The 144,179-nt window shown below is 38.6% G+C and overlaps 2 protein-coding genes across 5 annotated transcripts in view; one reads left to right on the top strand and one right to left on the bottom strand.

Annotated features, from left to right (window-relative positions):
- Window positions 1–48,844, bottom strand: part of dusp8a (dual specificity phosphatase 8a) — a 63,973-nt gene extending 15,129 nt beyond the window's left edge. The window contains exons 1-4 of one of the 4 annotated variants that reach the window (XM_067378799.1): window positions 48,599–48,844; window positions 43,216–43,341; window positions 30,671–31,026; window positions 19,260–19,398 (exon numbers count right to left, since the gene is read on the bottom strand). In XM_067378799.1, the coding sequence (XP_067234900.1) occupies window positions 19,260–19,398; window positions 30,671–30,901 (370 nt within the window). In that variant the 5' untranslated portion in view covers window positions 30,902–31,026; window positions 43,216–43,341; window positions 48,599–48,844. Of the gene's footprint in view, window positions 1–19,259; window positions 19,399–30,670; window positions 31,027–43,215; window positions 43,342–48,598 lie in introns of those variants that run through there. The other 3 variants (XM_067378798.1, XM_067378800.1, XM_067378802.1) reach the window with 3 other exon arrangements.
- An 18,342-nt stretch (window positions 48,845–67,186) lies between these two features.
- LOC137014807 (receptor-type tyrosine-protein phosphatase eta-like) lies at window positions 67,187–136,970 on the top strand. The gene is made up of 13 exons (XM_067379326.1): window positions 67,187–67,701; window positions 83,253–83,283; window positions 87,109–87,165; window positions 87,961–88,020; window positions 88,285–88,341; window positions 90,532–90,591; window positions 90,856–90,912; window positions 96,540–96,581; window positions 127,090–127,350; window positions 129,450–129,713; window positions 130,043–130,306; window positions 131,844–132,107; window positions 136,699–136,970. Exons 1-13 carry the CDS (start codon window positions 67,636–67,638, stop codon window positions 136,968–136,970), a joined length of 1,755 nt encoding a protein of 584 aa, XP_067235427.1. The 5' UTR covers window positions 67,187–67,635.
- The last annotated feature ends 7,209 nt before the right edge of the window (window positions 136,971–144,179 follow it).

The following is a 144,179-nucleotide window of genomic DNA, read 5'->3' as shown; positions in this document are numbered from 1 at the left end:
AGTAAGGATCTAAAGACATTGTTAAAACCAGCAACGTGACTGCAGTGGTTCAACCTTAATTTTAAGAAGCAAAGAGAATACGTTTTGTGTGCAAAAACAAAACAAAAATAATGACTTTATTCAACAATATCTTCTCTTCTGTGTCATTCTAATACATTTTCATTTTTGGGTGAACTAACCCTTTAATATGTTCATTTAGAAGTAGAACTAGGGCTGGGCGGTATGGCGATCGTTACCATGGTATACAATGTCTATTCTTAGGGATTTTGCTATATCGTGTATATTGTGGTAAATATATACCATGATATATGCATTATTGACAATTCAGAGTGATGAAATGCATGAATGAGAATATAAAGAGCAGGACACTGCCAAAGTGTGCGCACAGAAAGCTGCCTCTCAGAAGGTGATTGCGAATTTGGGACATGCTCAATGTTAAAAATTGTTATTAAGTACAATAATCAGTAAAAAAGAACTTACTGATTACACAAACTTACACGAGCTGACTAAGTGTGTGCACCTATTGTGCTTGAATGATCGAATACACACGCAATTATGTCAAAATGCCCATCGTGTGGAGTATTCATGTAAACACAGCCGGTTATGTCTCAAGTGAAAGTAAACAGTTAGGTGTAAACCGGATGTGTATCAGTATAATGGATTCATGCGTTTGGTCTTAAAGTGACAGCAGCCTAATATACCTGCTGCTCTGCGTCATTAATGTGAGTCAAACAAAAGAAAAGATAACTTACTGCTCTTGACTGAATAACTTTTTTTTTTAGCTTTAATAAGAATAAATGTATGTTTAATTCATACAGTGAATGTTTTATTTATTTATTTTTTACATTTGATGGTTACATTTCTGTACTAATTCCGACTATGTTAAATAAACCTATTGTACCTGAAAAACTTTGCCCGCCCCTAACTAGAAAAATTAATTATATAAGAAAAAAACAACAACAACAACAACACATTCAATCATCCTCTCTGACCTGTACATAAATTAAGAAATAGGGAATTTTCCTACCATTGGAGCAATTCACTACCCTAGCAACAACATAATATTGAACTAAAATGACTTGAAATACCTTAGCATCTGTATATCAACATTCTGGCAACATCCAGAAAGCCTTAGCATTGTGATAGTGAGTTTTACACAACAAACACTTCTGAAATGTGAAAAATCTAGTTATAACACTTTCAAAATGTAGCTCAGATGAACTACTGCAACAAAATGATCCAGAGAATTTACTGAAACGAACCACCACAAAACACCCAAAACTGTCATGACATTACAAACATAAGCTCATTAACATAAATGTATGCATTTGGTAGATGCTTTTTCCAAAGGGACTTACACTGTATTCAAGGCATATATTTTAACAGCTCTTGCATTCCCTGGGAATCAAACCCATGCTGAAAAAAATGGTGTTTTGAAAAAACATTTCATAAATAATTACAAAGAAACAGCAACTAACACAACAAATTAAACATGAAAATAGACATACTCCAATATATTATATATATATATATATATATATATATATATATATATATATATATATATATATATATATATATATATATATATATATATATATATTGCAAGCTCTGTGTTCTACTGTTTGAGTTACAAGAATTCCATAAACCATTTATGCTTTCACTTGGCCCGTCCTGAATGAAAAATAAGCTGGTGCCTGGAGGTTAGCCAATTATAACAAGTCATTTACATATAGAAATCTTTAAGGCACAGTAGCCAAAATATTTAATTTGAGAGAGGGTGGAAACAAAGTTATGCCCATTTTAATGCAAGGGAAAAAATAAAATGCTACAAAAGTGTTAAATATGCCTCGGTTCTGTAAGTTGGACATAGAGTGGAAAAGTTTTCCTCCATTTAATTAAGTGCAAAGAACATTTTTATTTTGTGGACGATAGGTAGAATCAAGACAAGAAAAGTAGGTGTGGGTAAACCAAGGGAGAAAAGAGTGAAAAAGAGGGAGACGGTAGCAGAGAGAAGAGGAGAAGTAGTTCATGTCATGCTGAAAGTATTTGGCACTGCTCGGCCCGCTGACATTTCTTCATTTCTTCAGCTTGTTTCTCAGAATTGACATAACACATATAATTTGAGGTCTATGAGAGCACAGAGAAACTAAATCCAAGTTTACAGTGGGCCATATGTAGGACAAATGCTACTCATTTCTTTATACCGCAAAGTGGTGTATGTGCATGTCGAGGGTACAGGGTGGAGACTGAAAGGTCATCTTTTTGACCTTTGCGAATCTGTGGCGTGTGTATGTGTGCCTGTTCAAGTAGGCGACTGGCGCCAGATGTGATGACCACAGGAGCCTGAACTAAAAATAGAGCCATGCTCTAATCAGAAAGACATACAGCAAGAGAAAGAGTTGAGTGTGTGTGTGTTTGTTGAAAATAACAGAACACCAAGATCGTCCCTCGAGAGCTTACCTCATCCTAATGGCAACAGTGGCTCTTTTTCAATAGAAACATTGATCCCCATGCTGCCCTGGGACGATAATGGACACGGGTTACATCGACACAGGAAGTCAAGCTGCTACAGGACAGTGTTTTAGATGTTAACCTTCTGAATTGATTCAAGATTTAAATGGGATTTTATTGTTCACGTTTAGTTGCTTTGATCACTATTCCTCACGTAAAACACATTGTCTAAAAGCATCTGACAAATAAACAATTCCAAAAAAAATGTATTTGTTCGAGCAAATGTGTGGTGCTTTCTCGTGCAAAACTCACTACCTCACCCACTTCTGGGTGGTTTAAGGGAAATGCTTTGTGTTTGCTAGGTCTGCCCCCTAATAGTCAACTAACCGTTCATTGAGTCGCACAAAGTTTTATTACTTGATTAGTTGCAAGAAAGAAAAAAAAAAGTCCACAGGAAGTGGCGAAGTGACAGGCAGATCATTAACATCTGGTCTATGTGGTAATTACAGTACATCCGGCAGGACATACAAACACTCGCCTATCATTAACTGACCTCAAATATGGCTTATCACCTGAAACGTAAGTAGTAGCAACTTTACATGGCCGGCTGCTTTAACGTTAACCTAGAAAAATGTGGGCTAAAAGTGTTTGTGCGGAGTGTGAAAGCTGAATAGTAGCATGCTTACTGCATGACCGCTAACATGGAGGCGCCGGCGTGATCACTTGCACTAAAAATACTCCATTATTTTTGGTCATACAGATAAGAGTAATACATTTTTTGAATCTGTGAAGAGTCTACTTTTATATGTGTGCACTCACAATAACAACAAAATGTTGCTCTTTTGTAAAATAATGAAAGCAAATGGTACACTTTCTGCCGTCTCTCTCTGTGAACTTAAGTGTGCCAAAAAAAAGAAAGAAAGAACCGAAACTCCATGTAAACTTGCCTCACGGACATGAATGATATATCTATAGAAATCAAAATGTCTACTTTTAAATTAACCAATTCAAATGGAAAACAAATATTCTCAAATTGTGTAATCCGTATGAAACGCGCATATAGGTGCGTCCACTATTGCGGAGATGATGAGTCCGCGTCATCAACTTCATCACTGCAGCTGAAATACAGAAAACACTAATTTATCAATGAAAATTTTAAAGCGATCTCCTTGTTGTTTTTCCCTGATGCAGTCATAATCATTACTTCTGCTGGTGCGCTGTGGCAAGCTTTATGCGTGTGCTTGAACACGGATTAGGCTATGTAGTAATTAAAGGCTCTTTATTATGATTTATCTCTTTTTCTACTGGCCCAAATCACAAACTGCCCACCCCTAAATCTATAATATTCTGATCTCTAGATATGACTTGGGTCAAATGTAAAGGTGATGATACACGGGGCAACTTTTTGAGCAATGTTGCCGGGCAATGTTGCCGAGCAACGTTGCTTGGGCACTTTCCCACTGAGAATGAGCAACAAAATATATATCTGGATACGTTAGATCGGTCGTGGGCAATTTTTTGAGATCCTCTAATCAGAATGTTAGCAGCCGATCACGTGGCCGGTTCGGAGATTTCAGAAAAAATTCAAACAAGATGGCGGCCCCTCAGCGGCAGTGAAGCGGAGAAAAAAGGAGTGTGAACTTTTATCTTTTTACCCCTAGTAAGTTGTCATGCGTCAACCCAAAACGGAATTTACCTCATATATTGCTTAAAATACCAACAACTGTCCGAAAGTAATGTGTGTATGCTGTAATAAAGCTATTGAATGATTTCAGTTAAATACTAAAAAGACAGGATTTTTCAACGTCTGTTGTAGCGTAGGCTGTAGGGCGTTTGACATTTGAATAGCTTTTGATGCGATCGACGCGGGTTCGAATCCGCCTTTTGCCGAACTCGCTCTTCTCCCTTTTCCTGTCACAAATCAGATCGGAAAGGCATTTATTTTTAATAAAAATGAAGAAAATATTTGAAAAGTTAAAATAAAGTGCCTAACAAGTGTTTATAATAAAGTATTTATTGAGTTGGCAATAGATTTGCTCCTCTCTGATTAGTTGCTGCCAACTGTCTGTTGCCCTAATTAGTTGCCCTGTGTCTCATCAGGTTGCCCGTTGACGGCAACATTGCCCAGCAACATTGCTCAAAAAGTTGCCCCGTGTATCATCACCTTGAGTTTTCGGATTTTATTTGCCCATTTCATCCACCAAGCAAACGTTTTGAGTCGGATTGCTTCAAAAAGCACATATTTCCTTGATAGTCTGCACAATTTTAGGCATGATTTCAATTTCTTGATTCAACATTTATAGCCCAGTTTCACATACAAGGCTTAAGCCTAATCCCAGACTAAAATGCATATTTGAACTGTCTTAACTCAAAGTAATGTTAGTGCCAATGTTTTGTCTGAAGATGCACAACAGTAATGTTTTTTTTTCTTTCTTTTTTTTTTTTTTCTAAAGGCACATTTAAAAAAGCTACTTAAATGTCCTAAATTAACTAAGGCCTAATCCTGGCTTAATCTAAGCCCTGTCTGTGAAACCAGGCCTATATGTAATAACTTCTAAAAGCAAAATTGTTGAGCCTTGGTGCTTATATGGGAAATTTAAGTTTGAATCTGGCTGGCATAATCATTTTAATCAATTTTACTTCCCAAATTCCCTTTAAAAATACTCATAACATTAACACTTCATGAACATAAACCTATTAAAAAATTAAAAAAAAAAAAACCAAAAAACTCACGTTTATTAAAGTTTTGGCAAAAAATATTTAATGCACAGTGACCCAAGTTTAATTCCCATGCTGGATTAAATTAATTCAAAAATCAAGATAAATTTCAACAGCATTCCAGTGGATGTATTAACTTCCGTGGATGTATGTATTATCTTTTCTAGTTTGCTTCCTAATCTAGTTGTCTAATAACCTTGGCATTGTATATTACGATTATTGTTGGCTCTTCAATGAATTGCTTTGTTTTACTTTGGATAACTTTGTCACTTTGGATAAAATGTCTGCTAAATGCATACATGTAAATATAAATGTAGTTAACAAAAGCGGGATCCCATTTAGTGCCATTTTTCTTAGTGTTTCACATTAACTTGACTTCAAAGTTGGAAAATTGAATGTACATTTATGTTTAAAAAATGTTTCTTGAAACGCTGAATGTTTATGCTAAAAATATGGCTTGTCTTTTATAATCTTGGTTTATAACAGTTTAAGTCACGCAAATATAATAGGCAACATTTTTCCAGAGAAGTCTGTCAGACTTTTCCTGTGCTGGTTTAAATCATGAATGCCCTCCTGTCCTTTACCTCAACTGGGCGTAGAAACGGCGGTAAAACTAGAGCTTTGGCTGACCTGGAGTCTGGAGTCTGAGAGAGAATGTAATGTTGAGGGCAGGCTTACAGTGAAAGGATATATTGATATTGTTTTAGAGCGAATGCGTCACCACCTGTTCATTACCTCATTTTGGCGAACACACACAAACACTTCAGCAAGAAACGCCCAGTTGCATAATAGAAGCCCGGGAGTGAGACAAAGCTGAATTCAGCTCCAAAAGCAGCTAAATACAAAGGGGGAAGGAACAGCCGCGCTCTGCTCCCTGCCAAGCTAAAACTTTCATCTTCTAATTGAGCATAATTTGCTACTTTCTGCCGAATTCCTCCCACTTTTGCTGCGTTAACTGTTGGTGGTGCAGAGGACATTTTAGAGCATCTGGAAGTTTAAAATATGTGTCAAGTTAGAAAAGAGAAATTATGTTGGTTTCATATGGTTTTGAAAAGCTTTTACACTATTAAAAATAAAATTAAAATGTTTTTAATGAAACTAAAAAAGTCAAATGTGGTAAAAAGTCAAGTAAAAAAATTTTCTTACACCTTTAATACGTGTGTGTAACATCTGTACATATTAGGGGTGTGACGAGACCAGTATCTCACGAGAAGAGACTCGAGATTGAGTTCACGAGACGAGACAAGATGGCGAAATACATGACTAGAAAAAATATTCTGCAGGTGTATTTGAAATGTTTTAACTAATCATTTTGTAATGAATGTCATTTCAGTTCTACTTTCTGAGACTGAATTATCATATGCAGTAAAAGACAACAATACTCAAGTAAAATGTAAAAGGTTTTGCCACAAACTCAACTGACTGACTTCTCTTCTGTATGATTTCAGTCTCTTCAGACCTTACTGTACATGATTTATGAGCTTCTACAACTTTTGACCTCCTAACTGAACTCCTTTCCACAAACTGATCATAGAAATAAAACAGTATAAATAAAAATGTTAACACTTTACAATAAGGTCTCATTTATTAACATTAATGTATTAACCAACATCAACTAACAACAAGCAATATTTGCTACAGTATTTATTAATCTTTGTTAGTTGATAAAAAGTCATTCATTGTTAGTTCATGATAGTTCACAGTGCATTAACTAATGTTAACAAATGAAACCTTATTGTTTGTACTAGTAAATAATAAGAAGAGAAAACTGTTATTCATTTTTATGGTAACACTTTACAATAAGTGCAACCATAATCACACTCTCTCAATATTCAAAGATCAAATAAGACAAAATTTTTCTTTGATACAGAGCTGAGAGATGGTTACAACTGCACTGCCCAGCCTAAAATAGCTTTCATATTGAGAGATATCTGTATTCATCAGGGAGCCGCTTTCAAAATGCGGGGTATTGAAATCGCGTTTGAATGCGCGCTCCTGTTTACTTTCACTTTCAACGGTCGCGTGTACTCTGTAAATATGGAGCGGCGGCTACCGTTATCCAACTGAATTAAATGTTTTTTTTGTTTTTTTTATTTAAATACAAAGCAAAACGACAGTGGAGGCATAATGTAAACGTAGCGGTGGCATATTCTTTCCTAATCATCCTAACACTCTGTCATGGCAACATCACGAGAGATCTCGTCACACCCCTAGTACATATCTTAATCAATTTCATTATTTTTTATATCTATTTTCAATGTAAATGTATCTTTTATCTTAATTCACAAATACATTACGATTTTGGAGAGGCGCACCACACAATTTGCAATCTGAACTGACCTTGGCTTGTGTTAAAAATTGTATCTTATAAGACTTATTACACTTGACACACAGTCATGGGGGTTCTGCATGTTGGTTATACCACATAAAATTTGATTTTGTTGACTTTTTTTTAATTAGTAAAAAATTACTTAAATTACCCCCCCCCCAAAAAAAAAAAACATAATAATTAAAGATTATGCCAAACTACCGTACTTAAAGGATTAGTTCACTTTCAAATGAAAATTACCCCAAGCTTTACTCACCCTCAAGTCATCCTAGGTGAATATGACTTTCTTCTTTCCAATGAACACAATTGGAGATATATTATTAAATATCCTGACGCATCCGAAATTTATAATGGCAGTGAGCGAGACCAACGAGTATGAGCTGAAGAAAGTGCCTCCATATACGTCCATCCACCATAAACGTACTCCACACAGCTCCAGAAAAAATAAATCCATGAAAAATCTGTGAAAAAAATCCATATTTAACAAGTTGAAGTAATGAAGTAAAATATCTAGCTTCCATCAGAACGCCTTCCGTATACAACTTACAAAGAAAGTGTAAAACGCTTGCATTACGTCCTACGACCTTCCCTATTCAACTTATGGAAAAAACGTAAATTGAATATGGAAGGTGGTCTGGCAGAAGCTAGATATTTTAATTCATAACTTGTTAAATATGGAATTTTTTTTTACACAAACGCATTGCTTCACTTCAGAAGGCCTTTATTCAGGCCTTTATTATTTCTTCAGCTCATTCTCAATGGTCACGTTCACTGCCATTATAAAGCTTGGATGCGTCAGGATGTTTATTAATATTTCTCCAAATGTGTTCATTAGAAAGAAGAAAGTCATATACTTGAGGGTGAGTAAAGCTTGGGGTAATTTTCATTTGAAAGTGAACTAATCCTTTAAGATTTTCTTTTCAAGAAGTCTACAATTTTTTTCTCCAGGACAGTTGTATCAGCCTGACATTTTTTATTGTATGCCCCCCAAAAATATCAAAATAAATATTTTAGAATAATTGAATAGAGCAAAAAATGAGTATGATTTCACTGACCCATATAATACCTGGAGAAAATGACACACATGTAAATGCATATAGGTGACCCAGTGGACTTGATGTCCCACCCTACATAGAAAAACAAAGACAGATGGCGACAGGCTAGCAAGATTAAGAGTGATTACACATCTGTAGGACACACACGTACGTTCTGCAGCACATCCTTGTGGGTAAGGTGTGAAAGCTTCAGGCTGTGAACTCTGTGTGTGTAAATGTGTGTGTGCCATTCCAATAAGAAGGACAGCGTGGATGAGATGCCTGTGGAGCGAGATGGAAGATCAAATTCAACGACAGCATGCATAACATTTCAGTCCAAGAACCTGTGATCGCCACACATTAACAGGAAACAGCAGGCCAACTCAACAGACAACAAAGACAATCTTAATGTCAGTCAACAGGGTGGACCCAAAGAACTGATTCAGATGTGTTATAATTTGTTTACACTAGGGATGCTGTTGTTTGTGTGTGTGTGTGTGTGTGTGTGTGTGTATTTTATATATATATATATATATATATATATATATATATATATATATATATATATATATATTTCAAACACTCCCGTGCGTTGATCATTGCAGCCGATCACAGACATATCTGTTGATCACGTAAACACAATGGCCAATTAGAGGTGTTTACAAATTCGCTCAACAGTGCTCAAAGCGTCACATTTTTATAATTTCAGTACCGGCTTGGTATCAAAGTTGGTACTTTTTACAACACTATAAGGAATAAATAGGCCTATAAGCTAAATATATTTCACTTAAAATAATTAACAGATTAAAAAAGCGAAAGGAAAAAAAAAAAAAAAAAAACTGGCAAGTAGTAGTATATGCTGAGTTTCAGTTCTTTTTTGTGAAGTAAGGCTGCACGATATATCATTTTAGCATCGAAATCCGCGATAGTCACATCGCAGAATGTGCAATGTCAAGTATAGCGATCATTAATCCGTACAGCACAGGCACCATGGTTCAAAATGCAGGTGATTCTCAGATTAATTGCAAAGTTTGACCATCATATAATTAAAGTTTATCATTTGAGCGTGTTTTAGATCATCAGTGTAAACATTAAAGCGATTTTAAACAATTTGAGCGCATGAAGACGAGAAAGAGAATTCTTAATTCTGAACTTGTGGCTGCATTCTGTGCGCGAACGCACATGAACACCGAATGCCGTTCTCTTCCGCGTATATTTGTGCCTGAACAGACACATACATGCAAAAAAAAAAAAATCTAAATGCACGTTAAACATCGAATATCCTCATAAACACAGTTGCTTATGGCTTAGGTGAACTAAACAATTGAGGGTAACACTTTATTTTACAGTCTGCTTGTTCCATATGTTACGTGTACTTACCATAGTTTACTTACTTTACTTAACAGTAAATTATGCATAATGCTACTAACCCTCAGCCAAACCCTTATCCTACCCTAACCCTATAGGTAAGTACATCAATATTAATCAATATTACTCTGTATTTGAATATATAATTAGACTGTAACAATGACACCTTAAAATAAAGTGTAACCCAATTGAGAACGAAAACCAGTATTTTGGATTCACTCATTCTTTCATAAAGTGAGAACAGCCTATATTCCTGCTGCTTTCTGTGTCATGAATGTTAATCAAACAAAAGACAAAGATAAAAATCACTTTTGTAGTTTTAATGTTAATTATTAACATGTTAATTATATTTAATTTATACAGTGAAGAATATGCAGTGTTATTTTACATTTGATTATTCAATTTCTGACACCTGCATACTGTTAGACTTACCTGAAACTATATAAAGCACTATTTTTTTCATGTGTATCTTTGTTGTATTATATTTGTTTATGCTTGTAATTTGTTGATTATTTTCACTCACCTACAAAATAACCCCGATTATCCTAGAATGGTTCATTCAAGTCATCTGGTGATTTTTTTTTTTCATATTGCAATGTATATCACATAAACACCAAATATTGTAATGTCATTTTTTTTTTTTTTCCAGTATTGTGCAGGCCTAACAGAAAGGAAACCAAGATGCCAGTTTTTCATTTTACAAAGGCACGTTTTGTTTTTATTGTGAGAGTGCAAAAATAAAAGTAAACACCTTACAGTTTTACAGTCTTACTCTTATCTTATCTACTCTTATCTATTCTACTCTTATTTACTCCAAGTTGTTTCCACTGTTCTAAGGAAACAATTCTAGTTATTGTGCACTCTCTCTCACACACACACACACAAACACAAAATATTAGTTTTAGCCTGGGGCGTCTGTGCGAACTGGCCTTTGGTCTGAGCTAAACCCTGCAGTAAGGTGAAGGAAGTTTCAGTGTAAAGTTCACAAACTAAATTACACTTGTATGATTTGGATTTGGACACCACTTTTCAATAAGCTGAAGGCAGACAACATCTTTCACATTGTCGTCCATTTCTATTACTCCATAAACTTGGCCAAGTATGCTAGCTAGCTGCCAAACTTGCATGCACATATTAACTAATGTTTCCTTTGCTCTAATGCTTCACAATGCCTGAACTGTTAAACTGTGCATAAAAATTGGTGAAATGATAGTAGCGTATCATTTTGGATGTATGGTACATAGATTTTTTTAATTTTACAATGCAACTCTAAAGTCTACTGACCAAGATTTCACAAAAGTTGCAAGACAAACTTCTTTAAGAAAACCACTCAAATGGCCTTTTACGTGAAGTTCTGAATTTTCGTGAAATCTATTTGTAATGGTATTATAAAATTATGAAACCATCACTTGCTTTCTGTAGCATCAGTCTGCATGTGTTTTAAGGGCATTTCAAAGTTGTTTTGTGCATAAACTCTCTTATCAAGATAGCATTTATAATAAAGGAAACTGTGACTGCCTGAGACAGGACGTGGTCATAAACTTCCTGTTTGTTTAGAGTCTATCACTTACAATCATCACTATGCCTATCATAACACTATCTAATCTGCTGCTAAACCAAAAACTTTGTTGCGCAACTCTGAACCTCTGTTTAATACTCTAGTGAGCAGCCTTTAATCCCTTCATAGGTAGCTTCTTAGGTTTGCATCCTAATAGTATTATTATCAGTGACAGAGACGTAGAACCCGGAAGCGCTGCACTGCGTTTATTACATCAGCTGCGTAGGAGACTGACATGGAAGAGAAGAAACTGTTGAATGAAGTCATTATTTTTGTTTGTTTTTTGCACACAGAAAATATTCTCGTCACTTTATAAAATTAATGTTGAACCACTGTAGTCACATGGACTATTTTAACAATGTCTTTAGTATCTTACTGGTAATTGGTAAATGTGTTGCAGTTGTAATTGTGTTGGAGTCTATTGGAGGCCAGATAGCTCACTGGTTTCATAAAAAAAAAAAAAAAATCTTAATTTGTCTTACTCATTTGGAACGACACAAGGGTGAGTAATTAAAGACAGAATTTTCATTCAACTAACCCTTTAAGCCATATGCTAGGGTATGTGTACATTGTGTGTTGTACAAACACGATTCCAAAAAAGTTGGGACACTGTACAAATTGTGAATAAAAACAGAATGCAATGATGTGGAAGTTTCACATTTCAATATTTTATTCAGAATACAACATAGATGACATATCAAATGTTTAAACTGAGAAAATGTATCATTTTAAGGGAAAAATATTTGATTTTAAAAATATTTTTGATCTCAAAAAAGTTGGGACAAGGCCATGTTTACCACTGTGTGGCATCCCCTCTTCTTTTTATAACAGTCTACAAACGTCTGGGGACTGAGGAGATCAAGTTTAGGAATAGGAATGTTGTCCCATTCTTGTCTAATACAGGCTTCTAGTTGCTCAACTGTCTTAGGTCTTCTTTGTTGCATCTTCCTCTTTATGATGCGCCAAATGTTTTCTATGGGTGAAAGATCTGGACTGCAGGCTGGCCATTTCAGTACCCGGATTCTTCTTCTACACAGCCATGATGTTGTAATTGATGCAGTATGTGGTCTGGCATTGTCATGTTTGAAAATGCAAGGTCTTCCCTGAAAGAGACAATGTCTGGATGGGAGCATATGTTGTTCTAGAACTTGGATAAACCTTTCAGCATTGATGGTGCCTTTCCAGATGTGTAAGCTGCCCATGCCACACGCACTCATGCAACCCCATACCATCAGAGATGCAGGCTTCTGAACTGAGCGCTGATAACAACTTGGGTTGTCCTTGTCCTCTTTAGTCCGGATGACATGGCGTCCCAGTTTTCCAAAAAGAACTTCAAATTTTGATTCTTCTCACCACAGAACAGTTTTCCACTTTGTCACAGTCTATTTTAAATGAGCCTTGGCCCAGAGAAAACGCCTGCGCTTCTGGATCATGTTTAGATATGGCTTCTTTTTTGACCTATAGAGTTTTAGCCGGCAACGGCGTAATGGCACAGTGGATTGTGTTCACCGACAATGTTTTCTGGAAGTATTCCTGAGCCCATGTTGTGATTTCCATTACAGTAGCATTCCTGTATGTGATGCAGTGCCATCTAATGGCCCGAAGATCACGGGCATCCAGTATGGTTTTACGGCCTTGACCCTTACGCACAGAGATTGTTCCAGATTCTCTGAATCTTTGGATGATATTATACACTGTAGATGATGATAACTTCAAACTCTTTGCAATTTTTCTCTGAGAAACTCCTTTCTGATATTGCTCCACTATTTTTCGCCGCAGCATTGGGAGAATTGGTGATCCTCTGCCCATCTTGACTTCTGAGAGACACTGCCACTCTGAGAGGCTCTTTTTATACCCAATCATGTTGCCAATCGACCTAATAAGTTGCAAATTGGTCCTCCAGCTGTTCCTTATATGTACATTTAACTTTTCCGCCTCTTATTGCTACCTGTCCCAACTTTTTTGCAATGTGTAGCTCTCATGAAATCCAAAATGAGCCAATATTTGGCATGACATTTCAAAATGTCTCACTTTCAACATTTGATATGCTATCTATATTCTATTGTGAATAAAATATAAGTTTATGAGAATTGTAAATTATTGCATTCCTTTTTTATTCACAATTTGTGCAGTGTCACAATTTTTTTGGAATCGGGTTTGTAAATCTCAGCATAGTAAGCGCGTGCAGCCAGATTTTACCACACTTAAAATGTATGCTTAGCTCGCACATGCACCTTTTTTCACAAATAAATTAGTTGGCAACACTGACCTGCTGTTGTTTCGCAGTTAAAAAAGAAAAGAAAGAGACAGAACAAAAACAACAAACTACTGGAGACCCAACAAGAACAGGATAGACGCCTGCATTTAAACAAGTACAAAGACATTGCTCATAACTTCTGGAGAGAAATAGCGCCATCAGTGGACAAGGATGAAAATTACTATGCTGAGCACCTGGGTTCATGCATGTTATTAAATGGAGTACACTAGATGAGCCCTATTTTAACAATCTAAGCGCATGGTCTGCTCGCCCGGCGCATGGTCTAAAAGGGTTGTCCCTATTCTCTTAATGAGTATTGGGTGTTTTTGGGCCAAAAGTGCAATAAACCAATCACAGTCTCCATTTCCATTCCTTTTAGAAAAGCCAGATGCACTCATGCCATGATGGATTCACTATTTACATGGCAGAATTTGCAAGCAGAAAAACTAAACGCTTCTCTAGTGAGGAAACGGATCTGCTCATCCGCAAGGTTTAAGCACATGAGCAGACCATCTATGGGACAAGCCGGATTCCACCAAAGCATTTTCATCTTTATGCACACAATAATAATCTTTTACATTGTTATCTTTTTATTTTTAATATTTTCCATGTTTGTGTGCTACTGCACATCCCTGTGTGTGTAATAAGCAGAATGTATGCGAGTTGTTACTTATTATTAACGCACTCTTTATATAACAAAAAATATTGTGCTATTGACTTTAGACAAGATTTCAGTTGGTCAATGGTGCAGCCTTTTTCAGTTGCCTCAAAATAGCAACACGCCAACAATGCACCTGAACACACCTCGTTTTCAGCATGCCCATGGGTGCACAAAAGGGTTTGCTATTTAAACAACGTGGCGCAGGACGTGAAAATGATAACTGAGACAGGCTGAAAATAGCAAAAAACACTTGCGTCGCATCACATGACATCACATTGCGCCGGGTGTATGATAGGGCCCGATAAGGTTATGTGTTTGGCTGTACAGACTCACTAAACATTCGCATTAAAAATTAAGTATAATTTGGACTTTAAAGTGCAGAAGAATCTTGACTAAGGCTCACAGTTGATTTCAGTAGAATCTGATATTAGCATGTTGCTAAGTTTTTATATATTTATAATATAAAAGTATGCTAAATGAAAACAAGTCCTTAAAAAATGTAGATCACGTGAAACGCACATCTAAAGTTCATATAAATACAGGTACTCAACTAAAATAACTTCAAGAGATAATTCAAAATGGCACATTTGTAGTTAAAATTACTATTAGGTTATCTTTGAGAGCACCAGAAGACACACAAAAGCTTTTATCCCTGCAAGTACTGGACTGAATACATCCAGAAGCGTTACATCATCTCCTCTAGAGCTGTCCTTTAATGTTTATCAAAGGCCGTCAAGATCCATTTGTCAACCATATTGTCTTAATATGGTCTTAATAAAATAATGACGTCTTCTTTCCTGGCCTCATTTACACAGAGTAACACAAAACTATTTTCAGAGTCTGAAAATGATAATGCAAGCATAAATCTTGAAAAACAGTTTATATTTCATGTACCTAACAGCAATTTTTGCAGTAGTTGAGCAGCATTGGGTAGTTAATAATAATGCTTGCCTTAGCAAACACCACTAATAAGTGCATTCCATGCTGTAATGAGTCTTATATTAATATCCATCAACATTTTTAGCGGAGGAATGCGTTTTTAAAAAATGAAGGTTGTGCTGTCTCAGACTCTCAGCTTCAGTGATAACCGTGTTAAGTTTCCATGTCATATGTGACATTTCTAATTTAAGGTTGCAGAAGCTTACTGAAAAACACTAAATGTGACTCAAGGAAGTCTTAAGCTTTAAAAGTGACAGACGCTTCAGCACAAGCAGCCACAATCGAAGATTTGCAGAAGTGGTGAAATCCTGACTGAAATAAATTTGAGCTTCTTTTCACTGCTGACATATTTGGATCAAGCAGCTTAGTAATAAGCGAGAAAGATAGAGAAAAAAAGAAAAAAGAAACATGAGCTTCATGCAGAAAACTGCCAACTGTGAGGGTTTCTACAGACTCATCAGTTTGAGAGACAAACTTTGCTGTGACGGTTGCTATTAACCAAAAGTAATAATTATAGGAAGTGTGCAAAGAAGAAAATGAAAGGGGAAAAGACTGTATTTTTCTGATGTAAAGGGTTTACTTAAGGTTTGCTTTGTATATGGTGGTTAACAGTCATGCCTTTGGCAACTAGCAGCTCCTTTATGAATTATGACATCATCATTTGATTGACAGCAGGAGATTCCTGTCAGACGAGTGCATAGCAGCTGCGGAAACATTTAGCATTACAACCTTTAATCTTTTCCTCAGAAGTTTGCAGACACTGATCGGCATTTGAGTAATTATGTCCATAATCTAACATGGGGGGAAAAAAAAATAAAATAAATATTTGTTGTGTTTTTTTTAATTGCTGCAGTGTGATGCATTTTTTGTAGGCCAACTTGGAAGTTAGCAGTAATTCTGGTTTCCTTTGTCTGGTTTCCTTTGCTCTATGACCAACAGAAGTTTATGAATCTTACATGTTTTGTTGAACACAAATTTTAATGAAGTTGAATAAAAATAAAGTATTCAACTTCGCCACATTTATTTTTCACCAAAATTACAAAGTACTTTGACAAAGGTGCTGACAGAGCAATAGGGCGAGTTGAAATTTTTCAAACTACTGCAATGTAGCCCTCTGCGCTTAAGCCAATAACAGACGGGTCTGACTCGGGTGCAAAACCAATCAAAACTTCCAGTTAAGTTGGGGGGCGGGCGTTCAAACCACACTTTGACATTCAATCACTGGTTTCTCGCCTTTTGAATCAGTATCTCTAAAGTTTCAATATTTTAGTAAATGTAAGTGAGCTATGCTCATATTCTGATTTTAAATTATAATTTTGGCAGCTCCTGAAATGGGTCACACCATTGACATTCCAAGAGCACTGAGCAGTTGAAGTAAATCGAAAACTCGGGGTCTCATACAAGGATGCATGGACGGAGCAAGAACAATGTAAGTGTCTAAAATGCTTGTCCACAGTTCAGTTGAATGGTAAAGCTTGCCCTCTTTAACAATACAGTTAAACAAAATGTACAAAGCTGAAATAACCTCAACATTAGTGATATAAGATTGCGTGATTTATTTGTCAATCATTCTTTACTATAGCAACAGTGGGCTCCCGGCACATTTTCGGTAGAATGAAAAAAAGAGCATTTTATTTAACATGTTAACCCGTACCCCACTTTATTTTTACTGGCACTTTTCTATTCATACTGTTTTAATCCCTAATTTCTTTGATCGGACCTCTCACTTACCTTTCTTTGCTTTTGCCTTTTAAACATTTATATGACCTTACATGGACTTATTTTTCAAAATTAGTATAAAACAGCTGCTCTTGGCAAAAGGGATAGCTAGTACGTTTTGTTAGCATAGCGTCAAACATGACAATTTATTAGATTAATATCATGTTCTGCTCCAAATCAGTCGTGTAATAACTGGCTTCCAGTATGACTAAAATGGAAAAATTACATATATAATACTAAAGTACTTTGTAACATAGTAACTTGAGTAGTTTTTCAGCAAACTACTTATTTAATCTTGAGTCGTAATTTTTCAGTACTTCTACTTGTACTCAAGTAAATTGTTTCTTAAAGGAACACTCCACTTTTTTTGAAAATAGGCTCATTTTCCAGCTCCCCTAGAGTTAAACAGTTCAGTTTTACCGTTTTCAAATCCATTCAGCTGATCTCCGGGTCAGGCGGTACCACTTTTAGCATAGCTTAGCATAGTTCATTGAATCTGATTAGACTGTTAGCATCTCACTCAAAAATGACCAAAGAGTTTTGATACTTTTCCTATTTAAAACTTGACTCTTCTGTAGTTACATTGTGTATTAAGACCGACGGAAAATGAAAAGTTGTGATTTTCTATACTTATTCCGGCGTAATAATCAAAGAACTTTGCTGCCGTACCATTTGTGCAGCAGGCGCAATGATATTACAAAGCGGCTGTGACCCCCTGCTTGCACGGGGAGCGTGCCTTGCAACCATGGAGACATTTGTGAGAGGCGCTGCGTAATATCATTGCGCCTGCTGCACCCATAGTACGGCAGCAAAGTTCCTTGATTATTATGCCAGAATGAGAGTATAGTTCCTGGCCATATTGGCCTAGAAAATCGCAACTTTTCATTTTCTGTCGGTCTTAGTACACACAATGTAACTACAGAAGAGTCAAGTTTTAAATAGGACAAATTTGGAAACCCTTTGGTCACTTTTGAGCGAGATGCTAACGGTCTAATCAGATTCAATAAACTATGCTAAGCTATGCTAAAAGTGGCACCGCCAGACCCGGAGATCGGCTGAATGGATTCAAAAACGGTAAAACTCAACTGTTTAACTCTAGGGGAGCTGGAAAATGAGCCTATTTTCAAAAAAAGTGGAGTGTTCCTTTAAGTAGCAATACTTTTACTCAAGTAAATTTTTTAGTACTCTTTCCACCACTTCTAGTGAGTAGATTTGTTTTCTTGTTTGGTGTGATGACGTTTAATGTTGCCGACAAGCTCTGTAGTCCAATTTAGTAAATCATGGGTATTACTCTTGTGTTCACCACAGACCTTATTTCAGGCATTTAACCCCCCCCAAAAAAAATAAATAAATAAATAAAAACATTGAATTCAAGACGATGGAACCGGAAGTGCAAAAAAGCGAACCCATTTCTTGCTTTTGGCCAACAAATATATGTCACCCCTGCAACACTCTATAATAACTACTAATTAAATTATCAATATGCATTATTAAAGCATAACATTTATAAAAAAATAAATAAATAAAGTTGACCCCACTGAAGAAGAAAAAAAAATACTATGGAAGTCAATGGGGCCCATCAACCCTTTGGTTACCAACATTCTTCAAAGTATCTTCTTTTGTGTTCAACAGAAGAAAGAAATTCATACAGGTTTGGAACAACTTAAGGATGAGAAAATGACAGAATTTTTCATTTTTGGGTGAACTATCCCTTTAACAACAGCGGTAAAAGAGAGATTTAGGTGAGTTTCAGTAGGAAATTATATTTTGTTGGTGCCTACGGCAAGAAACAACCCAAAGGAAGCTCAATTTGCAAAGCCTGGATGTGTTTTTACTAGCCAACTACATGGTGCAAAACGAGCACTCGACCAGTCGAGTGTGCGCATTCCTTAAATGATGACATAACAAAAATGTCTGTCAGCACACAACATAAATCAAGGCCTCTGATGATTCATTTGCACAGACAAAAAAAAAAAAAAAAAACTTTTAAACAAGACAGAGCTGAAAGGGAAATTAAAAGAGAGAGAGACAGAAACGTGTAAAGTAAATGTGAGGGAATGACAGCATAAAGCAGGAGTGTGTTTGAGAATCGGTGATGTAAGAATCGCCATCTGCTGGTATAAATCAGAACCAACACGCTCCAATCTCTCCTGCAGATCAGACCTCAACTGCTGACCAGTTTCCTAGCTTAAGTATCAGGAAATGGTGATGATGTTCTGTACCTGTAAGCAGAGACACCCTGTGGAAGGTGCCGTCCAGCTTGCTCAGGAGGATGTGAACGAAGCTGTCTTTGGAAAGCTGACCGGCGTCCTTGGTGCTCTGATCGTACACCACCACCTCCTGTCTGCGGCCCAGGTCGACCTTGAGTGCACAAATACACACAGGAACACATCAGGAAGATGTCATAGATAGAAGCTGCAATGCAAACAGGTATGCGACTATTTTCACAATATAGCAAGGCTGCTATGATGACATAACAAATGTAACATACAAAACAAAGCTAAAAATCATATTAATGACACATAAATTAATATAATCAGATACAACAATATATATATTATATATATATATAGTGAATATTGTGAAAATTGTTTACATAAACATGTATTAACACTGTATTAATATATACATACACAAAATTAGACAATAATAAATAAAATGGGATGTGTAATTAAAAAAAATAATATACTAGAAAATATTTACTATTTACAATATTTGATATTAATTATTTATAATATTTACAAGAATCTGTTTATACTATAAAACACAAAATATTTTTATTAATATAATAAACACACATACACATTAACACATATATATATATATATATATATATATATATATATATATATATATATATATATATATATATATATATATATATATATATATATATATATATATATATATATATATATAAGAGGGTTATTAAATATTTATGTTAATTGAAATAAATCTGAAAAAAAAATCTATTATAAATATTAGTTGAATAACTTAAACTAAATGAAACTTAGAAATGTTGCCCTGACAATAAACTAAGTTGAAGCACTAAAATTATTAACTGGAAATAAATAAAACTGAAAGAAAAATAAATTAAACCTAAATAGTAATATTAAAAACAAATAAAAACTAATTTTGTTTGAGAGAGAGATACAGACACACACACATATATATATATATATATATATATATATATATATATATACACACACACACACACACACAGTATACACATGCAAATATATCTTAAATATATACATGCATGTGTGTTTATTTATATATACATAATAATTATACTGTATATAGTACATACATATATTATGTAAAACTTTTATTTTGGATGCGTTTGACAGCACCTTTTATATTCACTATTTAGAATATTTACTGTAAAAAGGATTGTAAATGTATATTATAATTATACAATATTTTATATAAAGAATTAATATTAATGTTTGTTTAGATATAAACAGTACATTATAGTACTATAAACAATATATTAAAATGTATATTAATAATATATATGTTGATAGGCTATTAGGTTGTGGAACTGACAATATAATAATGCAATATATTATATATAAATTATTATTATTAAAATGAATATTAATGTGTTTGTTTGTATGTATGAGCGATATACTTTAAATGTAAGCAATACACTATTAATATATCAGACAATTTATTGTGGAACAGACACAAGGGGGAGACAGCATTTTGGCCAGATGTGCATGTTTAATGGCCGATTAATCAAATCGCTCAATCTCTGTTCTATGACAGTGATTATTAAAGTGCATTTTTAAGAAATACCTCCGCTTTTTAATGTGCATTGTTATGGAACACACAAACATGCAAGAATCAAGAGCAAAGGTGTGGTATCATTATATTCCTGCTCCAAATGCAAATCTTTTGTAGAAAAACACGCATTTTGCACAAAAAGTGTCGGCTGCGAGGCTTTAGCACATGCACCAGTGCCTTATACCTGAATCAGAGTGCATGCACTTTGTGATGCGCTTATGTGTGTGCGTTTGCGATGCAGCAGGAGCGTGAAGCTGTGTGTGGCTGCACGCGAGCCCGGCTGTCTCAATGTTGTCAGGCAGTTTTTAATCACATGACCATCAGCCAGAGCCGCTGCAGAATGACTCACTACAATACTGGAGCACTACTGGAGAAAACAGAAAGAGAGGAGGGGAGACAGAATGAGGGCAGTGACAGAGGAAGAAGATGAGGAAAGATGGAGGAACAAAAAAAAAGAAGGGATGAGAAGAGAAAAGTCATGCAGGATGCGAAAACACAGACAATATTGATCATTATTAGGATGGGTGTGTAGCAAAAACTGCATTGGTTATATTGGTCACCACTCCATTGTGATTTCCAGTGACTATAGTCAAAAAAAGCAATAAAATAAGCCAAATATGACTTTCGTTTCTCTACGGAAAATAAAGAAATTTTGAAGTTTTCCATCCATTTGCAATGAACAGGGAATGAAGCTTTAAAGCCCTCATAATCATAATGTGGCCCATAAAATCTAAAATTTTGGTATTCACTGAAAATCATCCATTGAAGCACTCCTTAGCGAGTTCACTAGAAATGTAGTGATTAGCGGTGCACCATAAAGAGACAGAAATAAAAGTTTTCATTTATCTGAAAACCAAAACCGACAATAACGTTTTAGTAATTAAAATTAGGTAATTGAACTCCTTGGGCCCTATCATCAATGTCAATGTGATGCCAGGCGCGACGCAAGTGCTTTTTGTGCATTTGTGCCCATCTGTTCGCCCATGGGTGTGCTGGTCTGAAAACGAAATATGTTCAGCTGCATTGTTGGCGTGTTGCTATTTTGAGGCAACTGAAAATGACTGCACCATTGGCCAACAAAAACTGGCCTAAAGTCAATGGCACAGTAGTTTTTTTTTTTTTTTTGCTTTTTTTAAAGAGCCCATTAGTAATATGCGGGTGCACATCGCACATACACTCTGCTTATTACTCACAGGGACATGCAGCAGCACACAAACATGCCAAATATTAAAAATAAAAGGTCATTGCATGTATCAGAATTACCTATTTGCAGTAATGACAAAAAAAACATTATCGTGGCAATACACACATATTTAAAGTTGCCCTAGAATCAAAAATTGAATTTACCTTGGAGTTCAGTACATGGAAAAGACATACATTGAGTCTCAAACTCCATTGCTTCCTCCTTCTTATGTAAATGTCATTTGTTTAAAAGACCTCTGAAAAACAGGCGAATCTCAACATAACACTGACTGTTACGTAACAGTCGGGATCATTAATATGTACGCCACCAATATTTGCATATGCCAGCTCATGTTCAAGGCATTAGACAAGGGCAGCCAGTATTAACGTCTGGAGCAGCACAGCTGAATCATCAGACTAGGTAAGCAAGCAAGAACAATAGCGAAAAATGGCAGATGGAGCAATAATAACTGACATGATCCATGATATCATGATATTTTTAGTGATATTTGTAAATTGTCTTTCTAAATGTTTCGTTAGCTGTTGCTGAATCGGTGCATTTCTAATTATGCCCCAAAATAGGCAGTTAAAAAAAATGAATTAAAAAAAAATCTATGGGGTATTTTGAGCTGAAACTTCACAGACACATTCAGGGGACACCTTCGACTTATATTACATCTTGTAAAAAAACGTTCGATGGCACCTTTAAATGTGGTTAAAGTTACCATCGTTTATTACTGTATTCACGGAGACAAGAGAGCCGTCACTATTTTCATTTTTAAACATCTGCAGTCTGTATAATGCGTAAACACATCTTCATTCTTTATAAATCTCTCCAACAGTTTAGCATTAGCCCGTTAGCCATGGAGCATAGCCTCAAATTAATTCAGAATCAAATGTAAACATCCAAATAAATACTATACTCACATCATCCGATCCATGCATGCAGTATGCATGACGAACATCTTGTAAAGATCCATTTGAGGGTTATACTAGCTGTGTGAACTTTGTAAATGCACTGTATTATAGTCGAGAGCTCGGGGGGCAGGGAGCGCAAGATTTAAAGGGGCCGCAGCCTGAATCGGTGCATAGTTAATGATGCCCCAAAATAGGCAGTTAAAAAAATTAATTAAAAAAAATCTATGGGGTATTTTGAGCTGAAAATTCACAGACACATTCAGAGGACACCTTAGACTTATATTACATCTTGTGTGCACCTTTAAACTGACTCGTCAGGTTGAGGGTGTCTACATTCGGACATGCCCAAATGTGCTTAGATTGTTAAAATAGAGCCCATTATGCAGTTCATTGTGTCATGTTCTCAAGTGATAAATGAAACCAGTCAAAGTTCTTCATCAGTGAGCTGCCTTTTGATAAATTTTACATCTTGCTACTGTGGCATAATTTTTGGTCATGGTGAAGTGACCAAAGTCCTAATTAAACGTCATGGTTCTGGTAGAGATGTCTGATTTGTGAATGAATCATTCTTTCTAGTTGGGTCATCACACCAAGAACGATAACTATAAAGATAACTATAATGATAACTAGCATTCACACCAATAGACAATAAAGTCTGTTGGATTCTGACTGGCTGTCAATGTTTTTATCATTTATTAGCCAGAAAAGTGATTCCAATGACATAATTTCTCTGCGTTGTTACCGTTATAGTTGCGGTATGGACTTTGCTATTCTCAGAGAATTAGAACAATTACCTTGGTGTGAATAGGCCTTTAGCTACTAAAAAACAGTTGACCTCTACATAATAATAATAAACAAAACACCAGGGGCCTGTACCATGAAGCCGGATTAGCTGGCTAGCCAGGTAAGTTTCAGATTAGTTTGCGGCAATCCTGGGTTTTAGGTACCAGTAAAGTAACTTGACTTTTAGCGGTGTTTATCGCTATGGTAACTTACGCTCCACGTCTAACCTGCTCCGGGGCAGGTTATGTTTTGGGTTAGAGATCTGAAACTGAAATTGGACCAATCAGATGTGAGCAAACTGACACTGACACACCTAACGCAATAAAGTCACTCCCCCAGTTTCTCTTCCTCCAAATTAAAGGTCATTATATAGTAAAAACAAATATTTAATGATGAAATTGTCTGGTTTTAATGATAATATAATTTATATATGATTTGTATAATTATCTATATTTTTATTAATCCATTATACACACGCAAGTTTAGTGTAACAGTAGTTATTAAGCACTTAGTTTCAATGAAATATATATATAATATATATATATATATATATATATATATATATATATATATATATATATATATATATATAATCATATGTAATATAGGCCTAAATAAGGTGTAAATATACTCTTTAAAAATTACTACGTGTGACCTTGTATGTTTAAGTCTCTATCACTATATGTTATCAACTATATAAACTAACTTCACAACTTTCACTTGCACTGATAGAGAAAGATCATTTCTTTTATTTGTCCTCTTTCACAGACAAGTATTTTCCATTAGTGTAAATGCATTTGAATTCTTCATTTTCAGCGAAAGAGTTTTGAATCACGCTGTCTCTCTCGCGAGAAGTGAATCACAGTTTATTTCTGTTGCAAGGCATGTGATTGGCTGTTTGCCATTGATGTCACGCATTCATGTGCACGCGCTCCACAAACTCAGGATCAAAGCCTGAGTTCACAGAGAAAGCTGATGATCAGCATCATGGTACCAACAAAGCCAGATTGGAGTGGTTTGGTTTTGTCAATTTGAAACTAATCCTCTAACCCTGAGTTTGTTCAACTATCATCATGGTACAGGCCCCAGATCAGAGGTCAGATCATACTTAACCTGGCTTTTATTATAAACAGCACTGATCTGGTTTTAAAAGTTTAAAATGGCGTCAATGGACTTCAGTCAGTTCTATCTATGACATTGTCATATTTCCTTTTGTGCACGTCAAAATGAGTTTTGGACTTCACAGCACAATATATTGATCATTTAATTCAAATCCGTAGCACAACCAGTGAACCAAGGTGTATCTAAAAGTAAGTAAGAAGGTGAGAAGGTGTGCGTAAGAAAACGAAAGTCGGTGTGTTTACACTACAACACCATCAACTTGGCAGTGCGCCTAAAAGGTGATGTCACCTGCCGAAGGTCGGACTCGAGTGGAAGATTACCATGTATTTCCTGCCAGGCGAACTCGGCTGACTGAGAAAGTTAAATAATAGCACCTTAGTCCTGGTTTTAATGGGCCTGGAATACGTTTACACCTATCGTTCTTCATTTACCTTGACCGATTATGCAAGTAAAGCTTAGCTGTTAGATAAGGTATTAAACTGAGGCTATTGATTGACAGGGGATAGTGAGAAACTAGGCCTAAGCCTCCCTCTTCATCGTCCCGCCCGTCTCCCACAAGCCCCTCCTGCTTCTGTACAAGGTGTTCCACCTTAATTGGATGAAAGCTAAATCCAGACGTGACATCATCACCTGGGGATTATGGTCTCTCAGAAGCATGGCTTCCCGTGAAGGCCTGCTGAAGCCTGGGTCACCTATAAGGCAAACATGAATGCTGCCACATTTACACGTATGACTTCGTTGTCAACTGGGTTTTTTACTAATAAGTCCTTCTGGTCAACATCAAAATGATGGGCATATTATTAATTGATGTCCAGTTTTCACAGAATTTTTTTTTTATTTTTTTTATCTAATTTTGTGTAAAACTTTGCAATTTGTGGGTAAAACATCTCACAGGTCAACAGAAAAAGATTTCACAGCTCATATTTCACACTGGAAAAGTAAGGTCAACTCAAGTGCGCTGATATTCATTTGCAGTGTGCTGACTATTTAAAATATGAAATGGCATGTGGGTGAATGACCTGATTGGTCTTTTTTTTTTTTTTTTTTGTCCAAAGGCCTTAATAATAGTAAAAAAACAAAACAAAGATATGACATCCAAAGTATGTAAGGTAGTACAACTAGATCTCTTTTACTGAATCCAAAAGGTTTTAATTATAATTTGCTACTAAAAGATTTTGAAGTATCAAAAGGTCATTCGGTTTAACCGTCCAAAGGCCAATACAGCCATTTTCATTCATGATTAAAATATCTAAAAATGTATTAAATGTATAGATTTTTTTTTTATTTATTCTGGCATGATTTTATAACATCATATATCAACATAGTGCAAAATGGTATTATAATTATGTGTAGAAGTCGTTGCTTTGTTATAAGAAAGAATGTCCGGAAAAATGAATTTCATTGATGTCATTCAGAGTAACCAATATAAAGGGATCATTTTGGATCAAGTCATGCGGTCAGTATCATGTGACAGGATGTGACATCATTCAGACACCTACAAAGGACCACATGGTAATGAAGCAAAGTAACTAACTGTCTTTTAACTATTTGAAAAATTTATGTTTTTTACTTTCTCATACGCATGTCCCGAAACATCACGTCATTCGGTACAACCGCTATAAAACATGGAAAACGCTGTAATATTTTAAAAACTTAAACTAAATATAAAATGTTTGATTGTCCTTTTGCTAGCTAGCTAGATATCAGCCTGTTAGCATTGTTTGAAAAAAAATCGTCATTTGGTATAACCAAGAGTGTGATTCAGTAAAACTGAAATTTTGGTTAAACCAAATGACTTGTTTGGTAAAACATTTGTCCATAAAAAAAATAAATACAAAAGCAGTGTTAATTGTTTATAAAAAACACAATCTCATTGTTAACACTTAATAAAACATCCTTTTAAAAACATTATTCGTCAATGACCCATGTATAATGTATATTTATTATTTTAGGCAATCCATAAAATGTACTGCATTATGTATAATATCTATCATTTTAATTATTAATTATTTTGGAAAATAAACGGATAATGTTCTGTATAATGTATAATTGTGTTATTTATTAATTAAGAAAATAAATATAATATATAGTATGTATTATTTTATGTATTTATTATTTTTATGTGATATTTCACTCAGATAAGATTGATAAGATAAGACTGGAACTGTAATACATATTTTGAAAATTATTCAACTCAATGCAAATAGTATACAGTACATACTGCATACTGAAGGAATATTAAAAATACTTTGGTAATATGCTATTCCGAACATAGTCAGAGACACCTCGGAAATCCCATCAGATAGTGCTGTGGGGTTGTAATTAGGTCCCCACTTATTACTAACCCAAGCAATAGAGAGGTTCAGTAATAGTTAGGTGTCACCCAGAAAGATGAACATGTCAAGTAGCTACATTTTCCAAGAGCCACAGGATGTTCCCAAGGTCACTGCAAAGATCTGTAACATATTTAGATCATTTGCATGCTGTCATATCAGCAGAATTTAAAAAATGGCACGTTCAGTTACTATTTATATCACCTGTCCAGGGCCTATGTGAATACATATATATTGGGACCATTGACCAGTGTCATTCAGTTCTCGTCTGGCTCATTTGTTATAATTTAACTTGTTGACAAGTATGTCCTCTGTCCTTTTACACGTTCAGTCGATGCATCAGGACATAGTCAACAATGTTGGAGTCAATTTTCACATGAAAATATATGTGTTGGAGGAAGCTACAGTACAGGAAGCTGTGATTTCAGATAGGGCTGCACGATATATCGCATGCGATTGTCACGCGCATTTCGTCAGTAAAGCCGGTTCCCTGATTACCGCTAAATCGCCATCACCTGCTTTCAAATGGAGCGGCATTTAATAGACGGAACCGTAGATCACTGACAAACCACGCAATATCGCGTTCATTATCGAAGGCAATTCATCTGCGATATGAACACGATATTGCGTGGCTGTTCGAAAATAGAAAAATGTATTCGTTTCTACACATTTTTGAAAAGGTGATGTTCTACAAAGAGTAGATGATAAAGGCCTGGATAATAACCTTCCTTTCTTAGGCCATTGTTCAATGTGTACATCCTTCAGATCTGCCTATTCGGCTGTCTTCGCTCTGGGCGACCACATAGCCATCTGTCAGTACCCGCTCAATGGAACATTCAGCAGCACAGATTACCATAAGCCAAGACTGTTCATGGCTGCAAAGGAAGGCCTGCTTCTGTACCATTGCACTCTATCTACTGCACTTAACACTGACCCATTTACAATGCAGGCCAGGCAATTGGTGCATATGGTGCCTTCCGCTGATGTAATCTGAAATGGGCCGAACACAGAGCCATGGGGGACCTCGGGCATTATCTCAGTGTGGATGTGTGCTACCCATCCATTAATACCCTCTTTCACTTCCTTCCTTTATTCGCACTCACAATGGACCACACTGGTGGCCTTTGGTTGCGGTGATGTCGTTACTTTCAGCTCACACATTGATGCCACAACTTCTGGCAATGGCAGCTGTCCAAAGCAGTGGGGAGGATGAAGGGGGTAGGGTTTTGTCTGGATCCTGCGCTAGTCGAGTAGACGATTTGCACGTGCTTAGCTAGCGCTCTGTCAGTGGCCACACTAAAGATTATGATGTCATGCTCATCCAATAACAAAGAGTTTCCTGAATTCGTCCCCCCATCCCACCTCCCCCCATTACACCCAGATAGCTCCAGCTTTATCCAGGACTTGCATTAATCACAAGTGTTATCCTCTTTACTGAGGGAGATAATAAAAGCCACACAGCCTCTAGGCTCGGCTGTGGAAAGAAATAGGGAATGCAGCGAAAGAGAGACCCAAGAAAACAGTACCACTCTGTTAAGTTCAGATGGAACTGGTTTTGGCCAGCAGATCCGAATCAAAGTGCCCATTTTTTGGGAAGCAAATAGCACACAAAGGCCCAGAGCTGACATGCTCAGTGCCAGCACTGTACTAAAACATATGAAACATATTTGAAGAAGTAACCATAATATCAAAAGGTGCCAAATAGTTAAATGGTACAATGACATACTGTGACATAAATGAGTTCAAAACACATTTGCCAAATTCTTAGAAACATACTTTTTGTATTCATGTTGGTTTCATGAACCAAATGTTTAAATTTAATGACTCTAAAAAAGTAATGTGGAGTAACCATGAAGTAAAACTCACACTTTGAAATCTTAATTATTATTTTCAAAAACGTTTATATGTAAACATTTATATGTATTATGTTTCAAGGCATAGAATTTCTCGTTTCGTTTTTTGCATGATTCTTTGCTAAAATATTGTAGTTGTTGTTTTTTAAAGAAATATTATTAGAAGATTATTCCAAGCTACTTAATATTGATATATTTTTAAGAATTTCAAGAATTTCAATGCTTTTTTTCTTCATTATTATATCAGGACAGACATTTCTCACTTTATGCCACCCAAAAAATCCATCCATCCATCCATCCATCCATCCATCCATCCATCCATCCATCCATCCATCCATCCATCCACCCATCCATCCATTTAACCACCCACCCATCCATCCATCCATCCATCCATCCATCCATCCATCCAACCGCTTACTTCCTACTGGGATTGCAGGGATGCTCGAACCTATCCCAGCATCCTAAGCCATGGGCGGGGAATACCCTGGATGAATGTTCAGTCCATCACAGGGACATTCATACTCTCATTTACACATTCAGACAATTTAGTCTTCAATTCCACCCCAAAAATATCAAAATTAGTTAAAATTCTGAAATGAAAAACGTGCTTATCATAGAAGAGCTGTATTCAAGTCAATGTAATTGTGAATTGTGTAAATTAATAGATGGGACAAAAAATGGCATCTAAAACCAGAGTTGTAATGGGTTACAAAGAGCTTGCAAACCTTCTAATTGCAAGCCAAACTGGAAAAGCACAAGATGGACTGCATGCATGACAAGTTGGTCACATGAATATGAGGAAATGACAAAACTGATTTCAAGAACCAGCAATCAAAAAGGCAAGCTATGCCCTCAAAAACAGGGTGTTGTCTGAGACCATGTCTTTGCTTTCAGTGTTAATCATTGGTGTGATTTAAAATTATTCCGCATTCTCTATGCGGCATAATTTTTTTGGAAAGCGAGGTGAGCAATAGAGGTGGATCAGTTTTCACCATTGACCTCATCAGCAATGGCACGGAGTTTTACGTGACATCTGTCGGTGGTTGGATTTCCCCCTAAGAGTTCTGTCAGTTTCACAGAGTGCCTAAAAATATAAAGACTTGGCATGCCAGTCGGGCGGGAAAAATGATGTCATATTCGATGTAGAAGTCATGGAAAACTCAAGTCTCCGATTTCAGAGCCTCTGATAACCAATAAACCTATAGTGGTCCTCCAAATTTAGAAATGAGCAAGCTGGGAAGATCAAGGGTACAGTAACTGCTTGCCAGAAAACATCAAGACTCCTGATTTGTGTTTTCTCCTGCATTTTCTTCAAACTGACTATTGACTACTACATCTCATTACAAAATCATTTTACATAAGGAAGTGTCAAATACTATACGTGCATATGAATTTGACTGCAGATGTTGCAAGTTGGCGCCAAAAGCAGGGACTCTTTAATGGGTGTTCACAAGTAAACATTAGTTCATTATAATATTGTGAAGCGACATGGTTGTGAAGTCCAGCATTAACAGCATTGTTAACTGAACCTTTCAAAAGCTCACAGCTGTCCGCGTAAAGACATCAACCACCTTTGGATGCCACTCATATTTCCCCAATTTCTCGATTACGTAAACTATCCACACATTCTCTCAAACACACACTTGATACCTTGACCTTTCCGTTGGGTTGAAGGAGCTCGGTAACTGACACCTTGTCCTGCTGAAGCCTCCTCTTGACCAGTTTGGAACAGCAGACGTTGACGGCACCGTGCACATGCGAGGCGTTGTACTCCGAGAAAGTCCGACTGTCGATGACCAGCAATCGCCCGGCTCCACGCTGGAGCAGACCCGCCAGGCGCTTGATATCCATGGCGCTGCGACGGCTCTTCTCCCCCGCCATGGAGGTACCAGAAGCCCTCTCTGGATGAAGGTCGCTCACAACGACAACCAAGGCAGAGGCGGTGGATCAGTGATAATAAAATCACTGACACGGGTCACAAAGAGACATCAAGGTGCACATGGTGTCTGAGGAAAAACAAAAGCAACAGTTTTTTATTTTTTATTTCAGAAAGCACATTGCCAACAATCATAAATGGGCAAGGTGCATCTCGTTTAGTCTTTTCGTCACAGCGTCGCTGTTTCTTGTAAGGAAAAACTACACAAGATAAAAACGTTTGAAAGTTTGTTCCTGCTAGTTCTTCTTTTCAGCATATCTGCAAACATTACCTGTCAGAGTCAAGACTGAATGGTGAATGTAAATAAAATGCGTCAAAAACATCTTTAGACCCAAACAACAAGTTAAAGTTTGATATCATTTACTGTTGGGTATCATTTATCATTTTGATATTATTTATCATTTACTGTTGGACTATTTTAAAGAAACACTCTGAAAATAGGCCCATTTTCCAACTCCCCTAAAGTTAAACAGTTGAGTTTTACCGTTTTCGAATCCATTCAGCCGATCTCCGGGTCTGGCGGTACCACTTTTAGCATAGCTTAGCATAGTTCATTGAATCTGATTAGACTGTTAGCATCTCACTCAAAAATGACCAAAGAGTTTCAATATTTTTCTTATTTAAAACTTGACTCTTCTGTAGTTACGTTGTGTACTAAGACCGACAGAAAATGAAGTTGTGATTTTCTAGGCCGATATGGCTAGGAACTATACTCTCATTCCGGCGTAATAATCAAGGAACTTTGCTGCCGTATCATGGCTGCAGCAGGCGCAACGGTTTAACTCTAGGGGAGTTGGAAAATGAGTCTATTTTCAAAAAAGTGGAGTGTTCCTTTAACTAATATATTTTAACAAAACTAGGATACCACTTTATTTTATAGTGTCCTTGTTACATGCTACATATACTTACTGAAGTAATAACAATAAATTATGCATAATTAAACCTAACCCTAACCCCTTAGTATATGTTAATTAATATTACTCAGTACTTAAATGTATAATGAAACTGTAATAAGGATAACTTAAAATAACCAAAAGTGCTTCACTGATAATTAATATTTGAAAATCTTTTATCCACCAAATCAAAATCATGTGGTACAACCAACATTCAGAAAATAAAACAAAAATTAGTCTCATCAATCAATTTATTATATTGTGAAGCGACATGGCTGTGAAGTCCACACAAAACTAACAGCATTGTTGACTGAACCTTTCAAAGGCTCACAGCTGTCCGTGTATAGACATCAACCACCAAAAAAGTCAATTAATATCAATCAATCAATAAATTTTATCAATTATGAGTTGTAATTTTTAAATACTTTTTACCTTAAAAAAAAAAAAAAAATTGGTTTCCCAACCATTCGTGAATGTGGACTAAGACAATATCACCACTAAAAAGACGTTTGAGTCTACTTTAAAGTCCAGCTACAAAGTCAAAATAAAACACATTAAAAGAAGAATTATGTAACTTGCATGTCATGTGACCATTAACCGACATCAGAGAACTGTTAACATGCAAATGTGTCGTTAAATGATTGAAATATTAACTTAAAATCTCAGAGGGGTACTTATTTTAGGTGTTATTGGTAAATATTTTAAGGTGTTAGGGGTTCGGCCGACAAACTTTTTGGAACCCCATTGTTAGTTCTTGTTATGTAATGAAGTTAACTAATGCTAACAAATGGAACCTTAAAAGTGTTACGAAAGTTTTTCAGAACAATATAAAACTAACATGAATACAAAGAGTACAGTTCTTTAACATCTATTGCTCTTTAAACATTTGCCTTTGACCCTGTGATGTTCTGTCAGACTGCAATTCATAGTATGAACTCGATTCTTAGCATTGGCGCAAGGGATGCTATAACATGCATTAGAGTAAACAAACAATAAACTTCTACTAGATTTACTAGACTTCAGATTCATCTACAGTCAGGTTTCTCTTTCAGACTACTGTCATAGCTACGCAACAGTGGGAATAGAAGCTTACTTAGCAGGTTAATTTAATTAAATGACGTGTTAATAGCTAGCAGTCTGAATAATAAAGCATCCAGATTAATGGCACAAACATTTAAAGCTAACTTTATCGCTTCCTTGGGTATTGAGGTTTGTTACCACCACAATAGTGCAAAAACACATGTTAAGTCTGCACAATGATACAGCGTAATTGCAATTCATTGGCCAAGCATTCACGTCTGCATTTGCGTATGTTTCTGGCCTTAACGACACTAATGAAACAGGAACCACCTGCGTTAGGGCAAATTAAGCTCTGGGAGTATGAAAGCCAGCTGCAGCCCAAGCAACATCTGCTGTCACACTAAAATCTTCAATAAATTCATCAAGTGCCCCCTCTCATTTATCGCCAGTGATAATAACACCTATTCTTAACTGTCCAACAGTTTTCAAACAAAAGGACAAATGCACATATAGACCTCAAATGCTAAAATATAAAGTAGAAAGTTACTTAAAAAGTATTGTAAACACATCTGCTGTGATAATAAATACAGTTCAATAATTAATTTACCATATCACAAATGCCATAGTCACTGTTTATTTACCTTTTTAATGCCATGTTAGCATGAAAGGCTTTATTCATGGCAAAATTAAAATAATAAAAAAATAATACAATATACAGTAAAATTCTACTAGTAACTATTTACAATCCTTCAGTTTAGTATTTGTTAGAAAGGTGATGCTTTTAAATTGTAAGAAATGTAATAGGTAATGTTTAGGTAATGTTAAATCATGGGTCAATGATGTGACGGGTCTTTTTTTTTTTTTTTTTTGTCCAAAGGCCTTAAAGGTGCCCTAGAATTGAAAATTAAATTTCCCTTGGCATAGTTGAATAATAAGAGTTCTGTACATTGAAATGAAAAACCATGAGCCTCAAACACCATTGTTTCCTCCTTTATACTGTATGTAAAGCTCATGCGTTAAAAACACCACGGAAAAACAGGCGAATCTCATCAACATAACACTGACTGTGATGCAACAGTTGGGATAATGAATATGTACGCCCCCAACTTTTGCATATACCAGCCCGTTCAAGGCAGTATTAATGTCGTGGAGCTGCACAGCCAAAACATCAGACGTTCTACAGGTATTGTGAAGCATGCAAGCAAGGACAATAGTGAAAAATGGCAGATGGATCGATAATAACTGTATAACTGTTCATGATCCATGATATCATGATATATTTAGTGATATTTGTAAATTGTCTTTCTAAATGTTTTGTTAGCATGTTGCTAAAGTACTGTTAAATGTGGTTAAAGTTAACATCGTTTCTTACTGTATTTACAGAAACCAGAGCCATTTCGTTATTTTCATTTTTAACTCGAAAACGCTTGTAGTCTGTATAATTCATAAACGCATCTGCATTCTTATCGAGTCTCTCCAACAGTGTGTAGCTTTAGCCATGTTAGCCGTGCAGCACTATCAAACTCATTCAGAATCAAATGTTAGCAAACATCCACAAGATACATGACACAACTATGTGATCTGATATGCTGCATCACCAACAGTTTGTAATGATCCATTTTGTGAACTTCAGTATTGTTTATGCAATGTTTAATAGAGTCGCGAGCTTGGGGGCGGGGAGCACGAGCATTTAAAGGTGTACACATCCCAAATCGGAGCATTTTTTATTCCACCCCAAAATATGCAGTTAAAGGTGATAGAGAGGATTTTTTCGTTGACTGAGAATCCAAAGACTGTTACTGAGTTTTTGTTCAAAGGAACACCTCCCAAAACTCGTGCACGAGTATTGGAACACGAGTGTTTACCACCGGCATTCGCTGTGTCGTGTTACTGGATTCATTATGTCGGACTCACCGCAGGTAACTCATAATCTGCAGTTGTTATTCCTGTCTCCTGACAAAAACATTGCATGCAGCGCCTGTGGAGTGTGGGAAGTTACTGGAGCGCGCAGCCGCGCTCGTCTCTCACAAGGAACGTCACGGCAGTGATTGACAAGCCAGAGGGCCAATCATTTACGCGATGATCAGCTGATGTTTTTAAGGCCCTACTCGTGCACAGATGATGTATATTAATATTATTACTTTCAGTGCACCTAATAAATAGTCTTTTATCAGTTAGTAAAGACAGTTTCAAGTAATATTGCAAAAATGTATAAAACAAAACATCCTCTTTAGCACCTTTAAAACGTGGTATATAATATAAAAAAATCTATGGGGTATGAAACTTCACAGACACATTCTGGGGACACCTTAGACTTACATCTTGTAAAATGATAATAAAAAACATAGACATCCAAAGTATGTGAGGTAGTACACATATTTTCTTGTATACACATGTATGTGTGTGTATTTATATATACATAATTATTATACACAGAACACACACATTTATTACGTAAACACAGACTTTTATTTTGCAAACGATTAATCGCGATTAATCGTTGTGCAGCCCTAGTCCAAAGGTCAATACAGCCATTTCATTTGTGATTAAAACATCTTAAAATCTAATAAATGTATATATTTTTTTATTCTGGCATGATTTTATAACATCATATATCAAAAAAGTGCAAAATGGTATTAAAATTATGTGTAGTAGTCATTGCTTTGTTATGAGAAAGATTAATTAGTTTAAAATTATTTTTTTTGATGCTAGATATCAGCCTATTAGCACTGTTTGAAAATATCGTCATTCAGTAAAACCAAAATTTTGGTTAAACCGAATGACTTTTTTTGGTGACAAATTTTGTCCATCTTGTAAAAAATGACAAATGCAGTGTTAATTGATTATAAAAACCACATAATCTCATTGTTAACACTTAATAAAACTTCAAATTAATTATATCTCCATTAGGTTTTTTTTTTTTTTTTTTTTTTTTTACACTTTTAAAAACCTTATTCATCAATGACCCAGATACCTTCAATCATTCATTAGCAATAAATTATTATATTTTAGTTTGTTACTATAATGTTCCAAATTAAAAAAAAAAAAAGATAAATATCCTTCATTTTAAAATATTCATTCACTGTATTATACAAGACAGCAATCATTACTGTCACACTGATATTTAATATTTAAAACATTATCAAATTATGAGCAAAATAACTATATTATGATAAAGTTATCATAGTTTTACTGTATGTATTATATGGTATATTGAGTAAATCTACGATTACCAACAAACTAATGTGGCCATAATGAAGCTGTAGGTTCATAAAATTATGTTTTCCTTTCACAGTATTATTTTATGAATGGCAAAACTGATTCTAGCTCAGCAAATCTTTATCGGAAATATGTGATACATTACATACTGACCCTGTTTATATTACAGCCAGAGAGGATGTGACGTTAGGAAACTGAACCAATACAGATTACGTAACAAGACTGGAAAAATGTGCCATTTATAGCCACGGCTGCAAGGATCACATTTAGTCTTTTCAATAATCCTGTTATTACAGAGGCATATTTAACCTAAATATTCCACTTGGCAGACTGAAAGCAGTTTTATATATTCAATGTACGTGCATCTGTGTTGGAGGAAGGCATCTGTGAGGGAGGGAGAGGAATTGTTTATGACTGTGTATGAGTGGGGTGAAGTGTTGTTCAGGCCTGAAAGAGCAGGAACTGCTTGAGTATGCAATGACCTTCTGAATGCTTCAATCTCCAAACCGCTCACTCGTTTACATTATGCAGAGCAAAAGACTAAACCGAGCGCCAGTCGAGGATGAGGGAAAGATTCATTTGCGGCAGCAACACTGCAGTGGGTTCATATAATCTTATGAAGAGAAAGCCATAACTTTCTTGCAGTAAAACCAGTTTAGCTGAGAAAAAAGGTTGTGGTCGCAACCCATACAACACTTTACCATGGTTACCATAGTTACTGTTATGTAACTGTTTTATTCTAAAAGGAAAGTTGACCCAAATATTCTGTCATCATTTATTCACCCTCATGCCATTAGCTATGTTTCCATCCACCTATTTTTTTAAATTTTGAGATATTGCATAAAATTCCTGGATAGAAATGCCAAGACGTGCAAAAATTCTAAAAATAAGCATAAAAAAACATGAAAGATTTTTTTTTTTTTTTTTTTAAATACGATGTGCATAAACTACAATGGAAACACATTCACCAAATAAATCCCTCAATGAGCAACAAAAAAACCACTCATGTGACTTTGCCTCAACAGAGGAGATAATTGGATAACTGGTCTGTGGACCAATCGCATCGCACAGAATCTCAGTTAGTTAGTTTGGTCATTCTGAAATGCCTGAGCCAAATTCTCTCATTAAAATGGTTGGGTATATAATTACTAGGGGTGTAACGGTACACAAAACTGACGGTTCGGTACGGGTTTGGTACAGCAGAGGTGAGAAAACTAAACATAAAATTTGAACAAATTGTGTCATTGTCTTTGAATGAATGCAACTAATGCTGTAAACTACATAGGAAGCCCTTTCTTGCACATTACTATCATATTAAAGATTAACAGCTGAGCCCAAACTATTAAATCCAGTTGCCATTTAATTTTAGATATAATAATCAACACTCAAATAACAAATTGTATGCAAAATTGTAAACTGCACATGAGGGAATTTTTGCATTAACGTCTAAATCTAATTATAAAATTTTGTTTTTACTTAAATTTGTTGATAAATTTGATTATTTACACAGTGACTGTTATTGTAGATTTATTTTAACATACATAAAAAAATCAAGACATCACTAACAGGTTAAGTAAAATATAATGAATATATAGGCTAATATAGTGCATATATTTAGTGAAAGATCATTTCTCTGGCAAACTAACATGCTGTGGACTGAATGACTTGCCTGAGGTAAATGTGATGCTACGTGACATACTGTTTACAAGCTGTTTTATTGATGTCTTTCCGCCATGAAACACTGATTGAGCAATATGACACATTTCAGTAAGTTGTACTGTATCTTTCAACATACCTTCAGATGTTCATCCATGTTTAATCTGTAACTAGTAGAGGAAGAGATGATCGCGTTCATTCTGCCGCTTAAAATGAGGCACCTATACACCGATCTTTCGTGCTACATTAAAGAGCATCAAAACGGCATTTATTTGTTGGAATTTCATGATAAATTTTGAAAGATTACACGTTCTTTCTTATCGAAAGTAACGAAATGTGGAGCTTATCTTATCTTTGGATGGAAACCTAGCTATTCTGAATGACTTTCATTTGAAGAAGAACACAAAAAGAAGATGTTTTAACTGTTTTTGTCCATACAGTGTGAGTCAATGGGATCTAGTGTTGTTTTAAAATATCTCCTTTTGTGTTTTACAGTCATACATGATTGGCATTATGATTTTACAGTAGAAAAAAGTATTGTAATAAGCAGAAACTATGGTAACCATTGTAAAAAAACAAACAAAAAAAAACACATACAAATATTATAGTAGATAATCAAAGACCAACGTAATATAAAATATTCTCAAACAAAATTGCTCATGTGAGTCATATTCCTTCGAAGCCTAGTCTACGCAACACCCGTCATAAAAAAAAAAAAAACATGGTGTTGGCCGTCACCCTCCTCCACTGACTTACTAATGGAAGGTTAACCACACCAAAAGTGAAAGTGGAAAGAGGTAACCTTTCTCCTAAAACCGGACAAACATGTCACTCTATTGCAAATGCTGCTGGTGCATTGGTGCCAATGGCAGACCGAAGACTTAGTATATATAATCAGATACCTTGAAAAACATCTTCTCAATGAATGTTACAGAGAATTGTACATTACCACATGTTAGTGAGCAACTAAGCAGAGATAGCACACAGAACGAAGACAACCAAGGCTGTGGTTAAGGTTAAGCAGATGATCAGGATAAGCTCTCCTCCTGTAAGCAAGGTTATCAAGGTTTTGGAAATTTAACTAGCTTTAATTTTGTTTTGTACTTTTATTTTAAATTTATGTTTAGTTTTAAGTAGTTTTACTTCAAAAATGGTTTTGGTTTCAGTTTAATTTCATTTCAATAGTTTTAGGTTTCATTCCTTGTAACGCAACACCACCAATTGTTCCATTTTCCTATAATGGTGCAAACAATACTTAAAGTGTTAGTTTACCCAAAAATGAAAGTTCTATTATCATTTACTCACCCTAATGCCATTCCAAACCTGTGCTTCATTCTTCTGTGGAACACAAAAGACGACATTTTGAAGAACATTGGAGCCAAACAGTTTTGGTGCCCGTTGACTTCCATTGTACGGAAAAAAACAAAAACAGAATATTTCTCAGAATATCTTCTTTTGTGTTCCACAGAAGAAAGTCATAGAGATTTGGAACAACATTGGGGTGAGTAATGCCACATTAACACTAGTGTGTTTTCATTTTAAAACAGTGTTTTAAAATTAAAACGATCCTCATCTACACTGGCGTTTTCACAGCATTTCAGAAACGATGTCCGTCTACACTATATGACCGAAAACGCATGTCACATGACGGTTCATGCACACTGGGCACGCGCGTTGTCTTTTGTTGTCTTTTGCGTGTGTAGGTAGCTGCAGTATTATAAAAATGTAGTTTAACTGCACAATGGTTGCTAAAAATGACAACAAAGCCAGCAAAAATTGCTGTTCAGTCTCCATGTTATTGTTTACATGGTCGTCAAGGATACGCAGAGTGAATGTGGGCAGCCACGCATTATTTTTAAAATTCTGTTTTTTGTCCATTTACACTGAAACATAACTCTGCCGTTTTCAAACTAAAATGGGCTCTGCAGCGTTTTCGGAAGTCTCCGTTTTCAAGGGCTGAAAACGTCAGCATATCAGGTGTAACCGTAGCCAAAGCAAAAAAAAAAAAAAAAAAACGCACTAGTGTAAATGGGGCCTAAATGATTAAATAATTGACATTTTTTGGGTCAGATGTTTTATATGATGATCAGACAGTCGCTTCTTGTCTAAATGGTTCGTTCTTTTGACAATACAGTAGTCTAAAGTAAGGCTCAAAGGTAAGGTAGGCAATTTCAGAGAGGCCAGCAATAGCAAGCTAGCTTTGAAAGCATTAAATCCCTTCGGAGCGTCTCCAAAACCACACCTCCTCCGAAACACATGAACGCTCACAGCCAGAGCAGAGTCTGCAAAGCGTCATGAGAGATAGCGTTAAATTACCCAATGTCTCAAAGCACATAACATTACAATAATAAAGAACGTAAACAACTTAAAGAGTGCTGACTTGTACCACCTGACTGCTGCAGATTCATTTTGGCATTGATAGTGTTGCCATAGAAATTAATAAATCCAAGTCTAAGGGCGTGAATAGGTCAGAGTAGAACGTCAAGGGTTGCCATCTCATAATTACGGTAGTTACGACATGATATGAACGCAGCATAAACTTGTTGTTTTGGTTCAGGAGGAACTGTAAAAGATGTCTGCTGTTTGTTCGTGGTGCTCGGTGACTGATTGTCTACAACTCTGCATAGCCTTAAGGAATGCGCTGATGAGTATGCAGACTATGCAAATATATAGGTTGGCAAGCATCCTATCATTGAATTCGGACCGAATGCAATGATTGGATGAACACTTTTTGGTCTTGAGACTTCCACAGAAGATATGTACATTTTTAAATATTTAGACTACTTCTATTATTAATTGCTATCAGAATTTGAAGAGCGTTTCAGCCCGTATAACAAAAAGTGTTTTTGAAAAACATTGCCTACCCTAGTTTTAAGAGATTAATTAAATCAGCTCATCGAAAACTCAAAAAATGACCAAAAACTATGAAAAAACTATAAAGACTTTAATCCAATTCTAATGAGTTTCTGTTTGTACTTTAATAAACATTTATAGTTTTTGTTTGTTTGCAAATATTTTAGTTTTTATTTCACTTAAAAATAAACAACCAAAAAATTTAAAGAAACAACATGATTTTAATTCAGTTTTATTAAGTTTTCATTATATTTGATCACATTTATAGTTTTCGTTTTTGTTAACACGCAAACATTGTTTTTTATTTTACTTAAAAATTAAACAAAAAAAATATTTATTTAGCTTTTGTTTACTTGCAAATGTTTTAGTTGTTATTTTACTTATATATATATATATATATATATATATATATATATATATATACAGCTATAGAAAAAAGAGACCACTCCAAGTTAAGAAATCAATGTTAAGTGGTCTCTTAATTTTTTCCATAGCTGTATATATAAAAAAGTAAAAAAAAAAAAAAAATGTAATGAGTTTTTGCTTGCATTTTAGAGCACATTTATACAAACCCGATTCCAAAAAAGTTGGGACAGGTAACAGTAAGATGCCGGAAAAGTTAAATGTATACCTAAGAAACAGCTGGAGGACCAATTTGCAACTTATTAGGTCAATTGGCAACATGATTGGGTATAAAAAGAGCCTCTCAGAGTGGCAGTGTCTCTCAGAAGTCAAGATGGGCAGAGGATCACCAATTCCCCCAATGCTGTGGCGAAACATAGTGGAGCAATATCAGAAAGGAGTTTCTCAGAGAAAAATTGCAGAGTTTGAAGTTATCATCATCTACAGTGTATAATATCATCCAAAGATTCAGAGAATCCGGAACAATCTCTGTGCGTAAGGGTCAAGGCCGGAAAACCATACTGGATGCCCGTGATCTTCGGGCCCTTAGACGGCACTGCATCAAATACAGGAATGCTACTGTAATGGAAATCACAACATGGGCTCAGGAATACTTCCAGAAAACACTGTCGGTGAACACAATCCACCATACCAGTAGCTGTTGCCGGCTAAAACTCTATAGGTCAAAAAAGAAGCCATATCTAAACATGGCCCAGAGAAAACGTCTGCGCTTCTGGATCAAGGCTCATTTAAAATAGACTGTGGCTAAGTGGAAAACTGTTCTGTCAGATGAATCAAAATTTGAAGTTCTTTTTGGAAAACTGGGATGCCATGTATGAGTGCGTGTGGCATGGGCAGCTTACACATCTGGAAAGGCACCATCAATGCTGAAAGGTATATCCAAGTTCTAAAACAACAAATGCTCCCATCCAGACATCGTCTCTTTCAGGGAAGACCTTGCATTTTCCAGACCACATACTGCATCAATTACAACATCATGGCTGCGTCGAAGAAGGATCCGGGTACTGAAATGGCCAGCCTGCAGTCCAGATCATAGAAAACATTTGGCGCATCATAAAGAGGAAGATGCGACAAAGAAGACCTAAGACAGTTGAGCAACTAGAAGCCTGTATTAGACAAGAATGGGACAACATTCCTATTCCTAAACTTGAGCAACTTGTCTCCTCAGTCCCCAAACGTTTGCAGACTGTTATAACAAAGAAGAGGGGATGCCACACAGTGGTAAACATGGCCTTGTCCCAACTTTTTTGAGATGTGTTGATGCCATGAAATTTAAAATCAACTTATTTTTCCCTTAAAATGATACATTTTCTCAGTTTAAACATTTGATTTGTCATCTATGTTGTATTCTGAATAAAATATTGAAATTTGAAACTTCCACATCATTGCATTCTGTTTTTATTCACAATTTGTACAGTGTCCCAACTTTTTTGGAATCAGGTTTGTAGTTTGTTTACATTTTTTGCAAGCAAATGTTTTATTTTATATGACTTAACAAAAAATATTTGTTTTACTGCTTCTTTTTGTCTTTGTAATAGTTTTTGTTTACAATAATAATCTTGAATTCAAAAATCAAACTTTCACACTTTATCTTTCCCTCTATTTCTAATTCTCTCTCTGCTGCTGCATTAAGGGAGGGTGATGCTGCGACGTTGAGATATCTGCAGCGCCATGCAGAAATCAGGAGGGAGAGATTGAGGCATACACATAGACTCTCAAACACACATTTAGATGTATAAATGTGTGTTTGAGAGTCTATGTGTATGTGTGTATATATTATATTATTATACACGCACACACACACACACGTATGACTTTGCTATATAGGAAATAAAACAAGAAAAACAAGCATTCCAGCAGAATGTTTAAGAAAATAAACAAATGCACACATGCAGTCTCAATTTAACTTCGCACTTCCAGTGTTTCTCTCTAAACAGTTGTAAGCCAAATAATCATCCATCAGTTTCATACTGAAACAGCTCGTTTGACATCACATCCACATAAACAAACCCAGTGCAGTACGAGCGACGCTGCCAGAGGATCAGCCTCACGCAACCAGCATCCCAACATGGACGCCTTTGTTTTGATCACATTCCCAGTCACCATAAGTAACCATAACCAGCATCTCACCAGAACACAAACACATGCAGGATTCCAGACACGCAATAATCCACCAGAGACCGAAACCTCCTTACCACCTTTCTGTCTCTCGAATCGCTTCACAGGAAGGATGTACAGCCACACCTTGGAGAAAAGAAACCCTCACTGTAACCTCTCCTGCAATCGGACGATCGATAGCATGACAACAGCCCCCCCGCGGCCTGCAGGATGAGATGAAGAAGGCACGTCAGAGAATAACAAGGCTGACGCTGCATGTGTCTAATGGCGTTCCTTCGGCTTGACAACTCGAGTTGCAGGGTGGGGGGGGGGAGACTGTGCACTGCAGTTTGACACTGTGTATTTCGAAATGAGCAGGTGTGTATTCTCTTGAGGCCACCGACTATTATTTAGTATTTACACCTGTCTTGAATTTTCCAAGACGACAAGGTGTGACATGCTTTGTTATTTTAGTTGCATTGTTGTAGCATTTATGCATTTTTTTCCCCCTCTATATACTACTGGCCACACGTTTTGGAATTATTCCGATTTTTGGATATTTTAGAAAGAAGTCTCTTATGCTCACCAAGGCAAATACAGCAAAATGATTATGATTTTACTTTTTTAACTTTAGCTAGGGTGTAATGTTGCTGTTTGAGCATAATTGTCTGCAAAGTTACGACACTCTAAGTTCAATGCAAAGGGAGATAATTTCTTTTACAGAAATCACTTTTAAAGGACTACAACAAACGGCTGCTTCATCCCGGATTTGTGACATCACTAACCCTAAAATTTACATAAACCTCACCACCATGAACACGCCGATAACATGACAGTACATGCTAGTCGATGAGTTGAATTAACTCCACAGCAACTACATAAATTTATCCACTAACCGTTCAGTTTCATTCTAAAAGTTGTAACTTCTTCTTGAGTCTCTCCATCAGTGTCTGACTCCGGTTTGAACAACGTAAGGCTGAACATAATACTGACAATCCTTATTTTGGCTGCGTGAGATTCTCCTGCTTTGTTGTTGTTGAGCAACCGAAGCGCGAGCTGTTGAACCCTTAAATGCATGACTGTTTCACCAATCATTCTTACATATTCGGGTCTTTATCGACCCGGATCAATATCTAACACGGAAGGATCTCTACCTGTCGCGATAATGTAAAACTCCTCTGATATTAGAGTAACAATTACAGAAGAATAAAATAAAGCATATTTTGTTACCTTTTGGAGCTTGTAAGGGCTACATTTGAGCAGATATTTTATGCCATCACCACTGTCCTCGTCAGAGCTCATTTCCCAGTAAATTCAGCAAATAATAGGCTAGTTTTATGTTTGAAGTCAGAAATATGAGCCTATTCACAATCTCAAACATATTCTCAAAACTATATAATTTTCTTAAAAATCAATATTTCGATCGCTAACAGCTTCACCAGATCCATCCAGTAACAGTTACAGTCATATTTGATTGCGTTCAGTACTTGCTCTGCAGTAAATCACTGAGCCATTTCATGTTTTTCATATTATTTCGTTTTCTGTCTGAATGAGTCGTCAACTCAGCATTGTGTATCAGACATTGCCACCTTGTGAAATAAAGGTGAATTGTACTTATTCCGTCATCTAAGATTCAATTATTGTTGTGCAGAAAAAATATACGTACACCGATACACACCTCAGGTCGTTTTTTCTTGTTATATTCTTTATAACTAATTGATTGAGGAGTACCAAGAAGTTTGATGTCTAACTTTAAAAATTTAAGGAGGAGGAGGTCCCCGGAATGACGTCCCCGGGTCACTAAAGACCCAAGGTATGCATTTAAGGGTTAAGCTCCGCCTTCTTCTGGAAAGGGAGTCAGGAGCAGCAGCTCATTTGCATTTAAAGGGACACACAAAAATGGCGTGCTTTTGCTCACACCCAAATAGGGGAAAATTTGACAAGTTTTAATAAATGATCTGGGGGGTGTTTCCCAAAAGCATCGCCAACTAACATCGCAAGTTCCATCGTTACTTACATAGTTCAACGATGTGGTGTTTCCCAAAACCATAGTTCAAACGAACATTCGCAAACTGCATCGCAAACTTGTGTGGTTGGAGCTACAGCTCTTCAGCTGTGGTTAGAAGCATAGTTTATTGTTTTTATGACATGTGGACTTAATAAATCGTTATCTTGAGCAAAATGAGCAAGCTGACATTAAGTACAATGTATATCTTTTATTTCGAATATATACAAATGTCATTTATATATTTTAGTTTGTCAAGAGTTTTTGGAGAGTGCGCATGTGCGTACGTGCTCTAGTACGTCAGAACAAGCATTTGATTTAATCTGGAAATAAAGCAAAATAACTGAGGAAAATGAGAATTAGTCCTCTAATTCCATGTCCGTACAGACATTCTAGCATTAATTCGATTTCAAACGGATTCATTTAAAGAAGTTATTACTCCACCACCTGCGTGACGTCATTCACCAACGTGGTTGAACGACAAATTTGCGACAATACGATTTCGGGAAACAGTTGTGACTAGCTAGTTGATTTGTTCACTGATGCATCATACTATAGTAGTTCAGCAGCAAGTTACATTGTTGTTCGGGAAACGCACCCCTGTGCAGTATTTTTAGTTGAAACTTCACAGACATATTCTTGGGGACACCAGAGACTTATATTTCATCTTGTAAAAGGGGTATTACAAGTCCCCTTTAATATTGTTCTGGAAACTGTGATACTTTTATTTCAGGATTCTTTGATGAATCACGTCAATTTAATGCATCCTTGTTAAATATTCCACAAAAATATAAAGCTAAAACTGTTTTTAAATGTTTCCTGAGCAGCAAATCAGCATATTAGAATGATTTCTGAAAGATCATGTGACACTGAAGACTGGAGTAATGATGCTGAAAATTCAGCTTTGATCACAGGAATAAATTACATTTTAAAATATATTCAAAAACAAAACAGTTATTTTAAATGTTAATAATATTTCACAATATAACTGTTTTACTGTATTTTTGATCAGATAAATGCAAATTCAAAATGTTCAAAAACATAAAAAAAAAAAAACGAAATTATTCCAAACTGTTGACACAGTTGACTTCATCAAAAACACTGGCATAAACAACAGTGGTGCAAAGTGCTGATGTAGAGACGGAGTGAGACTACACAGTTGCCATGGCAACGGAATATAAAAACGGAAAAAGAAAAAAGTTGGCTGGGCATGCGGATGGGTTGCGGAGGTTGTCGCCTCACATCCCAAAAGCAAGAAACACTCTGAACATCTGTTCTATTGATTTCCAGGGATTTGATACTACTACTTCCGAGTAGCATGTCAGGAAACGACATAAAGAAATCTAGGATTTTTTTTTTTAGCTGAAATGGCCCATGACAGCAAAACAAAGAGAAGCGCGTCTCTATTTAAAGTGACAGCGATTGCTTTATAATGACAGACTGCACCTGAACAACAGCGAACAAACATCACCGAATGGAAGATAAAGGAAATCGAAATATCTTAATCCGGGTTATTCATTAACTATATGGATGACATCACTTATTTGGACTCTGTGCCATACGCACGTTGATATAGACCATTGTTCTGTCTGAGCCTGCATGCATTTGTTAATCATTGTTGCACTGATATCATCTGTTGTGATGAAATGGATTTGGTAACATGAGCCAATCTGTCTTTTACATTATGGCACAAGAAGATTTTAGTTTGATGACATTTTAAATCACAAAAAAATATATCACAGCATTTCGAATCAATGCAGTGGTATACATGTCCTTATATACCATAAAGCATAAAGTCCTTCTGAGACAAACTACAACCATGTGCGTTCACTCAAATCATAATCACTACAATAAAACACAGAGCAAGATCTAAACCTGCAGCCTGAGGTTAACACACTGTACAGTGTCGCACTGATACATACTACAACCCTGAAGTGCCACATCCGTCTCCAGACCTGTCTAAGGAGAAATACTGTAATACTGTGTAGAATAATGCAGCATTTATATTTCTTTATCTATCTATCCATCCATCCATCCATCCATCCATCCATCCTGAGAACATTTATGCTATTTTTACGTAATAATAAAATTAATTTATAGACTAGAGAACATATACATTATACTATCATAACAGCGTATTATTAATGTAAAAAAATAAATATTAAATAAAAAAATATTTCATTTTACACATTATATTTTATATATTATAATGTAAATATCTATGATTAATCATTCCATGATTATATTAATTATTAATATAAAAATAAAAAATAATAAGTATTGTTCAATGTTAATATATAATATTAATAATACAAATATATTTTATATTTATTACTATTTTATGTTATGTTGTTATATTATTACTAATAACAATAATTACAACATTTATTATTACTGTTAATAATAAGTATTCAAACTAAATAATATCATATTGTATATACAACATATTAATATACTTTATATATTACGATGTTAATATCTATTTTTAATAATTCTATTGATTACACATTTATAAAATATTTTAAAAAGTATGATTATTGTTATGTTTTTATTACATTGTGTTAATAGGCCTATCAGTTAAATGATCAACATAGATAATATATAAAATGAAATGCATATTATGCTGTTATATTATCACTAATAACAACAGCATATTGTTGAAATTGTTCATAATTAATGATCAAAATAAATAATATATTTTATATACAGACAAACCAAAAATTATTCAGACACCTTGAACATTTAATTCATTAATACAGTTTATTCACTATAGTTTAAAAAAATGGTAATAAAATATGACAAGATCTCAGAGTTAAACTATCAGAAAAAAAATATCGCAAAACATGTTCAGGTCAAATTGTCTGAATGATTTTTGGTTCCAAATTTTTTATCAATTTTACTAGTAGTCCTCTGTATGAAGAAATTTTTTGTTATAATACATCACAGTTTATTTTGCTATCCTCACTTACATAAATGAACTATAGTGTCCTGCACCCACTAATAATAAAAATATATCTAAATAATTTTGGTTTGACTATCAAATGGAAAATCCTTTATGTGAATTAAATGTACTAACCTATATAAACCTGATGCTGGACATCCAGAGGACAATAATAACAAAGCTACCAGACTGCAATGTAGACACACATGACAAGCCTCACTCAAATCAGAAGAGAAACATTCAATAACATTTGCAATTAATCCTGCAATTCCCACGCATGAGATGACGACGACCATACAATGCCTTAATCAACAATAAACGACGGCCGATTGATGATACATAATGACCACAGTCTGGTTTAACATGTCATTGAGGCACATTGTTGCCCTCATCCAGACGAGAGCCTAGTGGTCGATACACGCCAGTACGTCCATCCCCAAAACTACACTCGCTCTTCGACTATCATCAAATAAAGCCATATGCCTAAATGTGAGGTCTCAAATATCAATACGCCCCTTTCATAGCCTGCACTCACCTCCGTTTGCCCTGATCCCGAGTATTTCAGCTGCTCTCCATGTAGGGCACTGTGCTCCGATGGGAAGCCATTCGCCAGCAGACGTCACTAGTGTGTACTAATCATGAGTCTGGATGAGTCTGTACTGCTGTCACATGCGAATAAAACCATCAAAACCATTCATTCTTCTGTACCGCATTTGGGCCAGCGAGTGACGCCGTAACGAATAGAGAGATAAGCGATAGTAGATATTAGCCAGCCGGGAAAACAGAAGGTGCACTTAGGCACTATAAATGAACTAAGGATGAGGTCATGGTTCAGGAGGAAAAAAATGCCGTTGACGTCACCTCCAGCCAATGGGAGCCCGTGGCCCAGGGGGTTAGCTGACGTCAGCGCGCTGATCCGCAGATTAAAGGGACACTGAGGTTTTAAAGAGAGCTCGTGTTAGGGTTAGTGCGCACTTTGTAGGTCACTCGCTGGACATGAGATAAAACCGATATTGATATTTCGAGCTATTTTGTTTCTTTTAACTAGAAAGTGAACTAAGTTTTAGTGTCATAGGCTACTGCTGGTATTATGCTAGTGTTTAGTCTAATACTGGTGTAATAGTGGGGCGCACATTTAATGGCAATGTTAAAGGGATAGTCCACCTAAAAATCGTTTACTCACCCTCAATTTGTTCCAAACCTGTGGGTTGTTGAACACAAAAGAAGATATTTTGAAGAATGTTGGCAACCCTCATTGACTTCCATAGTATTTTTTCCCCCAACTATGGCAGTCAGTGGCTACTGAACAAAAATACTATAGTATTTATTATAGTATACTGTAGGATATATTATAGTATTTTCAACACTTTGTCAATGAATGCTACAGCATACTGTGAACTAATAAACTGTAATAAATACTGTTTAGTTTTTACTACAGTAAACTGTAGTGTTTTGTAGTATAATATAACTTACACTCAAAAAAAAATGCTGGGTTAAAAACAACCCAAGTTGGGTTGAAAATGGACAAACCCAGTGATTGGGTTGTTTTAACCCAGCAGTTGGGTTAATTGTTTGCCCAACTGCTGGGTAGTTTTACTTAAATCAACTATTGTTTACAAATTACAGTATTGCTTACTTAAAATGAACCCAAGATATCTTGAAAATTAACATGTATTAATATGTTTAATAAATGAACATTTTAATTTCATTTTAGATTCCTTTTAAGTCAGCCATATAGTCATTTTCAAACAATAGTTGGGTTAAATAAAACTACCCAGCAGGTTGGGCAAACATTTAACCCAACAGTTGGGTTAAAACAACCCAATCGCTGGGTTTGTCCATTTTCAACCCAACTTGGGTTGTTTTTAACCCAGTATTTTTTAGAGTGTATAGTTGTAAAAAACTTAGTATTGGGTAAAGTAATTATATTACTATATTTGTTGCATTACTGATACAAAAACTTGAGAAAATAAGATCCAGGCAGTCCAGCAATGATTATGTCAGAGATCAAATCTGAATAACAAATTTATTAATTAAAAATTATAGAGACAAACAAATTAAGTAATTAATAGTTAATAATAAAATCCAGAGTATTGTATCTTACACAAAGATGAAGATCAGAATATAGAGAAAGAAGGAACAAAATTAAAGGATTAGTTCACTTTCAAATAAAATTTTCCTGATAATTTACTCACCCCCATGTCATCCAAGATGTCCATGTCTTTCTTTCTTCAGTCGAAAAGAAATTAAAGTTTTTCATGAAAACATTCTAGGATTATTCTCCATGGACTTCAATGGCCTCCAAACAATTCAACTTATGGAACGAACGCGGCGCCAGTTTAATTATTATTATTATTTTTTTTGTAAGTAGAATAAGGAAGGCGTAAGACACACAACGTAAGCTTTTTGAAGAATATGGAAAGTGGAAGCATGTGCAAGCCAATCATGTGTGATTATAAAGCATATACAGTTATATATATTTTTTAAATGACTGATCGTTTCACTAGATAAGACCCTTATTCCTCATCTGGTATCGTTTAAAGCCCTTTGAAGCTGCACTGAAACTGTAATTTTGACCTTCAACCGTTTGGAGGTTATTGAAGTCCACTATAAGGAGAATAATCCTGGAATGTTTTCATCAAAAACCTTAATTTCTTTTCGACTGAAGAAAGAAAGGTATGAACATCTTGGATGACATGGGGGTGAGTAAATTATCAGGAAAATTTTATTTAAAAGTGAACTAATCCTTTAAGACATTTGCAGAATGAAATGAGCAGCCAGAAGTAGAAGATGCAAAAGATATGCGAGAAAATTTTTTTAAGCATAGGGAAACTTACATCCCACTCAAACTTATGTTTTGATCTAATGAGAAAAGGTCAAACAGATTTATCCATTATGTCATAGTTGGTGTAACGGCTAGGTCAGAGTTACTGGTCAAATGTCAAATATAGATGAAAATAGATACAAAAAGTCTTGTTATGACACCCTTAAGGGAATTTTGCAGATCTTGCATTATCACATGTCTGAAGAAATGGAAACAGACATATTTTGATATAAAGATACATCAAGTTCAAATGAGCAACTAATTCCGAAAACATCATCGCTTCTGCAGTACTTGGCAGGCGTCCAATATCTATCCACAAATGTGTCAACGTAATCTGTCACATTGAGACACTTTGAAGAACAATTGAATATAGCAAGCATACATACTCTTAAAGATAAAAGAAGAACCACCATAAAGGAGTACATTAAAGAGTAAATACCTGAAAATATGATGAGGATTGGAGTAGGAGTATATGAATATATGAAATCAAAAGTAATATTGATAAATCATAAAACATAAATGATTAACATGAAATATGAATAAAATGCATGAATATTGACCATTTTGGATCCACCAATTACCACAACAACTATAGAATTACCACAGCAAAGTACTTTACGGTTCAAAAACACATAAATTACTATATTTTTTCATGAACTGTTTGCATACCAACATTCTTCAAAATATCTTATTTTTTGTTAAACAGAAGAAAGAAACTCATACAGATTTTGCACAACTTGAGGGTGAGTAAATGATAACATTTTAATTTTTAGGTGTACTATCCCTTTAAATGTACAGTTCAGATTTTATTTGCTGTAAAATACAGGATGAATGTCAGTGTAGAACGTCTCTAAATGAGCGCCCTCTTCTGGAGGAGGGAGAGCACTAACTGGTCGTTTTTGCTACAGTGAAGGTCTGACATCTAGCGGTAATAGGTTGAATTACACTCTTTAGCATAATAAATTCATTTTCTGAAAAATGAAACATTTTCAATTTACATGCATCACAGAAGAATTGTCATTTTTGTTCTTTTTTTTCTGAATATGTCGTTATTTTCATCAGTTGTAGCATTTTGTAATGGAAATTATGGTGATGCAAATTACATTTAAACATAATTTGACTTTAAACAGCTTGATTGAAAACTGTGAGAAATTATTATAACTTGATTTTTTTATGTGTTCATCTTCAAGCATTTAATTCACTGAAACTTCATAAGCAAACTTATAAACGTTTGTGAGCCATAATTGAACAAAATAGTGAAATAGTTTATTTTATTTTATTTACTTAGATTATCATAGGTTTAAACATTTAATGGATATATATAATGGATTTTAGTTGAAGACTGAAATAGTTTTACGTCTGAAATAAGAGAAAAAGAATACATCTTTATGATAAATGCTATATACTTTATACATACAGAAGTAGATTAAACTCATGCGTGACGGTGTTGCATTACAAAAAGTTGCATAACATGCAAAATAGTCAAGGTTACTAATCTATTCGCCACTGCATATGAGAGCAACATTGTTTTCTCTGGAATTATTTGACTTTTATTAAAGTTGTGTGGGAATCAGTTGGGCAGTTGTCACAATGTACCTATTAATGCTCTGTATAACCTGACTTTTTCTCAGAAGGTCATAGACTGGTATTCAGGAAAGGAAAACCATGTAAATATAGAGTTAATGATCTAAAGAAAGGCCAATATTCCGCGGCCTTCAGGTGGTAGGACACCCGAGAACTGATCAGTCCTGCATTCCTACACACCAGGCTGAAATATTAGCATTTAAAGAATTTAATCATAAGTACGTGACTCCTATTTCTGAAAATTGTTTGCACATATCTATCAATAAATACTGTCTTTTAAATTACACTAAAAACAAAGGGAATAAAGCAAGATTTTTTGGTTTTTCTTTACACAAGATTCTAATCAGACAAAAGTGTAGCCTATCTGAAAGTTACGCTTTACCGCACAGAATCCATTCTTGTAGTTAATGGATTATTATTATTGGTGATTGCAAAGGCAACAGCATTTTAACATCGGGCCATTCAGACAGAAAGTGCTCTTGCATTTAAAAATGCACAACACTTTGAACGTGCAATGGTACAGAATACAGTGTCATAAGTGCGGTAACATTTACCGTTGTCATGTCAAATGTAATCCACGAGATTGAGAATATCGTGTGCCTAGTGACGCATAGATATTGCCATGGTTAAATATGCCTTGTTGACCAACAGAAAGCTGCTTGGTTTGAAAATGACTTCTGTCTGAGTGTAACCCCTCTACCCAGGCCTCCTTTACACTCACCCCCCTAAACCTCACTCCCATCCGGGTCACGGCACCAATGTAACCCCTCTATTCAGGTCCTACTCGCCCCGCGGGCCTCGAACCCGGGTCTTACTTACTTGAACAGCGACTAGTAGCTGGCCTCCAGTACACTCGCCGTTACATGAGCAGTGCTTCATACATTACACTATTGATATTGGACAATGGACCTCTTTTTTGCATTCCAAAGCGATTCCAGCCCTGTTGAAAAACTAGCATATGCTGGTTAGGTATGTTTTGAAGCATGGAAGCTGGTTTAAGCTGCTTTATGCTGGTCCTTATCTGGTTTGAGCTGGTCCTTATCTGGTTTGAGCTGCTTTATGCTGGTCCTTATCTGGTTTGAGCTGCTTTATGCTGGTCCTTATCTGGTTTGAGCTGGTCCTTATCTGGTTTGAGCTGGTTTATTCTGGTCCTTATCTGGTTTGAGCTGCTTTATGCTGGTCCTTATCTGGTTTGAGCTGCTTTATGCTGGTCCTTATCTGGTTTGAGCTGGTCCTTATCTGGTTTGAGCTGGTCCTTATCTGGTTTGAGCTGCTTTATGCTGGTCCTTATCTGGTTTGAGCTGCTTTATGCTGGTCCTTATCTGGTTTGAGCTGGTCCTTATCTGGTTTGAGCTGGTTTATTCTGGTCCTTATCTGGTTTGAGCTGCTTTATGCTGGTCCTTATCTGGTTTAAGCTGCTTTATGCTGGTCCTTATCTGGTTTGAGCTGCTTTATGCTGGTCCTTATCTGGTTTGAGCTGGTCCTTATCTGGTTTGAGCTGGTTTATTCTGGTCCTTATCTGGTTTGAGCTGGTTTATGCTAGTCCTTAGCTGGTTTAAGCTGCTTTATGCTGGTCCTTATCTGGTTTGAGCTGCTTTATGCTGGTCCTTATCTGGTTTGAGCTGGTTTATGCTAGTCCTTAGCTGGTTTGAGCTGGTTTATGCTGGTCCTTATCTGGTCCTTATCTGGTTTAAGCTGCTTTATGCTGGTCCTTAGCTGGTGTAAACTGCTTTATGCTGGTCCTTATCTGGTTTGAGATGGTTTATGCTGGTCCTTATCTGGTTTGAGCTGCTTTATTATGGTCCTTAGCTGGTTTGAGCTGGTTTATGCTGGTCCTTATGTGGTTTGAGCTGGTCCTTATCTGGTTTGAGCTGGTTTATTCTGGTCCTTATCTGGTTTAAGCTGCTTTATGCTTGTCCTTATCTGGTTTGAGCTGGTCCTTATCTGGTTTGAGCTGCTTTATTATGGTCCTTAGCTGGTTTGAGCTGCTTTATGCTGGTCCTTAGCTGGTTTGAGCTGGTTTATGCTGGTCCTTATCTGGTTTGAGCTGGTCCTTATCTGGTCTGAGCTGCTTTATTATGGTCCTTATCTGTTTTAAGCTGCTTTATGCTGGTCCTTAGCTGGTTTATGCTGGTCCATATCTGGTTTGAACTGGTTTATGCTGGTCCTTATCTGGTTTAAACTGCTTTATGCTGGTCCTTAGCTGGTTTGAGCTGGTTTATGCTGGTCCTTATCTGGTTTGAGCTGGTCCTTATCTGGTCTGAGCTGCTTTATTATGGTCCTTATCTGTTTTAAGCTGCTTTATGCTGGTCCTTAGCTGGTTTATGCTGGTCCATATCTGGTTTGAACTGGTTTATGCTGGTCCTTATCTGGTTTAAACTGCTTTATGCTGGTCCTTAGCTGGTTTGAGCTGGTTTATGCTGGTCCTTATCTGGTTTGAGCTGGTCCTTATCTGGTCTGAGCTGCTTTATTATGGTCCTTATCTGTTTTAAGCTGCTTTATGCTGGTCCTTAGCTGGTTTATGCTGGTCCATATCTGGTTTGAACTGGTTTATGCTGGTCCTTATCTGGTCTGAGCTGCTTTATGCTGGTCCTTATCTGGTTTGAGATGGTTTATGCTGGTCCTTATCTGGTTTGAACTGGTTTATGCTGGTCCTTATCTGGTCTGAGCTGCTTTATTCTGGTCCTTATCTGGTTTAAGGTGCTTTATGCTGTTCCTTAGCTGATGTATGCTGCTTTATTCTGGTCCTTATCTGGTTTAAGCAGCTTTACGCTGGTCCTTAGCTGGTTTAAGCTGCTTTATGCTGGTCCTTATCTGGTTTGAGCTGGTTTATGCTGGTCCTTATCTGGTTTGAGCTGCTTTATTATTGTCCTTATCTGTTTTAAGATGCTTTATGCTGGTCCTTAGCTGGTTTATGCTGGTCAATATCTGGTTTGAGCTGGTCCTTATCTGGTTTGAGCTGGTTTATTCTGGTCCTTATCTGGTTTGAGCTGCTTTATGCTGGTCCTTATCTGGTTTGAGCTGCTTTATGCTGGTCCTTATCTGGTTTGAGCTGCTTTATGCTGGTCCTTATCTGGTTTGAGCTGGTTTATTCTGGTCCTTATCTGGTTTGAGCTGCTTTATGCTGGTCCTTATCTGGTTTGAGCTGGTTTATGCTAGTCCTTAGCTGGTTTAAGCTGCTTTATGCTGGTCCTTATCTGGTTTGAGCTGCTTTATGCTGGTCCTTATCTGGTTTGAGCTGGTTTATGCTAGTCCTTAGCTGGTTTGAGCTGCTTTATGCTGGTCCTTAGCTGGTTTGAGCTGGTTTATGCTGGTCCTTATCTGGTCCTTATCTGGTTTAAGCTGCTTTATGCTGGTCCTTAGCTGGTGTAAACTGCTTTATGCTGGTCCTTATCTGGTTTGAGATGGTTTATGCTGGTCCTTATCTGGTTTGAGCTGGTTTATTCTGGTCCTTATCTGGTTTGAGCTGGTTTATGCTAGTCCTTATCTGGTTTGAGCTGCTTTATTATGGTCCTTAGCTGGTTTGAGCTGGTTTATGCTGGTCCTTATCTGGTTTGAGCTGGTCCTTATCTGGTTTGAGCTGGTTTATTCTGGTCCTTATCTGGTTTAAGCTGCTTTATGCTGGTCCTTATCTGGTTTAAACTGCTTTATGCTTGTCCTTATCTGGTTTGAGCTGGTCCTTATCTGGTTTGAGCTGCTTTATTATGGTCCTTAGCTGGTTTGAGCTGGTTTATGCTGGTCCTTATCTGGTTTGAGCTGCTTTATTATGGTCCTTAGCTGGTTTGAGCTGCTTTATGCTGGTCCTTAGCTGGTTTGAGCTGGTTTATGCTGGTCCTTATCTGGTCTGAGCTGCTTTATTATGGTCCTTATCTGTTTTAAGCTGCTTTATGCTGGTCCTTAGCTGGTTTATGCTGGTCCATATCTGGTTTGAACTGGTTTATGCTGGTCCTTATCTGGTTTAAACTGCTTTATGCTGGTCCTTATCTGGTTTGAGCTGGTTTATGCTGGTCCTTATCTGGTTTGAGCTGGTTCTTATCTGGTCTGAGCTGCTTTATTATGGTCCTTATCTGTTTTAAGCTGCTTTATGCTGGTCCTTAGCTGGTTTATGCTGGTCCATATCTGGTTTGAACTGGTTTATGCTGGTCCTTATCTGGTCTGAGCTGCTTTATGCTGGTCTTTATCTGGTTTGAGATGGTTTATGCTGGTCCTTATCTGGTTTGAACTGGTTTATGCTGGTCCTTATCTGGTCTGAGCTGCTTTATTCTGGTCCTTATCTGGTTTAAGGTGCTTTATGCTGTTCCTTAGCTGATGTATGCTGCTTTATTCTGGTCCTTATCTGGTTTAAGCAGCTTTACGCTGGTCCTTAGCTGGTTTAAGCTGCTTTATGTTGGTCCTTATCTGGTTTGAGCTGGTTTATGCTGGTCCTTATCTGGTTTGAGCTGCTTTATTATTGTCCTTATCTGTTTTAAGCTGCTTTATGCTGGTCCTTAGCTGGTTTATGCTGGTCAATATCTGGTTTGAACTGGTTTATGCTGGTCCTTATCTGGTCTGAGCTGCTTTATGCTGGTCCTTATCTGGTTTGAGATGGTTTATGCTGGTCCTTATCTGGTTTGAACTGGTTTATGCTTGTCCTTATCTGGTTTGAGCTGCTTTATGCTGGTCCTTATCTGGTTTGAGCTGCTTTATGCTGGTCCTTATCTGGTTTGAGCTGGTCCTTATCTGGTTTGAGCTGGTTTATTCTGGTCCTTATCTGGTTTGAGCTGCTTTATGCTGGTCCTTATCTGGTTTGAGCTGGTTTATGCTAGTCCTTATCTGGTTTGAGCTGCTTTATTATGGTCCTTAGCTGGTTTGAGCTGCTTTATGCTGGTCCTTATCTGGTTTGAGCTGGTTTATGCTAGTCCTTAGCTGGTTTGAGCTGCTTTATGCTGGTCCTTAGCTGGTTTGAGCTGGTTTATGCTGGTCCTTATCTGGTCCTTATCTGGTTTAAGCTGCTTTATGCTGGTCCTTAGCTGGTGTAAACTGCTTTATGCTGGTCCTTATCTGGTTTGAGATGGTTTATGCTGTTCCTTATCTGGTTTGAGCTGGTTTATTCTGGTCCTTATCTGGTTTGAGCTGGTTTATGCTGGTCCTTATCTGGTTTGAGCTGCTTTATTATGGTCCTTAGCTGGTTTGAGCTGGTTTATGCTGGTCCTTATCTGGTTTGAGCTGGTCCTTATCTGGTTTGAGCTGGTTTATTCTGGTCCTTATCTGGTTTAAGCTGCTTTATGCTGGTCCTTATCTGGTTTAAACTGCTTTATGCTTGTCCTTATCTGGTTTGAGCTGGTCCTTATCTGGTTTGAGCTGCTTTATTATGGTCCTTAGCTGGTTTGAGTTGGTTTATGCTGGTCCTTATCTGGTTTGAGCTGCTTTATTATGGTCCTTAGCTGGTTTGAGCTGCTTTATGCTGGTCCTTAGCTGGTTTGAGCTGGTTTATGCTGGTCCTTATCTGGTCTGAGCTGCTTTATTATGGTCCTTATCTGTTTTAAGCTGCTTTATGCTGGTCCTTAGCTGGTTTATGCTGGTCCATATCTGGTTTGAACTGGTTTATGCTGGTCCTTATCTGGTTTAAACTGCTTTATGCTGGTCCTTAGCTGGTTTGAGCTGGTTTATGCTGGTCCTTATCTGGTTTGAGCTGGTCCTTATCTGGTCTGAGCTGCTTTATTATGGTCCTTATCTGTTTTAAGCTGCTTTATGCTGGTCCTTAGCTGGTTTATGCTGGTCCATATCTGGTTTGAACTGGTTTATGCTGGTCCTTATCTGGTCTGAGCTGCTTTATGCTGGTCTTTATCTGGTTTGAGATGGTTTATGCTGGTCCTTATCTGGTTTGAACTGGTTTATGCTGGTCCTTATCTGGTCTGAGCTGCTTTATTCTGGTCCTTATCTGGTTTAAGGTGCTTTATGCTGTTCCTTAGCTGATGTATGCTGCTTTATTCTGGTCCTTATCTGGTTTAAGCAGCTTTACGCTGGTCCTTAGCTGGTTTAAGCTGCTTTATGCTGGTCCTTATCTAGTTTGAGCTGGTTTATGCTGGTCCTTATCTGGTTTGAGCTGCTTTATTATTGTCCTTATCTGTTTTAAGCTGCTTTATGCTGGTCCTTAGCTGGTTTATGCTGGTCAATATCTGGTTTGAACTGGTTTATGCTGGTCCTTATCTGGTCTGAGCTGCTTTATGCTGGTCCTTATCTGGTTTGAGATGGTTTATGCTGGTCCTTATCTGGTTTGAACTGGTTTATGCTGGTCCTTATCTGGTCTGAGCTGCTTTATTCTGGTCCTTATCTGGTTTAAGGTGCTTTATGCTGGTCCTTAGCTGATGTATGCTGCTTTATTCTGGTCCTTATCTGGTTTAAGCTGCTTTACGCTGGCCCTTAGCTGGTTTAAGCTGCTTTACGCTGGTCCTTATCTGGTTTGAGCTGGTTTATGCTGGTCCTTATCTGGTTTGAGCTGCTTTATTATGGTCCTTATCTGTTTTAAGCTGCTTTATGCTGGTCCTTAGCTGGTTTATGCTGGTCCATATCTGGTTTGAACTGGTTTATGCTGGTCCTTATCTGGTCTGAGCTGCTTTATGCTGGTCCTTATCTGGTTTGAGATGGTTTATGCTGGTCCTTATCTGGTTTGAACTGGTTTATGCTGGTCCTTATCTGGTCTGAGCTGCTTTATTCTGGTCCTTATCTGGTTTAAGGTGCTTTATGCTGGTCCTTAGCTGATGTATGCTGCTTTATGCTGGTTCTTATCTGGTTTGAGCTGGTTTATTCTGGTCCATATCTGGTTTAAGCTGCTTTACGCTGGTCCTTAGCTGGTTTAAGCTGCTTTATGCTGGTCCTTATCTGGTTTGAGCTGGTCCTTATCTGGTTTGAGCTGCTTTATTCTGGTCCTTATCTGGTTTGAGCTGGTTTATGCTAGTCCTTAGCTGGTTTGAGCTGCTTTATGCTGGTCCTTAGCTGGTTTGAGCTGGTTTATGCTGGTCCTTATCTGGTCCTTATCTGGTTTGAGCTGCTTTATTCTGGTCCTTATCTGGTTTAAGCTGCTTTATGCTGGTCCTTAGCTGGTGTAAACTGCTTTATGCTGGTCCTTATCTGGTTTGAGATGGTTTATGCTGGTCCTTATCTGGTTTGAGCTGGTTTATTCTGGTCCTTATCTGGTTTGAGCTGGTTTATGCTAGTCCTTAGCTGGTTTGAGCTGCTTTATGCTGGTCCTTAGCTGGTGTAAACTGCTTTATGCTGGTCCTTATCTGGTTTGAGCTGCTTTATTATGGTCCTTAGCTGGTTTGAGCTGGTTTATGATGGTCATTATCTGGTTTGAGCTGGTCCTTATCTGGTTTGAGCTGGTTTATTCTGGTCCTTATCTGGTTTAAGCTGCTTTATGCTAGTCCTTATCTGGTTTAAACTGCTTTATGCTAGTCCTTATCTGGTTTAAACTGCTTTATGCTTGTCCTTATCTGGTTTGAGCTGGTCCTTATCTGGTTTGAGCTGGTTTATTATGGTCCTTAGCTGATTTGAGCTGCTTTATGCTGGTCCTTATCTGGTTTGAGCTGCTTTATTATGGTCCTTATCTGTTTTAAGATGCTTTATGCTGGTCCTTAGCTGGTTTGAGCTGGTTTATGCTGGTCCTTATCTGGTTTGAGCTGGTCCTTATCTGGTTTGAGCTGGTTTATGCTAGTCCTTAGCTGGTTTGAGCTGGTTTATGCTGGTCCTTATCTGGTTTGAGCTGGTCCTTATCTGGTTTGAGCTGGTTTATGCTAGTCCTTAGCTGGTGTAAACTGCTTTATGCTGGTCCTTATCTGGTTTGAGATGGTTTATGCTGGTCCTTATCTGGTTTGAGCTGGTTTATTCTGGTCCTTATCTGGTTTGAGCTGGTTTATGCTAGTCCTTAGCTGGTTTGAGCTGTTTTATGCTGGTCCTTAGCTGGTGTAAACTGCTTTATGCTGGTCCTTATCTGGTTTGAGCTGGTTTATGCTAGTCCTTAGCTGGTTTGAGCTGCTTTATGCTGGTCCTTAGCTGGTTTAAACTGCTTTATGCTGGTCCTTATCTGGTTTGAGCTGCTTTATTATGGTCCTTAGCTGGTTTGAGCTGGTTTATGCTGGTCCTTATCTGGTCCTTATCTGGTTTGAGCTGCTTTATTCTGGTCCTTATCTGGTTTAAGCTGCTTTATGCTGGTCCTTAGCTGGTGTAAACTGCTTTATGCTGGTCCTTATCTGGTTTGAGATGGTTTATGCTGGTCCTTATCTGGTTTGAGCTGGTTTATTCTGGTCCTTATCTGGTTTGAGCTGGTTTATGCTAGTCCTTAGCTGGTTTGAGCTGCTTTATGCTGGTCCTTAGCTGGTGTAAACTGCTTTATGCTGGTCCTTATCTGGTTTGAGCTGCTTTATTATGGTCCTTAGCTGGTTTGAGCTGGTTTATGCTGGTCATTATCTGGTTTGAGCTGGTCCTTATCTGGTTTGAGCTGGTTTATTCTGGTCCTTATCTGGTTTAAGCTGCTTTATGCTAGTCCTTATCTGGTTTAAACTGCTTTATGCTAGTCCTTATCTGGTTTAAACTGCTTTATGCTTGTCCTTATCTGGTTTGAGCTGGTCCTTATCTGGTTTGAGCTGGTTTATTATGGTCCTTAGCTGATTTGAGCTGCTTTATGCTGGTCCTTATCTGGTTTGAGCTGCTTTATTATGGTCCTTATCTGTTTTAAGATGCTTTATGCTGGTCCTTAGCTGGTTTGAGCTGGTTTATGCTGGTCCTTATCTGGTTTGAGCTGGTCCTTATCTGGTTTGAGCTGGTTTATGCTAGTCCTTAGCTGGTTTGAGCTGGTTTATGCTGGTCCTTATCTGGTTTGAGCTGGTCCTTATCTGGTTTGAGCTGGTTTATGCTAGTCCTTAGCTGGTGTAAACTGCTTTATGCTGGTCCTTATCTGGTTTGAGATGGTTTATGCTGGTCCTTATCTGGTTTGAGCTGGTTTATTCTGGTCCTTATCTGGTTTGAGCTGGTTTATGCTAGTCCTTAGCTGGTTTGAGCTGTTTTATTCTGGTCCTTAGCTGGTGTAAACTGCTTTATGCTGGTCCTTATCTGGTTTGAGCTGGTTTATGCTAGTCCTTAGCTGGTTTGAGCTGCTATATGCTGGTCCTTAGCTGGTGTAAACTGCTTTATGCTGGTCCTTATCTGGTTTGAGCTGCTTTATTATGGTCCTTAGCTGGTTTGAGCTGGTTTATGCTGGTCCTAAGCTTGTCCTAAGCAACTTGCTCCAGCTCAGGACCAGCTTAGGACCAGCACTTGACCAGCTTAAAACAACTCATGACCAGATAAGGACCAGCATAAACTAGCTCAAACCTTCCATGCTTAAACATAACTAACCAGCATATGCTGTTTTTTTTTGTTGCTGTTTTTTTTTAAGGAAAGCCTAAAAGCGATTTTAAACTAGCACAGTGGAATACAACGTTCCCATTTAAAAAAAAAACAAAAAACCTTGAATGTAGATAGCATTCTGCTGCGTTTGTGTTACTAAATCCCATAGATATTTTGAGGTTCAGCGATGGCCCAAACCATGAAATGCAACAAGCTATGTCACTATGTGTTTAATCTGAATCAAGTCCAACAGAGGTTTTTTTTTCTTTCTTTTTTTTTTTTTTTTCAACTATTGGCCTCTTAAAGAACTGCCACTTTAAGTGCTGAACATGCTATTTCCAGTATTTCTCACCCATCCCTTCTGGACATTTAGTTTTGTAAGCATGAATTGCTTCTCAGAAGTATTTTTAATTTTGGGATGTGATTAGCTCACTTCTTCATTTTGTGTTACTTCATAAATTTCTGTATTGTAAAATATTGTAACTGTCAAATACCCAGCTAACAATATATATATATATATATATATATATATATATATATATATATATATATATATATGTTTTAAGACTATATTGATTATGTTCCCATTTAATTATGGAAATGTTATTAGGGGTTCAAGTGCTGAAACCCTGTTGTAATTGTTCAATTTTCCAAGGATCAGCATTCCCCCCTAAAATTGATGGGGCAGACCAAACCGTAGAGACTTGAAACTTTGAGGGCTGGAAGTACTCACACCGTCTACATCACCAAGGCTCTCCCTGATTAGCCTGATGGGGGCGCTACAGCGGTGAAAAGTATGAAATCACTTATAACTCCTAAACCGCATAGGCTCAAGTGTCTTATGTACTTGGAATCCTTGGCTCAAGACAAGCTAAATGCATGCCTTGGAATTACCCACAAAATTTTCAGCGATTTTGGATTTTTTGAAAAACCTACTTTTGCAAACTAGTCCTAAGTTTTGACGCGATTGGAACCAAATCAGTGCAGCGAGATTCTCTGGAGTCCGATTGTTAACATGAAAATGGCAATAACTACTTCATCGTTAGTCTGATTGACTTGAAAATTGGCATGCAGTGTCTTTGTCCGAGGTGCCATGGTTGTCTATGAGGACATTGACATATCTCCAAAAACAAGGTCGCCATCAGCCAATGAATTTTGAGCAGCAATCAGACAAGAAACTCGCTGGGCCTGTTTGATTCATGGCCCTAGGGGCCTGTGAGAAATTTGAAAGAAATCAGCCACCGGGGGGCGCCTTCACATTTATCAGGTGTGTTAAGGATCATGTATTGCATGATTTTTTTGCAACATGCATACCACATGGTAGAACTTCTCATTATGAGCAACTTTGCCTCTAGGACCACCGCTGTCCATCGAATCGTTCATTAAATATTGAAGATTATTTCAAAAAACAACTTTGGCAACTATTCCTAGGTTTTTGCCTCAACCTTGATAATTGTTAAAAAGCTTTATAAACCATACATTTCCTTTGGTAAATTCTTACAGGCTTGCTAATTAAAACATTATACCTTTTTACACTTGTGCTTAAAGGACTTACAGCACTTGAACTCCGAATGTTCTCAGAACAATAAAAAAATCCAGCTTTTTAAATGTTTTAAAAAAGTTTTTTTCTTGTTTATGTGAAGGCTACCAAAACATTAAGGGAATGTTCCATTTTATCACTTTATAAACATACAATACAATTGGTAACATGAACTAGAACATGAACATTCCTAAATATTATTTCAAGCAATGTTCAGCATTGGTACTGGCTCATCTATTTGTCTCGTGTTCTGTGAGAGCTGTGTGTGGAGGGAGCTCTTTGTTTTTCTGAATGTCTGAATATGTTTCTTTATCTATTTCCTGTGTTGTTTTGACCAATGCTGTATAGCTGTGTTTTGCAGAGTGTTCATTATCAAACACAAACTGAGAAAGTCAAAAACCATTAGGTTGTGCCTTGCTCTCCTCTAGACTTGGATGTAATTATAGGCGTGAATTTGCATTTCCTTTTTGTATTTACACCTTTGGTGTAAAAGGGAGTTTGCATTTGCCAAAAATAGTGCTATTGTTATGTTTAAAAAACATTCAAGCAAGCCCAGCCCATGCAAGAAAAAGTAAACAAAAAGTAATGTTACACATTAACTAAGTAATGCAATTAGTTACTTTTTAAGGAGTAACATAATATTGTAACTCATTATTTTTAAAAGTAACTTTCCCCAATGCTGGTGCTGAGTGGCATTATGATGTAACAAACAATACAGTGAAAATAACATTTCACAATGCTTGTTATGTTATATTAGCAGAAAAAGAGAAGTTGGGTATATAATGATCAGTGATGGTGAAAATTACTTTTAAAAGTACATTACAATATTGTGTTACTCCCTAAAAAGCAACTAATTGTGTTACTTAGTTACTTTTTATGAAAAGTAATGCATTACATTACTTTTGTGTTACTTTTTCTCACCTGGGCTGGGCTTGCTTCTTTGTTTTTTTTAATAACAACAATAAAAGTTCTAATTTTGGTTAAAGGCCCTTTCACACCAAAAGTAAAATGAATACACTTTAAAGGCTTAGTTCACCCAAAAATGAAAATTCAGTAATTTATTACTCACCTTCATGTTGTTCCACACCTCTAAGACCTTCGTTCATCTTCAGAACACAAATTAAGTGGCAAGATAATTAACACTTTCAGATGCCCTACTAAAAACATATTTAAAACAGCTCATGTGACTACAGTGGTACTTTTTGTGCACCAAAAACAAACAAAAAAAACTTTTTTTGAACAATATCTAGTGATGGCCGATTTCAAAACACTGCTTCAAACCTTTACAAATCATTTGTTTCGAATCAGTGGTTCGAACCGCCAAAGTCACGTGATTTCAGTAAACGAGGCTTTGTTACGTCATAAGTGTTTTGGAAATTTCAGTAGACTTTGGCAGTTTGATACACGATCTTAACCTCTGATTTGAAACAAAAGATTCGGAGATCGTCATCGTGTACATGGACACTTTGCGGTCATCTGCACGCATCGCATTTTTTGTGACTGTGCGGACAAGTACAAACCTTTCAGCTGTGCTGCCATTCTGGAGTAAAGAAGAATAGGATACAGGAGGAGGAAGTTCAACACTCTTATTTCTAAATCTAATCTAAAGTAATTTTTGCTTATTAGTATGGTTCAATCAGATTACTGAAGGTCAGCAGCAAACACATTGGTTCATAAAGTGAGATTAAATACATAAAGTATATTTGTGTAATTTAATATATTTAATTATAACAGGTTTGTGTTAAATTCTGAGATTGCATTTCACTGTTTTTATTCATTTTGAGGAATACTGAATGTTTTCATGCAAGTGAGATGAGTAAATGCATGTTCACATTCTATCTACAATGACCATCATGTTCACAGAGCGCACAAAACATCTCTGCACTTTATTTCTCTCAACATGTGGACAGGAGAGCTGTCAGTCAATAAATGTGAAAAGTAATCTGTATTACTTATTTGAAAAAGTAACTTCGATATATTGCTGTAAATCGAAAAAGTAATGCGTTACTTTACTAGTTACTTGAAAAAAGTAATCTGATTACATAACTCAAGTTACTTGTAATGTGTTAATGATATGATCTGTATGTTTGTGCCGTAGGTTTCTTTGAATACATGATGCCCGATCAAGAAGAGTATGGTTTTTAACTGAAGCTGGATAATGACCTCCCCGAGAAGAACCACCCAGACCCAAGAGACATGGGACAGTGACAGGGCCAATGGGCATCTCTCCGTGGCCTTTTACATAGATGAATCTGAAAGCGATATCATACAATCATCATAGTAAACACGGAATCTCCAAAAAAAGCTTTAGAAGTTCTAAATATTTGTGTGCAAACATGGTTATTCCTCTCATGGGCATTGCGCAAGTATAATTAGTACTATTTTCATCCAGAACTTAAGTAAACGTTCAAAATAGGCTCAGAATCTACAGGAAGAGAAGATTACAATAGTCAGTAACAATGAAATGAATGTGTATTGTTGGGCCAAGGAGTTTAATACTGTATATGTAAACAATTTACTATATATATATATATATATATATATATATATATATATATATATATATATATATATATATAGCTGAATTTATTAAAATAACCCCATTCATAAGTATATGAACCATTGATTCTTAATACTGTGTGTGGTTACTTGGATGATCTACGACTGTTTTTTTTTTTTTTTGTTTTTTTTTGTTTTTTAATGGTTGTTCATGAGTCCCTTGTTTGTTCTGAGCAGTTAAACTGAGCTCTGTTCTTCAGAAAATATCTCCAGGTCCCCAAAATTCTTCAGTTTTCCACCATCTTTTGCAATTCTCCAGGTCCTGCAGATTCTTCAGTTTTTAAGCATTTTTTGCATATTTGAACCCTTTCCAGCAGTGACTGAATGATTTTGAGATCCGTCTTTTCACACTGAGGACAACTGAGGGACTCAAACACAACTGTTAAAAAAGGTTCAAACATTCACTGATGCATTAATAGATGGGGGGTGAAAACATTTGGAATTTGAAGATCAAGGTAAATTGTATTTAATTTGTCTGCCAGGAAACATACAAGTATCTTCTGTTGCTTCCGAAGGGCAGTACTAAATGAAAAACAATGATATTCAAGCAAAATAAGAAAAATTTGGACCTCTTCATCCTGTTCAAAAGTTTTCACCCCCCGACTCGTAATGCATCGTGAATGTTTGAACCTTGTGTTTGAGTCCCTCAGTTGTCCTCCATGTGAAAAGATGGATCTCAAAATCATTCAGTCACTGTTGTAAAGGGTTCAAATATGCAAAAGATGGTGGAAAACTGAAGAATTTTTGGGACCTGGAGATAGTATCTGAAGAACAGAGCTCAGTTTACCTGTTCAGAACAAACAAGGGAAGGGAATTATGAACAACCATCACACAACAACAACAACAAAAAACAGTTGTAGATCATCCAAGTAACCACCCACAGTATTAAGAATAAATTGTTCACAAACTTTTGAACTGGGTCATTTTAATAAATTCAGCTATTTTTTGTCTTATGGATTATATGTAAACATATTTTATGTAAAATATCTTACTCAGGACAGTACTAAATAAAAAATAACATACATTTTGCACATTTTCACAGATCCTGCAACTGTATATATATATATATGTAAATATGTGTGTGTGTGCGTGTGTGTGTGTGTGTGTGTGCGTGTGTGTGACCCTCACACTGGACAGTGGTGCTGTTACGTGCTTTGTGTGGGAGTTATGCAAATCTTCATCAGAATAGCTCATTTTGAGCAGTGCTGGGAAAGTGTTTAGTGCAACTTGAACGAGAGTAGCCTAAATAACAGGAAGTTTCAGTACTGGAAATCTTAAACAGAAGTATATACGGGAGTTGCCAAAAGATGAAGAAGAAAAAAACGTGCGTGAAGTATGAAGTTCCACAGTGGCCTGTTTAAAATAGTGGACATTATAACTTCCTGTTTGGACTGAGGGGGCGGAATAGCAGTCATTAGTAGATGGAGTGGAGTGAAGCGATGCGATTATTGAAGCGATGAGTTTCGCAACGCCCGTTCCGTTCAGCCAAATAAAGAAGAGGCGGAACAGAAAGATTTAACTCTGGTGACAGCAGTCAGCTCCACCTTGAGCAAGAGCTCACACCTTTCACATCAGTGCTCGATACGGTTTGACAAGGTCGTGACAGTTTAAAGAGTTTCATCACTGAGGAAAGTCGCGGGGAAACTTATCTGAACAGGATATGAAGATCTCTGCTCAGGAGTATTACGATTCGTGAATTAAGATGGGATGTCTTTCTGTCAAAACTTTATGTAAAGGCATAGCGATTCTGTTCTTTGTCAATTTTCAGGTAAGACATCCTCTGTATTTTGCAAAAGTTTCTGTTAGTTTGTTAAAACACCAAGAGTTTAGTTCATGTAAACACTTGTTGCTGTTAACTGATGTTGTGCTCTTAAAGTTTTGCCTGCAAAGAAAGATAGAACTTATTTTGTTAAAAAAAAAAAAAAAAAAAAAAAAAAAAGAAAAAGAAGAAGACACATATCCAGTATTATTGTGTTTTTTTTATTTTTATTTACTGGTTAATATGGTAATATATGTAGGCTAATATTATAATATACAGACACTACAAATCATTGCATGTCATAAAGTATCAGACAGGGTTGGGCAGAAATACATCAAAATGTATTTTAAAATAAAATACCAAATACTTTAATTTTAAATGTATCAAAATAAACTACAAAATACAGCAGCCACAGCATGTATCAAAATAAAATACTGTATTTTTGTATTTGAAAAATACTAAAAAATACTTTTAACAGGGGGCATGAAATTTCTCCGCAAACCTTCCATCAATTGGACTATTAGATCTATCCCTTCACCATTACACTGACTTAATTGATTAAGAAAACAATGTTTGATATCAACAGCTTTTCTCTGCCCGAGTCAATCAATAAATCTAATATATGCAACCAGTTAAAGGCACAATATGTACAGTAGAATTTTTGGATTAAACTATCCAAAAAACACTAGAACAATGTTATATATTTTGTTGACTTGTGTACTTACATTATCCCAAATGTTTCCAAGAATGTTTTAATCCAGATAAATATGCAATTTTAGCCAGGACACAGGCCGTGTCCATACGTCGTCTATCAATGTCATCATACCTGCTTTACCCTCGATGTCCGGTTTTATTTTGTAGAAACCATGGAGACACCAAAGAGGCATTATATTCCTCATCTGTCTAATAAAACATATTATATGTTTTATCAGACAGATCAGAAACTGTTTGGATTCATTCATCGACTGAAAACTTATCATGTTATATAGATTCTTGTTTAAATCTTGTTTTCTTGATTTACTGCGAGTACCATGTTTTACCATGACTAACGTTGATCTAGCTTACTGCAGTGTGCAACAAGTGTCTCATAGCAGCCGCCAGGCAAACACACAGAGTAGCATTATAACAACTTTCAAAACACAAATGTATCTAATGTGATAAACAGCGCCGCATTACCCAACATATGCTAGACCGAAAAAAGCGAAAGCAGCGACTGCAGTATAATACAGGTTCCACTGCTCTCGAGAAATGTGTCGCACTCGTCTCTCGTTAGCAATCTCTCCAGCGGTCTTGTTCAGCTCCAACATCACTTGCCCTGCTCTGCTTCATACTACAGTAACGTTAAAAATCTCCTCCATGAACATGATTTCTGCCCGAGTCCCGTCCCGATTTTTTTCCTCTGGCTGTAGACATGAAAACAACACATCCCATGATTCCACAAAATCAAGGATAAGCGACTGAATAAGCGACCTCTAGTGGCGAAAATTTACATATTGTGGACTTAAAAGAATCAAATATTCACATATCCCTGTGATCTCCCAGATGAAGGTTAGTTTTAAAGTAACCAACAGTTTAATTTTTAACAGTTTGTGAATGACAATTATAACCTAATTTAGTTACTTGGTGTTTGGTAATGAAGGGCCTACTTTGCATCAGCAACACTGACTCAATGACAAGTCATTTATAGGAAGACAACTGATGGCTCTTGTATTCATAGCAATTAGTTTATAACTAATTAATCAATTGATTGTTAATCACAAATATAGGGGGCTGCTGCTCAGTATAATAGTCTTCAAGAACATTACGTAAATTGGTAAGCTATTTAGACTAGGCTTACTAAAACTTAACATCTGTTCTGAACAAATCTGGGCTGCGTTCAGCCCCGACAAAACGTTGCAAAACGTTTTTTAAATGGAAACGGTGGTGCGTTGAACACCCCGTTCTGATGACGCAGGAGTTGCAACTACGGCAGCTGAGAAGGACATTGTTTGTGTTCTTTTTGAAGAATTTTCGGAACCTGATGAAATCGGTATAAATGCGTGTTTAATACGGCAAAATACACTCGATGTTACAGTCACTGCCATTGCCGTCCAGAATTAAAGAGAACATCCCAATGGAGTGAAGGGATTTGTGGAAACTTATAATTATTGTGAACCAACATTTGCCTCGCAAATGACTAAATGATCTATATGACATTATTTTTATTGTGAGTATTAGGCTTATCATTATTTCTGATCACTGTTGTTGTGCTATGATATTGTAATATTTACCATTATATAATCAGAGGAGAAAAGAAAGGATTATGAAAGTGTAACTCCGAAATACAATAGCTAAATATATACATATGTATAGTACTTTTATGTTACATTTATACACATTGTGCAGGATGTCTCTTTAATACCGTGTGGTTTATATGCATGTTGATGCTGATTGGGCTGAGATTTTTGACACACCCACAAAACAAAACGTATCTCAAACCTTTTGCACACCGTTTCCAGGAAACATGTCGTTCAACCCGGAAACTGTAGCAAAATGTTGCACACCGGTTTGAGCTTGAACGTGCCCCTGAGCAAACTACTGAGTAGGCACCAATCAGAGGCTGCATTTTTATGATGTCATCAAGTAGACTTCTTACAAAGTATTTTAAAAATACACTAAAATATTTTGATACAAAATACAAAGCCATTTTCATCAACACTATCAAATACAAATTACAAAATACTATTTTGTATTTGAAATACATGTATCATAAATACTGCCCATCCCTGGTATCAGAACAAGGGATATTTATTTTAATGAAAATTTGCACAAGCACACTTTTCAAGCCAAAAAAAAAAAAAAAAAAGTAAATGTATGTTTAAACAATTGATACATTTTTATTGAAGAATTTATTAGACAGAAAGAAAGAAACAAAGAAGCTTGTATTTTGTTTTATACTCAAAGAGTTGCTGTTTTAAGGCAATTTGAATAAATGTTCAATATTTTGGACCCTATATTGCCAAAATATGATTAATTTATCTACCATTTGTTTGGTTAAAGAGTACTGGACCCAAAGAGACAATTAAAAATGTATTAATATCATTGCGTTTCATAAACTAAATATATTACAAAACACTTTTCAATCTTTTAAAGAAAAATAAGTTATAACAAATAACGTAAATAGTGTTCAAAATGAAGACAGAAAAGTATATAGACACTTTTCAATTGTTAGTGGACAATTTCCGTAGTTGATTTGTTGAACTACGCCTTATTCTGCTAGGACACCTGTGTGAATTTGAATAGAACTGACTTTATACATCTACAGAAACACCAGTTTATCAAAAGCATCTCATTTGTTTGAGATGCTGCTTGCGTTTATATTTTGTTTTATGATCAAATGAGATTTTTACATACTTTTAATCATTCTTTAAGTGTCCAAATACTGTACATTCTGGGTTCACTGTTCAATATAATAAAGATGCTGACAAATCCATTTGCTGATCAAGTAGGCGAACCATCTTTTCAAATCTAATTCAGACCCCCAAGATCAGCTAAGAAGACCCAGTTACACATTGAAATTGTGAGATCTGATCTCACCATCATCGAGTCCATCTTACATGAAGACATAGAAAAAACTGAGACAGACTAAATCCAGAAGAACTGCAGCAACATCTCCAAGAGGCTCGAAGAAACCTACGTGCAAGTTTTAGACACTTATTATTTATCAATTAACTTCTATTAACTAAATCAAATCGGAGAGTTTTTCAGGTAGCTTTGCAGAAAGGTTGTCAGAAATGTCTTGGAGATGCCACAGTTCTCCTGGATTTAGTCTGTCTCAGTTTTTTTCTGTTTCTACATGTAATCACAGATGGACTCGATGATGGTGAGATCAGATCTCCCTGTGGAGCATATCGGCCTTGTGCATACAAAAATCTCACTGGATTATGGCAATCATTGGCAAAAGGAATGTTTGGAAATGTAAACTGATATTTCCTATTGATACACTACAGGACAAGATATAAATAACTGGCTTAAAATCATTGTTTTGGTGAAAATACTAACATGCCTAAGAGAATTGTACAGTACTATTACTATTACTAGTACTAGTATATATATATATATAGCAGTGGTAGTCAAAATTATAAGAACGGTAAGATTTTTTTTTTTTATGTTTGCAAAAGAAGTGTCTTCTGCTCACCATAGCTTCATTTATTTGATCCAAAATACAGCAAAAACAGTAATATTGTGAAATATTTTTACTATTTAAAACAACTGTTTTCTATTTGAATACATTTTAAAATACAATTTATTTCTGTGTTGGCAAAGCTGAATTTTCAGCATCATTACTCCAGTTTTCAGTGTCACATGATCCTTCAGAAATCATTCTAATATGCCGATTTGCTGCTCAAGAAACATTTCTGATTATTATTAATTATTAATAACTGTGTACAATTATTATTTAAAGAATAGAAAGTTCAAAAGAACAGCATTTATCTTTTGTAACATTAAACTGTTCAAAGGTTTGGGGTCAGTCAGTTTTTTTGGAAAGAAATAAAAGAAATTAATACTTTTATTTAGCAAGGATGCATTAAATTGATCAAAAGTTGATCATTTATAATGTTGCTATTCATCAAATAATCCTGAAAAGAAATTGTACACAACTATTTTCAACACTGATAATGATGATAAATGTTTCTTGAGCAGCAAATCAACATATTAGAATGATTTCTGAAGGATCATGTGACACTGAAGACAGGGCTAATAATGCTGAAAATTCAGCTTTACCGACAGAGAAATAAACGGCATTTTAAAATATATTCCAATAGAAAACGGTTAATTTAAATTGTAAAAATATTTCACAATATTACTGTTTTTGTTGTATTTTTGATCAAATAAATGAAGCCTTGGTGAGCAGAAGAGACTTCTTTTAAAAACATTTAAAAATCTTACTGTTCTAATCATTTATGTATACAGTTATGTGTAGGGGGATGTAAAGAGGTAGGACATTTTAAATACATGTAAATATATGAATTATTTACATAATATATTTACATTTATTTAAGAATGACAATTGTGTCATCATATACTCCGTGTTCACTTCACTCTGTCATAACATTGAAAGGGGACTGAAACTTGCAAGACAAAAACCATATACTCTAAACGGTTCAAGAACTGCATGCAATTTACTTTGGGTATGTTTTTTTTTAAGCATTTTAGGCTAATTTTACAGGAATGCTAAGGGGTTAAAGAAACTCAAAATAACAAAATACTCAGAAAAGTCTGGACTAAAAAATACACTAACAGAACAACCAAAAATATCCGACAAAAGCAGACATTGAATTAAATAAAACACAGGGCTTAAAGGTGCTGTATGTAATTTTTTGACTGTACTAAAGCATAAAAATACCAAAATATGTTCACAGATATTTAGGAAAGATGCTAGGTTCACATAATAGTTTCTATGAAAACAAATTCTACAGCCAGTTATTCTACTTTGAAATGGTCCGTTTGTTTTACTCTGTGTGATCCCACCCACTGACAATTTACCCAATAGTATTTCGACAGCCCAGGTTGCCAGTTGGCGAAAAACACAGCATATTAAAATGCAGATACATTAGCTGATCAACTTACACTGTAAGGCTCGTCGCTTTCCATTGACAATTGTGCTTGTTCCTTCCTTTTGCGTGTCCTCAATCTGGCAACCCGCGTGAGTGTCGAGTCTGAGTAGGAGTCTGGAGAAAAAACTCTCTCCATTATTTTGAATTTGGACTGCAGTACCCATTTGAACCACTAGCTGTCAAAATTACATACTGCTCCTTTGAATAACAAAGGAAACTAATCATTGAAACAAACAACAGGTGCAACTCATAATCAAATCAATGAAAAACCATAGAAACAAACTGAAAACTGGGAACCATTACTAAAAACACACCCAAAACAGACATAATACAGATTACCGGTAACACATACAAGTATCATAACAGTGACTATTTTATACTTCATATAGATATATATACTTCAAACAAAGTTCTTTTTCGTTCTTTTTTTTAGGAGTAAAATCAAGTTTGAAATGTGTGAGCAGCGATATACTGTAAACGAACATCTGACGCTGGCCACACTGCTGAGAGCGACGGTTAGATGAATATGTATACATGCTGTACACTTTCTTCTCAGTAACAAAATAAACACAACAAAAATGAGAAAACTGCCTGCATTTTTTATAGAAAGCATAAGAAAAGTGTCTGATCATAACATGGGTATGTTAGCACGAGCTCTGCAAATTAGCACTCCAGTCACATCACGTTTATTTATATACTGTAGCACTTTATTTAATAGATTGCTTAAAAGCAAGCAGCTTTACAGTATCAAACACGAAAAACAGTGTCAGTGCCTCATTTCATCAGAAGCACAACTTCATTTTGTACTATAAAGCGGCTATCCAGTGTGTTCATGTTTTCACCCGCGGAGCTCTTACCTCGACAAACTCAATAGATGAAATGAGTCAGAGAAGACTAACACGCGAATGAAGGCGGAGCCTCAGCGCACACCTCGTATTACGTTATCGTCATGGACCAATGGTAGTATGAAGGTGTTTTGCAGCTGAAGCTAACTTTTCCTGAAAGTTCGCTTTGGCAAGCCGTTTCGAACTTCCAAAAATAACACAAAACGAACTTCGTTTTGGCCTGATTTTGTTCGAAATTACGTCACACCAGTTCATTCTTCGATTTCGTTTGAAGTATATCGGGGCTTTAAGCTTTGTTTGAAGAAGAGACTGAAATTTGAGTTCAGAAAAACTAAATCAGTCCAATTCGTGAACAAATCAATCGATTTGCTAAAGAGATCCAACTAAAAAAAAAGAATAGTTCACAAATCAGACATCACTAATTATCTCATGTTTCCTTCATATTTCTCACAATGACAATAAAAATATAGGCTAAATTCTAGACAGAATAAGTAAATGACAGAATTTGTCAGTGAACTATTGCTTTGTTAAAAATAAGTGTGCTTAATTGTATTGAATGTGCATTTGTAGTGTACTTCAAATTGTAAAAGTATATTTAAAAAAACTGTACTTGCAGCAGATAATGTAGTATTAATGAAATAAAAGGCCACTTAAATGTACTTTAAGAGAGTACACTTTCATAACTTACTTAAAGGATTAGTTCACTTCAGATTTAAAATTTCCTGATAATTTACTCACCCCCATGTCATCCAAAATGTTTATGTCCTTCTTTCTTCAGTCAAAAAGAAATTAAGGTTTTTGAGGAAAACATTCCAGGATTATTCTCCTTATAGTGGACTTCAACAGCTACCAATGGGTTGAAGGTCCAAATTGCAGTTCAAAGGGCTCTACAAGATCCCAGCCGAGGAATAAGGGTCTTATCTAGTGAAACGATCGGTCATTTTCTAAAAAAAAAAATATATATATATATATATATACTTTATAACCACAAATGCTCATCTTGCACTGTGCTGCGATCCGCACACATGACATAATCACATTACAAAGGTCATGCGTGACTTAGGCAGAAGTACTGATACAGTGTCTACAAAGCGAATGTGAAACAACAATATTGGACGATTTTGAAGTTGAAGGAGAAAATTAGATGTTTTTCGCCCTGCTGCAGTACTTCCACCTACGTCATGCATGACCTTTCAACGTAACACGTGGCGCATTGCAGAGCAGTGCAAGATGAGCATTTGTGATTAAAAAGTGTATACATTTTTATTTTTATTTTTTTTAAAATGACTCATTGTTTCACTAGATAAAACCTTTATTCCTCGGCTGGGATCATGTAGAGCCATTTGAAGTTGCACTGAAACTGCAGTTTGGATCTTCAACCTGTTGATACAGTATCTGTTGAAGTCCACTATATGGAGAAAAATCCTGGAGTGTTTTCCTCAAAAACCTTAATTTATTGTGGTGACTAACATGTAAAGTACCTGATTATAATTTTAACTGTGTTATTTGATATTACATGTAAAGTTACTATATTTTAAATGTACTGCATTGCAACTCAAATATATGTAAGTACATGACATGCAAGTTTCAATAGGAATGGTAGTAAAGTATATTTTAGTTTAACATAAATGTTTGTCAGTGCATTCAGCAGTCTTCAAAGACAATAGAATTATGTAATTTATATAAAGATGTCCTTAAGTGGGTTAAATTCTAATTGCATTTAATATAAATGTAAGCTATAATTGTAAATCACATAAAATCAAGTGTTTGAAAACAATACATGCAGTTCGCACTTATACTGTATATTGTTTCCGTAATAAGTACTTATTTTTTAAAATATGCTAAAATGTTAAACTTCTTTTGCACAATGGTTCCTGTAGGTGTTCTTATATCTTATGCCAAGATCTGTTTAGAAATTATTTAGCCAGATCTATATGGAAAGTAGGTGGATGGAATTACTTTGAACAAATTCAAATGTGCTTGTTGCTCATTGTTTATAGAGGCACATATCGTGAGAGCTGACGTGAGAATTACCATGTAAACTCCCTTGATAATTTGACTTTTTTTTTTTTTTTTTTTTAAATTACAACTGTAGGCCTTTAAATGTTTGTTATGACTTGTTGAAACATAATTTAGGCTCTGAGCTAATATCAGCAAATAAATTAGCCGGTTACTGAACATGTTTTGAAGGGTTTAGAACCACTTTGTCTCCTGAGATTCAACAATAACATCTTGAAAAGAACAGTAAAAGTAGCTTTGTGTTCCTATCAAAGCCTTAATATGAACCCAAGACTCAGGCCAGACGGTCTGGGGGTCACGGGGGTAGAAAGCCCAGCCTCAAGAAGTTTACATCATTCTTTTCCTGTTATTCTCACCACTCAATCGCTTCGGCCATCCCGTTCTCCCAGCCCAGAGGAAGTTGTACAGGCATGCCGTTCTGGCCAATGATTTTAGCACAACAATAGTATCCTAGAAGGTCAGGAATATGATTACCAAACTTCAGTCATTCCAAAAGCAGCTTTTCAGTGGGCCTGATGTTTTTGATTAGTTTTCACAGTTTTCACATCTTCAGTACCACTTACTGTGGTGAAATGGTCATTTTAAGAGACAAAAATCCCAAGTCTCTCTCATTTGTTTGTTTCAATGCAGAGCTATATTTGTAGCAATATCCAACAATACATGGGTCAAAATGATCAATTTTTCTTTTATGCCAAAAATCATTAGGATATTAAGTAAAGATCAAGATATTTTTGGTAAATATATCAAAAATGTATTTTTGTGAGTGGATATGCATTGCTAAGGACTTAATTTGGACAACTTTAAAGGTGATTTTCTCAATATTTAGATTTTCACAAATAATACGTTGAATATAATATATATACATGTTAAATTATAAAAATATATAATATTACATTATAGATAATATAATAAAATACTTATAATAAAAATAAATAGTTTATAAAATAATATAAAATACATAAAAATAAATAAATCCAAAATTAATAATAAGTATAAAATAAAATACATTGCCCGGCCAGAAAAAAGGGAGCTGTTTGGATTTTAATAAGCAAATACTTAAGAATCTATGAATGAATCATTATTACAGTGATTAATATTTTTCTAGCATGTTACAGTATATGTTTGGCAACAGTTCTTTTAACCATAACAGATGGAGTGTGTAGCTTTTCATTTCTTAAACAACCATGTATTAAGATGTATCATGGCCATATTCCAGGACGACAATGTCAAGATTCATCAGGATCAAACTGTGAAAGAATTGTTGGGAGGGAGCATTAAGAATCATTTTCACACATGAATTGGCACTGACCTTAACCTCAGTGTAAGTTTTTGGGATGTGCTGGAGGAGACTTGACCAAAACATGATGGAATGGAAATAAATGTTGTGATGATTTTCCTTCAAGAGGTGCATCAATTTTTTTGGTCAAGATCTTTTATTAACAATGCAAGAGATGAGCACTCTGTAAAGTCTCCTCCAGCACATCCCAAAAACTAACACTGAGGTTAAAGTCAGGACTCAGAGGTGCCAATTTATGTATGAAAATTATTTTTCTTGCTCTCTGAACCATTCTTTCACAATTTTAACCCTGGTGAATCTTGACATTGTCATCCTGGAATATGGCCTTGATATGTCTTCCTACATGGTTTTTTAAAAGTGCTCTATGTAAGTTTTTGACTGTACTAAAGCATAAAAATACCATAATATGTTTGCATATACACCTTCTTGTAAACAAAGTTTAGCGCTTCCGGCTATGCCAGCACTTCATCTTGAACACTAGGTGGCGGTAATACTCCTAAGGAGTGAGCAGCCAGTAACAAGTAGTAGTAGAAGAAGACCATCATCAGTTTAGTTCTCGCGCATGCGTCATGGAGCTCTCGTGAACTAACGTCAGAGGCCTACAAGAGAGAAAATGAATAGTTGAATGAAGTCGTTCTTTTGTTTGTTTTTTTCGCACGAAAAGTATTATCGTCGCTTGAGAAACGTACGGTTGAGCCACTGTAGTGGCATGGACTATTTAAACATTTTCTTCACTGACTTTCTGGACGGACAAGTTTGGGCCCCCTTAAAGCCAATGAAGGAGTATTCCACTGCTCATATTTAATCACAAAAATATTAATTTGTGATCCGAAGAAAGACTTACATGGTTGTATCAACATGAGGGTGAGTAATTACTGACAGAATTTTCATTTTTGGGTGAACTATCCCTTTAAGTACTTTCCTATTAAAATCCAAATGACTTTAAAAATTACCATAAAAATGATGAGAACCACTTTAAAGCTCAAATAATATATTTATATAAAAGAAAAAATGATGAATATAGTGTTTGAATAAAAGTATATGCTTTGCATTTTAAATCCTCCAAAAATGAGTGGAATTGACTTCTATTCTAAGTGCCTCATCATAACCTATGAGTTGAAATACAATTGTGTGGTAATCGACGTTATGCCACTGAACCTGGAATATTCCTAGTAAGCATCAGGAGACATTGTAAAAACGATCCCGTTCACGCGGATCTGTGAAAACGACTAAAAACGCTCTATTCAGCTGCCAGGCCAGCAGTTGGCGATGTCACTTTGTAAAGAAAAACTATGCACCTATAGACTGAACACATAATATGCAAGTGCATGACATCACCGATTTCACAAATTTGCATTTTTGTGGTTTACACCGAGACGATAACAGTATCATTTTCAAAAACATGAAACCAGTATTCAAAAGTCTGCATTTCAGGCCCCCAAAACACTGCTGTGATGTAAATGAATGGTCACACATAAAAAGTTGACAACGGTAAATGGCCCTTCAGTCACCAAGGGGACTAACTAACTGCATGGAAAAGAGCAACCAATGTGATCTTTCCATTGGAGGAAATAAAGTCATATATGTTTTGAAACAGTATGGTGACTGTCATTTTTGAATGCACTGTTCATTCACAGCTGTTTTTTCGCCTTCTTGTTAGGTGTTGTCTCTAACAATTTGCATATCTAATGGCGTCAGCTTCCCTTTGCTTCTCATGAAATAATTTTAATATGGTACATGGTTATTGTCTGTTGTGTATTTGGTCTGATAAGAAAGACGTGTACTATTTTGCATGGTTAATTTATGAAAACTTTTTAAACCCTTGGATGTATGCTTGTGGTTATAAATTAGTTTTCACAGAACAGATAAATTGTGTGTCTATGTTTGTTTTTCAGATCAATATATAGCTACTATAATGCGTGCCATATTCCAGTATACTGTACATAAACTCTTGATAAACCAGACCGTGTCCATGTATTTTGCTTTTTTAGAAACTTTTCATTTGTTTACATTATTTTTAGTGGTATAAATTTACAAAATAGGTGTTGTAACAGAGCTATAAGATATATATAGGGTTATATAATATATACAGTAGGAAGTAAGGCCAATCTCATAAGGAACTATAGTACAAATAATATAAGGAAGTTTTTGAATCTATAATTTACATACAGTTTATGAGTTAGCGTACATCAACGAAATTCATGTCTATTAACCAGTGAAACTAAATTGTGAAAAAATGTTGGTTTTGTCTGATTGTAAAGCTTTACTTATAGTTAAAGATACAGAAAATATTCACAAATATTTCAAATTTCAATTTTAAAATGTAGCATAGTGTGTGACATTAGTGTATATATATATATATATATATATATATGTGTTTAATTTGTTCAGTTGCAGATATGCTCTGCAAAATTGACATTATTAACATTTATCCATTTGGCATACTGTATGTTTTTTGAGCTACAGGATCACCAAGATTGATAAAAGGTTGACTGACACAATAATTTCTTAAATATTGTGGATTTATGTAATCTACTGTAATAAACATTTATATTTAAAGACAAAAAGACTTGTTGTACATGAAAATTAAAAAAAAAAAATAAATAAATAATAAAATACTTGAGGTTTAATGAAATGCCAAGAATAATTAAACAAACAGGGAGTGATTTATGCTTTGCTGAAGTGTTAATTGTGAATAGGTATTTAGGCCTATTATATATATATATTAGTATATAGAATTAGTAGATATACACTGCTGAGCCAAAACATAATGATCAGTCACAGGTGAAGCGAATATCGTTGATCATCTTCTAAGGCCACATACTAAGGTCTGGGTAGATTAGATGGTAAGCAAACAATCAGTTCTCGTTATCAGTGTGTGTGATGGCCAGGAATAAAGGTCTGATAACTTTGACAAGGGCAAAATTTTTATGGCAAGGCGACTGGGTCAGAGTATCTCTGAAACACTGAGGCTTGTGTTGCTCCCTACAGCAGTGGTGAGAATTTACCAACAGTGTCTGAGGAAAGACAAACCACAAACCGGTTACAGGGTGTTGGGTGCCAAGGCTCACCGATGCATGAGGGTAATGAAGGCTATCCCATCTGGTCCGAGCCAACAGAAGGGCTAGTGTGGCACACAAATTTTAATGATGGTTATAGGAGGAATGTGTCACAACACACAGTGCTTCACACTCTGCTGCATGGGGCTGCATAGCCACAGACCAATCAGAGTGCCTATGACCCCTTTCCACCATTGAAAGCACATACAATTGACCCTTCGCAGGGAGTTTGATTGACAAGCGATTTAACCAATCATAACGCCGAATCTGCCATTTTGTCCGACAAAGCAGTCAGGAGTTAGAAGATTAACCTCGGTGGAGTTAAACTTGAAAAATGATGTGTATTGACGTCTTTCCGCATTTGAAACAACATTCCTTCTGATGTTCATTCATGTTTATTTTATGCTATAAATGGACTAGTAGGAAGAGATGATCGGTTTACGAGCCTCTTGAGCTGAGGCGCTACAGCAATCTGACACGACACATTAAAGAGCCACAAAACGTTTTTTATTGTTTGAATTTCTTAAAAAAACTACACAGTTTGAAAGCAGAGACTTTGTTTAATATCATAAGTAACCTGCTTTGTCTTGTCCGTTGACGTGTCCGCAATGTATTTTTCAATGCGTGTGGCCTGACAGTGCCACAGCTTGTCGGTAAAAGCAACAGTAACCAAGGGGGGCGGGGCTTAAATTTGACGCTTGTCACCTACCTAAATATTTTTGCAGACCAGGTGCACACCTTCATGACAGTGGTGTTCCCTGGTGGAAATGTCTCTTTCAGTACAATAATGCACGCATTGTTCAGGAATGGTTTGAGGAACATGATGAAGAGTTCAAGGTGATGTTCTGGCCTCCAAATTCCCCAGATCTCAGTACTATTGAGCATCTGTGGGATGTGCTGGACCAACAAGTTCGATCCACAGCAGCTCCACCTTGAAACCTACTGGACTTGAAGGATCTGCTGCACACGTCACCTTCAGGGGTCGGTGCTGTTTTGCATATTAAGCAGGTTGTCATTATCTTTTATCTCATCTTTGTACTACTGATAGTGTACTGTATGTGTGTGTATATATATATATATATATATATATACACACACACAGACCCTGCTTTCTGTCTAAAACACCTGCCAAAGAGTGTTATGAGCTTGTTAGGAGAGGGATGGATTAAAAGATTGTAAATTAGATTACATTACACAATTTGACATACAGTTTATTTACAATTTAGAAAAAAAAATGTTGCATGTTTTGAGAAAGAGACAGCAATATACAGTAGGAATTGCATTTTGAAATCTGAGTGAAGTCACCTCCCTGTGGAGGGGCAGTGGGGCATGATGGGAAATGGCAACTTTGGGTGCAGCTCTTCCTGACTCCTAAGTGCCAAAAGCCCTGCTGAGAATATATGATAAGAATAGCCCTTATAATTCATAGTTTTTTTTTTTTTTTTTTTTACTTCGAATCAATTTTGTTCTATTATGTGAATCATAATTTTAAAGTTAGGCTACTTGATGGCTATAGACTATCATGGTTTTATATTTAACAGTATAGTAAATATTTAATCGATATAGCAGGTAGAGTTTTTTGAATGTTTTCCCCCTTCTGAGTTTCCATGCGTATTTAAACAGGCTCTTTGTTACTGACAAGGAAGTACACACTACTGATGTCATTAGGCTACTCATTTGAAGTTTCACCTGAGGTATTTGGAGCAGAGCGTGTCAGTGTTTCTATTCTAAAGCTGAGAGAGTGAAGAAGTTAGTTTCCATTTATTTATTTTATCAAATGACTTTAGGTGCTCATTGTATATTATACTTCCCCTGAAACTCCTTTTGTCATGTTAAACAATATTACTTCACCATATCTCTCTATTCCCGATGTCAGCAACTGCTTTAAGAAGAACATGTAAGCATTCACAACATCAAATTAACTAACAACTAATGCCAGATATAACTAAGACAACATTTATTCTGTTATAACTGCGCATTTGGCATTTTCTTGCTTAAATGAGCTGTTAAATGACAGAAAAGGCGTTGTCTCCATCTAGTGGTGAGACAGTGTAGCCTATTTAATCCCATTTTAGGCATAAAAACACGACAGCGTTTTACATTAAGAAAATGACAAGGAAATTAAATGCGTGTTTTGGCACGGATATTTAGTAGTATTAAACGAAGGCATCACAAGAAAGCTCAAGCGATGTCTTCATAAATCCTTTAAATTATTATTACAGCTGCAGGCTCATTCATCACAAAACAAGTGTCTGGTATTTTGTAACCTAACAATATTATATTGTTAATATACTTAATATAAATACTATTATGTATGTAACACAGGTGTTTCTTTTCTCAACGCTGATGAAGATTGACCAATCAAACAATATTTTGTCACAATGGACCAATCAGAGTCCCTGTGGTATACTTCATATTTCTATTCGTGAAAGTGTTTCTAACGTTAGACTAACGTTATACTCTTTTGGCGCGGTTTTACAGATGATCAGGTCGAGGCTTCTAAAACTGAGGTAGCTTTTTATGTGTTCTACTTGCCTTGTTGTTAATTAGCACGTTAAATTAGTTAATAACATTGTGTTGAAGTTGATGGAACTGAGGAGTAAAATCATCGTGGTGTAAATAAAATGTCTCGTTGAAGTCTGTTAATGTGTCAGTCAAGATTTAAGTCATTTTTATGTCCTCTCAGACTTAAGGTTTTTTTTTTTCTCTCTCTCTTAATAATAAACTTTACCTTTCTCCTCAGGGGTTGAATGTACAGAGTAATGAGACTACAGGTGAGTAGTCACATCCTGAGTATCAAACATTGGTTCCCACCAGTTAAAATGCTTATAATGTAGGTTAATAAAAGTCATATTATATTATTTTATTCATATTTTTTTTTTTTTTTTTTTGCTCACCAGTCATTGTGTCTAGCCTACTTGTGGTTTTCCAAATGTACTAGCCACGCAGCATTTTCGCTGGCTAAAATTTTGACATCGATAACACGAGGAAAAACTGCCGTAGCCTATATATTTTAAATATCATCTTATAATTTGGCAGCAGGTATATTAGCAGTAGGGGTAAAATCTTAACGTGAAAGTGACAGCTTAGACCTGTCACAGCGAATGGCAGCTGCCACTGACCCGTCCCTGACTCACCGCTATATATTCACTTATGTGGTGATCCATTAGCCTACTGTTAAATGTGCCATCCTCACGCTGCCTGGTGATCCGTTGCCGTTATAGCCACCTATATTTGTTTACCTGGCAATCCGTTACCGTTAAATGCACCATACTTCTTGCAACCCGTTGTTATACCGGTGTGCCTGTCAATTGACCCTTCACCGTGTCAATCGACCTGGCACTGCTATATGTGCCAGCCTGGCAACGCATCATTATATTTTCTTAAATGTTGTTGTTAAACAGAAATATGTAACCTGGTAAATTAACCCATTTGTGCCCAAATTTTTCTGAATGGTTTCATGCATATAGTCGTGTTAATAGTGTCCTATGTGAACATGTTCTGCATTTATTTTCCCCAGGTTTTTTTTTTTTTTTTTTCTTTTTCTTAAAAAACGTGTTTGAATGTGCGGGCAAATATGTTGTATGCACCACTCAATGTAAAATTTGAATAGGAGACAATTTATGCATCTAACTCAAAATAGCTGCTTTCAACAGATCAACAGATCAATCAAAGTTGAAGAACATTCTATGCGAACACAAAAAAGTTGCATGTAGCATATAATTTCTTGAATATGAAAACACAATAAACAACAAATCCATTTGTTTTAAAGTGGTGGAACATAGTGCAGAACAAAGTCCAGCCATTAAGTTGCTCCAACAGAGCATTGTGGATTAAAATTTTAAATTACATTGTTCATTAGAAAAATTACATCTGTAACCCTGGACCACAAACCCAGTCATAAGTTGCACGGTTATATTTGTAGCAATAGCAAACAATACATTGTATGGGTCAAAATTATTGATTTATTTTTTCTTTATTGTCAAAAATCATTAGGATATTAAGTAAAGATCATGTTCAATTACGATATTTTGTAAATTTTCTACTGTAAATATATAAAAAATACTTTTTGTGAATGGATATACATTGTTAAGGACTTTTAGTCAACTTTAAGGCAATTTTCTCAATATATCGATTTTTTTTTGTACCTTCAGATTCCAGATTTTTAAATAGTTGTATCTCGGCCAAATGTCCTATCCTAACAAACCATACATCAATGGAAAGCTTATATATATTCAGCTTTCAGATGATATATAAATCTTAATTTAAAAAAATTGACCTTTATGACTGGTTGTGTAGTCCAGGGTCACATATAACAAACAAACAAAAAAATAAATAAATTATTTATAAAAAAAATAATAATAATTAACAAATAACAATATATAATATATAACAAAATAAAATATTATGAAAGCAAACAACCACAAGCACTAAACAAGACCAATAATCTTGATTTATTAACCCATTAAACACAGTATACCCCATTTCCCCATGATATATGTACTTACAAATCATTTGCTCACTGGCAACTGTAGTTGTATACAAAAAACTATAGATGTCTTGTAAGATTTGTTTTGTTTGGATGATTCTAGAGACCCTCATGATTACATATATATATATATATATATATATATATATATATATATATATATATATATATATATATATATATATATATATATATATATATATATATGTCAACAAAAAATTCCTAATATTAACATGAAAATTACTTTTCTTTGGGAGGGTTTGCCTATGCTTCCTGGAAGTAAGGGTAGGAAGTTGACAGCCTCATGTGACAGGAAGGAAGTGAATACCTTTTTTTTTTGTTCTTGAAATCCTTTATTTGGATGTTTGCTTGCATGTCATTGAGAAATAAAACATGGAAAACATCTAGAAAAAAACGTACAAAAGGAAAATGACAACCATACACTGTGGCAACTATAGTTGCCGGTGGGCTAAAATGGGTTAAGGGTGTGTTCACACTTGTCATGTTTGGTTCGAATAAAACGAACCCTGGTGCGATTGCTCAGTTAGTGCGGTTCATTTGAACATATGTGAACGCTGCCATCCGAACCCTGGTGCGCACCAAACAAGTGGACCGAGACTGCTGAAAAGATGGGTCTCGGTCCGCTTCCAAACGAACTCTGGTGCGGTTTGAATGATATATGAATGCAACACGGACCAAAGACATGTAAACGAACCAAAAACAGGAAGACCAGACCCTAAAAAGGACAGAATCGTCACGCATGTCGGTTTTTCTTGTCATAGTCGCGAGTTTGCCCATGATGACCGGCATCAGACGCACGTCTCCACGCATCAGATTGTTTGTGTGTGTGACGGATGGATTCTCGCCACTCTTTTGACCACTTTACACATTTTATAAGCTCTTCACGAGTTCCCAGCTGGCCAAAATACCATCATATGCAGGCTACGCACACACAACGAGCGCAATTTATCTCAGCACACAGCATTGTTTTAGATGTTCGGTAAGTTTTGTCTCAAAATAATTGCATAATAATTTAAGATTAATGCTTTAAATACAACATTTTGAAAAGGAAGATAAAATCATTTAAAAAATATTTTTTTTGTTAAATATGAAAGTAACAGCCAGCAGGTGGTGGCAAGGTCCTGTCTCTTAACTATACTTCATTCAAACGATTCGCATCCCATTCATTCATTACCAAAACACTGCCGCTGCTTGGTGAAAAAACTGTTTTGCTTTGGCTTAGTTTGGAACAATTTTCTTTAACGAATTAGAGCAAAAACAGACAATATTCACAATACTGTGTTTAAAACCTACTCAAAATGAATGTCATTTATTGTTGTATAAAATCAGTATCACATTTGAAATAGCGGTGAGGTAGGCCTAATTATATTTTAACAACTGTGCAGATTGCAGAAGACAGGAATTAAAGAGGCAACTAAGTATTATTATTATTATTATTATAGTATTCAAATACTTTTCATATGATAGAATACGAATTTGCTGAACAAAGAAAGAAGTCTTTCCTGAAAAAGTGCCACACTTAGTCTTGTTTGCAAAAATCCGATAAAAAATCTAGATGTACTTGAAGCAGCTGTCCAATGCCACTCACCATAGAATTTGACTGAACTTGAGTAATTCTGCAAGGAAGAATGGGCAAATATTCCCTAATCTACATGTGCAAAGCTAGTACAGACATTAATGGCTGTAATTAAAACAAAAGGTGGCTGTGCGAAGTATAAAATCAGGCGAATCAAAATTTTTTTTTTTTTTTTTTTTTTTGTTGTAAGGGAAACTTTTTAAATAAAGATGGGAAAAGATTTTTTTTTGGAATGGGTTTTGATTTCAGGGTGTACGACAAGTAAAGTAACTATTTCAAAGGGTTAAATAGTTCTAACTGTTGTATAAATCTCATTTAGTTGATCATTTTAAAAGTAGATCATCAGGCAAAAAAGTATGGGCACCCCTGATTTACACAGTTGTATTAACTTCTGTTAACTTCTATTAACAGTTCTTGCAATACAGAATTTCATTGCATGCAAAAAATTATTTTTAAGCATGTCAAAGAATATTACTTAATTTATGTTTTTCTTCATGAATCTAAATATTTTAGCACCACCTCCCTTTACAAGCTCTTCTGCAACTGAGTCTCAAACATCAGCTCATTCAAGTGAGTATTTTCAGGGCTCGACATTAAGTCTTGTCATGTGGTTTTCCTTCGGACAGGTAAATCTGTCATTCACTTGTCAGTGTAAAAAAGTTGCATGTCTGGAAAAAATTCGTTTTTTTTGTGGTGTAAATATAATTTATTCTGAAGCAACATTCTCATCAGTGTTTCATCTTTAATTTCATATTCTTAAATTTGATCAGTAAATTCAGTTACAATAATAAGACAATATAGGACTGTTACCAATCAAATTAAATAATTTACACTGAAAAAATAATTAACTACTTTTTAATACAGTTTTATTGAACTGTAGTATGAAATCAATGTCACATTTTCATTCAGGAAAACAGCACTCTTGGTCGTGTGAAGTTGCGTAACTGTATCATATGTTATAAATATTAAAAACTTCACATTTATAAATATAAATATAATATAATTTTAAAATATAAATATAAAAACTTCACACAGGGTCTGCCAGCATTTTACTTTTGTTTTGTTGTTTGTTTATTTTAAATATATTATTAATATTTAACGTAATAAACCCTCACGGATGTCTGCCGGCCACACAAACATAATAAAACCATAAAATAAGTCCAGGTCTGGTCCTCTCTCGTCCTTCACTCCTCCTTTTAAGCTTCCGGAGCTCCTCCATGAGAGATACGAGACCGGTGCAACGCGCAGCTGACACTCGTTATCATTCACAAAACTTAATTGTATGAACATATGCCCTTGTTAACTTGTAAATACTATTTAGTAAATGTTTGTGTTTTTATTTCTTTATATGTCAATATATCACAGCCTTACTTGTAACTACAAGCAGTTCTTCAACTCAAACATCTCCTCAAACACCTGTCACAAGTGAGTATTGTTCATGGACAACTGTGTAAACAATTATAGCTTTATTTCATTCATTTTTATCGCTAATGTGGTATTAGGATAATTGTCACACAGCAGCACTTAAATAAAATTAGAGATGTTCAACAATGACATTTCAGTTGGAAAAATTTTATTATTTACACAATTGTGCAATACAGAATTTCATTGAATGCAAAAATGTCCTTTTAAGCATGTCAAAGAATATTACTTAATTTATGTTTTTCTTCATGAATCTAAATATTTTAGCACCCCCTGCCTCTACAAGCTCTTCTGCAACTGAGTCTCAAACAGCAGCTCATTCAAGTGAGTATTTTCAGGGCTCGACATTAAGTCTTGTCATGTGCTTTTCCTTTGGACAAGTAAATCATGTCATTCACTTGTCAGTGTAAAAAAGTTGTGTCTTGTCTGGAAAAAATCAGATTGTTTTGTGGTGTAAATATAATTTATTCTGAATCACGTTCTCATCAGTGTTTCATCTTTAATTTCATATTCTTAAATTTGATCAGTAAATTCAGTTACAATATTAAGACACTATAAGACTGTTACCAATCAAATGAAATAATTTACACTGAAAAATTATAACTGCATTAAATAATTTTTAATGTATTTTTTGAATATACAAATAAGAAACGTTGGTGAAACTAAAACACTAGTAAATGGAGGTGAGTGACCGTGTTAATGAGTAATTTATTTAAACAATTTATTCAAACAGCTGATTCATTCAAGAATGAGGCAGTTGTTTATGAATGGGTCATTGAATCTTTGACTCAACTGATTCGTTTAAAACACTAAAACATTTATTTTAAAGGAACACTCCACTTTTTTTGAAAATAGGCTCATTTTCCATCTCCCCTAGAGTTAAACAGTTGAGTTTTACCGTTTTCGAATCCATTCAGCCGATCTCCGGTTCTGGCGGTACCACTTTTAGCATAGCTTAGCATAGTTCATTGAATCTGATTAGACCGTTAGCATCGCGCTTAAAAATGACCAAAGAGTTTTGATATTTTTCCTATTTAAAACTTGACTCTTCTGTAGTTAAATCGTGTACTAAGGCCGACGGAAAATAAAAAGTTGCGATTTTCTAGGCTGATATGGCTAGGAACTATACTCTCATTCTGGCTTAATAATCAAGGAACTTTGCTGCCGTTCCATGGCTGCAGCAGTGCAATGATATTACGCAGCGTCTCTCATAAACGTCTCCATGGTTGCAAGGCACGTTCCCTGTGCAAGCAGGGGCTCACGGGCGCTGCGTAATATCATTGCACTGCTGCAGCCATGGAACGGCAGCAAAGTTCCTTGATTATTACGCCGGAAAGAGAGTATAGTTCCTAGCCATATCAGCCTAGAAAATCACAACTTTTTATTTTCCGTCGGCCTTAGTACACGATTTAACTACAGAAGAGTCAAGTTTTAAATAGGAAAAATATCAAAACTCTTTGGTCATTTTTAAGCGCGATGCTAACGGTCTAATCAGATTCAATGAAATATGCTACGCTATGCTAAAAGTGGTACTGCCAGAACCGGAGATCGGCTGAATGGATTCAAAAACGGTAAAACTCAACTGTTTAACTCTAGGGGAGTTGGAAAATGAGCCTATTTTCAAAAAAAAGTGGAGTGTTCCTTTAACATTTTATAAACTAAAGACGACTGAGTGTGACTGTGAGATGCGCTATGGTTTTACTTAGATTTTTTTAAAACTATTTTTGTTGCTGAAATAGAACAAAAACAGTCAATATTGCGTCTAAAATGTAAATGACTTAATATTACCTACTTTTTAATATGTTTTTATTGAACTGTAGTATGAAATCAATGTCACATTTTTATTCAGGAAAACAGCACTCTTGGTTGTGTGAAGTTGCTTAACTGTATCATATGTTATAAATATAAAAACTTCACATTTTGAGTTTTTACTGCTGCATGTTAACTGAGTTTCTTTGTGTGTGCTGTATTCATTTGTTTTGATTTATCCTCGAGAGGCTGCATGAGCCTCAACAGCACAACCTTGTTAATCAATCTACCTTAATTTTTTTTTACATTACACCCCACTGCTGAAATCCACCCACATTTGGCAGGTGTAGTAACGTATGTTGTTATGGGAAGAAGGAGGCAGGAACCGGCGAACGTTAAACATAACTTTAATAATATTCAAAATAAACAAACAACAAAACGAAAGTAAAATGCCGACAGATGTCCGTGATATAACGTATATTATTACGTTAATATTTAACGTAATAAACCCTCACGGATGTCTGCCGGCCACACAAACATAATAAAACCATAAAATAAGTCCAGGTCTGGTCCTCTCTCGTCCTTCGCTCCTCCTTTTAAGCTTCCGGAGCTCCTCCATGAGAGATACGAGACCGATGCAACGCGCAGCTGACACTCGTTGTCACTCGCAACACTTAATTGTATGAACATATGCCCTTGTTAACTTGTAAATACTATTTAGTAAATGTTTGTGTTTTTATTTCTTTATATGTCAATATATCACAGCCTTACTTGTAACTACAAACAGTTCTTCAACTCAAACATCTCCTCAAACACCTGTCACAAGTGAGTATTGTTCATGGACAACTGTGTAAACAATTATAGCTTTATTTCATTCATTTTTATCGCTAATGTGGTATTAGGATAATTGTCACACAGCAGCACTTAAATAAAATTAGAGATGTTCAACAATGACATTTCAGTTGGAAAAATTTTATTATTTACACAATTGTGCAATACAAAATTTCATTGCATGCAAAAATGTCCTTTTAAGCATGTCAAAGAATATTACTTAATTTATGTTTTTCTTCATGAATCTAAATATTTTAGCACCCCCTGCCTCTACAAGCTCTTCTGCAACTGAGTCTCAAACAGCAGCAAATTCAAGTGAGTATTTTCAGGGCTCGACATTAAGTCTTGTCATGTGCTTTTCCTTTGGACAAGTAAATCATGTTATTCACTTGTCAGTGTAAAAAAGTTGTGTCTTGTCTGGAAAAAATCAGATTGTTTTGTGGTGTAAATATAATTTATTCTGAAACACGTTCTCATCAGTGTTTCATCTTTAATTTCATATTCTTAAATTTGATCAGTAAATTCAGTTACAATATTAAGACACTATAAGACTGTTACCAATCAAATGAAATAATTTACACTGAAAAATTATAACTGCATTAAATAATTTTTAAGGTATTTTTTGAATATACAAATAAGAAACGTTGGTGAAACTAAAACACTAGTAAATGGAGGTGAGTGACCGTGTTAATGAGTAATTTATTTAAACAATTTATTCAAACAGCTGATTCATTCAAGAATGAGGCAGTTGTTTATGAATGGGTCATTGAATCTTTGACTCAACCGATTCGTTTAAAACACTAAAACATTTATTTTAACATTTTATAAACTAAAGACGACTGAGTGTGACTGTGAGATGTGCTATGGTTCTACTTAGATTTTTTTTTAACTATTTTTGTTGCTGAAATAGAACAAAAACAGTCAATATTGCGTCTAAAATGTAAGTGACTTAATATTAACTAAATGGTTTTATAGAACTGTAGTATGAAATCAATGTCACATTTTTATTCAGGAAAACAGCACTCTTGGTCGTGTGAAGTTGCTTAACTGTATCATATGTTATAATAAAAACTTCACATTTTGAATTTGAATTGTCGCATGTTAACTGAGTTTCGTTGTGTGTGCTGTATTCATTTGTTTTGATTTATCCTCGAGAGGCTGCATGAGCCTCAACAGCGCAACCCTGTTAATCAATCTACCTTAAAGTTTTTACATTACACCCGACTGCTGAAATCCACCCACATTCCGTTCAAATTCTTAAATTTGATCAATAAATTCAGTTACAATAATAAAGACACTTTAGGGCTGTTACCAATCAAATTAAATCATTTACACTGAAAAATTACTGGTACTTCTGTCAACACTAGAGCAGAGAGAGAATCCAAATGCACAGACACTTCAACCTTGAAAAATACAGACACTGCAACCCTGGAAACTGGCAAATAGTCACACAAAGAAACAGGAACATAAAACAAAGACCCCGAAGGAAAGAACAAGACATCCTGGTACCCCGATTGAGACTTTGTGCACAAACCAATTTTTCTTTATAGTATGCTTTATTAGTATAGTGTTTACTAAGTTTGGTCTTTTAATGTCAGTGTCTTAGGACATTAAGCCATGTTAAACGTTTTCTTTATGGGAGGAAACTGCTTAATTAAACGTGTTGCGTTCATATTCTGGCTCATCTGCTTTTCACATAGTATGGTTTAATCAGTATGGTGTTTACTAAGTTTGGTTTGTTAATAACACTGTCTTAGTAAATTAAGCCACGTTAAGCATTTTCATGTTAAGCGTTTTAGAACGTCCCAGTGGCGACATCATTTTCAACTGATTAACATTATGAAAATTGGTAAAACCTTTAGGAACTTAAAAACATAACACGGCGAAACTTCTAATATTATTTTCAATGATTCCAAATTCCAAATTTTCCGATTGAATTGTCACATAGTTTGCAAAAGTGCATTTATTCTGCAAATAGTAAGGTGGAGATCCATGTTGCATTTGTTGAAGTTCATCGCTGAAGGTTTGATCATGGCAGATTTAGTCACACAAATAGTACAAGTGGCTTGTGAAAAAAACAAAGACTGGCTGTATGACACTTTCATTGAAGCAGAATTTTGCTGTGGAGATCACTAAACCCTAGTGCACATGTTTGTTTTCAGATCATCAACGCTTCTTCTGCATTTACAGGGAGCACATGCACAGAGTTGCCAGATTGCACAGATTAAGTAAAACACCGGGAACACTATGTCTTTTTAAGGGAAAAGCCCTATTTTGGATTTAAACTCTTCGCATCTGTCAACCACAAGCATGACTTCTAGTGGAGGCTTGTTATCAATGCAAGATAACGCAAATCCCAAAGAAAAAAACATGTTTTCAGGATAAATAACAAGGGGGCCAATATCGTGAGGATTATTTGAAATCAATTGAGAGAAGCAGATATCGTTACCGCGATTAAAATATGATTAATCGTGCAGCCCTATCCTATATTCATAATTAGGGTTGGGAATCGTGAGATTTTCCGGTTCCGGTTGCAGTTCTGCCTAACAATTCCATTAAATTCCATTAAATTAATTAAACAACTAATAAAAAAAATAGTAGTAAGGGAAAAATGCACAATACTCGACTCAAACAGTCCTTTTTGTGTTTAACAGTCTGTTAAATTAACTTTACAAGAATAATAATCTCAACAAATTTGCTAATACTTTACAGTAAGGTTCATCAGTTAACATAAGTTAACTACATTAACATGAACTAATAATGAACTGCATTTCTACAGCATTTATTAATCTTTGTTAATGTTAATTTCAACATGTACTAATACATTATTAAAAACAAGAGTTGTATTTGTTAACATTAGTTAATGCACTGTGAACTAACATGAACAAACTGAACGGCTGTTTTTTTATTAACTAACATAAACAAAGATTGACAAATACAGTAACAAATGTATTACTCATGGTTAGTTCATAAATGAACCTTACTGTAAAGTGTTACCACAAATTAGATAAGATGCTTGAACACACATGTAAGATTCAGACAGGTGAAACAGAATATTTTTGTAAGTTGGATTCATAAAGACTAAATTCTGAAAGACTGATTAAGTAACACATTTTTAACAGTAAATGTGTGGCCACCTAATGGCATAGCAATGACATCGATACAGTCGTCTCTTTCAGAACAGAAGGTAATTTATTATACATAAACATCAGCATTTCTATCTGAATAATAAACTTTTGTATACTTCTGTTATAAGTGGAATAGTCCTATTTGTCACACAGGGTTTCCGCGGGGTCTTAAAAAGTCTAAAATTCTGAACTTTAAATTTAAGGCCTTAAAAAGTCTTAAAAACGGCCAGATTTTCATCCAAGGTCTTAAATTTCATTTAGTCAGGTCTTACATTTTTTTACCCATTTCCAGAAACGCTACCTGCTGAAAGTTATTACAAAGTAGCATAAAAGTAGCGAGTCGTAGTTCTTTCTGGGGTATATTGGTGTTGGTATACGCGGTGATAAAACTACAAATCCCGTGATAAATGCAATACCTGCCCGCAAAATACGTCTGCGTCTCCTCAGAGTTTGTTAAAGTTCGGCTACGTGTGGAAAATGGGAGTGTACTTTCAACGAGACATGGCTAGATCACAGCGATTTCTGCTGTTGGTTACAAGCGGTACCCAGCTCCAGGTACGAGGCTCACTGCAAACTTTGAAGAAAAAAAAAATCAGTTAGAGAGTCTGGGTGTGAAGCGGTGTAAAGGCGCTGGAGTCACACACCAGAGCGGAGAAACACAAGCTAGCCGCAAAATCCCTTCAGCGGACTCGGCCAATTAGCCTCACCACTGCCGTCGTCCTCCTCAATGCCTGGTCCCTCCGGTCTCCAGCGCAATATCATCACAGCTCCGTCGAACAACCTTCGGGGTACTTTTGGAGCGACTGACACATCGAAAGCCGAGGTGATTTGTATACTACACATGGTGACTAAACAAACACCACTCATTTAATAGCAACAGTGAGATTAGCGATCTCTTTCAAGGGATGTTCCCTGATTCAGTAATCGCGAAGCCGTTCTCTTGCGGGCCCAACAAGATCGCTTATGGCGAGATTTGGATTGGGGGAGTTTATAAAGAGGGAATTGATTCGTACTCTTACCGGGCCGTATGTCGTAACGTTCAATGAAAGCCAAAATCAGACCACCAGGACCATTGTTCTGGAACAATGGAATTGTTAAGTCGAGGTACCTGGGCTCACAGTTTATGGGACAGTGTGGGACACACACACACACACACACACACACACACACACACACACACACACACACACACACACACACAAATATCAGATAATCCATGTTATATAGATACTCTAATTATCCCGAGGTAAGTATCTATCTATCTAAAATGGATTATCTGGTGTGAGTGTGTGTGTGTGTGTGTGTGTGTGTGTGTGCTACATTGGTTGTTACATGGGTTGGAGTAGCCTGTTCAATCTTTATTAGGCTATTAATATGCTGTTTTGTAATGTAAATAAATATGAGATGAAATCTATTCTATTTGAGGGCAAGTTTGTTTTAGCCTATTTTCATTTTGGGCCTAAGGTTTTGGGCATTTGGCACATTGATGTGTGTGGAAGGTTACTAATGTGATTGCTTTATCTGTAAATTAAATTAATGCTTTTTCAATGACTGAATTCATTGAAATAAAGTGATTTTTTTCAGAATTTCTTTGATTTGAATATTTTTTGGTAATGCGTCGTGTAGGTCTTAAATTTCAATCTTTATGGTCTTAAAATGTCTTAAAAAGGTCTTAAATTTGACTTACTGAAACCTGCATAAACCCTGGTCACACAGAAATAATGATACTAGGGATGTCCAGATCCGATCATGTGATCGGAAATCGGGCCCGATCACTTGGTTTCAGACTCGATTGGAATCGGACGTTACCTCCCGATCAGGACTCGGATATTAGGGGTGTAATTACCCCTCTGTATTAGGGGTGCAACGGTTCACGGTAAAAAAATCGAACCGTACCATATGGTTTGTTTAAAATAGCAACGTGGAAAACAGACAGACAGAGTTCAAATAATGTACGTTTCAGTCGATGGATGCGCAAAATGTTACAACAATGATAATCAAAAAGCGTAGACAAAACAGTCACACTTTGTAAACTGTTAACTGCGAGTGCCGTCTGCTCTCATGTCCAGTCATTTATGCCGTCATCACCCGGGTGTTGATACAGGTGAGACCTGAACAGCACACGTTGCTATCTGTGTTTAAACTAACTCATTTAAGCCTTGCTGATTTAAACCTTCAAGAACAAGACGCGAAAGAGAACTCGCATGCACTGTGAGAAGATTTATGAGTTCCTGCTGCCTGTTTTTAATGGTAAATCAAATAACAAAGAAATCACTTACTGCTCTTGACTGAATAGTTTTTGTAACTTCAATAATGATTCATCTTTATTTATTTTATACAGTAAAGATAATATGCAGTGATATTTTATATTTGATTACTTTATCCATTTTCTGTACCTGAAAAGGACTGTTAGATACCTGAAAAACCTGAAAAGCACTGTTCCTGGATCTGTTTTTTCGCTATTCTTTATTCTTTTTCATGTATTATAGAAGTATCGGATCGGGACTCGGTATCGGTAGATACTCAAAATCAAATGACTCGGACTCGGACTCGAGGGCAAAAAAACGTGATCGGGACATCCCTAAATGATACTGTGCGATTGAAAAGATTGTTTGTGAAGCTGTTTATATCTACACATGACAACTCTGTTTAGATCAAAGCCATTATTATTATTTTTCCAGTTGAATTAACTTCGTTAACTTATATTAACAGTTCGTGCAATACAAAATTTCATTGCTTGTGAAAATGTCCTTTTAAGCATGTCAGTGAATATTACTTTAATTATGCTTTTCTTTCTATTTCTAAATATTTTAGCACCCCCTGCCTCTACAAGCTCTTCTACATCAGCTCATTCAAGTGAGTATTTTCAGGGCTCGACGTTAAGTATTGTCATGTGCTTGTCCTTTGAATAAGTAAATTGGCCATTCACTTGTCTGTGTAAAAAAGTTGCGTGTCTGGAAAAAAATTATTTTTTTTTGTGGTGTAAATATAATTTATTCTGAAGCAACATTCTCATCAGTGTTCAGTCAGCTTTGACATATTTAAATCTTCATATTTGTGATATTTACATCAAGGGCATGTTTTATCTTTATAAAGGACATTTTTTCCCCCTAATCTTATTAAATGTAGGTTTCATCTTTCATTTCAAATTCTTAGATTTGATCAATAAATTCTATTACAATATTTCATTTACACTGAAAAATTATAACTGCATTAAATATTTTTTAGGTATTTTTTGATACAGATAAGAAATGTTGGTGAAACTAAAACATCAGTAGGTGGCAGCAACTGACCGTATTAATCATTCAGTCATTTATTTATGATTTGTTCAAACAGCTGATTCATTCAAGAATGAGGCAGTTGTTTATTAATGGGTCATTGAATCTTTGACCCAACCGATTTTAAAACACTAAAACATTTATTTTAACATTTTATCAACAAAAGACGGCTGAGTGTTACTGTGAGATGCGCTATGGTTCTGCTTTGATTTTTTTAAAACTATTTTATTTGCTGAAATAGAACAAAAACAGTCAATACTACATCTGTATTTGAATGTTGAGCTGAAAGCTCATTGGCTGCTGATGCAAAAGAAACCAATCAGCTGCGCTATGTAGACAATGATGTGATTGGTAGAAGATTGAGTTAAGGACCTATGAGCTTGCGCCATGCAGAGTTTTAATGACAGAATGTCTGGGGTTACTTGACTGTAACCCTGATCCCTGTAAAAGCAGGAACAAGGTGCTGTGCTCACTGCGCTATGGGAAAACATCTTTGTTTGACCGGTTCTGAAGTATGTGTCAAGTCAAGTCAAGTGATCTTCATTTATATAGTGCTTTTCATAATACATATTGTTTCTGTCACGTGCACTCCGTTTTGGACTTGTTGTTGTTCTATTTCCCACCACCAGTTAGTCACCATGGCAACTGATCACCATCATCATCACACCCAGCTGTTCCTAATCACCCTCCTTGTTATCCCTTGTATATAAGCCCTCTGTTTCCAGTCTTGTGTTGTCCGGTATTGTTCGTACTATGTTGGTGTATGCTCCTGTGGATTCCTGTTTATCTCCTAGTAAAGACTTATTGTGACTCCATCTCCTCGTCGTGTGATTAGTATAGCAGCTACTGTAACAGAATACCGGACCAAAAACAGTTATACAGTTTGCGGCGTGTGTTTGTTGTTTTCCGTCTCAGTGTTTTTCGTGTTTCTCCTTCTGTTCCCGTCACCATGTACACACCCGCATATCTGTTGTTATGCCTTGAGCAGAAGGACCGCTCCCTCGAGGCACATTTGGACAATTTTTTTGTTCTTAGCTCTATCAACACATTTCCCGGACAGCAGCCGTTGCAACTTCCTGTATGCCGGCCTCAACACCGCCACCAAAGCGCGGCTGTCCGGGGAAGGACCTCGAGGGAGCCTCCGTGAGTATGTGGAGTGGGTACTGGCGTCATGTGGATCTTCAATGACTGTGGATATCTCAGACGACGACGCCAGTCCCACTCCTACTCCAGCAGTGCACAGCCATCAACACCCTGACTGCGAGGATCGGCAGCATGAGCCCACCGCAGACCGCGAAGAGGACTTCGCCATGACGTTCGAGCCAGCGCCTACGAGAGCGACCGCGCGGGACATTGCCATGGAGCCTGAGCAACGCGGGACTGACCAGGTGTGCGAGCCGGCCTTACCATCCATCGCCGAGGGAATCTTAGTGGATTACGAGGGTATGGAAGTGAGCTCCACCCAAACCCCTGCCACTGAGAGTGAGTTTTTGGTCAGCTCTGGAGATATTTTTTTCTGATTTTGAAGAGGTGATTCTGCAACATGTGTTTCTACAGTCTCTGGCCCCTCCCAGCCTCCCTCTCCCACCACCTCTTCAAGATTTTTTCGGGACACGCTCCAAACCCCTCCTCTGTCCCCAGCCACGCCTGCTATCCAGTCGTCACTGTCTCCCATCAGCCCCTCAGTTTCCCCATCTCCTCTCAGTGGTAGGGTTCCACCTCGGGACTGCTGGGAGCCACCTCCTCCTGGGCGCGAGGAGCCTGGGATTCCGCCTCCAGCCTCAGAGCTCTTCACTCCCCCTCGACCCATCGACCTGGCTCCTACACCTACGCTCCTTTCTCCCTCGTCGTGAGCAAGTACCATCGGCCATTTGGTCTCGCTGGGTTCCCTCGACACGTCGGCTCAACCTGGGTCGGACATCGCCACGCCTCTGCAGCGGACTTGCGGGCCAGTCGCTGCTCTCTGGCCCTCCACCCCTTCTGCGACGGCAAGCTCAGACTCCACCTCCGCCCTCGGTCACTCCAGCTCCACCTCTGCCCTCCGGATACCCGCTTCCTCCTCGTGGGGTCGCCACTTCGGCTCCGTCGCGATCGCCAAGGTCTTCGTGGTCGCTTCAAGTCTTCGGCGTTCCAAATCTTGAAGGCCATTTTAAGTCTATAAATGCCATTTCAATTCTATAAATGAACTGAGGAGGGGAGGAATGAGGAAGCTTCCTGAGGAGCTATGAGCGAGGATGCAAAGGTGCATAGACATATAATACTTTTATTTTCTATTATATTAATCATTAATATTGTTAATGTATTAATACTAGTAGTAGTAAATGTCAAACATTTATAACATAACTAAGTTGAGCACAGCTGATGATGCTTTGAAGTGACGCTCGAGGGATCAAGAATATTCCAATATACAAATAAGATTTCCTTTGATAACCTAGTCCTTGTTTTCTTTTCTTGCATCTTCCCGTTGTATCTATGGGGGATGAAGCTGAGGCATGAGGAAAGAGATGCATAAATAAGAAACTAAAAAGCACCCCGTCTCGTCTTCTATACAAACATACTGTGCTATCTTTAAAGAACTTTTGCATAATATTCCTTTTTAGAATTGCCTGAAAAAACACAACATGTGAGCGTAAAAAGTTTTTTTGTGATATTTGTGAGTTTTTGCAAAATTCACGTTTCCATTGGGTGTATTTTCAATTCACAATTACAATTTGTGCAATTTGAAGATGTATGGTCGAGAATGGCTCTTTAGGAAGATAGTCATGGCGAGATTGCAAAATAGCCTTGACCAGTCCAGGGGCAAAATCTAAGCAGGATAGAGAGACAGAGCCGGCAAATCGTCTCAGGTTACGTATGTAACCATGGTTCCCTGAGAACAGGGAACGAGACTCTGCGCTGACTGCACTATGGGGAACGTCCTCCGTGACCAATGCTCGAAATGCCAAAAATCACCACACTCCAATCCTATTGGCCGGCGACAGCCTATCATGTCAAACGTCGCGAACTGTGACATATAAAGGGAGCCCCTGGGGAAACAGCCGACATCTTCTTGTCTTGAGCAGGCATCCCGCAGTATGGCATGAAAGTGCAGAGTCTCGTTCCCTGTTCTCAGGGAACCATGGTTACATACGTAACCTGAGACGTTCCCTTTCGAAAGGGAACTTCTACTCTGCGCTGACTGCGCTATGGGGAACAATATACCCACGCCACCATGCTAGAGGAGAATGCCAGTCCAAATGTCTGGACACACATCCAGCAGTTCCAGGGAAAAACCGGGGGCAGAACTCCAAGGCTGTCAGTGACAGCATTCCCTATGGCCAACAGCCCAAGCTGAGCCTAAAAGAGGCCTTCCGAAAAAAGCCTACCAAGGCTGCTCGAGCATCTGGAACCAACAGCCCGAGAGGGGGTGGTCCCTTTAAGGGAATGTGGCCAAGGAACCAAAGGAACCTCGGCCAGTCACTCGGGGGGAAAAATCCATCCTGCTGCCACCAAGGAGGCCTAGCCAGATCCAGCGAAGCTAAATCTGTCCTAGCCAACCTTGTCTGATATACAGAATCTCCAAGCGCAAACTCCAGAGAGGAGAGCAGGAGAGAGCGACTGCGAAAAGGCAGTAAGCAACTTAAAACCACACACAGAGATGGGCATCCTGGAGAGCGGAACTCAGCTAAACGCTATGGACCCTCGTATGAGGGGAGTACAACCACTCAACCAAGGATCTACTCAGCCGCTAACAAGGTGCTGAGGAGGCTGTGCGCTAAAGACCCCTGACCCAGGGGAGCACAAACCAGCCTGGGGGGCCAGTCTAACAGGAGACTTCATAGAAGTCTACAACCATACCAGCTTAGGGAGCTAAGCACAATTACGCAGTTAACCCCGAAGGGAAGTACAAAGCTCAACCTAACAGACAGACCGTATAGCGGGCACATAGTCATGGAGGCCGGGAAAGGGCCTACAACATAACCAGAGTTCACCAGAGAACTAGAACTGAATGCAGACGGCGGTAGCCCAGGATGGCCTGTAGGGCCACACCCTATTGCATATCAAGGAGGAGCAAACGCCAGAACATAACAGCTGCAAGTGCCCACTAGACAGCCCGTCCAACACAAACCAACGAGCAGTGCACTCGGTGAAGTACCTTTCTACTCTTTAACCCCCAGAGGTCTGAGTGATTCTGGGGCCCTTGAGATGTTTTGACATGCCCTGACATTTGTGCTTATTTCAGCTACTTATATCATACTATTGCCCAACATGTAATTTTGCTGTATTCAGCACAAACTCTGCTACAATAATATGTGAGCAATATAGATATACATGTTTGCATTTTTTTTTAAATAAAGATTATGCGTAGTTAGTATGTTTTGGGGAAAAAAATCTCCTTGCAATAAGGCCATAAAACATATTCTGAATAGTTGTTCATAAGACTTTTGAGTTATCAAGCTTGTAGGCTAGAATTTTTACTACGCAATTATGTAAAGATTATTCTGAATACTTTAACACAAAAAACAATATAATGATTTGATTTTTCTAAGTCAGTTTTTGTGTCAGTACTGCTGTATGCGTGGGAGTGGTGATGGCCATGAATATTTATGTGATTCACACCAGGGGAGACAAAGGACACTCCCCCCAGTGGCTAACGGCCCATCAAAGTGGAATGCTGTGGGGCAGCCTGAACAAATAATGTGACATTGGAGACTGAAGTAATGATGCTGAAAATTCAGCTTTATTGAGCATGATAAGCATAAGAGACTTTCAAAAAATTAAAAATGTGTACAAACTTTTGACTGGTAGTGCATGACTGGTAGTGCATGAAACAAAGAAATATATAACCTATATAATTCTACTTATACCTATGTAACACACAAACCATAAAATAACATTTTTTTACCATAAAATAACATTTAGTGGAAGACAATCTACAGTCTAGGATGGGTGGTTTGGCCCATTGTAAGAGCTGTAAGAGCTGTAAGAGCTGATCATGCAGGAAAAATGTCCAGGATGGAGGGGACAGGGACAGCAATGTTCTTTGCCAGCTCAATGGTCAGTGGTGCGGTGGTCAACAGAGCACATACATCTGAACACAGTCACTCATCTTTGTGCCACTCTTGAAAACAGTTCCTGTTCAACTGAAGACATAAGTGAACACCACATGCCTGGCATTTCCAAGGTGTTAGTTGTTTTTTCCACGCACTTCTTTGCAATGCACACAGTTCCGGCGACCAGCCGTTGCAACATTCCTGCCATCGGAGGTCAGCTCTGCTCCTGGAACTGGTAAATGGTCACTGCTGGTCCGTTTTCGTGATGCTTTCTGTGACACACCACAGAGCTGTGTGACAAGTTGCTCCATGAACTCTTTATGGGACATGTTACCATGTAGCTCTTTGTGCAGAATGAAAGAGTTGGTGGCAGCAATATCCAAGAAGTGCAGAAAGATCTTTCTGTACCACTTCATGGTTTTGTGCTGTGTTGTGTAGTACTGAATCAGCTGATCAGACAGGTCAACGTGCCATGTGTTTGTTGTATGCAGTCACAGGTGCAGGACATGGAAATGTCTTTGTCCTCCATGTTCCTTGTGATTTCACCCTCCTCTGCACAGAGTCTCCTGAATGAGCAGAATGGATGGTAGAACAGACAGATACCTCTCGTGTGTCCATCCACTTCACAAATACAAGAGGTCCATCCCGAATCCATCTGATGGATCCCCTGGCTGATTTTTTAGAGAGTGAATTAGCTGCATTCCGAGGGCAGTCCTTCCTGTTGTCCCAGTAAGTCCCACATGCACCAAACTTCATTGCAAACAGGTCTTTCAAGAGCTTTGGACTTGTATAAAAATTGTCCATGTACACATGGTACCCAGAACCCAACAATGTACGGTCCAAAAGAGAAGTCACAGCATCATATGACAGTCCATGGCCTGTGGGAAAGTTGTTCTTACCTGTGTATACAGAGAAGTCCAGAGTGTATCCATTTGAAGAGTCGGCAAGAACAAACAACTTGAAACCCCACTTGGTTGGCTTGGCTTTCATGTACTGTCATACCAGTGTGTGCTTTGCATGCCACCATTCTTTCATCCACTGGGTGAAATATATTACAAATATGTTTACAGAATATCACATTACAAGTGTTTACACTTGAGTATATATACAAACATTTGTAAGTGATTTTGTATGGCAATATTTTCTGTAAGCTGTCAAAAGCTAGCCAAAACTAGCTAAAATATAGTCTGAAAACTCATGAGTTTTATATTATCTCCACGCACAACAAAGACACCAGTTTCTGTAATGCCATACAGGTACATATACGTTTTGAAATGAGATGATGTATACAGTTATGTCTGTAAAATATACTTACTCTGTATGATTCTCGATCGCACTGAGAACAGACCGAGATCTGCGTGCCCCTCTGCGCGGTGCTGGTGACGGCGATCGTGAAGCAGCCACATTCCTAAACAAATCAAAAAAACTATTAGCATACATTCTCCAAAGTAAACTGATGGGCAATTAGCGATTATGGGTGCACAATGTATGTATATATAAGTGCTGACAATGGGCCATAGGACAGACAAATATCTATTGATTGGCCGTAGGCCGCGAGTACTATCTGTTGATGGGCCATAGACCGCACGTTTTCAGTGCATTTCAGACATTTACACCTGTATTCACAAACATCTGTATTTTAGGCATTAGGTTGTATTTTAGCACGATAACTAACCCAAACCGATATAAATAAATAGTAAGACACTATCACATTATTTCACTGTAGACTAAAATATATTTGCACTAAATCACATCATATTACACCTAAGCAGATATTCACAAACAAGTTACATTAGGCATAAGACCGTATTTTAGCATAACTAAAACTGGGCGAAATACATTACAAAAAGAGAGGTATTTGTGAGGCAATTTCCCGCAAGCAAGCCAAAACTAGACACAGTATAGTATGCAATACGAGTTTTATATTTTCAGAAAAATAATTATAGTAAACAACTTACTCTGAAATTATATCCTCGTCGGGGTCAATTCGCTGCTGGAAATGCAACTGTTCGTCGTCTGAGTTGCAGTCTTCCTCAGAGGAAAAGGTGAATTCTTCCTCGCTGTCCAGAATCATCTGAAGAGCCTCTTTGTCGGAGTAGCGTGCCATCCTCAAAACGCGATGAACGGTCAGTGAGTGAATCTGATGTTGACACTTCGTGTTTTGTGGCACTGACCGGGGGGCGTGTGCAATGCATATATTACACCTAAACTATTTACCATGTGAACGGCGCGGGGGTGTGGCGGTCTCAGCTCATTACAGATAATGAAGTGAGAAGGAAAAGAAGGAACCTCTCCTTGGTTTCAAACGAATTACATAAACTGTGAATATTTATTTTTGATTTGACTTACTTCATTTAAAAGTAGACATTCTAAGCATTATGTAGATATGTCTCTCGTGTCTGTGTGACAAGTATTTGCTGAGTTTCAGATCATTTTAAAACGCATTTCAGAATTGACTTCAATGAGAGGCAGACACCAGATCACACATCATGTTTGTTTTCTTTATTTTGCGAAAAGCACAACATTTTGTTTTTTTTGTAAGTGTACACAAATAAAAGTACACACTTAACACTTTAGAATGATGCATAACACTAGTATGCATGATCAAATTTGACGGAGTATTTTGAGTCTCTTTCACACTGATAAGAAAAAAACGTGGTGGTATCGCCGGCGATACCTTCCGACCTCAGAGTGTTAAGCAAGAGGAGTACAACATACGCCATCATGCGCTAAGGAAAGGCCCCGTGGGCCTATAATCCCAGCAGGCACGTGGCATCAGCTCATGGCATTGTTATTTGCTGTCAAAGGTCAGCATGCTCCACAGGAGGCCTTTACGGCCTACCCGTCACACGCGACATCAGCCAGCGGCCACTAAAGTTCTAGGAGCAAAAATAGAACCTGTTAAATAGACAGAGAAAATATTTTAGCTCGACTAGAGCTAAAGGGAATAAACGCACAAAATACTCAGTAAAAACATCTTTTACTCTCAGCGAGAGGAGTACCAAGCTAAACTCCGACATGCTAGCAAAGGAAGGCCTGAAACGGCCTGTAACCTTAAAAGCGCTCGGCGATAGCTAGTGCGTTTATACAACACCCAAGGGGTATGAGACATACAGAAACCCATACAAGCTGTGCCAACATGCTAGATAAGACATGAAAGGAGGACTTCCATAAAGCCAACGACTTCCATAAACATCTGGCAACAACAGAGTAACGTATGACACATCATGGAATGATGCCCGTACACGACCAGCGTAGCTGGGCCAACAGGAAGCTATAAGCGAAGCCTAGAAAGGCCTGCTACTTAAAGAACCATGTGGCACCAGCCCGTGGTCATGACAGGGCCCTAGCTACAAGGAAGGGCCAGTATAACCTAAAATGACAATTTTAAGGGAACTAGCTACACAACCTGAGCCTAGGCATACACATTCCAGCAGGCAATGTTAATCATGCTAAACAGCGTGAGCGTAACCAGCATCGTAGACCAACAGCGCTGTATCCAAACAAGCTGCATACAGAGAGGCTAAAAACAAATAGCCAACAATCAAACAGCAATGAACCCCAGATGCTGTGGTGCAAACGACCAGGAGAGGTCAGGTAAACAAAATTCCCTACACTCATCCTGAGTGTGCGATCCAACAGGTGATGCACTCAGTGAAACACAAACCCTAACCGGGGAGTACAACAACAACACCGTATTCATCTATAGAGGCCGGATACAGCCTGCTATCATAGAAAAACAGGTGTAACCTGTGGCAGCACAAGCACGCTCACATAACACGCCTGCATAAACGTATGAAGGGGAAATATGGGCAAAAAAATGGCCAGCAACTTCCTCAGAAGGAGGCCAGAACTAGGAACTATACAACCGCAGGGGGATAGTCATAACAGGGGGATGTAAACAAACACACACCTATCCTAGTTCCAGCCTAGCCGCTAGCTAAGGACTGTATGTAGACCAGGCTACACTCGGGCTACGAATTCCCTAATACATGGAGAAAGCAGCGCGAGCGACAGCACTAGGTGGCCCAAAAACCGGCCAACACATAACTGAAAATAGCGAAAGCTAGTTCTAGCTATACACAGTATCAGCCGAGAAACTACACCAACGCTAAACAACAAAGCGGCCATAAAGGGCCTGCCTGTAACAGTCAGCCTAACATACAGTTATTTGCCCAAATAACCCCTTAAAAACATGAACTATATGCTATATGCACGGGAAGCTATACAGGAAAAGCAAGGTCTATATTGAGAATAAAAAATGGACCTGGCTTACCTCCTGCGGCTCGTAGAACGCAGATGCCTCCCCGATTCGTTACACGGAGGGGAAAATCCAAAGTCCCATAAGCCCAAAAGCACTTTCACTATCAAGCCAGACGGTGGGCCGTCAGAGATATATCCATCATAGGCCCACAACATCAGCCCGACTGTAAAGCCTGCAGCATATAGATGTCACAAACGTTACTGGGAGGCGAAGGAAGAGCGAGGGCGAGAAAAAGCCCTCGCGGGAGCGGAGATCGATTACCGGCGCCGCTCCTCGATCACCTCCCTCAGATCTTGCTTCTTCCTTCTGGCATCTTGCCGTCTCTGCGACTTACTCCGAGGGGGAGGAAGCGCACGAGCAGCGACACTTTCCCTCTGGGCCTGCCTCTGAGCCTCCCGGCTGTCTGGGCCCTGAGCTGGATCTGAGCGGGATGCAAGATCTAAACGCCGCGGAGCATGTCTTCGCCTCCCCGAACTTCTCAACCACCACCTGCACGGAGGTGTCGAAAAGTTCAGTGTGCGAAACCGGGGCATCGAGGAGAAACTGTTTCTCTTTCTCCCCGCTGTCTGCACAGTTGAGCCACAGATGTCGCTTCGTGGCCACCATGCCCGTCATAGATTGGCCGATCGAGGCGGCAGATTGATTAGTGTCCCTCAGAGCGAGATCCATGGTCTGACGCAATTCCGCGACCGCCTCAGCGGAAAGACCTTGACCAAGAGAGCACTCGCTCCTGGGTCCGAGGATGTCAAAGATAAAACATCGTTGTCATCCGCCAGCAGCGCGTCCTCGTCAGTCGCTTCAGCTTGAAAAAGATTGACACCCCTCTCACCCCTCTCATAGGAAAACGCTCATAGTTAGCACAGGCAGCACCCTCGAGTACTGACCGTGCGTGCTCCTCGCCCAGACAGAAAAACGCACAAGTTGTGTGTGTCCTCCGGTGTCAGAAACCTGGGACATGGATCAGCACACTTCCTGAACGATTTAGCAGACATATTTTCTTTTGGCAGAGTGAAAAAGGCACAAGCAAAAGCAGTTGCGAAATGACAAGAGGATGTCGGCTGTTTCCCCAGGCGCTCCCTTTATACGTCACGGTTCGCGCCGTTTGACGTGATAGGCTGTCGCCTGCCAATAGGATTGGAGTGTGGTGATTTTTGGCATTTCGAGCACGGGTCACGGAGGACGTTCCCCATAGCTCAGTCAGCGCAGAGTAGAAGTTCCCTTTCGAAAGGGAACCCTAGTTCTCTTTAGTCACGTAATAGCCAAAAGAAAAAAACATGTTTAGAGTCAGAGGCTTAACAGGCACTAACTAGTGGCTCAAAAGGGTGTCAACTAGCCTATCAACCCTACATCTAAGTCTCACGAGGGAACCTTCACTCTGACAGGTGGCTTCAGCCACCTAGCTCCACAAATGAAGCGAGTGATCAGAGGGTTTTTCCCTTCTGAAACCCCGTCAATCAGAGAATGGCAAGCCAAAATGGCTGCCACAAATACTCTGAGAGTAGCAGAACATGCGCACCACCTTTCTAAAACGTGACATTTAAGGGCATACATTCTTGTAGTGGAGGGAGCCCTGGCACTGGAACACAAAGCGCAGGAACGGCCTGTGTCGAGGGAGAATCCAGACATGAAAGTATGCATCCTTCAGGTCAATCGCTGTAAACCGATTTTGGGGACGGCAAAAATGCATTTCTGCACGAGCATTTTGAATTGTAGATTGTGGAGGCTCCAATTCAAAACTCGCAGGTCCAAGATCGGTCGTAACCCACCACTTTTCTCGGGTACAATGATGTAGGGACTGTAGAAACAGTGTTCTGAAAGAAGGAAGGACCTTCTTTCTCAGAGACGGTTTCTTCTATGACCTCATATCGACTGGAGGGACCAGCTCTATCGTGTCCTTTGCCAGTAGGACTGCGATCTCTGCACGCAAGACATGGGGATCGACAGTTTTCACTGCAGTGAAGTGGATGCCCCTGAACTTGAGGGGACGCCGGGCGAATTGGATCACATAGCCATGCCTGATGAGCCAGCGAGATGAACTGGGGAGCGCTAACCAGCCTCGTAGAGACCGTAGGTGTACCCGCAGTGGTGCAGCAAGGTAGAACGCAGGGACGCGACTCGGGAGGCTCTCTTTGTGAGGCGGCCCGAAGCGGGGTCTGAGTGTGCTGTGCAACACCTACCTGGTTCCACAGTTGAACATAGGGCACAGGAGAGGCTTTGGTTCCTTTCTCAACCACGTGCTGCTGCCCGCTGGCAAATAGAAGAGGGGGGTGAGAGTGGAGAGTCAGCGGCAAAACAGAAACAAAACAAAACACTGGATTTACCACCCAGTCCTCCTCTGGGGGAAGGAGTGGTGCGGTCACTATCTCCTGAAGAGCAGTCCCACCCATCTCCGGGTCGCCCGTCCTAGGGCCTCTTGCTCTTGGCCTTACCGCCCTTCTTGGTGAACGCAGCAGCTGACCGCCACAGCAGAATGTGGCTGATGGCCTCAGACTGATTCTGTACATCCGAGAATTGCTGGGTAAAGTTCTCGACTGCATCGCCGATGAGGCCGGTCTGGGACATGGGGAATTAAGAAACCTGACTTTGTTGGTATCCCTCATGTCGGTCAGACAAAGCCAGAGATGGCGTTTCTTTTGACCACCATAGTGGACATCGCATGACCCACTGACTGCGCCGTAACCTTCGTCGCATGAAGCGCAAGGTCCGTTAGGGCACAAAATTCCTGAAGAACTTGTGGATCATGACTACCCTCGTGCAGGTCCTTCAGTGCCTTGGCGTGATAGACCTGCAACAATGCCATAGCGTGTTGGGTGGAAATGGCTTCCCTGCAGGCCTGGTAAGCCTTGCCGGTAAGATCCAACAAATAGACAGACAGAGAGCATAGCATGTGCACATACACAGTGCGGTCTCTGAAGACGTGCCTAACAATGCCCATCAGCTGTGACTTCTTCACAATACAGCATGGCCTCTCGTACCTTATTGCTTACATAAAACTGAGTATCATCGGCATAACAGTGGAAACTAATTCCATGTTTTACAATAATATTACCAAGCTAGAAGTAACTACAGAGGTTCAACCTTAATGTTATGAATTGACAAGAAGTAACAGAAAATAAATGTTCAACTACAACATAAAATGACATGGCAAATGCTAGTACTGCTGCTTTTGGTAATGTAATCTCTTAAAGATTTTTAGCCAGAAACACCAGCCTGTTTACATGGTCTGGTTTCACAGATGAGCGCAGGCATATCACAAAATTTCAACCTGTGCTTAACTTGTGACTGGGATGCACAGATATTCTTAGCCAGCTTCACCCACAGTTACCTTAACACTCTGAGGTCTGAAAACGCGCCGGCGCGTTTTGCAGGGTTTTTTTTCACATTGCAGCAAAACAGACTTAAAATACTCTGTCATTTTTTGTCATAGAGACATAAGTAAGATATCAATTGAAACTATAGAATATCTTCTTTTATTTGTTTACACTGAGCAAAATGTTGTGCTTTTTGTAAAATAAAGAAAACTAACATGATGCGTGATTTCTCCTCTCCCTCTGAACGAAGTCCAATCTGATAGTTCTCAGAAAATTAACTGTAACTTAGTGAATACTAATCACAGAAACATTACACATATGTCTATATGCAGTTAGTTCCTGTTTTCTTTTCTTCTTCATATGAATTTGTGGCTCAAAGGTGTACAGAGAGCGCCCTCCAGCTGCAAGTATGAATTAAAAACACCATTCCTGAAATGTCCTCTTCTTCTTTAGAATAATTTGTGGACTAAATGTGCAAAGAGAGCGCCCTCCGTCTGCAAGTATGAATTAAAAACACAGTATCCAGCACTCATAGTGATGACAATAAATATTACTTCCCAGTATAGAAAAATTGACATAAATATATAAGAATCCATCAATATTTCTCCAAATGTGCATGCTTTTAAACTAAAAGCCTATATTAAATGCCACAGAGGTAACATAATTGTTCAGACACTTTGCATCACAGAAATAAATTATATTTTAAAGAATATAATAGAATACAATTATTTTAAATTGTAATAATATTTCACAGTATTGCTGTTTATGATGAGCTGAGACATTATTACAGAGGGTTTTTTTCACAGCCTACCTGACTGAATGGACTCATTAATATGCAAGTCATTTCAGGTCATTATTATGCAATTCTTTTGTCTTCTCAGGTGTAAATGGCCCATTATTCATGCAGATTCACACCTCCTCGCATACTGTGTTTCTTGACAAAAAGTGTCTTGCAAAATTTAAATCTCTCTATTGTTTTATATGTAAGTCAGCATAACTTTTACATAATTCTGAAGCAAAAACTCTAGTCTACAACCTCCAATAACCAGAAGTCTTGTGAACACAGATTTTATATACTTTTTTTGGCCTTATTTCAGTGACTTAAGTTTTTTGTTTTTTCAATAACCACGCATAAACATTATTCCTTCAGAAACACAAACATGTACATACATGTTCCTCACATATTATTGTAGCCTAGTTTGTGCTGAATACAGTGTAATGACACTTTTGTCATTTATATGTTTATGAACAACTGAAAAAAGCACAAATGTCAGGGCATGTCAAAACTTCTCCAAGCCGCAAATCAGCCTCAGACTCCAGAGGGTTAAAGGTGCCCTAGAATGCTTTTTCACAAAATTTCATATAAGTCTAAGGTGTCCACCGAATGTGTCTGTGAAGGTTCAGCTCAAAATACCCCATATTTTTTTTTAATTAATTTTTGTAACTGCCTATTTTGGGGCATCATTAAATATGCACAGATTCAGGCTGCTTCCCCTTTAAATCCCTGACTCTATAATACATTGCATAAACAAAGTTCACACAGCTAATATAACCCTCAAAATGGATCTTTACAAAATGTTCGTCATGCATGCTGCATGCATGCATCAGATCATGTAAGTATAGTATTTATTTGGATGTTTACATTTGATTCTGAATGAGTTTGAGGCTATTCTCCGTGGCTAACGGGCTAAAGCTAACATTACACACTGTTGGAGAGTTTTATAAAGAATGAAGTTGTGTTTATGAATTATACAGACTGCAAATGTTTAAAAATGAAAATAGCGACGGCTCTTGTCTCTGTGAATACAGTAAGAAATTATGGTAACTTTAACCACATTTAACAGTACATTAGCAACATGCTAATGAAACATTTAGAAAGACAATTTACAAATATCACCAAAAATATCATGATATCATGGATCATGTCAGTTATTATTGCTCCATCTGCCATTTTTCGCTATTGTCCTTGCTTGCTTACCTAGTCTGATGATTCAGCTGTGCACATCCAGACGTTAATACTGCCTGCCCTTGTCTAATGCCTTGAACATGAGCTGGCATATGCAAATATTGGGGCCGTACATATTAATGATCCCAACTGTTACGTAACAGTCAGTGTTATGTTGAGATTCGCCTGTTCTTCGGAGGTCTTTTAAACAAATGAGATTTACATAAGAAGGAGGAAACAATGCTGTTTGAGACTGTATGTCATTTCCATATACTGAACTCTTGTTATTCAACTATGCCAAGGTAAATTAAATTTTCAATTCTATGGCACCTTTAAAATATTAGATATTGAATTATAGACGATGAATTATAGACATGCTCCAAATTCACCCAAAAATAGAATAGGCTCAATTGTTTGTGCTTCGTTTGTGCCGATAAAAGTTTCCTTTATGCTGCTTCACTACATTCATGCATGCTCACTCATAATGTCCTTGTCATCCCTGCAGTTGTCAGTCGCGATATAAAATATTCAAAGCTGTTCAAGTCTGGTGCTCTACAAATCAATGCACAGAACCACATCCCCACTATCAATGAAAAGTTGAAAACATGTATGTGTTTCCTTCTCAAAACTGTGCTCCTCACAGTATTGTGGTCTCAGCACACAAGTCATAAAGGAAATTCTATTTGTTTGTACTTTTATTGCTGTGCTGCATGCTTCTAACATGGCTCATCTTCAGACTGCGGTGGAAGAAGGCCTTAATCTTCTGGCGTCCCCCTGCCTCAGAGCTAATCCAAAGTTCATCACAGTGTCCCTCTGCATTCAAGACAGACTCTACCTCAGGAAATGTGCTCTGTGCAGGGAAAGTTTCTCACAATTGCAGTCTGGGAGAAATTCTGTGGATTAACACTGATCTGGCAAACAACTTTTTTGTGTGCATTTCCTTCTAATCTGATGCTCCAAGGTGAGAGATTTACTTTTGGGTGTGTTCACACTTGTCATGTTTGGTTCGAATAAAACGAACCCTGGTGCGATTGCATATGTGAATGCTGCCATCCGAACCCTGGTGCGCACCAAACAAGCGGACCGAGACTGCTGAAAAGATGGGTCTCGGTCCGCCTCCAAACGAACTCTGGTGCGGTTTGAATGACATATGAATGCAACACGGACCAAAGACATGTAAACAAACCAAAAACAGGAAGACGAGACCCTAAAAAGGACAGAATCCTCACGCATGTCGGTTTTTCTTGTCATAGTCGCGAGTTTGCCCATGATGACAGGCATCAGACGCACGTCTCCACACAGCAGATTGTTTGTGTGTGTGACGGAGGGATTCCGCCGCTGTTTTGAGTTCCCAGCTGGCCAAAATACCATCATATGCAGGCTAAGCACACACAACGAGCGCATTTACCTCAGCACACAGCATTGTTTTAGATGTTCGGTAAGTTCTGTCTCAAAATATGCAATACGTCATAAAATCCGACCGATCGCGTTGTGAATGTATCCCTGTGCCTTAAGGTTTGTACAAGTGTGAACGCACCCTTAAAAGCAGTCAATGCTTTCAAAGGAGGCTTAACCCAGAATTCTTTTGGACATTATGTGACCTACTGCAGGATGCCTCCATGTGCCTGGGAGATGTATGATGACCTGAGAAGTTGAGTGAAAGGAGCATCAGAAAAGAACAAAATATGCCCACATGTTGTGTTATACACAAAAGAGGGATTGTATTGTTTAAATATAATTTCACAATTACAAGTTATTGTTTTTGTTTTTTTGTATGACACACACCCTTGTTTTCCTACTCCTGCTTGGAGAAGAAGTCTCTGCTTTTCTGTAAGTCGGCTTAAAATTAATTAATTGAGTCATGAGTTTCCACGTCCTTATAGTACCGGTCCAAAGTGGAAAAAATACTACTTTTAATGTTTTTGAAAGAAGTCTCTTATGCTCACCAAAGCTGCATTTATTTGAAAACAGAAATATTGTGAAAAAATATTAGTTTAAAACAATGGTTTTCTATTTTAATATAATTTAAGAGATATTTTATTCCTGTGATGCCAAGCTGAATTTTCATCAGTCATTACTCCAGTCTTCAGTGTCACAAGATCCTTCAGAAATCATAGTAAAATGCTGGTTTAATATGTTTTAAAGCCCCCCTTTAGTTAATTATTTTTTTTAAAAATGCCTTAAAATAGCTTGAATGTAACTCTACGACCTTGCCTCATTTAATATACACAGATCAATGAATATGCAAATTAGCCCTGCCTCCACTCACTCACGCCAGCTTGGAGAGTCTACTGTTGCTGTAGTGACGAGCAATTTGTTGTTTGTGCTGTGGATATTTAAGAAAAAATCTTGCTTCGCTTCGTATATTCAGTTTAACACTCTGGAGTCTGCGGTATCGCCGGCGATACAACCTCGTTTTTTTTTTCTTACCAGTGTGAAAAAGACTCAAAATACTTCGTCAAAATACTATACGTCAATGTTGCACATACAATTAAGAGTTATACACCATTTTAATCTGTGGAATATCTTCTTTTATTTGTGTACACTCAGAGTAAAAACAAAATCTTGTGCTTTTCGTAAAATAAAGAAAACGTCTCGGGTTACAGATGTAACCCTGGTTCCCTGAGTAGGGAACGAGATGCTGCGTGGTAACGCATTGGGAACCTTCTGCGTGATGTCGTCACTGAAGCACTCATGTATCTAACCAATCGCGTAGCGAGACATCAGAGACGGGTGACGTCACGGACCAGGAAACTATAAAGCATACCCGGATGCAGAGCACGCTAGCTTCTGGATAAGTCTGAAACAAGTGCTCGCAAGTATGCAGGGGGTACGGCAAGAGACGCAGCGTCTCGTTCCCTACTCAGGGAACCAGGGTTACATCTGTAACCCGAGACGTTCCCTTTCGTGGGAACTATCGACGCTGCATGGTAACGCATTGGGAACGCTATCCCAACTGTGCCGTAGCGGCAAATACTTGCCAAGTTATCTTGACAGGACTGATGACCCCGGAGTGGAGCCGACATCAAGGTTATAAAACCTCACAAATGTGTGCTGGCATGACCAACCAGCTGCATCACAGATGTCACTGATGGAGACACCCGACATCAAAGCTTTTGATGCCGCCATACCCCTGGTAGAATGGGCGCAAACATTTAAAGGAGAAGGCTGTCCAGCCACTTCATATGCAAGTGTGATGGCCTCGACCACCCACTTGCTCATCCTCTGCTTGGATGCCGGGCCCCCCTTCTTAGGGGATCCATAACAGACAAATAGTTGATCAGTTTTACGCCACAGGGCAGCACTGTGGACGTAAGTATCCAAAGCCCTTACAGGGCAGAGCAGATTTAATCTTTCCTGATCCGAAGATTTAAAAGGAGGAGGATGGAAGGCCTGGAGCACGATGGGACCTGGGACATGGGTAGGGGCCTTAGGGACATAGCCTGGTCTAGGATGCAGGAATGCTTTCACCATTCCTGGAGCAAACTCAAGATATGAAGGAGCAACCGACAGTGCTTGTAAGTCTCCTATCCTTTTCAGAGAAGTGATAGCGAGTAAGAAAATCGTCTTTAGAGTGAGGAACCTCTCAGGAACCTCCTCTAGTGGTTCAAAGGGTGCCTCGGCCAATCCCTGTAAAACCATGGCCAAGTCCCAGGCCGGAACCCTTGTGCGCACTGGAGGCCTCAACCTCAGTGTGCCATGGAGGAAGCGAGTGACCAGGGGGTCTCGACCCACCGATAGGCCACCTTCAAGAGGAATGTGAAAGGCAGAGATAGCTGCAACATAAACCTTCAATGTTGAAGGGGATAGGCCCTCCGAGAACTTTTCTTGGAGAAATGTTAGCACATAACTAATAGAAGCGTGGACAGGGTCCACATTATTGCGCCTGCACCAGGCAGAAAACAAGTTCCACTTATATGAATAAAGCTTCCTCGTGGCAGGAGCTCTGGAGTTCAATATGGTTTCCACAACCTTGGTTGGGAGACCAGCATCTATGAACCTGGCCCCCTCAGAGGCCAGGCCCACAGCTTCCATAGTTCTGGGCGGGGATGTATTATCAGACCACCCGCTTGTGACAGGAGGTCCTGTCTGAGGGGAAGCTCCATTGGGGAGCCGTCTAATAGGGACACTAGGTCCGAGAACCATATTCTGGTTGGCCAAAAGGGGGCTACCAGTATTAGGCTGACCCCCTCCCGGCGTACTTTCTCCAGATCTCCCGGGAGCAAGGCGATCAGGGGAAATGCGTACAGACTCCGCCTCGGCCACGTCTGTACCAAGGCATTCAGCCCCATGGGTAAGGGAGTACCAGAGCAGGCACTGGGTTGACTTTCCCGAAGCAAAGAGGTCGACTTCTGCACGACCAAAATTTTTCCACAGGAGATCCACCACTTCTGGGTGGAGTCTCCACTCCCCAGGCCCCGGGCCCTGCCTCGACAGGGTGTCCGCTCCCATATTTTGGCGCCCCGGGATGTAAGCTGCTCTCAGGGTGACAGATGTGCGCGCATCGTGGTGGAGTCCCAAACTACACCCAGATAAGTGATAGTCTGAGCCGAAACTAGCACACTCTTTTTGGCGTTGAGCCTCAACCCGAGCCTTTCCATGTGACGCAGAACAACATCTCGATGCTGGACTGCCAGTTGCTCTGACTGAGCTAAAATCAACCAATCATCGATGTAATTCAGGACGCGGATGCCCTGAAGCCTCAACGGGACCAGTGCCGCATCCATGCACTTTGTGAATGTGCGGGGTGATAACGATAGGCCAAACGGAAGAACCCTGTATTGGTAAGCTTCGCCCCTGAAAGCAAACCTGAGGAACTTCCTGTGAGAAGGATGGATGGACACATGAAAGTATGCATCTTTCAGGTCTATTGCCACAAACCAGTCATCGGACCTGATCTGTGGGGCAATCTGTTTGAGTGCAAGTATCTTGAACTTGAGCTTCTGGATTGAGCGATTTAACATGCGTAAATCTATCATAGGACGCAGTCCTCCATCCTTCTTTGGAACAATGAAGTAGCGGCTGTAAAAACCTGACAGCTTGCTGGGAGGAGAGACCCTTTCTATAGCTCCTTTTTGCAAGAGTGTCATAACCTCTTGTTCCATAACCAGAGACTGCTCGGGGGTCACCACTGTGGGAAGGACCCCGTTGAATCTGGGCGGGTGAGACCCGAACTGTATTCTGTAACCCTTTTTTTATCATGAGCAGTACCCATTTCGATATATTTGGAAGGAGTTTCCATTCAGCTAAAAAATCTACTAAGGGAACCAGTCTCTCGAGACCGGCCTCTGGTGTTTTTTGAGCACTTGACTCGATGCTCTGACGCGACGTGCCGGCAGATGACAACCGAATCAAGTGACCGGCCCTCCTCGAAGGGTCGGCGGGGACCGCCGTGCCCTGACGCACACTGGGTGGCAGGGTTGACGGACTGATCCCCTGAGGGTGCCGAAGGGGAGAGGGGTTTAGATGTAATTTTCCCCAGCTTCCTTCGGAGGGGGCCACCCTCATTGGGTCCTGACCTACAGATATCAGGACCGCTTCGAAGCCTTCCGAGCGACAATAACGGCCCGCAGATTCGTTTTGCTGTTTGCGGGGGAGCGCGGCCACGCTCACTTTTTGTTGCGCTCTGTGGTGCGCTGAGGAGCTCGTGGATGGCCGAGGCTGCTCCCGCTCAGCAGCCTCGGGGGGAATCATAGAGCGGCGGGGGATGAACCTCTGGAACGCCGCTGACTGTTTTTTAGCCTCCTGGAACCTCTCGACGACTGTACTGACAGCGTCGCCGAATAGGCCTGTAGGAGACAGCGGTGCGTCCATAAGGGCAGCTTTGTCTCGCTCCCTTATGTCCGAGAGGTTCAGCCACAGATGTCTCTCCGTGGCCACCAAGGCTGCCATAGACCGGCCGATTTCTTTGGCCGTCTCTTTGGTGGCACGGAGAGCCAGGTCAGTTGCCATCCTGATCTCCTGGATACAATCAAATGTGGCCTCCCCGCTCTCATCAATCTCCCCCAGCAGGTCAGCTTGATAGGCTTGGAGCAGCGACATAGTGTGTAGACATGCCGCTGCCTGACTTGCTGCTGTGTATGCTTTGCCCACCAAGTTAGATGTAGTTCTTAGCGGCTTGGTGGGCAATGTCGGGGCCTTTAGTGACGACGCCGACTCGGGTGAGAGCGTCTCTTCAACCCGGGGCATCGCCGCATAACCGTGCTGTCTCAGCCCTATTATATTGCTATACACAGATGTTTGTGGGCTGTGCACACGATGTTGCACGGGCCTTCTCCACGACCTCGACACCTCAGTGTGGAAGTCCGAGAAGAAAGGCAAACCCCAACGCTGGGGTAGCGACCGAGCTGGCCAATCGATTTTTAATTTGGCAACAGCCCTGGTCACTACCTCCAGGAGATCCTCATATGCTGGGGAAGAGGATGGCGGGTCCTCTTCCCCAGTCTCAACGCTCACCACATCAACCTCCTCGGAGGAAGAGAGATGAAGCGCCGGTGCCTCTCTCTGGGGGGAAGAAACTGCTACGTGTGCTTCCGACGCCCGAGAAGAGGCACTGGGGCTGGCGGGTAAAGGGCGAGATAAGGCTGGGCCCGTCTCAACCCCCTCCGCCAGCTCCATTTGCGAACCCCACGACAAAAGCCGGCGCTGCACCTCAGCAGCAGCAGGACCCGACCCGCGAGGAACGCTCGCCGAGGCACCCTCCTCGAAGAGTGCCCGGCAAGATCTCGACACTCTGAGGGTTCATTTCTCGCAATGCACGTAGACAGCTCTCTCGAGAGCTGCCTGGGCATGCTTGATCCCCAGACAAACGACACACACACATGTCATGTGTGTCCCCGTCCGAGATGTATCTAGGACAGGGATGCACACATTTCCTGTATCGTTTTTCTTCCGGCATTATTAGTGTCTTATTGATATAAGTGTGGTGTACTAGAGCTCTTGTCCTCGGACAAAGAGTTTTTGTCTTTCTCTGATAATAAGGAGACAAACAACACCAAATAAGACAGACAAGATAACATAGAGCGCTTTGTTGAAGACACGGAAGCTAGCGTGCTCTGCATCCGGGTATGCTTTATAGTTTCCTGGTCTGTGACGTCACCCGTCTCTGACGTCTCGCTACGCGATTGGTTAGATACATGAGTGCTTCAGTGACGACATCAAGCAGAAGGTTCCCAATGCGTTACCACGCAGCGTCGATAGTTCCCACGAAAGGGAACTAACATGATGCCTGATCTCTCGTCTCCCTCTGAACGAAGTCCAATCTGATAGTTCTCACTAAGTAACTTAGTGAATACTAATCACAAAAAAATATACTTATGTCTAAATAAACGTTGAAATGTCAGGTTTTAAGTCAAATCGAAAACAAAAATTGAAAATAATGACATGTCAGATGCCTGTGATTCAGCTCATTATCCATCGTAATAGACTCGCTATATTGCTAAATCTACACAATTTTTCATATCAACAGGAAAAATATACTGGGATAACCTGGCTTCTCTCAAGACTTTCCTGCTTCAGAGCAGTCATAGTTAATGATATGCTAAAGCCTTCTGGCACCTTCTGTGACGTCACAAACACCCATGATTTCAATCTGCGGGTTTTAGACTGTCTTTGGTTTACTGCAGTTTCAAACATAAAATACTCAGTAGTGGTGCTGACTTATGAATTTGCACATGGTTTGTCTTAAAGCATATTAAAAACACTACATAGACATATAAACAACATTAAAAACTTGATTTTCACCACAGAGGGTCTTTAATACATAGTTCAATCTTAAAACTCATCCGAGCAGCTGCTTGGTACTACTGAAGAAGGCTGCATGGCCAATTGATCTTTTTGTGATGTATTTATTTCCGTCCTAAACTGGCTCAACTCAGTGCAGTGAGTCATGAGAATTTTCAATACCCCCCAAGGTTAAAATGAACAACTTTTAATACATAGTTTATATTAAAACAAACTATGTATTAAAAGTTGTTCATTTTAACCTTTAATAGGAATGTTTGACACGGTTCCCAGCATAGTTTACAACACTAGTTGAGAGATTTATTTATTTATTTATTTATTTATTTTTTATCTTGAGAAAAATAATTTTTACTTGAGTAGGGTTGGGAATCATGAGAAATTTTCTGATTCTGGTTCTGCCTAACGGTTATGGTTCCGGTTCCATTAAAATAATTAAACGACTAATAAAAAAACGTAGTAAGGGAAAAATGCACAATACTCGACTCAAACAGTCCTTTTTGTGTTTATTATTCTTGTAAAATGAATTTAACAGACTATTACACTGCAAAAAATGCTGTTCTTACTTTGAATTTTTGTCTTGTTTCCAGTCCAAATACCTAAAAATTCTTATATCAAGAAGCATTTTCTTGACAAGTAAAAATTAATTTCTTGGATTTAGGAAAAATAAGTCAAAATTAAGTGAGTTAAACTGAAAACAAGATTATATATATCTTATTTTTGGTTTAAAATGAGATTATTTTGCTTACCACATTGGCAGATTATTTAGCTTGTTTTAAAGAAAAACTTAATTTTTACTTATTTTTCCTGAAAACAAGAAAATGCTTATTGATTTAAGATATTTTGACTAGAAACAAGACAAAAACTAAGTAGGAACAGCAATTTTTGCAGTAATCTCAACAAATTCGCTAACTCTTTACAATAAGGTTCATTAGTTAAAGGGTTAGTTCACCCAAAAATTTAAATAATGTCATTTATTACTCACCCTCATGCCGTTCCACACCCGTAAGACCTTCGTTAATCTTCGGAACACAAATTAAGATATTTTTGTTGAAATCCGATGGCTGAGTGAGGCCTGCATATCCAGTTAAACAGCATGGGGGTAAGTAATAAATTACATAATTTTCATTTTTGGGTGAACTAACCCTTTAAGCTTTTGTTCTGCTATCCACTGGGCCATGCTGCATAGTTTAAAGTAAACTAGTGAAACACCTGAAAACGTACTCGGTTACTAACGTAACCTCGGTTCCCTGAGATACGGAACGAGTACTGCGTATGGGGAAAGGTCTCCCTTTTTCCCCGCTGCTGAAGCCTTTTTCAATAACGCAGTGTAACTGCACCGTCATTGGTTCACTCATAGACAAGTTATTGAACCAATGGCGGCGCGGCATAGCTGCGCGGCCTATGGCGACAAAGCGTGCGAATATTCCCGCCGAAATGGGCGGGGTATAGGGTTATATAAGCAGGCGTTTCGCCATAGGATTTCAGTGTCAATCGACTGAAGCGACGACCCTGAGCCGCAGCCTCGTGGCACGGCAAGTGACGCAGTACTCGTTCCGTATCTCAGGGAACCGAGGTTACGTTAGTAACCGAGTACGTTCCCTTTCGATACTTCACTCGTACTGCGTATGGGGAACGAATTCAACCACGCCGTGCCACGGCTGGGAACGATATAGCTTGCATTTGGCCAACCCAGAGGGGGGCCAAAAGGACAAGCGGAGGCAAAGCCTAACCGAACCCATGGTTACACTGAAGGAAGATACTTCCTATGGTGGCGTGAAGCGGGACTTGTTGAAGGCCGCTAATCACACCGACAGGACCCAAGCTTGTAAGGTCGGGACATCGAGGTGATAGAACCTGACAAAGGTGGACGGCGAAGACCAGCCGGCCGCCTCACAGATGTCTTGGATGGAAACTCCGTTGGACCAAGCCCACGAGGAAGCCATTCCTCTAGTGGAGTGGGCCCTGACTCCTATGGGGCAATTAGTGCCCAGTGAGGAGTAGCACAGGTTAATAGCATCCACTATCCAACGGGAAATGCGTTGTTTCGAGACCGGAGACCCTTTGGTGCGGCCGCCAAAACAAACAAAAAGCTGATCCGACTGTCTGAAAGACTGTGATCGGTCTATGTAGGTCCTCAATGCCCTGACTGGGCAGAGTAGCTGCAGCTCTGGTTCGTCCGCCGAGGGAGGAAAAGCAGAGAGCGAGACGACCTGAGCTCTAAACGGAGTTGAGAGCACTTTAGGGACGTAGCCATGCCTAGGTTTCAGAACGACCTTAGAGTCACCAGGCCCGAATTCGAGGCATGCAGGGTTCACGGAGAGGGCCTGCAAATCGCCAACACGCTTTACCGATGCTAGTGCTAGTAGCAGAGCGGTTTTTAGCGTTAGGGGCCTGAGGTCGGCTGAACCCATTGGTTCAAATGGGGCTCCTTTCAAGGCCCTGAGGACCAACGAGAGGTCCCAGGAGGGAATAGTGAGAGGGCGAGGAGGATTCAAACGCCTAGCACCTCTCAAAAAACGGATCACAAGCCCGTTTCGTCCCACCGATTGGCCAGCAACAGGAGCGTGGAACGCTGCAATGGCTGCTACGTAAACCTTAAGCGTGGAAGGGGAGCGCCCCATTTCCAAGCGTTCTTGGAGGAAAGACAGTATGGAAGATACGTCACTCTCCACAGGGTCTATGTTGCGTGTTGAACACCAATCAACAAAGACTGACCACTTCTGGTCGTAGAGGCGCCTCGTAGACGGGGCTCTAGCCTGAGAAATGGTATTTAGGACGTCCTCGGGGAGGCTAGTCGGCTCCCATCGAGGGACCAGAGGTGCAGAGCCCAGAGCTGCGGCTGTGGGTGCCAGATTGTTCTGTTTGCCTGAGAGAGGAGGTCCCGTCTCAGGGGAATCGGCCACGGGGCTCTCAGAGAGAGCCTGAATAGCTCTGAGGACCAAACCTGGTTCCTCCAGAGCGGGGCCACCAGAAGGACTCTGTGCTGGTCTTCTCTGATACGCCTGATGACCTGGGGGATCAGTGCGATCGGAGGGAAAGCATAAAGGAGCGTGCTGGGCCATGTGTGGGCCAGAGCATTACTTCCTTCGAGAAAAATGTTGGGCAATGAGAGTTGTCTTCTGAGGCGAAGAGGTCTACCTCTGCCTTCCCGAAGAGCTCCCAGATCGTGAGGACCACTTGGGGGTGGAGCATCCACTCGTCGGAGGGGATGTTGCTCCGTGACAACATGTCCGCACCCAGATTGTTCCTGCCAGGAACATGAGTCGCTCTGAGCGACTGAAGCCTCGGAAGAGCCCATTCCAGCAGACGTTTCGCCAGAGCGCATAAGCGGCTGGACGAAAGACCGCCTTGGTGGTTTAGGTATGACACCACCGTCATACTGTCTGACCGAACTAGAACATGACGTCCCGTCAAGTAAGCCTGAAAGAACTGAAGGGCTTTCATCACTGCTAGCATCTCTAGACAGTTGATGTGTAGATGGCTTTCCTCGTGGCTCCACGAGCCGAAGGCCGGTCTGCCCTCGCACACAGCGCCCCAGCCCAAGTTGGAGGCGTCTGTTGAGAGCACCGTCCTCCGTGAGACCGCCCGTAAAGGGACTCCGCGCTGGAACCATACTGGATCCATCCAAGGTTTCAGGGCTAGAAGACAGGCCCGATTGACCTTGAGACATAGGCGGCCGTGCCGCCATGCGCTGGGAGGAACCCGGAACTTCAACCAGTACTGAAGAGGCCGCATCCGAAGAAGGCCTAGCTGCAGCACCGGGGAGGCGGAAGCCATCAGCCCTAGCAGCCTCTGGAAAAACTTCAGAGGGAGATTTGTGGCTTTGTTCGTGACAGATGCCGTGAGCTGCTGAATTGCCAGGGCGCGCTCTGGCGAGACTACTGCCGTCATACGGACCGAGTCGAAAACTGCTCCCAGAAACGAGATTCGTTGAGTGGGGCATAGCGAGCTCTTGGCTAAGTTGACCCTGAGACCCAGGCATTGTAGATGGCTGAGGAGCACGGATCTGTGGCGTTCCAGCTCGACTCGCGAACGGGCTAAGATGAGCCAGTCGTGGAGATAATTCAGAACCCGGATTCCCATCTGTCTCAGAGGGGAAAGCGCCGCGTCCATGCACTTGGTGAAAGTGCGGGGAGCCAGAGACAGCCCGAAGGGCAGGACTGTATATTGGTATGCCACCCCTTCGTAAGGGAATCTCAAGAATCGTCTGTGACGGGGGGCTATCTGGATGTGAAAATACGCATCCTTCAGGTCCAGCGAGCAGAACCAGTCCTCGGGGCAAATGTGCGTGAGGATCTGCTTCAGCGTCAGCATTTTGAACTTCCGTCTCATGAGGGAGTGATTCAAAAGCCTGAGGTCTAGGATGGGTCTGAGACTGCCATCCTTTTTGGGGACCAGAAAGTAGCGGCTGTAAAAGCCTGTCTCGCTCTCTGACGGAGGAACCGTTTCCACAGCTCCTTTTTCCAGCAACGACATGACTTCGGCCCGGAGGACATGAGCGTCGTCCGGATTGACCGACGTTTGAAGCACCCCGGCGAAGCGGGGGGGCCGTCATGCAAACTGGAGCGAGTAGCCCTGGTTTACAATCCCCATGACCCATTCTGACACATCGGGGATGGCCTGCCAGGCCTCGGCCCGAGTGGCTAGGGGTTGAATAATGTTGGGTGACAGACCGCCGTTGAGAGGGTCGTACACCACGAGGGGTGGAAGAGGAAATTTGCTCTTTTTGTGATGAGGTAAAAATTTGTTCGCCGTGAAAACGGCGTTTGGAGTGGGCGCAACAGGTGTGGGCCCAGCTGTCACTTGGAGTATGTTTCCCACGCCCGGAAATAAACGAGGCGGAGGGGAAATTACTCGTGGGAGCTTTTGGGGTGGTCCGGTCGTAACGGGACGGTCCCCCATCCTCTTCCTGTCCGACGAATCAGGACGACTTTGGAGGCACCGGGTCCAGCACAATCCTGGGCCGGGGTCCCTGGCGCCTCGGGAAGGGAGGGCGCTTCGCAGGGCGCGAGCGCTGGCGATGCTCCTGGGGCGGCGCTGCCTGTTTTGCAGGTGGGGCTGGATTGTTCTGCTGAGCCGGCGCAGTCCTGGGGCGGCTAGACGCAGAAGCGGAGCTGGAGCGCTTAGGCAAGAAATGCCTCATAGCCTGAGACGATTTCTGCGCGGCAGTAAAGCGCTCAGTGAAGCCATCCACTGCAGGCCCGAAGAGACCGGAAGGCGAGACCGGGGCGTCTAAGAAGGCCGTCTTGTCTAGGTCTTTGATCTCCGTTAGGTTGAGCCACAGGTGGCGCTCCAACACGACCAGGCTAGCCATGGAACGACCGATGGCCTGGGCCGCAGCCTTCGTAGCTCGCAGGGTAAGATCCGTGGCGCTGCGGAGATCTTTGAAGGCTGGCGCGTCGATTCCAGACTCATCCAGAGAGCGGAGGAGTTTGGCCTGGAATACTTGAAATATGGCCATGGTGTGGAGCACAGAGGCAGCTTGGCCCGCCGAGGTGTAAGCCCGTCCAGCCAGAGTAGAGGTGGTCCGACAGGGCTTGGAAGGAAGGGCCCTCTTCGTCTTCCAACCCACAGCCGCGGGAGGACAGAGGTGAGCAGCCACCGCTTCATCTAGGGGTGGCAAGCGCTCGTATCCCTTCTCCTCGGCGCCGTCGACGGCGGTGAGGGCGGAGCGGTGCGTAGTGTGGAGGCGGGCAGAGTAAGGAGCGCCCCACGACTTCGTCAGCTCTTCGTGGACCTCAGGAAAGAAGGGCGCTGAACGCTGGCGAGGTGCCTCGTCCAGGCGGCTGCGAGACGGCTCCTCTGGAGGGGCCCACTCGAGGTCCAGCTCTTCAACGGCCCTAGACAGGATGCGGAAGAGCTCGGCATCCATGCCCTGGCCATGCTCGATGGGTTCCAAGGGAGGCGGTGGAGCGGGGTCTTCCGGCTCGCCAGCCCAACCTTCCGCTTCGGAAGCCGCAAGAGACATGGAGTCGTCTTGTTCGTCGTCTGTTCCCCCGAATGAGACGAGGTCACTCGCTTCTGCGGAGGGACGCTGCTCAGGGCGAGAGAACAGAACGGGAGAGAGTTCCCTGGGAGGAGAGGGCGAGGCACGCGGGGGCTGGGCCGGCGTGAGCTCGCTCAACTCCTGGCGCTGAGTCGCTCTACCCCGCCGTCTTTTCCTCACCGGCTCGCAGGAGGAAGGAGACGGGAGGGCGCGAGCGGCGAGATCGCCCTCAGTGAAGAAGGCGACCCGCGAGAGCAGGGAAGCGAGACTCATACACTCGCAGTGCGGGCATGAGTCTCCAGCGAGCGCGCCGTCTGCGTGGGGCTTGCCCAGGCAAACAACACACTCGCTGTGTCCATCGTCGTTGTGCAGGGGGGCCCTGCAAGTACCACATGAGTGGCGGGGCATCGTGAGACGCCGCTGCCGTGAAAACGGCAATTGGGTGGCTCTTTTAGAGCGGCGAGGGCCGCGGAAACTCTTAGAGCGGAAATTCGCTCTTTTAGAGCGGCGTTTAAGCCGCGGATGAAGCTCTCAGGCGGCGCGCCGGATGGCGGCAGGGAACACACAGGAAGCGGCCGGAAGCGGGAAGCGGGAGGCGGCGGCTCGGCGACGGCGCTAGAAGCTGCAGTCCGCGAGGGCGCCGGCGCTTTCTTCCACCGGCGAGTCCAGGCGAGTCCGCTGCAGGAGCCTCTTCAGACGGCGGCGAGAGCAGAAGGCGGCGAGCTTCTTCGGCTTCAGGCGGAGATCAGCGAAGAGAAGTAGATGTCGTCGCTGAAGGAGAAAACACTGAAATCCTATGGCGAAACGCCTGCTTATATAGCCCTATACCCCGCCCATTTCGGCGGGAATATTCGCGCGCTTTGTCGCCATAGGCCGCGCAGCTATGCCGCGCTGCCATTGGTTCAACAACTTGTCTATGAGTGAACCAATGACGGTGCAGTTACACTGCGTTATTGAAAAAGGCTTCAGCAGCGGGGAAAAAGGGAGACCCTTCCCCATACGCAGTACGAGTGAAGTATCGAAAGGGAACAGCGCTTTTTGTTCTGTATTTATTGTTACTGACCAAGAAACAACTTCAGATGATTTAGTGACAGAGCGGTCTGAACGAATCCAAATAGTTTCAGATAGTTATGCAAGTGCCTTTGGCCAATTCATGAAAAAGAAAGAATCGAGACAAAAGAATGATTAATTCACTAATGATTGGTATCACTGGTTCAGTCGACAGAAATTCGGGACACACTTGGTAGTCTTGGGTAGGATTAGTGGTGTGGGTGCCCACGGGCTGGATTGAGATGATTGGCGGGCCGGACTTGGCCCACGGGCTGCCAGTTGAATAGTCCTGCTGTAAAGGGACTAATGTAATATAAATGCTGATTAGATGAGTAAATGTGTGTTCTTTCAAGGGTAACATTTAGTTTATACTTTTGTTTTTCTTTTTTTTATCATTTTAATATAGTAATTTAAAGCTAGGAGAGGCTAGCAATAGCAGGCTAGCTTTGAAAGCATAACATCCCACCCTCCCTTCAGAGCATATCCAAAAGCACACCTCCTCCAAAACACATGAATGCGCACAGCCAGAGCAGAGTCTGCATCATGAGTGTTGAAAAACATTGCCTATCTTAGCTTTAAACTTCTGATTTAAAAATGTCATTTTGTAATGTGTATCTTGAACAAAGAATCTTCTGAGACTTAAGCCTTAAAACCACTTATTTAATTTTGCTTTGAAAACTGTAGATATCATGTACATCTTTTGTACTTTGAATAATTAAATATCTTATCATTTTGTTCTCTTTTGCATGCACAGAGCCAGATGTGATCAGGAATCTCAAAGTGACCAACATAACAACATCATCTGTGTTTCTGAGATGGGATGAACAAACTGAAAATATACCTTTCTTTAAAATTACATGGACTGTTGATGACATAAATGAAAATAGAACTAGTAGCACTTTTTTCTGTGACATCACTGGTCTGACTGCTGGAGTTAATTACACATTTTGTGTCACTGCTGTTATTAAAGATAACGAGAGAGAAAGTGAACCATCCTGCATCTCAACATATACTGGTATGTACAGTTTTAAAATATCTTTTGTTGCATCATCAGTGTTAATTTTGACAGCAAATTTTGATTTAGTTTTAGTCATAGTCTTTTGACTAAAATGCCAGTTAGTTTTAGTCATATTTTAGTCATCAGAAATTGTTTTAGTTTAAGTCTAGTTTCAATTGACTAAATATCATAAGATTTTAGTTAAAGTGCAAAAACACACGAAAGAGAGCTTATCATTGAGGTACTATTATAGTTTTTGTTTAAAATTTTGATTATATTTGATTTTAAATTTTTCTGCTTTCATTGTAATTTTAGTTAAAAGTTTTAGTAATTTTTTGTGTGTCTATGTTTTAGTTTTTGCTTTTAAATGTCCACATAGTTTTTATTTTTTTATTTTTAGTTATTTTAGTACATCAGGTTAAGCTGAAGCTTGGAAACTAGATTGAATAAAATAAGTTTAAATTTTTAATATATTTTTTTTTATTTTTTTATTTCAGTTAATGTTTATTTCAAGTAATGAAGATTTTTTTTTTTAATGTCTTTAGGTTTAGCTAACTATAAAATATATAGAAGAATGTGTCCAAAATGTTTTTAGTCTTTCCTTCCTGTGACAGAAGATACAACAGTTTACTATGAATTAAATAGAAATTAAATTAAATACAGTTTATTGTGTAAACAAAATAACAATAATTACCAGGAAAAAATAATTATAAACCATCCCGAAATACACTGTGACTCTTATTTTGAAATGTATGAAGTCTGCACTGTAGCAGGCTGCTCATTTAAGTTCAGATGAGGGAGATAAAATACTTCATCATAATTCATCAACATTAGCTTATAAGCAATCGCTTGGCATAAATGTGCGCTATTCATTGATTGTGAAGCAGTGAGAAGTCACTTCACACTCACACTTTTCCTGCTGTTAGATCAGCAAGTCCATCTTCCACACGGGACAGCAGTCCTGACTGGATATCTTTCCAAATTGTCCCTCTCTATCATTTTCGTCTCATTTTTATTCTTTGACAAAGATTAGAGTAGATTTTAGTCATAGTTTTAGTCATTCAAAATTTTTTGTCATTTTTATTTAGTCATCTTCTCGTTTTCATCTGTGAAAAAAATGTTGTTGATGAAAATTATGACAAATTATTTGTCAATCAAATTAACACTGTGTATCATACCTGCACAAACTGACTTATTACCCAAGAATAATTATTCCAGTTCGCAAATACACTCAAACTATTGCTGAAACTATTGCTAAAACTATTACCGTAGTGTAAACTCAAAACAGCAGGGAAGAAACTCAACACAGTGGAACAATAGAAACCGTGTTTCAGCAGTGTAATTGCAGAGCAACGCAGATAGAACGAAGAAGTATAAATGCTATTATGCTAAATGCTAGGCTATGACGTACACTCAATGCAGAAGTATAAATTGTCCTTTAACTCATGTCAATTGTATGACCCATTTTAGGGGCGATCAAAATTACATTTTTAATTCAATCAGAGCTACAGTATAGAAATGTATTACTTTCTGGGGGGATCAAGCCTTAATTATTGGGGTCAGACAAATGCTGAATCAAAGCATAATTGTATCATTTTCACCACTTTCACTCCTCGACACAAAGCAAAATTAGATCAGTAATCTCAAAGTTAACATCACAACATCATATCAGTGACATGTGATGAACCCATTGGAAATAAATTTTTCTTTAAACTTAATTGGATGGATAAGAAAACGCAAAAATGGAAATGCAACAGAAACTAGTAACACTTCATTTAACATCACTGGCAGCAGATGAAGGCGAAACTTTCTGCATCTCACAATATACCAATATGAAAATTATATGTTTGTACATTTATATTAATTGACTTACCCTCCAATAGACTTTTTTTTTCTAATAATTTGTAAATGCACTATAACTGTATATGTACCATGTCCATCACTACTCATTTGCTGTCTTCATTCATTTTAGTACTAATAGCCTTCCAAAGCTCCCAGAGTACATATCAGAAAATTGCCTTCCCCCTACATTTTGTCTGTTATGAATTTCTACTATTGTTCTGTGTGATGTTTTTCTAAATCAACATCCATGATTTGCTTATCTCTTCCTCACACAGAGCCAGATGTGATCAGAAATCTCACAGTGACCAACATCTCAACATCATCTGTGTTTTTGACATGGCAAGAACCAGTTGGAAATAGATCTTTCTTTAAACTCAACTGGGCTGGTGATAAAACAATTGGAAATGCATCAGAAATTACTAACACTTCCTATAACATCACTGATCTGATTGCTGGAGTCAATTACACATTCTGCATCACTGCTGTGGCAGCAGATAATTCAACAGAAGGCGGCGCTATCTGCATCTCACAATATACAAGTATGTAAAATTATAAAACATCTGTTGCTTGCTACATTTAAACAAATTGACTTCTGACCACCAATGTATATTTTTCGGTAAAGGCACTACAACCACCTCCCCTTGCATTTGTTTAATTGTAGCAAATCTCTATCTAAAGCTTCTGATAAGGAATTAATATCAGAATAATGCTTTCCCCTTGTCAGTCTATTATTCATTAACTTGGCTCATCAGTTAACATTTATTCCTATATGTTTTATACTTTGATTGTGTGTGTGTGTGTGTGTGTGTGTGTGTGTGTGTGTGTGTTTTTAACAACATTTGTAAATAGTTTTTTTCAATCCATTCAGAGCCAGATGTGATCAGGAATCTAACAGTGTCTGAAGTCACAACATCATCTGTGTTTTTGACATGGGATGAACCGATTGGAAATAGATCTTTCTTTAAACTTCAATGGACTGATGTTGAAACAAACAGAAATTACACAACATCTAGTAACACTTCCCATCTCATCACTGATCTGATTTCTGGAGTCAAATACACATTTTGCATCACTGCTGTGGCAGCAGATAATTCAACAAAAGGCGAAACTTTCTGCATCTCACAATATACCAGTATGAAAATTATAAAATGTTATCTCTCCCTCTCTCTCTCTCTATTTAAATCAGTGGCTCCCAAACTTAAAATATTTTCAAGCACCACCCAACCCCCACTTTGTGTTTGTCATGTAAATATTTGTTTTGTTTTTGAAAGTCTCTTCTGCTCACCAAGGCTATTTATTTAAAAAAAAAAGTACACACAGTAATATTGTGAAATATTTTAATTTTAATAGATCTATTTAAATGTTTTAACATTTAATGTATTCCTGTGATGGAAAAGCTGAATTTTCAGCATCATTACTCAAGTACTCAGTGTCATATTATCCTTCCGAAATCCTTCTAATATTCTGATTTGCAGCTCAAGAAACATGTCTGATTATTGTCAATGTTGAAAACAGTTGTTCTGCTTCACATTTTTGAGGAAACTTTTTTTTCAGGATTCTTTGAATATACATGCAACCTGTCAGACATGACCTTGACTGCAAATATCATAATTAATTTGAAAAATTGTAATTTTTGTTTTGATTAATAGAGTAGGCTACTACTTAACTAGACTACTTGGCATCTTGTTTGGCTTCATATTGACAGAAGCTAATATTTTGAGGCACACAACACACTGTAGTCTATCTACATTTTAGCTATCGTTGTATTGGTGAATCTGAGGGCGATATTATATGCTATATGCTACATCCGTGCCACAACAGCTGATGTCCAATGGACATGACAAAGCGAACATTGCAAATCCATTTGTCCTTTGTGTTAGAGCACTGGAGTTCATCACAAATAGAACAGGGCATCGGTTTACTGTCTGTATTTGTTGTGTCGTGACGTGTTGTGCTGCATCCATTTACTACATCACTGACTGAACCTCACTGGGGTCTATTTGATTTTGCCTTATTGCGCCGCTTGTGACTGGTGTAGAAACATTGTTTTGTTATTTGTGAATTTAAAGTAGATTCATCATCTGTTTTACGCTTACACTTTACGAAGCATTCAAGCAAGTACTGCGGGTCATTTTGAGGTAATTAAAATATGTCAAATTAATATTTTGTGTTCAATTATTTATTTTACTTATCTAACTAATCAAGCAGCCACATAATAAGTGGGATACTTACGCAGTGACGTCTAGTACCACCCTGCAGAGGTTTCTTTGCCTAACAGTCTGGTGACTGTACACTATTCCTTAGCCTTGCCACACCACCCTTTTCATAACTCTGTGCCCCTCATTTTGGGAACCACTGATTTAAATTAATTGACTTCTGACACTCCAATAGACTTTTTTTCCTAATAATTTGTAAATGCACTATAACTATACCCCTGTCCACCACCACTCATTTACTGTCTTCATTAATTTTAGTACAAATATACTTCCAAAGCTCCCATTATAGAGTACATATCAGAAAAATGCCTTCCCATGCCTTCCCACTCGTCAGTCTATTATTCTATAATAGCCAACCAGTTCTTGTTTTGTCTTTTATGTATTTCTACTAGTGTCCTGTGTGATGTTTTTCTAAATCAACATTTACGATTTGCTTCTCTCTCCCTCACACAGAGCCAGATGTGATCAGAAATCTCACAGTGTCTAATGTCACAACATCATCTGTGCTTTTGACATGGCAAGAACCAAATGGAAAAAGATCTTTCTTTAAAGTTAAAATGAATGAAGATAAACCAAACGGAAATGCAATTGAAACGACTAAGCCTTCCCATCACATCACTAATCTGACTGCTGGAGTCAATTACACGTTTTGTGTCACTGTTGTTACTGCAGACAACATAAAAGAAAGTGAACCATTTTGCATCTCAAAATATACTGGTAAGTAGAATTTAAAAAAACTATATATATTTTTTTGCTACATTATTCATGCTCAAACTATTTGACTTACTGTATGACCTAGGAATAATTATAGTCCGCCAAAATTCATTTTCATTTTTTTTTTCTTCATTGAACAAATTATTCAAAGTTCTTGTTATTGAGAAAGTATGTAAATGATTTGCCTACTAATGTAACCTCCATCTGGGAAGTAGTTGAGATGTGGATCTAATTGCAGGCTTTAATAATGAAATCCAAAACTCAGAAATACATGAATCATCCAATTTCAAACTCTAAATCCTACTGCATGAGAGTTAAACATGTCAACATAAATAGGGAATGTGTTAAACAAGATCTAACAAAAAACTCATGAGAAGGAAGGGTATGAATAAACAAAGGATAAAAAATTTAACTATAAAGAGCTGAGAATGATTAGTAACTAAGGTAAACATTATAAACAGGTAATAAACTACAGGAAGCAGAAATACAACCAAGAGTGATTGAACATATCAAAATAAAAGTCTCAGAACATAAAATAACACATGATTTGTGACATTTTTCCTTCACCCCCTTAAATGGCAGCCCTTATGTCAAACAAAAGAAATCAGTTCAGGTAGGCATTGCTTGTAGGTGGCAGTAATGGGAGGGAGGGCCTGTGCCATGGAAGGAGAACAAATCACAGCTGGACCAAGGTGAAGCTGGGGGGTGGGGGGTGGAGTACCCAATGGGAGCCAAAGGGTTGGAGAGCCAGTAGATTGATATACCAAGATGGAGTCTGGGGAACAAGGAACTGCTGTGGTTTCTGGAAGGTAGAAGACAACGGTAGAGCCAAGGAATTGTAGAGAAAAGGAGTTATGGTTCCCTTTTGAAAGGGAACTTCAACTCTGTGCTGATTGCGCTTTGGGGAACGTCACGTGACCCAGGTGTCTGAAAGCAACTATCCAACAACTCCAATCCCTATTGGCCGGCGACAGCCACTGACGTCATACGGCGTGACCCGGAAGTATAAAGGGAGTGCCTGGAGAGACAGAAGACATATTTTCGTCTTTCGGCCCTGTTTCTGTCTGATTACAATTATTCCAACTCCAGTAGGGTTTTTTATATGCCTTACTAACGTTCAAGAGGATATGTTTATTCGTGTCCCCGGGTTTGACACTTATATTCACATTTTCTGGGAGTTTTTCTGTCTGGAGAGGAGCGAGCATACACAGTGCTTGAGGGCGCTGTCTGTGTTTGTCTGTTGTTTACTGTGAGCGTCTCCCTTTTCGGGACGCTCCGTTCTCGTTTGACACTCTTCCCGAGGGAAGAAGTGTCTGCATCTGTGCCTTATGGTACTGGCCCCGTTTGCTGAGGCAATACGGTGGCTGCGATCATAGGGCTTGCAGATGAGTTTGTTTCTGTTTGATGTCTTCGTGTCCGGCGCGAGCACTCATCTGGCTGTTGTGTGTGTGTGGAGCTGCTGTGTTTGGGAAGAAAGGGGCCACGCGCGGATGGCTCGACGAGCGGTTCCTTTCTGTCCATTAATGCAGCGGCTTCCATGACTTTCCATTCCCTTCTGATCTCCTCGTTTGAGATCGGGAGGCATGGAAAAACCCCTAGCCATCCAGATTTGTATCTGAACCCAGACAGACAGGAGGAGGAAGAGGCAAGAGTGAGGTGGGTGATCGATTGTAAACACTGTTGCGTTTGTATCGATTCCCCAGCTACTTAGGGCGATTTATATCTACCCTCTCCTCTTCCTCTTCCGCCTCCTGTATGTATATATATGTGTGTGTATATATATGTGTGTGTATATATATGTGTGTGTGTGTATATATATATATATATATATATATATATATATATATATATATATATATATATATATAATATATGTATGTTTATTGCATATGCATATGTATATGGACATATTCATGCTCAGATGCTTCTTATGGTCAGACTGATGGCTGGGCCCATAGTGATTATTCATATCAGCCCGCAGCAACAAGTGTGTGTGTGTCTAAGATCGCTGTTGTGCGTCTTATTTTTTGTGATTTAAAATCTCTCTCTTTGTCTGAGGACAAGAGCTTCAAATATATATATATACATACATACACCACATAAGACACAAATATATATAAAGAAATGGCGGATGAAAGCAGCAAGCGGTTCAGGAAATGTGTCCATCCCTGCACTTGCTTTATCCCTGACGGGGATACGCATGATATGTGTGTTGTTTGCCTGGGGGTTGAGCACGTGCATTCGTCCTCTATGGCTCAGTACAGATTTGAGAATCTGTATGGAGAGAATTATTTTCCTCTTTGAAAAACAGCATATACATCAAAGCGCTGCATTTGCTTTGAAGTTCTAGACTTTTGCCCTACATCGTATGTGAGCTTACTTATGCTGCCACAGGTTAGCACCTGTTCCCATAATGGCAGGCTTTTTATGTAGCCGTTATGGGAGACACTGGTGACCTATATTCCCCATTAGTAGGTTTATTGGTGTTAGTTAGTGCATCACCTGTTGGATTGCATACTCACGGTAGTATAGAACCACTTTTTGAGAAAAGCTGGTTTGTATTAGCTCCCTTTTTGTGATCTTGTTAACAGCTATATTGCATATAACTTTGATCGTAGGCTCTTATGGTTAATTAGCCTCCTTCTAGTTAGCAATTGTTTTTATAACAAGTGCTGTTAGCTGATCATAGTTTGCTCACATAGTGTACAGCATTTCACGGGCTGAAGCCATGTGTCATTAGAATGGTAGGCCCCAACAGGCCTCTTTTCTAGTTCACATGCTGGCACAGTCTGTGTTTCATTTCAACAGTTGCTGAACTGGACTTATGCCATATGTCTAAAGGTTGCTAGGCCCTATGGGCCGCCCTTATTCAACATAGTGGTATATGTTGATGTGTATTTCTCTCTGAGAACCTTTATATACACTTCTGGTTGGCCAGGTGCCCAGATGATATTTAACCTCCTTGGTGTCGGTTATTTATCGTTCTTCGGTGCCTAAGAACACTGCCATGAGCTGATGCCCACGTGTCTGTTGAGGTGATAGGCCCACATAGGCCTTCCTCGACTATGTGTCGGCGTATGTTGTACTCCTCTTGCTTGAAAGAGTAAAAAGTTGCTTTTACTGAGTACACTGCTCGTTGGATTGTGTTGGGTAGATTATCATACGGGCGCTTTGCAGTCTCCCATGCTGCCATTGAAGTTGCCTGTCTGCTGCAGCCAGACAGGTGTTCAGGGTGGCCCCTTCAGGCCACTTTTTGAGTTGCTTCTGCCTTTCTGCAGTCACTCTTACCTGCTCTCTTCTATGAAGAATGCGTTATGGAGATTCTGTACTCAGACAGGGTTGGCCAAGACTAAGTTTGTCCTATGACAGGCCAGGTCGGCCTCCCTGGTGGCATTAGGGGTAACTTCGTTCCCTCCTAGTGACTGGACGGGGTTCCCATCGGTTCTCTGGCCTCATTCCCTTAAAGAAACCACTTTGTCTGTGGAAAAGTTGGTTTTAGATGCCTCTAGCGGCCTTAGTAGGCCTTCCATCTCTGGAAGGCCTCTGTTGGCTCAGCTTGGGTTGTTGGCCATAGGGAATGCTGTCACTGACAGCCTGGTGTGACCCGACGGTGAGTTGCTAAGCATTTCCTTCGAAACTGCTTGACGTTTGTCAGCCATATTATTTGGCATGCACTCTCCTCAAGCATGGCAGCGTGGGTATATCGTTCCCCAAAGCTCAATCAGCGCAGAGTTGAAGTTCCCTTTCGAAAGGGAACGTCTCAGGTTATGTATGTAACCATGGTTCCCTGAGAACAGGGAACGAGACTCTGCGCTTTCCAGCCATGCTTCGGGCTGGCTGCCTGCAGAACAGTCCCTCAAGACGATAGATGTCTTCTGTCTTTACAGGCGCTCCCTTTATACTTCCGGGTCGCGCCATATGACGTCATAGGCTGTCGCCGGCCAATAGGGATTGGAGTTGTTGGATAGTTGCTTTCAGACACCTGGGTCACGTGACGTTCCCCAAAGCGCAATCAGCGCAGAGTCTCGTTCCCTGTTCTCAGGGAACCATGGTTACATACGTAACCTGAGACATTTTGAAGGGCTAAAGCAGTGCCAGAAAATCAGAAATCTTAGGCTGAGTCAAAGAAACAGAACCACAGTGACTCTGGTCAAGTGAGTGAAGCCGGTGAAGGTTGTATACTAGATGGAAGTGAATGACAATGTGGAGCTATGAATGAAATGAGTGGAACCAAGGAGTCTGTCATGCTAGACAGAACCAGTTCAAAATAAAGAGAAATGGATTATATAACCGGAAGAATGATACCTGTGTTTAGGTCAAGTAGGGCTTTTGGGGTAGGCATGAGGGCACCAAGTGCTGGTTCCGGGATAAACAGGCCCTTTGACAGAAATTTTGTGGCAAGCTAGCTTTTACATCTTCCCCTACATCTCCCTAAGTTTTCTTAATGTTCTTCAAGGGGATCAAGCCTCACCCTTTTGCTTTGAGAAGAACACTGTACAGCAGCATCTTATGCTCACAGACTCACTGAGCTCTGGTGTATTTGAAAATTCTGTAAAGAAGTTACTTATCATTTACTTTTCTCTCCCCCACACAGTGCCAAATATGATCAGGAATCTCACAGTAACCAACATCACAACATCATCTGTGATTCTGACATGGCAAGAACCAGTTGGAAATAGATCTTTCTTTAAACTTCTTTGGACTGGTGATAAAACAATTGAAAATGCATCAGAAATTACTGACACTTCCCATCACATCACTAATCTGACTGCTGGAGTCAATTACACATTTTGTGTCACTGCTGTTACTGCAGATAACTTAGGAGAAAGTGAACCTTTTTGCATCTCAAAATATACTGGTAGGTAGAATTTTTTAAATATTATTATTATTATTATTATTATTTTTTGCTTTTGCTATATCATACTTGCTCAAACTATTTGACTTATGGCATAAACTCTGAAGTACATGAAACATTCAGTTTCAAACTCTAAATCATTCTGCTTTAGTTAAACATGTCAACATAAATAGGGATTGTGTTAAACAAGATCTGGCAAACAACTCCCCTCACCCCCTAAAATGGCAGCTTTCATGTCAAACAAAAGAAATCAGTTCAGGTGGGCATTGCTTGTAGGTGGCAGTAATTGGAGGGAGGGCATGGGCCATGGAAGGAGACCAAATCACAGATTTAGAGAAATAAAAAAACATTGGTGCGCTGGAGGGAATGGAGACTGAGGGAGAGCAGAAAGATCGAAGGGCCAGGGTGGAACCAGAAGAGCCAAAAACAAAGACAGAGATGGGGGTTCAGAGATCCAAGGTGATCCTGGGAAATTTGAAAGAGTGAGGTTGAGCCAGTGTGACTGAAGACCAAGGCGAAGCTGGGGGGTGGAGTACCCAATTGGAGCCAAAGTATCGGAGAGCCAGTAGATTGATATACCAAGATGGAGTCTGGGGATCAAGGAACTGCTGTGGTTTCTGGAAGGCAGAGGACAACAGTAGAGCCAAAGAATTGTAGAGAAATGGAGTTGTGGTTTTGAAGGGCTAAAGCAGTGCCGGAAAATCAGAAATCTTAGGCTGAGTCAAAGACACAGAACCACAGTGACTTTAGTCAAGCCAGTGAAGCCGATGAAGGTTGTATACTAGATGGAAGTGAATGACAATGTGGAGCTATGAATGACATGAGTGGAACCAACGAGTCTATCATGTTAGACAGAACCAGTTCAAAATAAAGAGAAATGGATTATATAACCAGAAGAATGATACCTGTGTTTACGTCAAGTAGGGCTTTTGGGGTAGGCATGAGTGCACCAAGTGCTGCTTCCGGGATAGACAGGGCCTTTGACAGAAATTTTGTGGCAGGTTACTTTTTACATCTTCCCCTACATCTCCGTAAGTTTTCTTAATGTTCTTCAAGGGGATCAAGTCTCACCCTTTTGCTTTGAGTAGAACACTGTACAGCAGCATCTTATGCTCACAGACTCATTGAGCTCTGGTGTATTTGAAAATTCTGTAAAGAAGTTCCTTATCATTTACTTTTCTCTCCCCCACACAGTGCCAAATATGATCAGGAATCTCACAGTAACCAACATCACAACATCATCTGTGATTCTGACATGGCAAGAACCAGTTGGAAATAGATCTTTCTTTAAACTTCTTTGGACTGGTGATAAAACAATTGAAAATGCATCAGAAATTACTGACACTTCCCATCACATCACTAATCTGACTGCTGGAGTCAATTACACATTTTGTGTCACTGCTGTTACTGCAGATAACTTAGGAGAAAGTGAACCTTTTTGCATCTCAAAATATACTGGTAGGTAGAATTTTTAAAATATTATTATTATTATTATTATTTTTTTTTTTTGCTTTTGCTTTTGCTATATCATACTTGCTCAAACTATTTGACTTATGGCATAAACTCTGAAGTACATGAAACATTCAGTTTCAAACTCTAAATCATTCTGCTTTAGTTAAACATGTCAACATAAATAGGGATTGTGTTAAACAAGATCTGGCAAACAACTCCCCTCACCCCCTAAAATGGCAGCTTTCATGTCAAACAAAAGAAATCAGTTCAGGTGGGCATTGCTTGTAGGCGGCAGTAATGGCAAGGAGGGCCTGGGCCATGGAAAGAGAACAAATCACAGCTCTAGGTAAATAAGAGAACAAATCACAGCTCTGGTGCACCGAAGGGAATGGAGACTGAGGGAGAGCAGAAAGATTGAAGGGCCATGGTGGAACCAGAAGAGCCAAAAATGAAGGCACCGAAGGGAATGGAGACTGAGGGAGAGCAGAAAGATTGAAGGGCCATGGTGGAACCAGAAGAGCCAAAAACGAAGGCAGAGATGGGGGTTAGGAGATCCAAGGTGACCCTGGGAAATTTGGAAGAGTAAGGCTGAGCCAGTGGGACTAAGGACCAAGGTGAAGCTGGGGGGTGGGGGGTGGAGTACCCAATTGGAGCCAAAGTATCGGAGAGTCAGTAGATTGATATACCAAGATGGAGTCTGGGGAACAAGGTACTGCTGTGGTTTCCGGAAGGTAGAGGACAAAAGTAGAGCCAAGGATTTGTAGAGAAAAGGAGTTGTGGTTTTGAAGGGCTAAAGCAGTGCCAGAAAATCAGAAATCTTAGGCTGAGTCAAAGAAACAGAACCACATTGACTCTGATCAAGCCAGTGAAGCCGGTGAAGGTTGTATAATAGATGGAAGTGAATGACAATGTGGAGCTATGAATGAAATTAGTGGAACCAAGGAGTCTATCATGCTAGACAGAACCAGTTCAAAATAAAGAGAAATGGATTATATAACAGGAAGAATGATACCTGTGTTTATGTCAAGTAGGGCTTTGGGGTATGCATGAGGGCACCAAATGCTGGTTTCAGGATAGACAGGGCCTTTGACAGAAAGTCTGTGGCAGGCTACTTTTTACGTCTTCCCCTACATTTCCCTAAGTTTTCTTTATGTTCTTCAAGGGGATCAAGCCTCACCCTTTTGCTTTGAGTAGAACACTGTACAGCAGCATCTTATGCCCACAGACTCACTGAGCTCTGGTGTATTTGAAAATTCTGTAAAGAAGTTACTTATAACTTACTTTTCTCTCCCCCACACAGTACCAAATATGATCAGGAATCTCACAGTAACCAATATCACAACATCATCTGTGATTCTGACATGGCAAGAACCAGTTGGAAATAGATCTTTCTTTAAACTCAACTGGACTGGTGATAAAACATTTGGAAATGCATCAGAAATTACTAACACTTCCCATCACATCACTGATCTGACTGCTGGAGTCAATTACACATTTTGTGTTACTGCTGTTACTGCAGATAACTTAGGAGAAAGTGAACCTTTTTGCATCTCAAAATATACTGGTAGGTAGAATTTTTAAAATATTATTATTATTATTATTATTATTATTATTATTATTTTTTGCTTTTGCTATATCATACTTGCTCAAACTATTTGACTTATGGCATAAACTCTGAAGTACATGAAACATTCAGTTTCAAACTCTAAATCATTCTGCTTTAGTTAAACATGTCAACATAAATAGGGATTGTGTTAACACTCTGAGGTCTGAAAACGCGCCGGCGCGTTTTGCAGGTTTTTTTTTCACATTGCAGCAAAACAGACTTAAAATACTCCGTCATTTTTTGTCATAGAGACATAAGTAATATATCAATTGAAACTATAGAACAGTGGTTCTCAAACTTTTTTCCAAGTGGTCCGCACAATGGTCCAAGTGCAGGTCTCACGGTCCGCATATAATTTGCATATGACGTCACCAATGCAAACCAATCAGATTTAATGTTATGGTATTAGCAGATAATAATATTATTATACTAAGATGTTGCACACAATAAATAACAAATAAAAACTAACTTACTGACATTAGCTTTACAATAATAATCAGTAATGCTCAATGAACACACAAACTGTATATACAATCACTTTAAGTTGCTATTTAATTCTGTATGACTGTATGACTCTCTTCAACAGCATCGCAATAGTCACAAACAGTCACATAAACGCCTTAATAAGCAAATGTTACTCAGCTCTTTTTACAAACAACACTGAGCACACTGTAGGCTAATTACAATTTCTGACGATATTAAGCATTCTGTCATGTCGCAATCCCTCGCGCAGCATCGGATCCGCGAGCGCGCGCAGAGTTGGGCTCATCCAGCCGCGGGTGCGCTGATGCGGTTATTTTACTGATTTAAAATACATCAAACAAACACATCGAATTCACAGTTCAGTCTTCTGAAATTGTAGGTTTTGCTTGTCAAGTACTTTACTACAGAGCAAACAGGAAGGCTGCCCATCTCGCTCATTAGGCCTAACAGCAAACTGATTCTTCCATTCTTCTTACCTTTGCTGCTGATGCTGCGACTCTTCTTGTTTGCATGTGTTCCTTCATTTTATCTTCCACATTTAGCTTTTCTCCTTTAATAGCAAATTTGATAATTTTGAGGCTTAAATTTACAAAATTAGCCTAACTACTGTTTGAATTCTTCCAAAGCGCGCACTTGTGTTTGTTTCGTTAACTGAGTGATTGCGTCATTAGCCTACGTTGCCTGATGTCTGAAAATAATAAATGCTCACCAAAATTATTTTATATGACAAATAAAGCATTAAAGCTCATTTATATTTATTTAATTCACTTTAATTTAAATTTTAAAACAAAAATAAATTGTATGCTATTTTTGTTTATTATTATTATTGTGGTCGGCATATCGCGGGCAGCATTTACATTCGTGACGGGCCGCAGGTTGAGAACCACTGCTCCACACCCATTCAAACGCTCGCTGCGTCATGCGACTCATATCCAATTACATCAAAAGTATATGCTCACTGGATGTCATGGCAACCGAATCACGGAGGAAAACTTTAAATATCTCGCCTTCGCTTTAATTTCGGACCATCTCCAAAAAGACATAAAACACTAAACAAATGATTTTGACATGCGTTTTTTAAAGTAAGAAATCCAGATTTTTAATCCCTTACACACAGTTACTGCTGTTGAAATACGAAATGGAGGCGGGTCCGGATTGAATTCCCTCCGGGTCCGGATCCGGACCGGAGTCCGGACTTTGAGAAGTGCTGCTATAGAATATCTTCTTTTATTTGTATACACTCAGAGTAAAAACAAAATGTTGTGCTTTTTGTAAAATAAAGAAAACTAACATGATGCATGATTTCTCCTCTCCCTCTGAACGAAGTCCAATCTGATAGTTCTCAGAAAATTAACTGTAACTTAGTGAATACTAATCACAGAAAAATTACACTTATGTCTAAAAAAACGTTAAGATGTCAGGTTTTAAATCATGTAAGTCAAATCGAAAACAAACCTTCTGTGTTTATGTAATCTGTATGAAAAGAGAGCCATGTCAGAAGTCCGTGATTCAGCTCATTATCCGCTAATGCGGCCATGCCCACGGAGCCAGCGCTATTCAGACGCAAATTCAGAGGCAATACATGCATTCATCGTCTCAATCGTGTATTTATTGTCTTGAAAAGTGTTTATCTGGATGTAAAAGTCATGGTTAGCGAGCTCTAGAAGACATGCAGTTAGTTCCTGTTTTCTTTTCTTCTATAGATGAATTTTAGATGAGTTTTTGTTTCTTTAGCGCCGTCCTGCTGCTGTATGAATTGGAAACTCCGTTCATGGAATAGCCTCTTCTTCTTTTAGATTAATTTGTGGACTAAAAATGCACATAGCGCCCTCCGACTTCAAGGATGAATTGAAAACACCAGCGCTCATAGTAATGACAGTGAATATTAAATAAAAATAACTCCTCTGTATAGAAAATTGACATAAACATATGAGAATCCAATATTTCTCCAAATGTGCATGCTTTTAAACTAAAAGCCTATATTCAGACTCTTAACATCAAATAAATACATTATATTTTAAAGTATAATATAAAACCATTACTTTATATTGTAATAATATTTTTCTGTATGTTTAATATATCATGATGAGCTTGAGACATCACAGAAGGTTTTTTTCACAGCCTACCTGACTGAAATGCCACAGCTTTAGAGAAATAAAAAAACATTGGTGCGCTGGAGGGAATGGAGACTGAGGGAGAGCAGAAAAATTGAAGGGCCAGGGTGGAACCAGAAGAGCCAAAAACGAAGGCAGAGATGGGGGTTAGGAGATCCAAGGTGACCCTGGGAAATTTGGAAGAGTAAGGCTGAGCCAGTGGGACTAAGGACCAAGGTGAAGCTGGGGGGTGGGGGGTGGAGTACCCAATTGGAGCCAAAGTATCGGAGAGTCAGTAGATTGATATACCAAGATGGAGTCCTGGGAACAAGGTACTGCTGTTGTTTCCAGAAGGTAGAGGACAAAAGTAGAGCCAAGGATTTGTAGAGAAAAGGAGTTGTGGTTTTGAAGGGCTAAAGCAGTGCCGGAAAATCAGAAATCTTAGGCTGAGTCAAAGAAACAGAACCACATTGACTCTGATCAAGCCAGTGAAGCCGGTGAAGGTTGTATACTAGATGGAAGTGAATGACAATGTGGAGCTATGAATGACATGAGTGGAACCAACGAGTCTATCATGTTAGACAGAACCAGTTCAAAATAAAGAGAAATGGATTATATAACCAGAAGAATGATACCTGTGTTTACGTCAAGTAGGGCTTTTGGGGTAGGCATGAGTGCACCAAGTGCTGGTTCCGGGATAGACAGGGCCTTTGACAGAAATTTTGTGGCAGGTTACTTTTTACATCTTCCCCTACATCTCCCTAAGTTTTCTTAATGTTCTTCAAGGGGATCAAGCCTCACCCTTTTGCTTTGAGTAGAACACTGTACAGCAGCATCTTATGCTCACAGACTCACTGAGCTCCGGTGTATTTGAAAATTCTGTAAAGAAGTTACTTATCATTTACTTTTCTCTCCCCCACACAGTGCCAAATATGATCAGGAATCTCACAGTAACCAACATCACAACATCATCTGTGATTCTGACATGGCAAGAACCAGTTGGAAATAGATCTTTCTTTAAACTACTTTGGACTGTTGATAAAACAATTGAAAATGCATCAGAAATTACTGACACTTCCCATCACATCACTAATCTGACTGCTGGGGTCAATTACACATTTTGTGTCACTGCTGTTACTGCAGATAACTTAGCAGAAAGTGAACCTTTTTGCATCTCAAAATATACTGGTAGGTAGAATTTTTTAAATATTATTATTATTATTATTATTATTTTTGCTTTTGCTATATCATACTTGCTCAAACTATTTGACTTATGGCATAAACTCTGAAATACATGAAACATTCAGTTTCAAACTCTAAATCATTCTGCTTTAGTTAAACATGTCAACATAAATAGGGATTGTGTTAACACTCTGAGGTCTGAAAACGCGCCGGTGCGTTTTGCAGGTTTTTTTTCACATTGCAGCAAAACAGACTTAAAATACTCCGTCATTTTTTTTCATAGAGACATAAGTAATATATCAATTGAAACTATAGAATATCTTCTTTTATTTGTATACACTCAGAGTAAAAACAAAATGTTGTGCTTTTTGTAAAATAAAGAAAACATGATGCGTGATTTCTCC

This window comes from Chanodichthys erythropterus, chromosome 24 (assembly GCF_024489055.1).
Source record: "Chanodichthys erythropterus isolate Z2021 chromosome 24, ASM2448905v1, whole genome shotgun sequence".
In the NCBI taxonomy this organism is placed as follows: Eukaryota; Metazoa; Chordata; class Actinopteri; order Cypriniformes; family Xenocyprididae; genus Chanodichthys; species Chanodichthys erythropterus.
Note: the sequence above shows the minus strand (reverse complement) of the source record. Positions and strands in the feature narration are given on the sequence as shown.

Excerpts from the sequence above, each read along its gene's own strand:
- LOC137014807 (XM_067379326.1), top strand. The coding sequence starts at position 67,636 with ATGGGATGTCTTTCTGTCAAAACTTTATGTAAAGGCATAGCGATTCTG. Across the intron at positions 88,021-88,284 it reads TCCTCAAACACCTGTCACAA|CACCCCCTGCCTCTACAAGC; the intron begins GTGAGTATTGTT and ends TAAATATTTTAG. Across the intron at positions 96,582-127,089 it reads TTCTACATCAGCTCATTCAA|AGCCAGATGTGATCAGGAAT; the intron begins GTGAGTATTTTC and ends TTGCATGCACAG.